This window comes from Lampetra planeri, chromosome 6 (assembly GCF_965212315.1).
Source record: "Lampetra planeri chromosome 6, kcLamPlan1.2.h2, whole genome shotgun sequence".
Lineage (NCBI taxonomy): Eukaryota > Metazoa > Chordata > Hyperoartia > Petromyzontiformes > Petromyzontidae > Lampetra > Lampetra planeri.
The window spans coordinates 15376955-15516830 of record NC_136112.1 but is presented as its reverse complement, the minus strand read 5'-3'; the positions used below and the strand labels follow the sequence as shown (position 1 = coordinate 15516830).

At 51.4% G+C, this 139876-nt stretch overlaps 5 protein-coding genes and 2 long non-coding RNA genes across 10 annotated transcripts in view; 5 read left to right on the top strand and 2 right to left on the bottom strand.

Moving 5' to 3' along the window:
- The first annotated feature begins 21533 nt into the window (after nt 1–21533).
- On the top strand, nt 21534–28144 carry LOC144719679 (uncharacterized). Its single transcript, XM_078595812.1, has 5 exons — nt 21534–21594; nt 22808–22837; nt 25356–25433; nt 26691–26861; nt 27313–28144. The coding sequence occupies exons 1-5, from the start codon at nt 21534–21536 to the stop codon at nt 27516–27518; spliced, it is 546 nt and encodes a 181-aa protein (XP_078451938.1). The 3' UTR covers nt 27519–28144.
- Nucleotides 28145–31512: 3368 nt separating this feature from the next.
- Nucleotides 31513–42593, top strand: C6H1orf53 (chromosome 6 C1orf53 homolog). Of its 2 annotated transcripts, none has more exons than XM_078595681.1 (5): nt 31513–31580; nt 33648–33831; nt 36302–36409; nt 39407–39504; nt 41819–42593. In XM_078595681.1, the coding sequence occupies exons 2-5, from the start codon at nt 33736–33738 to the stop codon at nt 41835–41837; spliced, it is 321 nt and encodes a 106-aa protein (XP_078451807.1). In that variant the 5' UTR covers nt 31513–31580; nt 33648–33735; the 3' UTR covers nt 41838–42593. The 2 variants fall into 2 exon arrangements, with proteins under 2 accessions (XP_078451807.1, XP_078451806.1); XM_078595680.1 differs by having other exon boundaries at nt 39407–39508.
- Nucleotides 42594–46110: 3517 nt separating this feature from the next.
- On the top strand, nt 46111–57093 carry DR1 (down-regulator of transcription 1). Of its 2 annotated transcripts, none has more exons than XM_078595679.1 (5): nt 46111–46197; nt 48557–48691; nt 51848–52094; nt 53205–53368; nt 56573–57093. In XM_078595679.1, exons 3-5 carry the CDS (start codon nt 51857–51859, stop codon nt 56732–56734), a joined length of 564 nt encoding a protein of 187 aa, XP_078451805.1. In that variant the 5' UTR covers nt 46111–46197; nt 48557–48691; nt 51848–51856; the 3' UTR covers nt 56735–57093. The 2 variants fall into 2 exon arrangements, with proteins under 2 accessions (XP_078451805.1, XP_078451804.1); XM_078595678.1 differs by having other exon boundaries at nt 51836–52094.
- A 6072-nt stretch (nt 57094–63165) lies between these two features.
- Nucleotides 63166–74927, top strand: LOC144719601 (uncharacterized). Of its 2 annotated transcripts, none has more exons than XR_013585622.1 (3): nt 63166–63305; nt 70530–70594; nt 73255–74927. It is a non-coding gene; the product is annotated as an uncharacterized LOC144719601 (long non-coding RNA). The 2 variants fall into 2 exon arrangements; XR_013585623.1 differs by lacking the exon at nt 63166–63305 and adding an exon at nt 63315–63841.
- A 2484-nt stretch (nt 74928–77411) lies between these two features.
- On the top strand, nt 77412–110725 carry LOC144719667 (DENN domain-containing protein 1A-like). Its single transcript, XM_078595806.1, has 18 exons — nt 77412–77461; nt 78939–79058; nt 82273–82342; nt 83390–83470; nt 84326–84379; nt 85819–85929; nt 88363–88463; nt 89316–89361; nt 91010–91111; nt 92815–92937; nt 93517–93618; nt 95052–95142; nt 95625–95665; nt 98123–98194; nt 98639–98716; nt 99730–99920; nt 103650–103785; nt 108352–110725. Exons 1-18 carry the CDS (start codon nt 77412–77414, stop codon nt 109159–109161), a joined length of 2379 nt encoding a protein of 792 aa, XP_078451932.1. The 3' UTR covers nt 109162–110725.
- Nucleotides 110726–130492: 19767 nt separating this feature from the next.
- Nucleotides 130493–131782, bottom strand: LOC144719600 (uncharacterized). Its single transcript, XR_013585621.1, has 2 exons — nt 131281–131782; nt 130493–130992 (listed from the first exon to the last, which is right to left on the bottom strand). It is a non-coding gene; the product is annotated as an uncharacterized LOC144719600 (long non-coding RNA).
- A 4810-nt stretch (nt 131783–136592) lies between these two features.
- Nucleotides 136593–139876, bottom strand: part of LOC144719599 (uncharacterized) — a 5137-nt gene continuing 1853 nt past the window's right edge. Inside the window, exon 2 of the mRNA XM_078595676.1 lies at nt 136593–138863. Within this exon, the coding sequence (XP_078451802.1) occupies nt 136894–138863 (1970 nt within the window). The 3' untranslated portion in view covers nt 136593–136893. The remainder of the gene's footprint in view (nt 138864–139876) is intronic.

Genomic DNA, 139876 nt, shown 5'->3' with positions numbered 1-139876 from the left:
CTCTCAACCTCCCACCTCCCCCCCTCAACCCCCCACCGCCCCTCTCACCGCCCCCCTCAACCCCCCCACCGCCCCCCTCAACCCCCCATTCGCCCTCCCTCAACTCCCCCCACCGCAGTCCCCCCCCCCACCACCGCCCGCCCTCACCCCCCACCTCCCTCCCTCAATCCCCCCACCGCCCCCCACCGCTGCCAACGGCAGATGGCGTCACGGAGTTCGCGTTCCGCGTGGATGACGTCACGACGCGCACTGCTGCCCCTGACCACGATGGCGGCTGCCCCCTGTTGGAGCTTGCCGCGTGCGCGGGGCGGCGTGCGCGCCACGTGTCCGGCCCCGCGTGGTTCAACAGCAGCAACAACATCGACGACAACAGCATCCCTAGCAGACAGTCCGGCAAAGTGGTGGTGGTGGTGGCGTTGCTGTGCTGCTGCATGCACGTGGCCTCTAACCCGGCACTGTGGAAGAACAGCTCAAGTGTGGCGTGCACTGCAATGTAAATTGTCCAAACGTGCGAGTTAATGACTCCGCAACCATGTAACGGAGATACATGAAAGTTGCAATTCTTTGCCACATCGGCAATGCCCCTCAAAACTCCAAGTTTGACACAAATCACTTATTAAGCAGGTTTTTATAATGCAGATATCTGAAATTGTGTTTTCACATTTGTTGATGACAATCATTTTTCAACCACTTTTTTAAACACTAAATTGGCAGATGTAGCTATTAATGAGAGATTTCGCCTTTTCACAGCTCTAATGTTCACAAATGTATAAAATTGCACATTATAATGCGCTGGTGTGCCTTGCCCTCGTTTGGTTTTTGCAAGAAGGTAAAATGGAGAAGAAAAAAATATACATTTCCTCATCCAATAACACTGATATGTAAAGTGTAAACAAACCGGTTGCCACGGCAACCGCCGCACACCAACTAATAGACACCACTGATGAAGCAGCAACACAAAATGAGAGCAAACAAAGCAACATCCAATGATGTCGTCACAATGGGGGGGGGGGCAGCACATCCAATGATGTCGTCACAATGGGGGGGGGGGGGCTGTACACCCAATGATGTCACAATGGGGGGCTGCACACCCAATGATGTCGTCACAATGGTGGGGGGAGGGGCTTTACACACGGTCTCCGGAGCAACAAGCCCACACGAGTGCTCTTGGAGGCCATCTTGCGTGCGTGGCACGCCACGAACTGCTGTCGACAGCAATGGGACGACCGTGCAACAGATAACATCGAGCAAACAAGGCAACGACACCAATGTCACTGGGAGGTTACCGAGGAGACACCATTGTAGCAGCGTGTCGGTAGCAACAGGGCAACGCCGACCTGGCTGTAAGTTATGCAAGGGAGGATGTGTGTTGCACTTCTGTTCCCAATGTTCGTAGCCAACCGTTATAATTGTAGGTTGCGGGCTTAACACCCCATTACTGTACTACTATAATAAGCCAAGAATGTGTGTGTCCCGCGCGTGACGTCACGCCACATTACCCCCCCCCCTCATTAATAATCATGAGCAGATGACGTCACTCCACATGAGGCTCCTTCCAAATCAATAATCATGAGCTGGTGACGTCACGCATGTGGACCCCGCCCCCACCCCCTCATTAATAATCATGAGTGGGGCATTATTTTCGATTTAATATTTCAGATTAGGGGCCATCCATTTAGTGCGTACGCATGGAGGGGGGAGGGGGGTGTTAACCCAAATGCGTACGCTTGCGTATGGGGGGGTCTACTGACAATGTAAATACGCATAGGAAACGGGGGGGGGGGTCAAGCCTCGATAATGATAATGCAGACGGCGGTGGACTCTCTGTTTGCTTAAACACGGTAATATTATTCATCACTGATCGTTTCTGCGTGGATTAAATATCGGCCGTTCCATAGGTTTAGGATGGGGGGGGGGGGTCAAGCGAACGTATGCAGGTGGGGGGGGGGGGGTGTAAAAAATCCGTGTGCGTTCAGGGTGGGGGGGTCAAGTTTTGACAGATTTTTGCGTGCGAACTAAATGGATGGCCCCTGAACTGCAATACACCCCCTGTCCTTGTATGGGCTATAAGCTCGTTCATAATAACACAACGTGGTTTGCTGGTCCGCCCTGTACGTTAGTTCCCTGGAGAAATGAGTCCACGCGAATGCCACTGCTGTCGTGCTATGAGGGAGACTACAACTGATATGCTGAACATTTGGACCAACAAAAAATGTTATGGCCAACAAGGCAATGCCTGTTTCCTCGTGTACTGGCTCTGTGAAGGTTGTAGACTTGTAGAGTCTTAAATTACAACCATACATCTTCTTGGTTCTTTCGGTAAAGTCACGTAGAAGGGAAGTAATAAAATAATAAAAATAAAACATATTATTTTATTACTTCCCTTCTACGTGACATTACCGAAAGAACCAAGAAGATGAATCCCTGCAGTCACGAAAGCTTTAAATCAAAATACAACCATACAGATTTGAAGTTTTCTTTCGGTAAAGTGACATAGGTATAAAATAAAATAAATTAAATCACGACGTTTCGGACGCAACACAAGCGTCCGTCATCAGGTGGGACAACCACAGCAAGAAACAATTGCTGATTGTTTCTTGATTGTTTCTTGAAACAATTGCTGATTGTTTCTTGATTGTTTCTTGAAACAATTGCTGATTGTTTCTTGATTGTTTCTTGAAACAATTGCTGATTGTTTCTTGATTGTTTCTTGAAACAATTGCTGATTGTTTCTTGATTGTTTCTTGAAACAATTGCTGATTGTTTCTTGATTGTTTCTTGAAACAATTGCTGATTGTTTCTTGATTGTTTCTTGAAACAATTGCTGATTGTTTCTTGATTGTTTCTTGAAACAATTGCTGATTGTTTCTTGCTGTGGTTGTCCCACCTGATGACGGACGCTTGTGTTGCGCCCGAAACGTCGTCATTTAATTTATTTTATACCTACGTGACTTTACCGAAAGAACCAAAGAGTATACAACCATACAGCTACGAAGAGATACTGCTAAGAACCCCTTATCAGTCACTCTCAATACTGCATCTCCCAACAGAGTTCCCTGGGGTTTCCAAGTGAACAAATTAAAATATATTCACACACACACACGTGCAAAAAAACATGAACATTATTTACAAAATATACTTTGTAAAACAGTAAGGTTGAACAAATTAACAAAGTATGGACATCTCAAATGTAAGTTTTTTAGAGGTTGGTTGATATCACGTATTCTGTCAAATGTGTAGCATTCGTTTTGGAATATTGTACCATGACAGTTTAAGCAATTTTGATTTAAAGCTTTCGTGACTGCAGGGATTCATATTCTTGGTTCTTTCGGTAAAGTCTCGTAGAAGGGAAATAATAAAATAAAATATTTATTACATTTTATAAAATAAATTTTTATTGTATTATTTCCCTTCTACGTGACTAAAATATTTTTTTTAATTTTAGAAAAATATTTAATTGTATTATTTCCCTTCTACGTGACTTTACCGAAAGAACCAAGAATATAGTTTAAACAATGTTTTCGTGATACAAGACCACTTTATTCAGAATATTTATTTCGACTGGAGGAATCCGATGAGCTGGCGGAGGAGGCAGGGCGACTGGTTGTTCTAAAGGGCAAGGCCCAGGGCATGGGTTGGCAAACATGCGGCTCTTTAACAACTGCTGCTTCGTGACGTTGTTTATTAAGGACTCACCGTCTCGTATTCACCACACAGTGCATTTCGGCTCTTGAAATATTGAGTTGTTTTTTATCGAATTATAAAACAAGTGGCTCTTCTTGTTACATTTTGGTTTGCCGGCACCTGTCCTGGGGGAAGGGAGGAGGTTGCATTCAGAATGTACATGACGGCCACCGACACTGTGACTCTCCACAGAATAGCTTTGAATTCACAGCATAACGGGTCTTCCAGACTTGCTTCAACATGTTTCGTTTGTTCATGCCGACATTACCGAGTGATGCGTTGTATACTCTGCTGTGTTTGCACAGAGGCCCCAACTTGTTGAAATGAAAACGGCTAAGTTGGCACAGTGTGGAGCACAGGTGACGATTCATCTGCCAGTGATCTCAATCAGTCAAGGCATGGTACCTGGGTCTGTCCCGTGACCTGTCAGTGAGCCTTCGACACTTCACGTGGCCTCAAAGTGCACCTAGCCTGGCGCAAGCGCTGTGGTGACCTCACTTCCACTTCGTGGCGATGACTGCTGTTTTTCCTGTTTACGTGTTTACACGTGTGTGCGTTGACATGTGTGTTTCCACGTGGGGGGAGCGGTAGTGTAGAGGTTAGCACGCTGCGCTTTGATTCCCGCTCACGGCCAACAGCAGTGATGATTATGTGAACCGGACCTGGGACTCGCCTCGGTCGACGCAGCCTCAAATGAGCACCTGGTGCGGTGTGTAAACATCACCAGTGGGGAGACAAAGGCGGCCGGGCGTGGTGTTTGCCACCCCCCCCCCCCCCTTCATAGACCATCGCTAATGGCACGTGCTCCTACAGTCTGTTGAGGCTACACGGGGGGGTCTTTGTTTGCACGTGTGTGCGTGTTTACGCGTCCTGGTTACACGGAGCGAGGGGCGCGTCCCTTCGCCAAAGCAAATTCCGCTGTCGGTCAGAAAGGCGTCGTCTTCGTTGCGTGTAACGTGACAACATAAATCAGCATGAGGCAATACGCCACCTTGTCTCAACCATCGCTCCCTCCACCTACCGGTTTGAAGTGTGTTTGACACTTCCCGTCAGCCACACGACCTTTTGAGAGCGCGCATACTTTCGGCAGAATTCGCTCAATAAACAAGCAAACATCTGGACCGGTTTCGAGGGTTTGCGTGTACACAATCAGAGCTGCTGCAATTTTGAACTGCCAGGCGGTGGTGCGGTCGTTGCGTTGTGTGATAAATAATTTACGTTTTTATTATTATTACACGCTTTTATTTAACTCACTCCGTCTGTTGTCGTATCCTTAAAAAAAATTGTAACTCAATTTTTACCCACTTTCCAATGTGCTATCGACTGCAAACTTGGTATACTTACGTAATACTGATGACAAAACTATATTCTATCAATAAAAATAAAATATATATACTTTTAACATTATTCTTTGTTATGTTTCGGCTTGGGTCTAATTGTCCACGCTCAACTGACGTTGGCTGTAAATCGCCACGGCCCCTTACGTTAATGCAAGCTTCGGGGCCACTTCCTGGAGTCGTGGAGTTCGCCATTACTAGCACAGTATATTTCATTAAAGCGTGTTTTAAAACAGTTTTTTTTTAATAATACTTTTACAGTGGAGTACGCAGCTGGCCTGTCAAAGACAAAGTTCCCCCATGTAGCCTTAACATGCTTTGGAGGCAAGTGATACAAGCGAGTACCTATGCAGGCCGGCACGGCACACGAGGGGGTGGGTGTGGCAAGCACCACGCCCGGACGCCTTTGTCTCTCCAGTAAGGATGTTTACACACTGCACCAGGAACTCGTTTGAGACTGAGTCGACAGTAACCACAACAACAACCATCAATGACCACCAACAACAACCACCTCAACAGCAACCACCAGCAGCACGCGATCAGCAACCACAACAGCACAAACAACCACCAATAACCACCACCAGCTATAAACCAAAGCCACTTTTCATCACAAACAACTGTAATCATGACCAACAACCACTACCAATGTCAACAACCACCACTAACCACAACAACCATAAATGGTCGCCAACAACAATTACATCTGTAACCATCACCACCAACAGATAGCAACCACTGCTACCTATAACGTCAACCACTACCACGAACAATAACAAAACACCAACAACCGCCAATAAAACAACCACCATCAACACAACAACAATCACCATCAACTACCACCAATAAAACAACCACCACCATCTACCACCAATAAAACAACCAACACAATAACAACCAACAACAACCACTTCCAGCCACCACTTTCAGACACCACCAATAAAACAACCACATCCAACACAATGACAACCACCAGTCAACACCAACAACCACCACAAACCGATAACAGTATCCTTCATCATCAACTGCCACCAACTACAGCAACAACCACCTCCGCCAATACGATCAACATCACGCACCATCATTGCACGCCCGAATGTGGCACCGGTGGGTCTCTAACGAATTCAAACGACGGCCGAACTCGAGGTGCACGCGGCAGCGTCGCTGATTGGATGCCTCGCACGAGCACACGAGCCACGTGACCCGAGAGTGGGCGTGCCCAACTCTGTTACGTCACCGCGCCCTGACGACAACCCACACGCGCGCTCACAACGACGATCTCCAGGCTGTGCCCAGGCTGTGCCCACGCTGGTCCGTTCGTGGTTTACGTGCGAATTGATTGGAGAAGCAGAACTTAATTGGCGGAGGGATACAACAATAATTCCTCGTCACCAGTGTTGGAGAGAAGTCCTGTTTTGGAAAGAAAAAGAGGTAAGTGACCCTACTTGTACTTCTACATTGGGATTGTAGTGACTCCTTGATATTACAGACATAATCATAGCACATAGAATAATCATAATAGACTGATCATAGCACGTAGAGTAATCTACAAGACGTAGAATAATCATAGTGTATAAATAATAATAGCATGTAGAGTAATCATAGTACGTAGAGTAATCATAGTACATACATAATCAACGCATTTAGAATAATAATAGCACGTAATATATTCATAGCACATAGAATAAAAGCACGAAAAATTATCATAGCACTTAGAATCCAGTAATCGTTGCACATAGAATAATCATCGCTGATTGGGCGGCGCTTTTTGTGAACGGGGGCCACGTGACCCGAGACTGGGCGTGCCCAACTCTGTGACGTCACTGCGCCGTGACGTCACCACCCTCGCGCTCAGGACGACGATCTGCAGGCAGGGCTCACTCTGGTCCGTTCGTGGTTGATGTGCGAATCGATTAGAGCAACAAGCGCGTTGTGACATCGATATAATCTGAAGGTGCAATGATTACACTGGTAAACACACTTTTTCTGGCATAAGATATTCCAACGGTTTTAAGGTAATTTTGGGGTGCTGATTCCAAATCTGGCATCAGTTTTTGTCTATCACATCAGGTTTTTGAGATATCAAATATTGCATTTTCAATACAAACTGCAGAAGAAAAATATGAAATAAATGTGGATATCTCCATAAAATGACTCGCAACAACTTGCAATCATAAGTGACAGAGTTAATTTCGGGTAAAGTCAATGAAAATGGGGTATGCCGATAGCATAAAAATGAGATGTGATAGAGCAAATCTGAGATCAGATTTGGAATCAGCACCCTGAAATTAGTCTATATCAGCTGCAAAAGTCCAGGCCAGAAAAAAATGTTTTTTTTTTGTTGACCATTGTTATCAGAGGCGTGGCAGCTTTGTCTTGGGTGAGCTGCCTTTGAACAACTGCCATAGCATCTTATTTGGAGTGTACGTCCAGCAAAGCACAGGCATCATAGAATGTGGGAAATACAAATGCAAAGTTACGGGAAAATTATCGCGATGGTCAATAAAATCGTTCAAATTCTCGCATCGTATCGGTAAAAATGCTATCCTGGTTACCTTATAATTCATAACTAAAGTCAGAATCTTCATTTTTACTGGAGGAATCCGATGAGCTATGAAGCTCTTCCTCACAGATGTCCAGTAGGTGCAAAGGACAGGGAAAGCCAACAATCACCCAAATCATCCAAATTAAACTAAACCATCCTCATCCTCCCAGGCAAAGCCCACGAAGCTATTCACTTATTTTTCAGACGCGACATGGCTAGCACAAGTGATAGCTCAGCAAAGTGGCTCATCATTTGGACATTGATAGCGGTGGTCATGGGCAGAGAGGCTGGGGAATGTGGAATGTGCGCCACGACTCGCGCCTGCACAGAGGAAGAGTTCAGGGCCGTGAGCAGGGAAGCGCTCTGTCTGCCAGAGGTGTGGACTCGAGTCATGTGACTTGGACTCGAGTCAGACTCGAGTCATGAATTTGATGACTTGCGACTCGACTTGGACTTGCATAACAATGACTTTGTCCCACCTCTGCTGTCTGCTGCTGCTGTTACTGCTGCTGCTGCTGCTGATGTTGCTGCTACTGCTGCTTCTGCTGCTGCTTCTGCTGCTGCTCCTGCTGCTGCTGCTGCTCATGCTGCTGCTGCCCCTGCTTCTGCTGCTGCTTCTACTGCTGCTCCTGCTGCTGCTGCTCATGCTGCTGCTTCCCTGCTTCTGCTGCTGCTCCTGCTGTTGCTGCTCCTGCTGCTGCTGCCCCTGCTTCTGCTGCTGCTCCTGCTGCTGTCCATGCTGCTGCCCCTGCTTCTGCTGCTCCTGCTGCTGCTGCTGTTCATGCTGCTGCTGCCCCTGCTTCTGCTTCTACTGCTGCTCCTGCTGCTGCTGCTCATGCTGCTGCTTCCCTGCTTCTGCTGCTGCTCCTGCTGTTGCTGCTGCTGCTGCCCCTGCTTCTGCTGCTGCTCCTGCTGCTGTCCATGCTGCTGCCCCTGCTTCTGTTGCTGCTCCTGCTTCTGCTGCTGCTCCTGCTGCTGCTGCTGTTCATGCTGCTGCCCCTGCTTCTGCTGCTGCTGCTTCTGCTGCTGCTTCTGCTGCTGCTCCTGCGGTTGCTGTTCATGCTGCTGCTGCCCCTGCTTCTGCTGCTGCTCCTGCTTCTGCTGCTGTTCATGCTACTGCCCCTGCTTCTGCTGCTGCCCCTGCTTCTGCTGCTGCTCCTGCTGCTGCTGATGTTCATGCTGTTGCTGCTCCTGCTGCTGCTGCTGCTACTTCTGCTGTTGCTGCTCCTGCTGCTGCTGCACGGGTTTGGCTGCGAGGCCTCTCATTGGGGAGTCGTTCTCCTCACTGAGACATTCCTCGCCTTGCTGCCAGTGACGGGTCTGGTTTGATGGGGGCGTGCGCGCTGCTATCGTTTTGAGTGCCCACCCTCTTTCTAAGATTCATCTCCTTCCCTATACTGGTTGGCTACCACCACCACGGACCCTTGCCCAATGCCAAATGCTCCACTGTTATTTATAACTGGTCGTATCGGTTCTAGTTTTTATCGTGAACTATGTACGAATCGTAGCGCGAAAACGTAAACACGCCACGTAACTGCATTTGGTGATGTTTTGGCTTTGATTACCAAATTTAGCAATCTTGTTTACCGTAACGCAAATGTTTTATATTTTTTATGACCATAAAGTTCTACAGGGCCTCCTCTACTGATGAAAATTCGACTTACGCACATTCAGAGATACGAACAAACCTGTCTGTACGTCCAGTTTGCCTGTTTGGACCGAGAGTCGTAAGTTAAACCGCCGAGCAATAGATGGCATTGGTGGCAGCTACATCTGCAGAACATGAAGAGACAGTGGCATCGATATTTATAAGAGAATATACAACTTCTTCTTGGTTCTTTCGGTAAAGTCACGTAGAAGGGAAGTAATAAAATAATAAAAATAAAACATAATAAAAAATTCTCACGACGTTTCGGCCACAACGCAAGCAGCCGTCCTCAGGTGAAAACCAAAAAATATACAACTTTTAAAGCCATTCTCTGTATTTAGTGTACATGTCGTACAAAATGTTCGGTCCCGACAGGAGTAAGTTGGACTTACGAACAAATCAACTTACGAACTGATCTCTGGATTCTGACTCGTTCGTAAGTAAAGGAGTCCCTGTATTTACAAAATCACCCGCGTTAATGGGGGCCTGCTCACTAGCACAACGAGTAAAGGTCAAGTCGATAAACGTGACCCCTCTCTCGCTCCCCAGGCCATGGCTGCCCAGCGCTCCTCGTGGCTCGTGATCGCCGCAGTTCTGCCAACGCTGCTGCTGCTGCTCGCCGCCCGCACGTGCGAGTCGTGCTTCAAGTGCACGGAAGCCATCGCGGTGCCCCTGAAAGCGCTGCTGAGCAGGATGCAGATCGACAGGCCCTTCGTTCGCACGAAGACGTACAAGGGCGTGCAGAATATTATCTCCAAGCTGCTGGGAGAACAGTCCAAGCGCTTGATCTGTGAGTCCCCCTGTTTACTTTCATTATTTTTTTACTTTTTATATTGACCAACTAAGGACCACTGAGCTATGTAGTTATTTCTCAGAAGCAACCTGGCTATCACAAATTATAGCTCAACAAAGTGGCTTATCACGGGGAAATTTATAGCAGCCAAATATTCAAAACGCGTGATGTTCATTCTAAATGTGGAGGGAAAAACCGGAGGATCCGGAGAAAAATCCACGCGACCACGGGGAGAATGTCACGTTTTCTCCAAATATACAGGAGGCGTCAGGGTCGGGATTGAACCGATAAGCTCCTGCATACCAGGCGAGGGAGTTAACATCTCCTAGCCACCGAGGGCAGCCTGTGTCTCGGCTCGTCACATCAACTGACAGGCCCAGAGGCATGCGGTGCAAAGAGTAAATATATTTAATCCGTTTAAAATGCGCAACTTTAAATAAATGTAGACAACACATTCTACTTAATTAAATAGACTTTTTAATAAATGTTTTCTCCTACAACATCAGAGTGCAGCGCCACATTAAATACGCACTACAATGACAATAGTTTAAAGCGATTTGAAGCATGTTTTATTTTAAAGATGGAAATATGTTTTTTTTTGGGGGGGGGGGGCAGAGCTTTGTGACGTCATATTTGAGGGGGGGGGGTCTGACTTTTTGAGACGCCGTGTGACGACGGGGGGTGGGGGGGGGTCAAAAATCGTCCAAAATCGCGTGACGTCATTTATGGACGGCCCCATTCCTTCTCTCGCTCTCCCCCCTCCGTCGGCCCTACCGCTTCTCTCCTCTCGCACCGCCCTCTCGCCTCCCCCCCCCCCCCTGTTGTATTCCTACACCGGCCCCGTCCTCGTGCTAGCACCCACTAAGCTGCCCCCCCCCCCCCCGTCGTCTGCACAACCACCGCCCCCTCTGGACATTCGCCCCCCCCCCCCAGGGCTTTCCATTCCCCTCCCCTCCACCGACTGTCCACCGGAGATCGTTTCGTTTGGCTCGACCGCTGACGGCCTCGAGTGACCTCGTGCCTGCCCTGCTATTGGTTTAGCCATGTTTGTTTGTTGTAGTACAGAGTTAGACTGATGGCCTTAATCTAAGTTGTCTTATGGTTGTTGTTGTTGTTTGACTTGCATCCCACTGGGATTTTTGCACACAGTGTTGGTGTACGGTGCTTTTTCTGCAATATTTGCTGTCTTTTCTTGGATTTTCTGTTTGCACTTAGTCACATATTCACTTTAAGATGTTTTTTGTTCATGTTTTTGTTTTTTGTTTGTTGCGGTTGCACCCGATTCAAGAGCCGAATGGCTCACAGGGCTATACCTAATAAATGAACTTGAACTTGAAATGAACTATTCCTGCGTGCAGGATCAGGATATTTATTCGTACTGGAGGAATCCGATGAGCTATGAAGCTCTTTCTCACAGATGCACAGTCACCGTGCCCCGTCTCCTGCCCTCTGCTGGCTCCACACCCCAGTCTCTTAGATGTCCCATGCGCCGACTCGCTTGGGTGATTACATTTATATATTGTGATGAGACAATTAGGGGAGATTTCGATTTAAAGCTTTCGTGACTGCAGGGATTCATCTTCTTGGTTCTTTCTTTTAGTATTTTATTATGTTTTATTTTGATTATTTTATTATTTCCCTTCTACGTGACTTTACCGAAAGAACCAAGAAGATGAATTAGGGGAGATGTTAATTTACAAGAGAAGAGAGATGCATTCGTCAAGAGAGCTATAAGATGATTTACATTTGTAGCGAGGTATGAAAGAACGATAGCAATTAGAGGCAGTAATTCGAGAAATATAAGACGTAGGTGAGAGGCATTCAGTATAATAGCACGGAGATATAATTACGATGAATCCATCATTTGTCTCTTTGTATCTGGTTGTCTCATCCTGCGTACATCATGCGTCTCTGTCTCTGTGCCTGTCTCTATGGCCGTACACTTGTCTGCGTGTATCCATGTGTCTCTCTCTCTCTCTCTATGTCTCTGTGTGTCTCTCTATAACTGTTTCTGCTTGGGTCTCTGTGTGTGTCTGTATCTCCATGTCTCTCTGTCTCCATGAGCCCGTCTCTCTATAACTGTCGTTCAGTGAGTCTCTGTGTGTGTCTGTCTCTCTCTCTCTCTGTGTCTCTATGAGACGATCTCTTTGTGTGTCTCTCTGTAACCGTCTCTCTGTGAGTCTCTGTGTTTGTCTGTGTCTCTCTCTGTGTCTCTCTGAGCCCATCTCTTTGTGTGTCTCTCTGTAACCGTCTCTCTGTGAGTCTCTGTGCTTGTCTCTGTCTGTGTCTCTCTCTGTCTCTCTATAACCGTCTCTCTGTGAGTCTCTGCGTTTGTCTCTGTCTGTGTCTCTCTGTGTCTCTCTGAGCCCATCTGTTTGTGTGTCTCTCTGTAACCGTCTCTCTGTGAGCCTCTGTGTCTGTCTCTCTACTTGTTGTCTCCGATTCACTCCACTTCCGGCAGCGGGCGCGTGGTGGAGTAAGTCGTGGGTAATTCCAACCCGTTCGAAGGCATCTGGCCAGCGGGGATGAGTAGGCCAAAATACCCTCTTTAGTGGAGGCCCTTCCGCAGTAGTAACACAAGCAAGACATCGCAGGAACGCACCTTGACGTGACTGATTATTTTTATTTATCTCTCTAAACCAGCTGATGCACCAAAACGAAACAGATAACAGTGGACGATTGTAGTTCCATCTCACGTGTGTCTCTCATCCCCACTAGCCGTGTTCACCAGAGTGCGCACTCCTTGTCAGTGCGTCTGTGTTGTTCGCCGTCTTGTAGATTCGGGAAAAGGCTATCCGTGTTAACTGGAACGCTCTGTGTCCGTGCGTGCGTGTTGTTCACCGTCTTGTAGATTCGTACGAGCAGGTCGAGCAAACCATGGGCTCCAAGTTTGTGGAGATGAACAACAGAATTGGAGACGGTACGTGCATTCGGACTCGAGGGGGCATGTCAGCGGGCTGACTCGTACGCTCTCGGGAGAAGTCGTTTCAGCCCCTGGCCCAAGAGAACGCAAACAAACCGATACTTTGCTCCACAGTTTTCCAGGATTTTTGGAGAGAAAAAAAATCCAACACCTGAATATGTTGTCTAACATATTTATTTAAGCTGCAATTAAGCAGCGTGATGCCACGATGTAATGGTTTGTACACCGTATAACTTGCAGTCTAGTGGTCCCCTGTTAACTCCCTCGCCTGGTATGAAGGAGGTTGTGGGTTCGATCCTGACCCTAACGACTGTATATAATGGTCGCGAAAGCCTACGGGTATATTTGGAGTTCGCATGTCTCTCTCTCTCTCTCCCCGTAGTCGCTTGGATTTTTCTCCGGGTCCTCCGGTTTTTCCCTCCATATTTAGAAACATGCTTTGAGAATATTTGGCTGCTATAAATTTCCACTTGGTGAGCTGCTTCGTTGAGCTATCATTTGTGGCCAGGTCGCTTCTGAAAAACAGCTATTGAGCTCAGTGGGCCTTACCTGGTAAGAAAAAAAGTAAAATAAAAAAAAATCTTTCTCCGTCATGGCAGTTGAAACATCCGTGCAAGTGTCTGAAATATCTACCTTGCAATTTCATATTCATGAGCATCTAAATTCAACCAGCCTGTGTTGTTAGCCAAACGCAGCACCGCAAAATCCACTGATCTCCTTTGCTCCAATGTCCAGCCCCCACCACTGACTCCAACCCACACCGACCGGCATGGTGGAATAACGGCCACGACTAGTACGGCATGGGGAAACCCTCATCCATCAGTGGATTGAGGGAAAAAAGCGATCTACGTGTAGCAATGCAAGGGCATATGAAGACAGTGTACCGAACAGAGGGGTGTGCATGTGTGTGTGCTAGTGGGTGTATTGACCATTGGCACAGTAGGGAGTACAGCTGGTGCATCTGTAGTGCCGTAGATGGGCCACGCTTACCGGCAGTGGTAGACGAGGTCCATCTGCAAGGGTGCCCCGTACCGCCAGGGGGGGGGGGGCTGCGGGGGATCTACGATCTCAAGCAACGCCACCCCTCGATGGGCAAAGGGGCATAAAAGGGGACCTCCCCAGCCGATCGGGACCAGTCGCAGCTCAAGACCCAAGACCAGCCAGCTTAGGACCCTGGACCCCCTCGTCCCGCTTGTCCTTGTAAGGGCCGGGACGCTGTGCGGGCCATTGGTGGGACTCTGGGACTCCCGGCTCTACGTCCTTGTAAGGGCGAGTTCCGAGGAAGCCAGAGTCTAGACCCGCACCTTGGCTGGGTCGGGTCAGGTAGCCTCCCCTAGGGTAATTGTAGCCGGAGGACCTGAGAGCGTAGCCAGAGTCAGGGTACGCTAGGAGTAGGCTGTGTCCCTAGGCTGTAACAGTGTATCACGAATGTTGGAGTGTTGTATTGTAATAAAGAAGTTACATCTACAAGTGTCTCCGGAACCCATTACACATCTACCAGTCGTCTCAGTCAGCCAGCCCATGGCACCTCGATCTGTCCCAAGACCTCCTGTCAGCGAGCCTTCAACACTTCACGTGGCCTCAGTGCACCTGGCCGGGCACAGGCGCCGTGGTGACGTCACCGTCACTTAGTGGCGAATGGCGGGTGTTGCTATCGGTGTTGCCCATTGTGTGGGGAGCGGTAGCGTAACGGATAGCGCACTGCGCTACGAACCCGGCGACCAGAGTTTGATTTTTGCTCACAGCCAACACCAGTGACGATTATCTGAACTGGTCCTGGGTCTCCCCTAGGTCGACTCAGCCTCAGATGGGTCGACCTAGGGTGTGTAAACATCGCCACTGGGGAGACAAAGGTGGTCGGGCGTGGTGCTGGCCACACACCATCTGATGTGCCGTGCCGGCCTTCATAGGTGCTACTCGCTAACAGCACTTGCCCCAACAGTCTGTTAAGGCTATGCGGGGGATCTTTGTCTTTGTTGCCCATTGTCAGATTGATTTTAATATCCAAAAACGGGCCTAGCTATATTTTGGATGATCTTACTTTTTTGCCACTTCAGTTGAAAAATACTTAAGTGGGAATGAAATGTTTGTGCCATTTACGGGCCTGTAAAAGAACCTGCATCGTGTGACGTCACTTTTGTAAGCACGAAGGTATTTCGTAATTACCTCAAATCAATGATCTGAAAGTTAAAAAAGAACGTCAATTTGTTTTACAAATCCTAACATAGAAAACGTTGAACTCTGAAATATACAGGCCTACTGTGTTTGTGCAAGAGAAGAGACGGTCAGCCGTGAGTGTTGCTACTCACGCCAAAGACTGACAATTGCACGCATATCATGGGTGTTGCGATGGTTAACTTGAACGAAAAGTTTAACTACATGAAAGTAATCAGGGCCTAGATTGCTACGAATTAAAACAGCTTTCAAAGTAATGACAGCGAACATTGTGGATAGCAAATCGGTTAATTGAATGCAAATACAGTAATGGCATTAATACATTTCAATACCTCCCCACCCTCCATGACAATGTGGAACGATTCAATGACACAATTGGTGGCGAGATGTTAACTACCTCGCCGGGTATACAGGAGGTCGAGGGTTCGATCCCGACCCTGATGCTTTTATATTTGGAGTTTGCATTCTCTTCCCGCGGTCGTGCGGATTTTCTCCAGGTCCTCCAGTTTTCCCTTCACATTTAGAATCAACGTCACGCGTTTAGAGTATTCGGCTGCTAAAAATGTTCACATGATAAGCCACTTCGTTGGGCTGTCACTTGTCGCCAGGTCGCTTCTGAAAAAGAGCGACATAGCTTGGTGGGCTTTACCTGGTAAAATAAAACATAGTTTACAGTTACATGCTAATCCCTCACATTAACATCATGCTAATCCCTCACATTAACATCATGCTAATTTCTCACATTAACATCATGCTAATTTCTTACATTAACATAGCCACTTCCGTGCCCTCGTTTAGGAGGCCGCTCTACTATCTTACAGTTATATGCTAATTTCTCACGTTAACATCACTAGCCCCAGCAACTTCTTTACGACCCTTGGGCTACACCCATTTCAAACCTTTTCAAACAGTCTGCCTCAGCAGCAGACCATGCTTTCTCAACTGATGATGGACGCTTGTGTTGCGCCCGAAACGTCGTGATTTAATTGATTTTATACCTACGTGACTTTACCAAAAGAACCAAAGAGTATAGTTTTAGTAGTTTAGTTTAGCATTACAGCAAGACCTGAGTTTGATTCCCAACATGTGCACCTTTCTGCGTGCAGTTTGTTCTTCGCCTGTTCTGCATGGGTTTCCGCCCAGATCACTGATGTCCTCCCATAGCAAAAAAAAAACCCATACAGTATTACTGCTATTGGCCAAACATCCGATTGCTGATCAATTATCTGCAAAATAACCAATTAGGATTTCTCAAAGCAACATCACCCTCTTCCATAACCAACGTTTTTGGGTTAGATCGCGTTATTTATAAATGTGTCGTAACCTTCCACCACCCGACACGGCCAATCAGCAAAAAAAGTATCACGTTGACAAAAGACAAATAGTTCACTGCTTTAACCCACCGGTGTGTTGAAGAGTGAAACCACAACATTTACAATTTTTGAGTAGTACGACGTTTCGCTGGTAATTGCATCCAGCATCATCGGGCAATTCGTGTCGGGTGGTGGAGGGTTATGACACATTTATAAATAACGCGATCTAACCCAAAAACGTTGATTATGAATCATATTGGTCGCGAAGGCCTACGTGTTAAAATCACCCTCTTCCGCGAAAATGTGTCAAGACTCTCCGGAAAAGTCTTGACATTGTTGAGGGTTTCCTGTTCCAACAAGAATAATAATTATTAAATATTTATTTGATAATTGCAGTCATGTTCGTGGCAACTCGTCGTTTCAAGAGTCACGTGAGCCTGTGACTCAACGTAAATCAAAAGGGATACACCATGGACTCATACACGAGTGATTCGTGGCACGTATCGTGAGCTGAATACTCAACGGTTAATCATTCCACCCCTGGTATCTAAACACGCGATGTCTGTTAGTCACACCTTCAATGCTGTCTCGATTTGTTTGTCATGTGCGCTTTGTACAACTTCGTATCAGCATAAATACAAACACTGCTGTTTTTATGTGCTTGATCACTCCTGCCTTGTTAACTCTGTATTGATCCTGTCATTCACAGTTTCCAACCAGCTGAGTGAAAAACACTATGCCAGTAAGTGTGGGGAAACTCATTGAGCCTTACTGTGGGAAATTCAGTTTTGATTTGTGTTGAGAGATCTGACTGGTTGCTCTTTGCTATGCTTGGGAATATTTCAAATCTCAGTTGCGCCGTAGACTCTTGTAATATTTTCACGAAAACTATTCAAAAGATAACCCCCAAAAAGAAAACTAACCACCCGGCTGTTGTCAATACCAAAACCCAGAATTATATAATTCTGGGGCAAAACTGGAAACTAAATATATATATATTAAAACGTTATTTTTACTTAATAAAGGTAGAATATTTTGGGTAGACATTCATTTAAATCTCTGTGTGCCTCAAACAGCACAATAGTGCTATAATTGGTTATGAAATTCTCGTAAACCAAGAAATTTGCCTGGCGATGGTGGCCATGCATCGCTGTGTTCCAGCACTGTGGAGGCAGCGAGGGCTGGTGTATCGCACACAGATGTTGCGCAACTCCCTTCCTGTGGGCGTCTAGGTCAGGGGTCTGCAACCTTTAAGACATAAAGAGCCACTTGGACCCGTTTCCGAAGGAAAAAATAAACTGGGAGCCGCAAAACCATTGCAACTATTAAAACAAATATAACACTGTATATATTGTTTCTTACCTTATTGCTATATACAGGATCGTGCAGTCAGCTGTCAATCTGAATAAAAAAAGGACTTTTTCACTTAACAATGTAAAATATATTTTTGCAAATTAATAGCTAAATTACCTGGTTAATGGGATTTTTGCTCCTGAACCTCAGTGCACAGTGTCTGCACATCAGGGCTGTAAGACGTCACCTTCATTTTCACACAGGCTTGCAAGCTGTCATCTGTGAGGCGTGATCGATGTTTGTTTTTAATATAGTTCATGTTGGAGAAGACCCGCTCACATACATATGTGGAGCCGAAGATCGACAGGACTCCAAATGCATACTTTTTCATGTTTATATAAGTGTTGGGGATGGCATTCCATGTTTCGAATACAAGTTTGTCCTGTTTGGGAAGGTTTTCAATATCACTCCATTTATGATTCTGAGCCAGAATGGCCTTCTGACGGGCAACATCCTCAAGAGTAGCGGTCAAGCATTTGAACTTGGACACCCATATATCTTTGTCGGCTATATCGGCCAGTTCCATCTCAAGATCAGGTTGACTTACACCTGCAAATGCAGTCATATTCAATAGGGATGGATCGATCGCCAGGGGAGTGACAGGGAAGGATAATGTCGTTTTTTCCTCTCTGAACTCACAGAATCGTTTCCCAAACGAACTTTGCATTGTGGTGATTGCAGACTTGAAATATTCCAAATTTATCGTATCATGACTTTGTTTGAACTCTCTCAAAGAGGGAAAGTGAGACAGTGTACCTCTCTGTAAATCTTTGACAAACACTGTCAACTTGCGCTCGAATGCCAAAACCTCCTCCAGCATGTGCAGGGCTGTGCCTCCTTTCCCCTGAAGGGTTGTATTTAGCGTGTTTAGATGTGCTGTCATGTCTACCATAAAATGTAATTTTTCCAGCCACTCTGGCTGTTCCAGCTCAGCAAAGGTGAGCTCTTTGCTGCCCAGGAAGGTTTTTACTTCTTCCAAACATGTGACAAAGCAACGGCAACGTTATTGCCTGTCACCGGGCGGGCAGTGTGGAGCGGAACGGCGACCTGTCAGCAGCGGCAACGCCAGAGCAGGTGTCACAGTGCGCCTCCTCCCCTCGCTAGCATCCGCCCCGGAGCCGCGGTCAAGGTTCAAAAGAGCCGCATGCGGCTCCGGAGCCGCAGGTTGCCGACCCCTGGTCTAGGTGCTGCTGTGCCATGGCTTGCCAGGAGAAGGCGCGACAATAACAACATGGACTCCGCCTGTTCCATCTGTATCGGATAGAGCATTTGCCCCTCACGCGCGTGGGTTTATTCCGGGTGTCCTACTTGTAAACACTCGTTGATTGGCTGATAAAACCTTGATATGTAGAGGGCCGTAGAGCTTTGGCATTTTTTTCTCCAGTTCACTGCGTGGCTGCCTTCCCGCTTGTCTGTTGCCCCTCGTTGCCTCCGAGTGGTTTCCGTCTCTTCGAGAGCGAGCAAACGCTGTTCGCGTTATAAGTTTAAATCATCATTTGGTTTAACGCGTAGCAGGATTTTGCAACCAATATTAATCATAATAAAAGTTTTTTGGGGTTACATTGCATGTGTTGATAACCCAACACCATCTGACACAGCCAATTAGTAAGGTTTGTCACGTGAACAAAGCGTGCCAATTAGTTACTAGTTCAGCACACCGGTGTGTTGGAGAGTAAAGGCACAACATTTACAATTTGAGTAGTACGACGTTCGCTGGTAATTACAACCAGCTTCATCGGACGTTTATTATGAATCATCATTATTAATGCAGCAGGATTTGTATAATGAGCTAAATACTGCTGGCAGAAGTACAGGGTGGCCCAATCGTTAATTTCCCGAAATATAAATACGGAATTGATTTCTCACTAAACTAATTTAGACCACCTACTTTCTAGATTTGAAGCTTTCGTGACTGCAAGGATTCATATTCTTAGGTTTTTTCGGTAAAGTCACGTAGGTAAAAATATTAAATTAAAAAAAGTAAAATCAAATAAAAAAAAGTAAAATAAAATAAAAATCACGACGTTTCGGAGGCAACACAAGCTTCCGTCTTCAGGTGGAACCGTCACAGCACGCTTGCTCTTCTTGGTTCTTTCGGTAAAGTCACGTAGAAGGGAAGTAATAAAATAATAAGAATAAAACATAATAAAATAATTCTCACGACGTTTCGGCCACAACGCAAGCAGGCGTCCTCAGGTGAAAACCAGGTCTGTCGCTGTCGCCTCGACAGACCTGGTTTTCACCTGAGGACGGCTGCTTGCGTTGTGGCCGAAACGTCGTGAGAATTATTTTATTATGTTTTATTCTTATTATTTTATTACTTCCCTTCTACGTGACTTTACCGAAAGAACCAAGAAGATGAATCCCTGCAGTCACGAAAGCTTTAAATCGAAATTTAAGCACGCTTGCTGTATCAAGTAAATGAGAATGTTAGACCACCTTGTATAATAATATTCATTATTTACCAGAGAAATCCTGACTGAGTCTCTAAACTCCTCTTCAGTAGGGTCCCGCTGCATTAGGATGTTTTGGCGAAGTTAATTTTTCACGAATGAGAGTTTTGGGATTCATGTGAGAGGACACCAGGGAACTCTACAGGCTGTGATCAGGAGCCTGAAACACACACCTGCCTGGTTCGTAAAGTGTTCTGCAAAATTTCGATTTAAAGCTTTCGTGACTGCAGGGATTCATCTTCTTGGTTCTTTCGGTAAAGTCACGTAGAATGGAAATAATAAAAGAATAAAACATTTCTATCTAATAAAATAATTCTCACGACGTTTCGGCCACAACGCAAGCAGCCGTCCTCAGGTGAAGAACAGGTCTGTCGAGAAGACAGAGTCAGACTCTTGCGTTGTGGCCGAAACGTCGTGAGAATTATTTTATTAGATATAATTTTTATTATTTTATTATTTCCATTCTACGTGACTTTACCGAAAGAACCAAGAAGATGTTCTGCAAAATGTTTAAAAAGGATGATTTAATGATATAACAAAATTAATGATTTACAGGGCCAGATTAAGGTTCTTGTAGGCCTTAGGCACTTGTGTTTCGTAGGCCTTCAGTGATAGTCGTCTAGAGTTGCTACTGCTGCTGCCCCGTGTTACTGCTACCGCCGCTTCACTCCGCTTGTTTCACTTCGTCCAGCAGCTGGACAGATGTCATTACTGATACGTTCATGATTTAGTATGTGCCCTAAATTGATGGGAGCGTGCCGTGTGCCGCAGATAACATTGACGTGACTTTGCCTCTTTGTACACTGTGCCTATCCTTGCTATGCAAATATATTTATTCAAGAAGATATCCTGGTTACATTTTTTTTATCCATACAAACACAAAAACGTGGTAAAAATGTGTTTTCGTCAGCCCTTTAGTTTTCGTAGGCCCTTTAGTTTTTTGTAGGCCCTAGGCACAGTGCCTACTGTACCTACTGTGCCGATTGGATAATACGGCCCTGATGATTATCATCGAAACACTAATAAGCAAATTGAAACAGGTTGCATGTAACTATGAAGACATTGCTGGCATCCTTTTCATGGCGCGCAATATTCATGACCTTTTGGAAACTGTCGTTATGAATTGAAATGTGGGCCACCGTCGCAGAAGTGCGACCAGTTCCCGGAACTGAAAGCTGTCATCTGTCAAAAAGTAAATTGCAAGCACAAAGGACAGATATATAAAGAGGCAATCATGAAGCAATATGTTAAAAGTCTTTGCACCATATATACAAATTGTTCACTCGTTTTTCTCTCTTTCTCTCTCTCTCTCATGGCAGTCTACTGGAGGGAACTCGTCAGGTTCTGGAAGGATTTTCGGGAAGCTTTGAAAAGTAAGTCCTGCCCATTGCACCCTCACATGAGCAGTGTTGAGAATGCCGGTGTCTAACACGTTGCCGTGGTGGGGACGAGACGAACCATAGTCCGGCATTGTTGATGCTTCACGAACCTGCATCAATCTAACACCTGTCCCCTCTCACTTGCTCTTGTGCGAGGCACAGATTTGTAACTTTAACTCTTAATGTATCCATCCATAAGAGGTTTTCGTTTGGTAGAGAATCATTATTTTTAATACAGCGGTATAATTAGCTGTCGCCCGATGAGGCTAGTTGTAATTACCGGCGAAACGTCGTGCTCGAATTGTAGATGTCGTGGGTTTACTCTTTAACACACCGGTTATTGCAGAACTAGTAATTGACACGTTTTGTTTACGTGGCAAACCTTACTAATTAGCTGTGTTGGGTGCTGCTGGTGGTGGGATTTACGACACATTTATACTGGTAGGAACCTCATGGTTCCACCAGCCCACAGGGGATTATTGTGTCCGTCCGTCGTGCAGGGAGGGGCTGGGTGGGGAGGGAGGGGCTGGGTGGGGAGGGGATGGGTGGGGAGGGTGGGGGGTGGGAGGGGTGGCGCTGGGTGGGGAGAGGCTGGTCACCCCGTGGTGCCCTTATAAAACTCAACGTTTAACCTACTCACGCCGGCTTGTGCCCGCCCTCACAGTCGGGCATATTTGCGGAATACACCACGCCGCCGTTGACCCTGGCCATTGACCGAGCAACCCAACGTTCCTACCAGCTCCCTCCGCAGGAATGTGTTGTTAACACGATCTAACCCAAAAAACCTCTTGTGTATATTGGTCGCGAAATCCTACACATTAAACTTAATGTATCCATGTTCGCTTCCTTGTGCCCCTAATGCAAGTTTGTCAAATCTTCCTTCCTCTGTCCACCGAGCAAGAGGCATGGGGACACATCATAATCAGGCGATCAGCACGTCCAATTCGGTGTGGCAAAGTGTGGATATTCCTGTCTCTGGCCAACATGGAAGAGTAGGTCACATACTCTCCAGACGGGATCTCTATACCTCGAGTGGAGGCCCTTTAGCCAGCAGTGGCATGAGCAGGACACCTGCACCCTTACCTGGTTACACTCCCTGCTGTGCGTGGTGGTGATGTATGAGATCTGTGACTGTGTTGTTAGCAAACTAATGCGAATTCTAATTTAACTAACCGTCACGTTTTGTCCTTTCCTTTTTGTTTTTCAGCTTCGAAGGAACTGTCATGCCCTGTCTGTGGTAAGATTGTGTCCACCTGTGTATATATTGGCGATTCTGTAAGACGGTATGAGTGCCGTGACTGCATCTTATCACCTTATCACATGAGACAGCATGCATGCGTGTGCACGTGCGCGTGTGTGTATGTGTCAGGGGAGCGGTAGCTTAGCGGTTAGCGCACTGCGCTGCGAACCTGGCGACCCGAGTTCGATTCCCGTTCACGGCCAACACCAGTGACGATTATCTGAACTGGTCCCGGGCCTCTCCTAGGTCGACTCAGCCTCAAATGAGTACCCGGTGCGGTGTGTAAACATCGCCACTCCCCAGACAAAGGCGGTCGGGCGTGGTGCTGGCCACCCACCCCCTCGTGTACCGTTCTGGCCTTCATAGGTGCTCGCTAACAGCACTTGCCCCTACAGTCTGTTAAGGCTATACGGGGGATATTTGTTTATCTTTTGTGTGCGTGGACAATTTACGAGGCATAAAGGTCCGAGCGTTATTCCGTAAATGGGAGCGAGCGCTACCGACTGTCGGCTTCAGCATCGCGCTCGTTCAAGCACGTCAACGACGACGTCACCATGTGCTTGATAATGGCGCTTGCCCAACGTTCTAACGTTATCATTATCATAACGTGATTTATTTTAGTTTATACCTACGCGACTTTACCGAAATACCAAAGAGTATTATCATGACAAATGTTTGCCCTTGAATGCAAAACTTTCCCCACGGCTTTTAGCTGGAACACCTGCACCAACGTCACATGTACAGGCTAAACCTGCTTACAATTTACCAGAGGTGTGGACTCGAGTCATGTGACTTGGACTCGAGTCAGACTCGAGTCATGAATTTGATGACTTGCGACTCGACTTGGACTTGCATAACAATGACTTTGTCCCACCTATGAGATGTGGACTCGAGTCATGTGACTTGGACTCGAGTCAGACTCGAGTCATGAATTTGATGACTTGCGACTCGACTTGGACTTGCATAACAATGACTTTGTCCCACCTATGCAATTTACCAAATAAAAGTTGATCCTCCATTATCCGGCAGCTTCACCACATTATCCGGCAGTCCCGGGCCGATTTGGCAAAACCCCTCCATAGGCACCGTTTAGCGTGACAAAAAAGGTAGCTAGCTATGTACTCTTTGGGTTTTTAAATAAAATAAATGAAAACCAAATTAAATTTCGTTGTTTTCATTTATTTTAGAGAACTTTTTTTACCTACGTGCCTTTACCGAAAAAACCAAAGCGTATGAATTCTTGCAGTCACGAAAGCTTCAAATCTAGAAGGTAGCTATGCTTGATTTCATTGTGAAATATGATATACGGTACATTATACACTGCATACAACAACTTAAACAATGGAAATGCTTCATGTGAAAACATCACTCCAGTCTTAGAGATTAGAGTGGTAAGTACGGTACAGTAAATAGTCACTTTTTAAATAGGATTTTTATTTTAGAGTAGGATATTTATGCAAATGTTACATAGTAAACAAATTTAAAACACAAAAGCATATGCACAACGCCTAAAAACATAGCGCGCAAAAATAAGCAATATTAAATAGTGATTTGATTATCCAGCGTTTTTGAAAATCCGGCGCCCCCTTGCCCCCCCGAAACCACCAGATAATCGACGATCTACTGCAATATTCAAACTGATTTACATAATGAAGGATTACCTGCAAATAAAACCCCCAATTTAACGAAGTCGTGGAGTGACGGCAACACAGCAATGTATCGAGGAGTCAATTCGCGTTGAGCGCTGAGTGTTCTCAACTCACGTGCACGCCGAGTCTCCAAGTGCGCTTGTTTCCTGCCAAACGGTCTTACGTGGAATTGGCCAAACATCTAAATGTAGGACCCTGCTCAACAACAGTTTTGTTTTTCGTCTTATCCTGAACGTAACAGACTGATTGGAGTCGTCACATGTCGCTGATTTCGACCTTAAACTCGCTCACCGTGTTCTAAATGCAATTACTTGACACACTCTACTGGGCTTGTACGTGTTTATCATTCTTATCGTGTCGGTGTTGCGGTGGTTCGGGCGGTACCACGAACCCCACCGTCTGAGTTTGATCGCTGGTCATGTGTAACATCACTCGTGAGTGATATCCAAACCGATCCTGATGCCACGATCAACCCTAATCCCCCCCCACGGTCACCAACTCACACGGAACGGTGTGATGAGTAAATGTTCAAACCACGTGACCGACATTCCTGCAGGAAATGTACGTGTTTAGTTTGTTGTCCTGCTTCCTGCACCTCCGATTAGCACGGCTGGCTATGTACGTTGCGAAAGCAGTTCAGCATGCAAACAAATTGGTTTTATATTTGTATCTCTAGTTGAGAAAAAAAGCGAATTATTCGTTAATAAAAAAGCTGATAAATGGAACTTCGTAGAGGTTACATTTGCCCCTACTGAAAATGCACGTGACATCTGGTTCCATCACGTGGACTTTCGTGACCCAGTCTTCCCTGCAATCTGCAGACATTAACAGCCTTTTAACTCCGTCCATGTTTTGTTTGTCCGCAGAACCCACGTACATATCTGCGCTGCGCTGCAAATCCTGCGAGAAAGAGAACAAGGAAGTCTGCCTGTCTTATTGTGAACGTACGTCATCCTGGAGCTCTAACGCCAGGAATGCCTCACTGCATGCAATTTACATCACTCCTGAAATATGACTCTCGTAATATCTAGTAGTAGGTTTTTACCCTTTCAACTGGTACAAAAACTGACACCTTTATACAAGGGATCATGTTTGCAATAACCACAACACAAGCAGTCAAAATGCAAACAAAAATAAACAACTCTGATAATGATAATGATATGCACTGTCCTTGTATAAAGGTGTCAGTTTTTGTACCAGTTGAAAGGGTAAAAACCTACTACTATATTTTGCCACTGGTAAAGGAGGTCTCATCTCGTAATATCTGTCGCGTTATCCTTGCAATCCAAGTACGACGAATCGAAGTATTCATTTGACTCAATAACATCGATGCATCGTTCCATGCATGTGCAATGCCTTGAGATGCTCAATTTGCATAACTGGGCAGGGGGTAGAGCCACAACCAGAAACATTAATTCTAGATTTGAAGTTTCATCCTGGCTCCTCCCCTCCCCTTAACTTGTATATATAGTCTCGTGTCTCTTAGAGCTCTCTTCACTTGATACAGTCATTGTGCTGCGACGGTTCCACCTGAAGACGGAAGCTTGTGTTGCCTCCGAAACGTCATGATTTAATTTATTTTAATTTTATTTTTTACCTACGTGACTTTACCGAGAAACATTGTAGGAACAATGAATTTCACTTGCACTGTGATGATGTCAGAGCAGTAAAATTTTTTTTAAAAAGTGTCACCATGTCATTACTAAATCTCCATATCAAGCCTACTAAAGAAGACAATACACTTTACAGGCACTTCCTTGTCTTCTGAATTGTTTTCCTGGTGCACTCTGGGCATTGTTGTCAGGAGGCAGAGAAACCGTTCAAAAATGTCACGGCTGAGCAACCTCACGAGTGTGGGAATGGCCGAAATAGATTTGCTCACAACTTCTGAATGGAGCCCTTCAAGCAGCGCTGTCCAGAGTGCTGCTGCCATCTCGTATCACCCAACGCTTCTGCCTTATAAAACATTGCTGATGTTTGTGTTTAGTTTGTTGTCCCCCCCCCCGCCGCACCTCAGATTAGCACGGTGGCTACGTACGGTGTGAAGGGAGTTCAATGTAAATACGGCCATTGCACACTGCTGCCAGGGATACGTCTAAATTCACTCTGCTATGTTTTCACAAAAAGCAATGATGAGGATTTTTTAAAAGTCTCTAAACGTCACTAACGCACCTGCGTGTGTATGAATGTGTGTGCTACAGGAAGTATTTTGGAAAAGCAACGGCGAGCACCTTTGGAGGTTCTGGATGACGTCGATCCCGACGTCATCCCAGAGCCAGACTACGACCCTGAGTTTGAGCCCACGAAGACCAGCGTGATTGCACTGATCGTGCTCGTGCCAGCCATGCTATCCTTAATCGTCTTCTGCATCGGTGAGTCTTTAGCTTGTGCCTCCAGATAGCAGAGGCGTTCTTAACACCAAGTAGGGTCCTTTGCAGATCGTAGTGGGAGATGTATGAATGTTGAACTTCTTTCACACATTTCCGTAGCCAACAGTAATAATCGGAGGGGGTGGGGTTAAGCACAGCCAACTAAACACAACAACAAGCAGTTTTTAAAGAAATTAGTTTTCAATCTCTACGATCTAGAGAGACACAGAGACATGTTTACCAACACTTTGAGAGACACGAAGGACAAACACAGACAGCTATAGACACGGATAGTGTCCGACACGTACAAAAATACACGCGGAAAGATGCAGGCAGAGAGTGACACAGAGAAAAACCCAAACACGCACAAATCGATAACTACAGATACCTACATGCATGTGAATTTAGTGGCTCACACTAACCTGTTTACTCCCTTGTCCCCTTTTATTTTCAGTAATGTGCTTCACGCGAAATAAAAAATCAACGTCTGCCCCCGACGTGAAAAAGGGATTGGACGCCGCGGAAGAACAAAAACGACAGGATCCCGACGTGAAGAGGCCTGGGCATCCAACGAAGCCTGCCCGGGAAAAACAAACCAAAAAAGCCGGCACGCACAAAGCATCCCGCGTTGGACCAAAGAAAGAAAGGCCACGCAAATGAAAGTGCGGGCAGTCCCCGACTTACGAACGGGTTCCTTTTTGCTGAGGCCCGTTCATGAGTCAAACTGTTCGGGTTAACAAAGAAAGACAGATACACACATGCGCTCGCACACTCACTTACACACACACACACACATATGCTGGAGTTTGCAGGGATTGTGTGGTGCCACGGCCTCGAAGCCACACTGCAAACTCCGCGACCCCCCCCCCCCTGGCCCCCACACTGAATACACACACACAGCGCACACACGTAGTGTCCTGGCGTGGGATTGCGTGGCACAACGGGTTTTAATCCGAAGGGTCCCTATGGGGAAAGTCCCACGGTTTCCCGGTGCCAGGGGATTGGCCGACCCTCGCAGGACAGTTTACATCGCGGTGCCCCTGAGTTGGCTGAGTAGTGTGTGGGCGCAAAAAGGTGACCGGGCCAGCCGCGATGAGTCATTCACGACATCGGGGAAGCTGGGGTGGAAAAAGCGAGAAAGGCAGACGATGGGCTGTGTATTCGGCAGTGATTCGCCGTGAGTACAGCTACGAGGTACATGGTAGGACGCTTGGGTGAGCAGGAGTGCAGACAGTAGTAGGCCGAGGCTTTTCTCGCAAGATACTCCCCCCGGGTAGTGCCGACTGGGCAGCTTTAAGGGATTGTGGTTTGCGCCGAGAATAAAAGTTATCACAGACCATCGATGGTGTGGTGTCAGCAATTTATGTGTGGAGCGACTGCGTGTGCAAGCCGAGTCCTGGGTAGCAGTGGGGGAACATGAGGCGAGAGTGATCGCGGGGTGATTGCTACCATGTTTGCGCGAGTGAGGTAATCGCTCAGGTGTGAGCGCGCTTGCAGCCCCCTTTCGTTAGTGGGGCCGCGGTGTGCACTGGCGTGCGCGTTAAGAGTCAATCGCTCGCAGTGGGAAGCGTGCGGTCGCTGCAGCTGATAGCTAGTTCATCGCTTGCAGGTAATAGCACGGTTCGCGGCCCCTCTAATAGCGACAATGTGGTGTGCACGGGTGTGTATTTTAACCCCGTGTGGCTCCGAGGCCAGCAGTACAAGCATGGGGGGCCCTGTCACTCGGTCAGCGGGGGGCTGGCGGGAGCCGACCGACGCGGTGGAGGAGGGAGAAATTTGAGACAGATGCCATCCAGACATCCACCCTACGTCCATCCTTGTGGAAGAGATACGTGGATGACACGTTCGTCATCTGGCCACATGGCCTGCCAACACTAAACCAATTTCTCAACCACATAAATTCCATACACCCGTCTATCAAATTCACCATGGAAGTGTAAAAGGATGTCAAGCTACCATTCCTGGATGTTTTGATCGAGAAGAGACCTGATGGCTCGTTGGGACATTCGGTTTACAGGAAAGCCACCCACACGGATGCCTATCTAAAGCCTGACTCCCGCTACCATCCAGCCCAGACGAATTCCCTCATCAAAACACTACACCATAGGGCCCGTTGCATCTCCGACCAGCACCACAGCCAGTGAGCTGGAGCACGTACACCAAGCACTCAGGATGTACGGATACTCGGACCGTACAATCCGCAAAGCTGCCTCCCCAGCCATGCGGAGACAACCTTCTGAGGAGCCAACCAAAACCATCACTTTACCATATATAGCAGGGGTTACCAAAAATATTTCCAAAATCTTAAACAAACACAAGATACAGGATTCGTTTCCACACAGTACACAAAATGTGTGATTTAATCACCTCTGTCAAGGATGTGATTCCTGACATGCAATACCCTGGTGTCTACAAACTGAGTTGTGGTTGCGTTCGTGAACACAAGGCAGATCTGAAACACAGTAGAACCAATACCTCTGCCGTTGCTGATCATTGTTTTAACGCTGTGGGCTCACACGAAATAGATTTTTCCAAGACGGAGGTACTCTGCAAACCTACCGGCTACCTTCAGAGATTTGTTCATGAAGCCATCCAGATATATAAACACAGACACAACTTCAACCGAGAGGATGGGTACAAACTGAGCAATCATTGGAAGGACGTTATTAACCAGGTAAAGTCTTAATTGACTGTGATGTTTCCATCCTACCTGCCTATGTCAGCTGTTATTTCCGACTGTCTCTCTCTCTATGCCTCTCTCTTAGATCTCCCATGCTCACATGTCCTTTGGATTGCACCCGTTGGATTGCACTCATGCCTTTGGATTGCACCACTTTTCGATGTCACATTAACATCATGCTAATCTCTCACATTAACATAGCCACTTCCGTGCCCTCGTCGAGGAGGCCGCTCTCCTATCTTACAGCTACATGCTAATTTCTCACGTTAACATCACTAGCCCCGGCCACTTCTTTATGACCCTTGGCCTACACCCATTTCAAACCTTTTAAAACAGTCTGCCTCAGCAGCAGACCATGCTTTCCCACCTAATAACGGACGCTTGTGTTGCGCCTAAAACGTCGTGATTTATTTTATTTTATACCTACGTGACTTTAACGAAAGAACCAAAGAGTTTGTATCTCTTTCCTATACTTTGCACTCCTATCGTGTTTGTTGTAACGTTCAAAACAGTACTTCGGCTCGTTCTGGAAAACTCATGTAGCTCATCCAGAGCTTGGATCCCTAGCTTCACTCCTATTGTTGCTGTTGTTAAAATTACGAAGCTATGTTTTTTTTATTTTACCAGGTATGTCCCACTGAGCTTTGTAGCTATTTTTCGGAAGCGACCTGGCTACAAATGATAGCCCAACGGCGTGGCTTACCACGTTCAGTTTCAGTTTCATTTATTAGGTACAGTAAAACCTTGGATTGCGAGCATAATTCGTTCCGGAAACGTGTTTGTAATCCAAAGCACTCGTATATCAAAGCACTCGTATATGAGTTGTGATCACGTGACGCTCGGCAGACAAAGCGTATACACGTACTACTCGTATTGCAAGACCTCGCTCGTTTATCAAATTAATATTTATTTTAAAAAAATGCTCGTCTTGCAAAACACTCGCAGACCAAGTTACTTGCAATCCAAGGTTTTACTGTGTAGCCCTGTGAGCCATGCAACTCTTGGCTGGGGTGCAACCGCAACAAACAAAAACATGAACCAGGAACATCTTAAAGTGACGACGCGCAACAGAAAAATTCAGGAAAAAACTGCAACATCTTCCAGAAAAAGCACCGTATATCAATGCTGTGTGCAAAAATCCCAGTGGGATGCAAGTCAAACAATAACAACCATAAGTCAATTTAGATTAAAGAGATCAGTCTAACGCTGTACTACAAAAAACAAATATGGCTAAACCAAAACGTATTCGAAATCAGCAAAATAAAGCTATAAAAACAATGTAACAGTGATCATAGCAACTGTGATTCAAAGTTAACAATAAACGATTTACATAACATGTACGACCAAATTTGGAAGGAAAACCCGGAGGACCCGGAGAAAAATCCATGCGACCACGGGGAGAGAGACGTGACAACCTCATGCATAGGGGCCGTCCATAAATGACGTCACGCACCTAGGGGGGGCGGTCAGACATTTGTGACGATGTGTGACGATAGGGGGGGTTGAGAAAGTGTGACGTCACATCAAAATGCGCAACTTTAAATAAATATGGACAACACGTTCTACTTAATTAGATAAACTTTCTAATAAATGTTTTCTTCTACAACAGCAGAGTGCAGCGCCACATTAAATACGCACTACAATGACAATAGTTTAAAGCGATTTGAAGCATCTTTTATTTTTACTGGGGGGGGGGGGGGGCAGAGCTTTGTGACGTCATATTTGAGGGGGGGTCTTGACTTTTTGTGACGCCGTGTGACGATGGGGGGGGGGGTCAAAAATCGTCCATAATCGCGTGACGTCATTTATGGACGGCCCCACCACGGATTTTCCTACGTAAAATAGTCGGGCGATAGGCTAAACGGGATCATCCGTGTAACAATTTAAATAGAAAATTAAACTTTAACGAACGAGATGGGAAAGACTGCACGTACCCCGCTGACGTCACGCATGCTGTGACCTGCCGGAAAATGACGTCATGGTATGCTGCAACGATGACGTCATCACGCAGCTGTTCCCCCGTCAAGTGGAGCCGGCGCGGGGTGAGTGGAACGCGGGCGACTCAACCCTCACCCCTCACTCACCCCTCACTCACCCCTCACTCACCCCTCACTCACCCCTCACTCACCCCTCACCACGAGGGTGACTCCTCACTCACCCCTCACTCACCCTCACCACGAGGGTGACCCTCACCTCACTCACCCCTCACTCACCCCTCACCACGCGGGTGCCTTCTCACTCACCCCTCACTCACCCCTCAGGCCCTCACCCTCACCACGAGGGTGACTCACCCCTCACTCACCCCTCACTCACCCCTCACTCACCTCGTGGGTGACTCACCCCTCACTCACCCCTCACTCACCCCTCACTCACCCCTCACCACGAGGGTGACTCCTCACTCACCCCTCACTCACCCTCACCACGAGGGTGACCCTCACCTCACTCACCCCTCACTCACCCCTCACCACGCGGGTGCCTTCTCACTCACCCCTCACTCACCCCTCAGGCCCTCACCCTCACCACGAGGGTGACTCACCCCTCACTCACCCCTCACTCACCCCTCACTCTCCCCTCACTCACCCCTCACTCACCTCGTGGGTGACTCACCCCTCACTCACCCCTCACTCACTCACCCCTCATTCACCCCTCACTCACCCCTCACTGATCCCTCACTCACCCCTCACCCCTCACGTGACTCCTCACTCACCCCTCACCACGAGGGTGACTCCTCACTCACCCCTCACCCCTCACGTGACTCCTCACTCACCCCTCACCCCTCACTCACCCTCACCACGAGGGTGACTCCTCACTCACCCCTCACTCACCCTTACCCCTCACTCACCCCTCACCTCACCCCTCCCCTCACTCACCCCTCACTCACCTCACCCCTCACCTCACTCACCCCTCACTCACCCCTCACTCACCCCTTACTCACCCCTCACTCACCCCTCACTCACCCCTCATACGTGCGGCTGGCTGAGCACGCCGTGTCACCTGCAGGTGGTGACGGTGATGGACCCACCACCGACTTCTGCCCACGTGGAGTCACGGATTTGTCTAAATCATATTCACGACTGGAACTTTTCGTTTATTCACGCGTCGTGTTGTTGTGTTCCAACACGAGAACTCTGATGAAAAAGAAGAATAGGTGTTAACCATGTTGGCAATAAGATGTTTAAACACCAAATAGATACATCAAGTCAGCAGTAACGACACGGACTGGTGGTGGACATGCAAACACAAATATGATCTGAAAATGTGTGGCATCGTCTTTGAAACTGATTGGACTACACCAGAGACAACCTTCTTGTTTGAAGAGGCAGCCTTTCTTATTCTTGGCTCTTTCGGTAAAGTCACGTAGAAGGGAAGTAATAAAATAATACAAATTAAATTCTCACCACGTTTCGATTGCAACACAAGCAATCATCATCAGGTGTGAAACCCACAGCAAGAAAATTTGAAAAAAGTGGCGGGTTTTTTTCCCTTGGTGCTGACGTTAAGAAAAAAAATCGCCACTTTTTTCAAATGTTCTTGCTGTGATTTTCACACCTGATGATGATTGCTCGTGTTGCAATCGAAATGTCGTGAGAATTTTATTGTTTTATTTTGATTATTTCCCTTCTACGTGACTTTACCGAAAGAACCAAGAATAGAATTCGTATCAGTTTAAAGTTGTGCAAAGTCAAATGGGACCTCAGAATTTGGCCTGACAGCAGTGAGTGCCAAAGGAAATGGGTTGGACTGTACGCATGCTTTGGTGTGTGCAGGTTGTGACTATCAAACGCTGTGCTTGAGAACACGTCTTTTTTGGTCTCCTGTTGGGAACTGTGATTTTAATTCGGGACCTCACCATCGCAAGCTTATCTCTCATACACAGGGCATTGCTTTAGACCCGAAGCCACCTGTCACCCTCCCTTGTGCTGTTTCAAGGAGCTGTATCACCAGTTTCAAGTGTTATTTTCTTTCACCAGGTTTAGAACTCAAACAAGAGACCAGGATTAATCTTAACTTACAAAAGCGACCTATTTGTTTTGGTAATATCTCTCTTCAGTTGAAGTCTACCATTGCCGTGCGTGCGAGTTTAATTTGCTTTATTTTTGTCTTCGCAGACCGTGTCGTTTGCCTTCCTTGGGGGTGGAGGCGACGCAGAGGAACAATATTTACTTCTGCGGCCCCCAGCCCTCAAGTGACTGGCGCATGAGACTCCTGGCTGTGGTGATGTCACGGGTGAGGTGCTGTAGCCGCCCAATAGGAATTGAGCATGCAGCCAAAGCGGTGGAGCCAGCAGAAAAGGTGACATCATTTAAAATATAACATTGGTGTTGTTTCAATGTCTGAAAACACGTTCTTAATCTCTCTTCAACTGGCACCAAGTCACGAGACATTTCCTTTTGGTACTCTGGTGGAAAAACTTGGGGTCCCCTCATCTCCCACATCTCACTGATGAAGGCCGGTCATCATACGGCTGTGTGCGGTATGTCATAGGTAAAATGCAATACAGTAAAACCTTGGATTGCGAGTAACTTGGTCTGCGAGTGTTTTGCAAGACGAGCAAATTTTTTTAAATAAATATTAATTTGATAAACGAGCGAGGTCTTGCAATACGAGTAGTACTTGTTTACGCTTTGTCTGCCGAGCGTCACGTGATCACAACTGATGTACGAGTGCTTTGGATTACAAACACGTTTCCGGAACGAATTATGCTCGCAATCCAAGGTTTTACTGTATTTTAAAATAATTAGAAAAAAAACACCATAAACCTCTCACAAACAGTCAATGCTGTTGCTACCACCACATCTCACAAACCCACTGTCACAGTCAATGCTGTTGCTACCACCACATCTCACAAACCCACTGTCACAGTCAATGCTGTTGCTACCACCACATCTCACAAACCCACTGTCACAGTCAATGCTGTTGATACCACCACATCTCACAAACCCACTGTCACAGTCAATGCTGTTGCTACTGTATCTCACCATTCTTCATTCTGCCAGATCCTGCAGCACAGTCAATACGTGACCCTCCAAGTCTTATTTACAATATTATACCACCAACTGGGCGTGGGTCTCCCCCTTCATCGCTCACCTCTGGGTGACAACTTCAGTGTCTGTTACAGTTTCATGTATTAGGTATAGCCCTGTGAGCCATTCGGCTCTTGAATTGGGTGCAACCGCAACAAACAAAAAACAAAAACATGGACAAGAAAACAATTTTAAAGTGACTATGCGCAAACAGAAAAATCCAGGAACCAACGCTGTGCAAAAATCCCAGTGGGATGCAAGTTAAACAACAACAACAACCAACTTAGATTAAAGCCATCATTCCAACTCCGTACTACAATAAAAAAAACTTTTCGAAATCACCAAAATAAAGCCATAACCAATGTAACACAGTGATCACAGGAACTGTGACCGAAATTTCACAATAAACGACATCAACAGTAACCTGCCATCCTCCTCCATCCAGCTCACGCTGTTCAACGTCACTCGGATTGTTACAGGTGCGCTCTGACCAAAAAGTAAAGAGACTTGTGATCATTTCGTAACAATTTCTGGCCATGCTGCAGAATGTTTTCGACAATTGCTGAATGCTGTCATTCAGCTGCGTTATAGCTGAGTCTGTTTAATAAAAAATGAAAATATTGATTTATAATGGAGAAATCCGATGAGCTATTAAGCTCTTTACAGATGCCCAGTAGGGGCGGGTTAAGAACATTACAGCAACAAACAGTACGAAAACACAATAGCAGTGCAAAGTACAAGAAAGGTAAACGAATCACCCAAACGCACACACAAATCAAACTCAACCATCCCCATCCTACCAGGCAAAGCCCACTGAAGTATTAACTTATTTTTCATATATCTGTGACAGGATTCGTTGACGCGGTTTTTTGATTTGTACGTAAGCACCGTTTATTGTTTGCCCTGTTTGCAGAAAGTTCCGTTGTGGGTTCCGCGTAAAATAAAATACAAATTTTGCCCGTGTTAGTTTGTCGAATGTCCTCTAACTGGCGCCACTGCCGGGGGTCTTCAGCCGCGGTTGTCCTTGGGAGTGAGCTGCTCCGCTCACTCGGCCTTCACAGCTGAAATAACGAGGCCCGAGTCTGATTTCAGCCGGGAAAAAAATTGCACAATGAATGGGGTGCGAGCCTGCCGCTTGTGCAGAAATTTTTTCCCAGATGTTGCGACGAGATGACACGTGTACCGCGATCACAGGTTGGCGGCACCCTTTGTGCAACCGCACATTAGACGAGCAGCAAAACTGCTCGTAGTTTTTGTTCGTGATTTTGGGGGGAGAAAAAACAAGTTGGGTTTGAATTTTTGCGACGTTTACAATTGGGTGGAAACGGCTACATCGAAACAACAATGCATTGCCCTGATATGGGAATGTGGCTGATGAGACATGACATACACGCAGACTGATTGATGTATGACCTCTCGTTAATATGTTTGGCATTCCATGGGGGATATGGTTTTCGGAAATTCATATTTCAAGAATTCACTGAACGAACTATCCACATTACTGCTGATGTGTGCGCTTAATTCTTCCTTGCCGGTCGCCCCACAATGAACCGCTCATCGCGAGCAGCATTCATTGGAGGGGAAGCATACATGTCCTTTACCACTTTTGTCATCATCACAAACATGCTTATGACCTTGTAAAATGTATTGTGAATCTCCGCAGGCTCTCACCCGAATGCTTTCAAATTGCATTCGAACGAAGGTTGCGTGCGTGTGTGCGCGTGTGTGCGCGTGTGCAGGTGACGGAAGTGAAATCTAAAGATAAAAACATTTCGGCTGCAATGGAAGCCAACAATCTGACACTGGAGGAGAAGAAAATTCTGAAAAGACACACAGAGGCCTGTCTGGTGCGTCTCCGTTGTGCTCGCATGCGATTCTGTTTATGTGCAGGAACAGAGTCGAATCCCTGTGTATGTACACAATTGGAACCTCGTTTGCCAGTAGCAAAATATGATAATCGTTTTTTTACCCTTTTATCTGGCAACAAAACTGACATCTTTTTTACAAGGAGTCATGTTTGCATTGACCACAATACCTGCAGTCGTAATGCAAACAAAAAACATAACTCTGATAATGTATGCACTGTCCTTGAAATTGATTGGTCCACACACGAGACAGCTTTCCTTAGAGCCTAGTCTCACATGGTGTTGGACCAGATGACGCCAAAAGGCTGTCTCGTGTGTGGACCAATCAAAGATGTCAGTTTTGTTGCCAGATAAAAGGGTAAAAAAACAATTATCATCCCTGTGTATGTGTCTCATCCTGTGTGCGTGCATCTCCTCCGCATGGGGAATGGTAGTGTAGTAGTTTGCGTGCTGCACTACGAATCCGGCGACCCGAGTTCGATCCGCGCTCACGGCCAACACCAGTGATGATTATCTGAATTGGTCCTGGGCCTCCCCTTGGTCGACTCAGCCTCAAGTGAGGACCTGATGGGCTGTGTGTAAACACCGCCACTGGGGGAGACAAAGGTGGCCAGGCGTGGTGCTGACCACCCACGCCCTCGTGTACCGTGCCGGCCTTCATAGGTGCTCACTAACAGCACTTGCCCCAACAGTCTGTTCAGGCTATACGGGGCATCTTTGTCTTTGGTGTAGATATGTAGGCACTGCTGCACTACAATATCCTAATGCCTTGTTACATATTCTCTCTACACACATTACCACTTCCGATAATTTGGCATCTGGACCTGGCTTGGGCCTCCCCCAGTCTCAGTTGGTTAAGCACAACGCACCGCGTCAACTCGTACGACCAAACCACCGTGGAATTCGCCCAATATTGTGAGGTGCTAAGCTGGGCTGGGCATGGATATTGCTTGGATGGGTGACCACCGTGCATACAATAGGTGCTACAGGCTGCTGAGGACTGCATTTATTTTTTAAAGTAATTTCTTTACCTTTCCTATACTCTCATTTTCACTCTCATCGTGTTTTCGTTTTTTTTTTGTAACGTTCTGACCCACCCCTACTGGACATCTGTGAAAAAGAGCTTGATAGCTCATCGGATTCCTCCAGTACGAATACATCCATTGATTCCGACATTGTTGGCAGAGGGCAGTGGAGCCAAGTTCATTGTACTGCGCTACACCCCGCTGCCTGTGCTCCACCCCGCTGCCTGTGCTCCACCCCGCTGCCTGTGCTCCACCCCGCTGCCTGTGCTCCACCCCGCTGCCTGTGCTCCCCAACGTCACCGACCCGCACTCTCCAGCGTGGTGAAGCAGCACGGTGAAACAACTCCGCTGAACCACACAGGGGTGGACAGGGGTGGACAGGGGTGGACAGGGGTGGACAGGGGTGGACAGGGGTGGACAGGGGCCCTCGTTCAGCAGTGGGTTGACTAAAGGGCTGTACGTGTACAACGTGTCACTGTCGGTAGTGGAGTGGACAAGCAAAGGCGACGGACTTCCTCAACAGTGTTGCTAAGCTGCCCCCCCCCCCCCACCTCGTTGTCACGTGTCTGAGAATCCTTCTCGTGCGCAGGCAGTGGGACGATGCCACAGTCTGTGAGAATGGGCCGCCTGGTTTATTCCCATCCGGCCAGAACGCTGCAGTTGGGTGGCTTTTAACGCTGGCCTGGAGCAGGTGCTTGGCTTTGCAAATTCAGCACGAAACACGGGGGGGGGGGGGGTGGTGACACAGTCGGTGTCGCCCGTTTGTCAGGAGTGGTGCTGCAGTTCCATGGTCATGAGGCCCTAGATCAGTGTCGACTCATTTTCAGAGTCAGGGGATTCCACTTTCACCGACAAGTGTGAGGGCCGCCACACTGCCTGCAAGGGGGGGGGGGGTGTTCTCACATTCGTGTGTTGTCGGGTGGCCGCACGTCATGGGCCGCACTCCAGGGCCGCCAATGGCTTCACAATGAAGAACACTGCACTAGATGTTCGATGATCACTCGCATCTCATCCTAAGCGCCCCCCCCCCCCCCATCCATTACCCGGTGACGTGGTAGCGCGTTCGCCGCTTGTTGCAGATGTTCACGGTCTGATTCTAAGAGGGCGCCCTGGTTATTACTGCCGGCGTTTAACCACCAACAATACGTTTCTTCGGAGTGAGCAGGTAGGAACTTGGTTTGACAGCGCATTCGTGCACGACAGACAGACAAATAATCCCTGGTGGGCAGTGTGGAACCTGTTGTTCCTACCTGTATAAGTGTAGTGTACCGTGTCGTGTATACTGTAGTGTGTAGGTTAAACGTTGAGTTTTATAAGGGCACCACGGGGTGACCAACCCCTCCCCACCCAGCCCCACCCCTCCCACCCCTCCCACCCTCCCCACCCAGCCCCACCCTCCCCTCCCACCCCCCACCCTCCCCTCCCCATATGCACGACAGACAAATAATCCCTGGTGGGCAGTGTGGAACCTGTTGTTCCTACCTGTAATACCTGGCGTCTGCTTCACAGTGGATGTGTAAAGACCCTGTGGCATGATTTGCAAGAGCAGGTGAAGCGTTATGCCGCCATCACGGTCCAAATTTTGCCAAATTCTAAAAATGACGCCACAAATCACTCAATTGGAATTATACTTGGCATGAACCTTCTGAAAAAAAGACTGCGTGAGGCTTACCTGGGTTAACAAGGAAACCTATATGGAACGGAGAGAGAACTTACAAGCTCCACACACTCACACTCTTCAGAACAGGGAGAGAGCGTACAAATCCCACACAAAGGCACCCGAATTGGGAATCGGAATCAGCCCTTTCTTGCTGTGAGGCGTCACCACTGCACCACCGCCACCCTGCCGCCCACCATCGATGAATCGACGAACTGTGACATGCCTACGTAGCGCAGTAACTGACACGCGCGGGACCTTGTGGAATGGAAACTCTGCGTGCGTGCGTGCGTGCAGGCAGGCAAGGACACGTACGTGGACCCCGTGTCCGGCTACTCCGTGTTCACGAGCCGCTCTCACTCGCTGCGCGGGAAGTGCTGCGGCTCGGCCTGCAGGCACGTACGTACGCACGCACACACGCAGCGGCCAGTCGCACGCACGCACACGCGGTCCCACAGCGCGGGTGGGGAACCGTCTGGAATGCTCTTCCAGTATGAGGAAGGCACTGGGGTTATGCACTTTCAAATCTAAAATTCACGTCTTTAAAACTGATCCCTCTATCTAGATTTGAAGTTTTCGTGACTGCAGGGATCCATACTATTTGGTTATTTCAGTAAAGTCACGTAGAGTATAAAATAAAATAAATTAAATCACGACTTTTCGGGCGCAACACAAGCGTCCGTCATCAGGTGGGACAACCACAGCAAGAAACAATTGCTGATTGCAATTGCTGAAACGTCGTGATTTAATTTATTTTATTTTATACCTATGTGACTTTACCGAAAGAACCAGAGTGTATCCCTCTATTTAAGACCGAAACAGGAGGATTTCTCCACATTTCTGGCTGTCGCCTGGTGAGGCTGGTTGTAATTACCGGTGAAACGTCACAGTACTCGAATTGTAGATGTTGTGTCTTTACTCCAACACACAAGCGGTGTGCTGAACTAGCAACTAATTGGCACGTTTTGTTTACGTGGCAAACTTTTACTAATTGTCTGTGTCAGGTGGTGGCGGGTTCAAGGACATCTTTACACGATCTCACCCAAAAAAAAACTCTTGTGGATCTTTAAAACTGCTTGCTGTGTTTAGTTTGTTGTCCTTCCCCCGCAACCTCCGACTAGCACGGTTGGCTACGTACGGTGCGAATGAAGTTCCATGTACGTCTCCTCTCCGGGGCCCAGAGGCGACTTTCACACACCCCCGGTTGGGCACAGAATCAGAATCTTTATTTAGCATGGGAAAAATCCGATGAGCTATGAAGCTCTTTTTCACAATGCCCTGTATTCGCGCACACCATTGATTGATCCAATGACCACGGTGGTGGTAGTAGGAACGCGCGCGAAAAGTAACGCACGTGGCGTCCGAGTTGCTGTGTCCGTCACCGTTCTATTCAAGCAGTGGTTCTTCACCATTACTGCAGTCTTGCACCTCTTTGGTTCTGAATGGTTAAAACTTGTATAATGTTAATAAATGCATAGGGTTTGATGAAACAAAGTAGTTGTGCTTATGTGCCCATGCTTTATTTGTGCTTTCGATGATTTACCTTCTAAAAAAATCTGGCCGTGTCTCGTACCCCCAGAAATGAGGGATTTTTATCGGATTCTTGGGGTTTATTAGTAATAAATCGGCATTTTGCGACCCCCACTGCCACTGTGTAGAATATTATTACGCGCCAGGGACTCTATGAGATGATAGGACAATAGTCTGAGTCCATAATTGGCAATAAGTAACGGCAGAGCGGTTCTAAGTGACTCACAGAATTGTGCGCAGTTGCGTATACAGTCCACGACTTCAGCGAGCGCGATGCCGATCACACAACGCGGTTCGAATTCGACCCTCGATCGATGGCTGCGCCATCGCCGCACACGTGTCGAATAAAAATCAAGGGACAAGTCCTTACTAACAACTCCTCTATCATGTTTCATTGTTGGAGGGGTTGCCCCCCCCCCTACCTGGAAATCCTGGCTCCGCCATTGACTGTATGCAAGGATCGCTAACGCGTTTAATGTCTCTTGCTGGTTTTGTCTTATTTGTGCCGTTAGCCTGAAGGCACATTAGGGGCCGTCCATTAATGACGTCAATCACCTGGGGGGGGGGGGGGGGTCAGACATTTGTGACGATGTGTGACGAGGGGGGTTTGAGAAATGTGACGTCACATCAAAATGCGCAACTTTAAATACATATAGACAACACGTTCTACTTAATTAAATAGACTTTTTAATAAATGTTTTCTCCTCCAACATCAGAGTGCAGCGCCACATTAAGTACGCACTACAATGACAATCGCTTAAAGCGATTTGAAACCCAAGACCCAACAACACATAACTCAAAATAATCACAATAATCTCTAAATCATCTCACAGCCTTCGTAATTCACGTGAGTCCTGTGTGGCCACCCCCCCTCTTGAGTCTCTCCCTTCTCCACACCGCCCGCTGTCAAAACAGACTCCGCTCCTCCGTGCAACAGCAGCAGCAGCAGCAGCGTCACGGCCCTGATGCAGGATCTTTCCCCCTCGTCTTTCCCATTTCTCCACTCCTTTTCCCTCCGTTTCCTCTTATTTTCCGAGCTGAAGTATGCTGGCGTTTGAGTACCAACGTGTACAATGCACGCGGACACAGGGATGGTTACCCTCACATTGACACTGGAAGGCAAAGCGGCACAGGCGCACGTCCGTACACGCTGAAGCGGCGTCTCCCCTGTGGTCCCAGTGCCCCTTTGAGCAGGTGAATGTCAAGGACCAGCAGAAGAAGAAGACCTACAACGGCTACTTCTACACATGACGACGAGAAGATTGCGGATTACAGTCACCTTCACCAGGGCTGCTGGCAGGCGGATCGTCTGGTGCGTGGGGGCGGCTTCTCTGTGGAGCTGCTGCGGTGTCCAGAGGCACACGCTGATTCAAGTGTCCACAAGGTTAACGTTGAAGTTGTCGTGGCCTAATTACGTGCGTGGAGATGTACCATCTAGTATTGCGTAAGTTATCCTAAGGGAGTGACTCTCAGCGGTCCAAGATGGTTTTTGTTTCACCAGGGTGAGAACTTAAGAGGCCAGGAGCGAGTTGCGTTTTGCAAGAGTGAGCTGGGTCACCAAAGTTGCAAATGCAGAACAATAAGGAGCATAGTGCAACAATGAAACCAGTCGATATCATAGCGAACTCAAGCAAACAGAAGTCGGGAAAATCAAGCAAATATGAATTAGAGTAAAAAGAAGCAAATGTGAATAACTACGGCCAAGATAATCGCGTAACGGAAGCGATTGAGAGCGGTGCGTATGAAAGCTTGCGTTGATGATGTCTCTCCTCTGGCTGCTAGTGGGAGGTCCACGCAGCGTTGTGCGATTCCCTAACTCGTGGAAAGAGTGCTATACAGATCCTATATAGAACAGAATGATGACGACGTGTGAGCCTATTATTACAAAATCTAAAAAATGTGTGTATCGAGTACGTGCGTGTACTGCTTTTGGTGATTAAACATTGTAAAACTATTCGTGCGTTTTTGTGATTTAGATAATCAAGAGAAAAAGTCGAAACGTTTTTGATCGAAACCAACGTGGTTTGTGTGCTGCTGTGTGGGCCTTCATCCCAAGTGCCATGTCCAGGTAGGGTTGGGACCTCGCCTGCTGCCCAATAGTGCACTCAACAACGCTGATGAGGAATGCCCTCCCAGCGGGGCTGCGCCTTGCCCCCTACACCGGTGGGTTCTTCGCTAATTTTCAGAGGCGGGGGGGGGGGCACTTTCACCGAAGAGACATCATCAGTGTGAGGGCCGCCACATTTGAAACCACTGGGGGTTTGACAGCAGCGCGTTGATGATGGTGGGGCGTGTTTTCGCCCTTTGTGTATTGTCGGAGGGCCGCACGGCAGGGGCTGGACGAAAGGCCACCAGGGGCCTTGCGATGAAGAACACTGCCCTGCAAGCACAAACCTTCCCATAATGCATTGTGCCGGCAACGTTTTGATAATTTTACTCTTAACATAAATGCGTTTATTCACTTATCCGTTTGTTTATATGAAGGTACTTCCATAATAGAGTGTTTTTTTTGGGTTAGATCGCATAAATATATAAATGTGTCGTTAAACCCGCCACCACCCGACACGGTCAATTAGTAAGGGTTGTCACGTAAACAATGGCAATTCGTCACTAGTACAGCAACACCGGCGTGTTGGAGAGCCAAGCCACAACATTTACAATCTGAGTACGACGTTCTTCTGTCGCCTGATGAAGCTAGTTGTAATTACTGACGAATCATGGTATTCAGATTTTAAATGTGGCTTGGCTCTCCAACACACCGGTGTGCTGTACTAGTGACGAATTGGCCACGTTCTGTTTACGTGGCAACCCTTACTAGTTGGCTGTGTCGGGTGGTGGTGGGTTTAACGACACATGTACGCGATCTAACCCAAAAACTCTACTATGGGTATTGGTCGCGAAAGCCTACGTGTTAAAGTGAAGGTACTTAATAGACACTATTAGATAACTTCACCTATTTAACAAATACAAAACCATAGACAGACATATTAGCAGACAGATATCACAAGATACATACATAGCGAGAGCAACACAGGTGACAGAGAGGGGTGATCGTCTCTGTGGGGTGGCCTTAAATAGACAGAGGGGGGGCGGAGGCAGAGAGAGGGAGGGGGGTTAGAAAAAATTAGCATATCAATGAGTGGTCCAAAAGAAAACGTGGTGCTGCGAGTACGATGGCACAGCAAGCAAGCCTGAAAATCAGGAGAAAGACTAAAATTAAATAACCTAGTAAAATATCGAAATGTAATGTAATACAACACAGAGGGTCGGTCAACACACAATTAACGCATAGCCTGGTTGATTACGTATTTCAAAGATTGCTAAGTTAGAATTTAAGTGTGAACATTCTAAAGAGGACACAGGCAGAGAAAACAAGTCGCCAGAGAGAGAGAGAAAAAAGATAAGCTTAAAACTTCCCCGTAGAAGTGGTTCAATCTTAATTTTAGAACTTTCGTGACTGCAGGAATTATTATTTGGTTCTTTCGGTTAAGTCACGTCTAAAGATAAAATAATAAATTAAATTAAATAATAGAATACGACGTTTCGATTGCAACACAAGCAATCATCATCAGGTATAATGAAATAGCGACATAATATCTAACCAGAAAACTATAGACAGACATATTAGCAGACAGATATCACAAGATACATACATAGCGAGAGCAACACAGGTGACAGAGAGGGGTGATCGTCTCTGTGGGGTGGCCTTAAATAGACAGAGGGGGGGCGGAGGCAGAGAGAGGGAGGGGGGTTAGAAAAAATTAGCATATCAATGAGTGGTCCAAAAGAAAACGTGGTGCTGCGAGTACGATGGCACAGCAAGCAAGCCTGAAAATCAGGAGAAAGACACACTAAAATTAAATAACCTAGTAAAATATCGAAATGTAATGTAATACAACACAGAGGGTCGGTCAACACACAATTAACGCATAGCCTGGTTGATTACGTATTTCAAAGATTGCTAAGTTAGAATTTAAGTGTGAACATTCTAAAGAGGACACAGGCAGAGAAAACAAGTCGCCAGAGAGAGAGAAAAAAGATAAGCTTAAAACTTCCCCGTAGAAGTGGTTCAATCTTAATTTTAGAACTTTCGTGACTGCAGGAATTATTATTTGGTTCTTTCGGTTAAGTCACGTCTAAAGATAAAATAATAAATTAAATTAAATAATAGAATACGACGTTTCGATTGCAACACAATGATGATGATTGCTTGTGTTGCAATCGAAACGTCGTATTCTATTATTTAATTTAATTTATTATTTTATCTTTAGACGTGACTTAACCGAAAGAACCAAATAATAATTCCTGCAGTCACGAAAGTTCTAAAATTAAGATTAAATACAAAACCGTTTACATCAAGCCCCTTGTGTGTGTGCTCTGAAGGGCCATTCCTCGAAATGTCGCCGATTATATTTAATTTGTCGATGGACGAGACGGAGAAGACGACCTTCGTGGAGATGGAGCGATGAGATCGGCCGCTTAGAGGGATTGTTGCCATCACGGGGACTGTGACGCATGGTGACGACTTTGTGGTGGCCCTCAGCTAGCGCTATTGTTCTCCGAGGACAATGGAAACCCTCCGTGTGGGTGCGCGCTTGAACGACGGAGCATTTGCTCCGTCTCGGAGTGAACGAGTCTTGGACAGCCGAATGGAGTTCAGAAGAAGTCGCAAACGGCTCGTTGTGAATGACCCAACGCAGAAGATCCCTGGGGGTTTAAATCTTACACGACGCTGCTCACGGTCCACCCTAAACCGCATCCACTTCACAAACCACGGCAGGAGATGTGGATACCCTGATGCAATATTCAAATATGCTCAAAATGTCCCCCCCAATATATTGCTATAAAATAGATTTCTGTTTATATGATTGTGGTTATGGTTGTACTTTATTAATCCCTAATCTCTGCCATACAATGAAACAAGAAAAGGTCAAAAATAAAAAACAGAGCAATGTAATACAATACACTATTAGACATTATTGTAAACAATGAATAAAATAAGATTTGGTCCCCCCCAATGTTGACTCCATGGCCTTGCCCTGATGCACACATGGCAATGCGGCTGTGGTCATCGTGAACACGCCGTAGCACAACGTGTCACGACGCGATGGCCCGATCCACAAAAACACATCAACGGCGATCCTCCACTCGGCTGCCTCCTGACTGGGTTGTCTGCTGACTTGACCACCACCTGCATGTGACGTTGTTGTTGTTGTTGCCCTGCATCGAACATCAGCAGCTGTACGACCAAGAGAAGAAGAAGTGAAATTCTCCACCACCCCTCACCCCCTCATCCCCCACCCCCCCTCACCTCTCACCCCCCACCCCTCAGCCCCCACCCCTCACCCCCTCATCCCTCACCCCCCCTCACCTCTCACCCCCCACCCCTCAGCCCCCACCCCTCAGCCCCCACCCCTCACCCCCCAACCCCCTCACCCCCTTCCCCCCCACCCCCCGACAACCTCAGACGTCACGTGACGCTACTGTATTTAAAGGGCGAGACGACGACGCCACGTGTGAAGCCACGTGCCGGCGTCCAACAGCTGCACTCGCATACCGTGCGTTACCATAATGCAGTGCGCTCATACACACAACACTCATATAAACACAACACTCCTATACACACAACACTCCTATAGACAACACTCCTACACACAACACTCCTATAGACAACACTCCTATAGACAACACTCCTACACACAACACTCCTACACACAACACTCCTCCTACACACAACACTCCTATAGACACCACTCCTATACACAACACTCCTATACACAACACTCCTACACACAACACTCCTATACACAACACTCCTATAGACAACACTCCTACACACAACACTCCTACACACAACACTCCTATAGACACAACACTCCTACACACAACACTCCTACACACAACACTCCTATAGACAACACTCCTATAGACACACCACTCCTATAGACACAACACTCCTATAGACACAACACTCCTATAGACACAACACGCCTACACACAACACTCCTACTACACACAACACTCATACACACAACACTCCTACACACAACACTCCTACACACAACACTCCTATAGACACAGCACTCATACACACAACACTCCTATAGACAACACTCACACACACAACAATAATACACACAACACTCATACACACAACAATCATACACACAACACTCCTACACACAACACTCCTACACACAACACTCCTACACACAACACTCCTACACACAACACTCCTATAGACACAACACTCCTATAGACACAACACTCCTATAGACACAACACTCCTACACACAACACTCCTATAGACACAACACTCATACACAACACTCCTATAGACAACACTCCTATAGACACAACACTCATACACAACACTCCTATAGACAACACTCCTATAGACACAACACTCCTACACACAACACTCCTATAGACACAACACTCATACACAACACTCCTATAGACAACACTCCTATAGACACAACACTCATATACAACACTCCTATAGACACAACACTCCTATAGACAACACTCCTATAGACACAACACTCCTACACACAACACTCCTATAGACACAACACTCATACACAACACTCCTATAGACAACACTCCTATAGACACAACACTCATACACAACACTCCTATAGACAACACTCCTATAGACACAACACTCCTATAGACAACACTCCTATAGACACAACACTCCTACACACAACACTCCTATAGACACAACACTCATACACAACACTCCTATAGACAACACTCCTATAGACACAACACTCATACACAACACTCCTATAGACACAACACTCCTATAGACAACACTCCTATAGACACAACACTCCTATAGACACAACACTCCTACACACAACACTCCTATAGACACAACACTCATACACAACACTCCTACACACAACACTCCTACACACAACACTCCTCCTACACACAACACTCCTATAGACACAACACTCCTATAGACACAACACTCCTACACACAACACTCATAAACAACACTCCTATAGACAACACTCCTATAGACACAACACTCCTACAGACACAACACTCCTCCACTGCTGCACTCCGCCACGCCTGTGTGACGGTGTTGTGCGTCAACGTTGGGCACTGCACCACCAGCAGCAATGGATGTCTCGAGCATGCCCTGCCCACTCCTGCTTTGTGGTTGCCACTCGTGCCTCCTGAAGTCCCCACTCCCAGGAGGAAGGCCGGTGTGACCGATGGGATCTTGTAGGACATTGATGTTTAATGTGGAGTGGGGGGCAGATGCGTGAGGGATTCGTATTGTGTGTGTTTTTGTGTTGCATGTAATCTACAACGACGCGAGTTCGTATTATGATGCACGCTTTGAATCCGGTACATTGCCAGCTGACTCTGTGCTTGATGATAACGGTGGTTTTCATTGTGGTTTGAAAGTTTAGCGTTCTGATAATGATAATGTTGCAAGGGTTATGCATTGCAATGTCAGAGTCGGATAGGCTGCAGGAATCCGACCAACTGTGACGCTATTTTCCACGGATGTCCATCAATGTGCCTCAACCATTGCGGGCAACTAAGACCGTGAGAATGACATCAGTGCTCTCGGATGTTGAACGAGTGGGGGGTGGGATGGCACTGTTCGAAAGAGACGAGGATTAGAACCCCCTCGACCTTCAGGGCCCAGCAGTCTCCACGCTGCTGCTGCTGCTGCACTCACTGCACACATACGCCACAGTGGAAGTGTATTTTTTGGTGTCTTTGTCAACCTTCTGTGACCCCCTCCCTCCTACACACGGCACGAGTGAACGGTGACAGCCGTGGCATGAACGAGCACGTGGTGGTGGTTGGTTGGTTGGTGGTGGTGATAACGACGATGTTCGACGGCTTTGTGTGCGTGTGTGCGTGTGTGAGCCATCGCGTGAGCAGGCGAAGACCATCGGGCTCGCTTGACCCACAAGCGGCCACCACCATCGCCCGTGGTGCCATCACAGAATTGTCACGACGAGGGAACTCGACAGGGCCTTCCCGTCCGTGACCTCCCGTCCGTGACCTCTGACACCGGTACTGTACGGCAATGAGCCTTGTTCGTGGCAGGAGGGGAATTGTGTCCACTCGTTGTGGAGCCTGCACTGTACTTGTTGCTGTTATTGTTTGTTCATCGATTTGAGCACGTGCTCCAATGCCGACAGTCCCCAAAACACATTCCTCCTGCGGAGGGAGCTGGTAGGAACGTTGGGTTGCTCGGTCAATGGCCAGGGTCAACGGCGGCGTGGTGTATTCCGCAAATATGCCCGACTGTGAGGGCGGGCACAAGCCGGCGTGAGTAGGTTAGACGTTGAGTTTTATAAGGGCACCACGGGGTGACCAGCCCCTCCCCACCCAGTCCCACCCCTCCCCACCCAGCCCCTCACCCACCCTCCCCTCTCCACACAGCCCCACCCCTCCCATTTTTGGATGCACGACGGACGGACGGACAGACACAATAATCCCCTGTGGGCTGGTGTAACCAGGAGGCTCCTACCAGTAAGAGGTTCATTTGAACGAGCCGGCTGAGCCGATCTGCCGTCTCCATCACAATTGAAAGGACATCTTACTAAGGGGCTGCCCGGCAAACATGGAACGTTTGGCCATCGTTGGTCCGACAGTTCAAACCGCATGCCACGCGTTTTCCCAACGTTCCCTGTTTTCTACTGGGTGTACATTTAGGCCACATTTACGGACGAGAAGTGTTGTATAAGGTAGAACCTATCCCCTACTGTGCGGCAGCAGCACTGACATCACATATTCGTGATTTACAAAGCGATCGCAATATCAGGCAAGATGAGATTTTTTTTAAATTTACGTATGCAACAAATATGCAAAAACATTTCCGACGTACACGTCATCCAAATGTTTCACAAATAGATTATTAAAAATATTGATGGGTTTTACCCTTTCTGACAAAAAACAGGTGTTAAGATGATGTTGACAACGAATACATTCCTTTTGCAAGGAATCAAGTCTGTATTAACCACACGTGGTGACACGTGGTGTGTTTGAACATCTTAACACCCAAACTCTTTGGTTCTTTCGGTAAAGTCACGTAGGTAGAAAATAAAATAGATCACGACGTTTCGGGCGCAACACAAGCGTCCGTCATCAGGTGGGAAAGCGTGGCCTGCTGCTGAGGCAGACTGTTTTAAAAGGTGTGAAATGGGTGTAGCCCAAGGCCGGGGCTAGTGATGTTAATGTGAGAAGTTAGCATGTAGCTGTAAGATGGGAGGAGAGCGGCCTCCTGGACGAGGGCACGGAAGTGGCTATGTTAGTGTGAGAGATTAGCATGTTGTTAATGTGAGAGATTAGCATGTTGTTAATGTGAGAGATTAGCATGTTGTTAATGTGAGAGATTAGCATGATGCAGAGGTGTGGACTCGAGTCATGTGACTTGGACTCGAGTCAGACTCGAGTCATGAATTTGATGACTTGCGACTCGACTTGGACTTGCATAACAATGACTTTGTCCCACCTCTGGCATGATGTTAATGTGAGAGATTAGCATGATGTTAATGTGAGAGATTATTTTCTACCTACGTGACTTTACCGAAAGAACCTAAAGAGTATGGATTCCTGCAGTCATGAAAGCTTGAAATCTTAACACCTGTTTTATTTGGTTTGACACGTAGGCTTTCGCGACCAATATTATTCATAATAAAGGTTCATGGGTTAGATCGCGGAAGTATAAATGTGTCGTAACCCACCACCACCCGACACAGCCAACCAGTAAAGTTTCTCACGTAAACAAAACGATTTGCCAAGAATTACCAGCGAGACGTCGTTCTCAAATTGTAAATATTGTGCATTTACTCTCCAACACACCGGTGGGCTGAATTAGTAACTAATTACATGGCCTTTTGAAGAATGCTGACTAATGGCTCGCCATTAGCCTCCTGTCAATGCATCGTCGATCTATGGATTTATATTTTCCATTACGCGTCGAACTCAAGGTTTTCAACAGTAGATTTTGAATCGGTGAAAGTTGTGCGGAGTTCTTACACTCGAGATAATTGAGAAAGCGAGAGAGAAGGAACGCTATAAAGTATATCTTTTTATCTTCTTGGTTTTTTCGGTAAAGTCACGTAGAATGGAAACAATAAAATAATAAAAATTAAACATAATAAAACAATTCTCACGACGTTTCGGCCACAATGCAAGCAGCCGTCCTCTCGACAGACCTGTTCTTCAGACAGACAGAGTCTGTCTTCTCGACAGACCTGTTCTTCACCTGAAGACGGCTGTTTGCATTGTGGCCGAAACGTCGTGAGAATTGTTTTATTATGTTTTATTTTTATTATTTTATTGTTTCCATTCTACGTGACTTTACCGAAAGAACCAAGAAGATGAATCCCTGCAGTCACGAAAGCTTTAAATCGAAATATATCTTTTTAATGATAGGTTTTTACCCTTTCAACTGGTACAAAAACTGACACCTTTATACAAGGCATCATGGTGTGGACCAATCAACTTCAAGGACAGTGCATATCATTATCATCAGAGTTGTTTCTTTTTGTTTGCATTTTGACTGCTTGTGTTGTGGTTATTGCAAACATGATGCCTTGTATAAAGGTGTCAGTTTTTGTACCAGTTGAAAGGGTAAAAATCTATCACTATATTTTGCCACTGGTAAAGGAGGTCTCATAGTATATCTTTTTAACTTTAGGCGCTTTTGTCAATTACTGCTGAATGAAGGCAGTTTGACCATACTTCACCACGCTGGCCAGTGCAGGCTGGCTGAGGCTACAGTGGTGGAATACGTTCAGTCGATGAATTGTATGCATCCTCAGTGGTGTAGCGGTTGGCGCTCGCTACGTTACGAACCCGGCAACCCGAGTTTGATTGCCACTTCCAGCCCAACACCGGTGATGAATGTCTGCACCGGTCCAGGGCCTTAGGTCAGCTCGACCTTAAATGAGTACCTGGTGCGGCTGTTAAACCTCAGCACTGGGGAGGCAAAGACGACCGGGCGTGGTGTTAATCACCCGCCCACCCCCTCGTGCGCCGTGCTGGCCTTCATCGGTACCCGCGCACAGCACTGGGCCCCAACAGTCTACTAAAGAGGCCCTACGGGGTGGAGTGGAGGCAGGGATGAACGTTGTTGTCTGTTGAACTTCTTTCGCACCATACGTAGGCGAGCGTTCTAATCTGTGCGTCGTTGTGGCACTGTGTGAGATCGGTGAGAAGGAGGCGGCGATGGCGTCTCCGCTCGAGGTCGGGGGTCAGGCGCACGACCCCGACGAGGTGACGCTGCCCTACGCGGCCGTGCAGCGCCTCGTGGGCGAGCTGGTGCCGTGCCTGCGCCTGACGGCGAGCGCACGGGACCTGCTGCGCGTGGCGTGCACGCGCTTCGTGCGCCACGTGTCCAGCGAGGCGAACACGGCGTGCGCGCACGCGCAGCGCAAGACCATCTCCCCCGAGCACGTGATCCAGGGTACACACGGATCCAGCACTGGGGCACTGTGTGTGTGTGTGAGTGGAGCACTGTGTGTGTGTGTGACACTGTGTGTGTGTGAGTGGAGCACTGTGTGTGTGTGTGAGTGGAGCGCTGTGTGTGTGTGTGAGTGGAGCGCTGTGTGTGTGTGTGTGTGGAGCACTCTGTGTGTGTGTGGAGCACTCTGTGTGTGTGTGGAGCACTCTGTGTGTGTGTGGAGCACTCTGTGTGTGTGTGTGTGTGAGTGGAGCACTGTGTGTGTGTGTGGAGCACTGTGTGTGTGTGTGGAGCACTGTGTGTGTGTGTGGAGCACTCTGTGTGTGTGTGAGTGGAGCACTGTGTGTGTGTGTGTAACACTGGAGCACTGTGTGTGAGTGTAACACTGTGTGTGTGTGTGTAACACTGTGTGTGTGTGTAACACTGTGTGTGTGTGTAACACTGTGTGTGACACTGGAGCACTGTGTGTGTGTGTGTGTGACACTGGAGCGCCGTGTGTGAGTAACACTGTGTGTGTGTGTGTGTGGGGAGCGGTAGTGTAGCGGTTAGCGCGCTGCGCTATGAACCCGGAGACACGGGTTCGATTCCCGCTCACGGCCAACACCAGTGACGATTATCTGAACCGGTCCTGGGCCTCCCCTAGGTCGACTCAGCCTGAAATGAGTACCTGGTGCGGTGTGTAAACATCGCCACTGGGGAGACAAAGGCGGTCGGGTGTGGTGCTGGCCACCCACCCCCTCGTGTACTGTTCCGGCCTTCATAGGTGCTTGCTAACAGCACTTGCCCCTACAGTCTGTTAAGGCTATACGGGGGATCTTTGCCTTTGTATAACACTGGGAGCGGTGGTGCAGTGGTTAGCGCACTCCGGTACGAATCCCCCGACCGAGATATCTGAACCGGTCCTCATCCTTCCCTAGGTCAACTCAGCCTTAAATCGGCACTGGGGAGAAAAAAACGGCGGAAAAATTTTGTTGGCCACTCGCCCTCTTGGGTGCCATGCCGGTCTCAATAGCCGCTCGCAAACAGCAGTCGCCCCCACCAGTCTGCCGAGGCTGCACGGGGGAGTCTTCGTCTTGACGCGAGAGCGGTGTGTGCGTGCGCGCGTCCGTCTAGCGCTGGAGCGTCTGGGTCTGGCGGGCAGCATGGGCGAGCTGCGCGCGTGCTACGCCGAGTTCCGAGCGCTGGCGCTGTCTCGCCGCCGCGCCACCCGCCGCCTCGAGGCGCTCGGCGTGCCGGAGCCGGAGCTGCTGCGCCAGCAGCAGGCGCTCATCGAGCAGGCGAGAGGCGCGAGCCGTTACCGCCCCCCCCCCTCCCCACGACCCGTTCCCTGCAGGGCGCGTGCGGTCCCATCGTCTACACTCGAGTATTTAGCACGTTCTGCCGAGTGGCACTCCGTCGTTATGCTGCCGTGCGAGGAGGTCCACTAATAAGGCAACGGGAAGCAACCCCTCCGCTTTATGAGCAGCGTCATGGCCCTCGGGGTTGGCGTGAATGCGGTCGTGTTGGCATGGAGCTGCATGTGCAACACGAGTCTGTGGGTGCTCACCCTTTCCCGTTCCGAGATGACTGCAAGTTGCAGGCTGGGCGTGCCGTTCACTGATGAATCTCGGAACGCGTAAGCGGTTGGCTTTGATTTCGTTTGGAGAGGCGGCGTAGCAGCGCCGTTGTTTTTTAAGACATTGTACTCACCGTAGAGAACTGTAGCGACACGACCGCACTCTACGATGGCTGGCGCCAAACTGTGCCACGCGCCCTCCCGCATGGCCTTGTGGGAGCTTCGTTACCGATAAAGTTATTTTATTTTCGTTTTTCTTCTGGTTACGTACATGACGACGTACATGACGACGTACATGACGACGTACATGACGACGTACATGTACGCCATCAGAATGGGGAAACAGCTGACGCCGTTATCACAGCACCAGGAGCACAGAACTCTCCTTTTAGCCGCAAGCGGTCACGTCTCAGAATGTTGTGATCAACACGGCAAACGTTAATGGTGTAAAGGAGTACACAGCAAGGTGGAGCCTAGGGTCGGGCTCTTTATTAAGCCAAGCACACCACGACGCTTCTCGCAAGCAGAATCACAAAGGCAAAATTAGTCCTCAGGCCCTAAGAGTTCTCAACATATCCCCCCCTCTCCTGGCCAATGCCACTTGCATCTCCCCAAGGGGGTTTGTCTTAATAGACCCCAGTTCACCACTTGCATCTCCCCAATGGGTTTGTCTTAACAGACCCCAGTTCACCACTTGAATCTCCCCAAGGGGGTTTGTTTCAACAGACCCCAGTTCACCACTTGAACCTCCCCAAGGGGGTTTGTTTTAACAGACCCCAGTTTACCACTTGCATCTCCCCAAGGGGGTTTGTTTCAACAGACCCCAGTTCACCAATTGCATCTCCCCAAGGGGGTTTGTTTTAACAGACCCCAGTTCACCACTTGCATCTCCCCAAGGGGGTTTGTTTTAACAGACCCCAGTTCACCACTTGAATCTCCCCAAGGGGTTTGTTTTAACAGACCCCAGTTCACCACTTGCATCTCCCCAAGGGGTTTGTTTTAACAGACCCCAGTTCACCAATTGCATCTCCCCAAGGGGGTTTGTTTTAACAGACCCCAGTTCACCACTTGCATCTCCCCAAGGGGGTTTGTTTTAACAGACCCCAGTTCACCACTTGAATCTCCCCTAGGGGTTTGTTTTAACAGACCCCAGTTCACCACTTGCATCTCCCCAAGGGGGTTTGTTTTAACAGACCCCAGTTCACCACTTGAATCTCCCCAAGGGGTTTGTTTTAACAGACCCCAGTTCACCACTTGCATCTCCCCAAGGGGGTTTGTTTTAACAGACCCCAGTTTACCACTTGAATCTCTCCAAGGGGGTTTGTTTTAACAGACCCCAGTTCACCACTTGAACCTCCCCAAGGGGGTTTGTGCTCTTCACCTTCCCTGGCAAATCGAAGGCGAGCGCCTCGCGCTGCGCTAGTCGGGGCGAACGCTCAGCGAGCGGCCGCTCGTTGCAAGCGAGTGTAAACCTGGCGCCTCGCAAGCCCCTGTCCATGACAGCGGGCGATGGGGAAAATTATTCTCCGCATTCAATTTATCAGTCGTTAACCTGTCGTGGGCTGGACTGTTCCCATAATTGATCAATTGGGTAAGGTTTGTGTGACCGCTTACATGCAGCTCACATTTGTCTACTCAAAATTCGCCGTATGCGGTTTGAATTCGCTCGTATGCGGCTATGCGGTCGGACGTGGTACAACATTGTGTGGACTGAATGTGCTACACGGCAGCTTATATGGTTGGACGTGGTACATTGTGTGGACTGAATGTGCTACCCAACTGGCTATGCTGTTGGACGTGGGACAATGTTGTGTGCTGTATGTACTGTGTGTACCATGTGCTACTACTCGGCATGCAGAGGTCTCGTGCGGTTTCGCTTTGTGCGCCGTTTTATTGGAACGCATCTAGCGGACGAAGCGAGGGGAACCTGCACTCGAGTCCTGGGCGATTCTGTCTGGGTGGCGGTGCGTCTTGGCGCCCTATTCACAATTAGAACGGCGTGAGTTTAAATCTGAGCTGAGGGTAAATTCGGCCAATCATCCCTCCTGGGGTTGATACACTCAGTGATTCTTCGTGTTTTGTCGTGAGAATTCAAAGTGGTGGCTATCCAGCAGGCTGGTCCATACCGTCTACCTGGTGAACATGGAACATCGGGCTGACGTTAGGCGATCGTTTTTCCAACAGTCCCAACCACATGCCAATGTTTGCCCAACGTGAATGTTTACTGGGTGAATGACATTTTCCCTGCCAGCTCAGGACTGCCAATGAGTTGGATGAGCTGTGTACAGACGTGTTTTGAAGTTTAAAAAAAAAATCCTTGGAACATTGATTTATAATCCCTGGAACATTGATGCAACAAGTGCATTGACCTTCAAGTTGACCATGCATAATGATAATTGTTTGAGCAAGGTCAGTTAATCCAATGCAGGCCATGGACTCGTGTGTATGTATGTTGAACTTCTTTTGCACCGTACATAGCCAACCGTGCTAATTAGAGGTGCGGGGAACTTGTGTGTGTGTGCCTGCGTGTGTGTGTTCACGTGGCCTCAAGGTGCACTTGGCCTGGCACAAGCGTCGTGGTGACGTCACCGCCACTTAGTGGCGAATGGCGGTTGTTGTTGGTGTGTGCGCAGACCACGGACACGTGCGTGCCTTCGTGTGTGCAAGCTACGGACTCCTGCCTGTCTGCGTGTGTGAGTGTCCTTGTGTGTGCGTCTTCGTGCGTGTGTTTGCGTGTTTGCGTGTCTGAGTGAGTTTGTACGTGTCTCCGTGTGTGAGTGTCTTTGTCTCTGTGTGTGCGTGTTCGTATGTGTGTCTGCGTATGTACGTGTGTCTGCGTGTGTGCGTGTCCGATTGTCTGCGTGTGTGCGAGTGTCTTTGTCGTGTGTCTGTGTGTGTCTGTCTGTGCGTGTGTGTGTGTGCACAGGCCCGGCAAGAGCAGACAGAGGTGGCTCAGCGCGACTGGCTGCAGATCCAGTGCGCCGCCGAGCAGGCCCAGCGCACCTCCACCGCGGACAGCCCCGGCGAGTCCTCGGGGACCGAGTACGTCATCGACGAGGACGACGATGATGACATCACAGACGACTAGACTGTGATGTCATCATTGTGAGCGAGGGAACTGGACTGCGTGATACCGAGTCGGTTTCTTCTTTCGTTCATTTTGTTAGTAAGAGCTTTCGAATGTCTGACCGGGACGTGACGTCCAACACGGTGCTGGTTTTCTCGTGCAGCGCCGCTCGACGCGATCGTTTGCGTATTACCCCGTAGGGAAATTAACCGTCGGATAATTGCAAAGCAGCTCGTCGGTGTGAGGCAAGCGTGACGATCGCTCAATACGCGCGCGGTGTTTCTCGTGAAGCAAGACTCGGCGAACACGAGTGCAGTCGAGAATGTAGAGACAAGGAGACACGGGTGGCTCGATAGAGAGCACTGGTAGGATGGTCTAAACGTGACAAACGGTCAAAGCATAATACTCATTCGTGATGGCCAATGAAATCGCACGTAGGGAGGGTAAATTGTCACATGCTTAATGTTTACTCGGTGATTAGTCACGAACCGTTCGCTGAACAAGCACTAAGAGACTGGCGCACGCATGCCTGTAGACACATGGGGGTGTGTGCGTATGTGTGTATGTTTGTAAAAAATACATGAAAACCCACAAATACACAGAAATCTTTGGGAAAAAAAACACGTGTTTCTTGTGCAGAGTTCTTGCTTGAGTCACCGGATGGAGTGGCGCCACCCCAAATGCGTTGACTTCCCTCTGCATTAAATCTACGTGACGTGCAGTCAACATTTGTGAAATATCCACCAAGGCCAAGTTGAGATTCCAATGGCAGTCCCCCTTTTAGTGACTTTCCCCTCCCTCCGATGCATCAATCGGAGAATCCACGCAGATTATGGCAGCGGTACTGTAAGTCATCTTCTTGGTTCTTTCGGTAAAGTCATGTAGAAGGGAAATAATAAAATAAAAATAAAACATAATAAAATACAATTGTAAAATAAAACATAATAAAATACAATTGTATTTTATTATGTTTTATTTGTATTATTTTTTATTATTTTATTATTTCCCTTCTAGGTGACTTTACCGAAAGAACCAAGAAGATGAATCCTTGCAGTCACGAAAGCTTTAAATCATTACTGGAAGTCTTCAGCGGGAGCGTTCCGATTGCATTCTTGCCCTTTGCTTTCACGTCTTCTGTCTTCACCGTCGCTTGTTCGGGGAGAGCGTGTTGCTCAATGTGTCTTCTGCCTCGGCCGCTTGTGTAAGTCCAGCAGTGCAGAGGCAGCGAGAGTTGGTGGGTCACGCGTGTTGAGAAACTCTCTGATGGTCGTCACGTTCAAGATGAGAACTAAAAACAAGACTTGTTGAGCAGGGTCCTATGTTGGGATGTTTGGCCAATTCCATGCAAGGCCGTTTGGCAGGAAACCAGAGCACTTGGAGACTATGCATGCGAGTTGAGAACACTCAGAGCTCAACCCAAATTGACTCCTCAATACATTGCTGTGGTGTCATCACGATACTGCAGGTGTTCCCGCAAAAGAGACGGAGGAAAGTTTTGCATTCAAAGGCAAACATTTGTCATTAAAATGTTAAGTGTTGGACAAGCGCTGTTATCAAGCACATGCTGACACGGTCATTTACGTCTTTTGAACGAGCGTGATGATGAAGCCGACAGCAGCTAGGGCTTGCTACCATTTCGTATTGAATCGGAACATTGCTAGGACCTTCTTGCTTTATAAATTGCTTTGAATGTCCACACACATGCAACAATAACAACAGCACCTGTGCCAGCCTATATGCACTTTAAGGCTACGTGAAGTGTCAAACGCCCGCTAGCAGGTCATGGACAGACCCAGGTGCCATGGGTTGACTGGCCGATGCACCATCAGTGCCCCCTACAATGCCAACTTTCTGTGTTTTAGCCGCCCGGCGCTCCACTCATTGTTGTGAGCGTCACTCCTCTGTCCTCCTTTGTTGCTGGAGGGCGGTTGCCTCCAACTGCCCCATAGCGTCCTTCACGACTCTCCTCCACAGAGGCCGATCTCGACACCGCTGGTACCAGTTATTGGCAAGGCCATATCCTCTTGCACCACATCATTCCATCTCTTTTCTAGCCCGTGCTGTGTCCGTTTAGCCCCCTTTATCCAACCAATCAAAAGCTGTTTGGGCATGTATGCTCCATGACCCAGCCAACGCAGCCTTGGCTCCTGGAGGAGCTCACCGATGGGACTGTGTCCAGATCTTTCGAGGATTTTTGAGCTCAGAATCCAGCCTGGTTAAACCCCGGATTGATCGTAAGCATGCCAGCCTGAATGTTTCTAACTGGCGAAGATTAGAGGGTCCACATTTCGCAAGCATAGAGAAGGGAGGACATGACTGTGGCCCACAGAACCTGAAGCTTTGCATGGAGCGACAGACCGGGTAGCTTCCATACAGCGTTACATCGCCGATGAAAAGGTAATGCCGCTCGACTGATTCGAAGCGACACCTCTGCTGTCAAACTGGACCTGGTTATATGTGGAGGATGTGGAATACATATTTTATTATAAAAAAATATCGGAATATTTGCTTATACCGAAGGAATCTGATGAGCTATAAAGTTATTTTTCATAGATGACCAGTTAATCATCGCGCGTGTGTGGGGTGGGGGTGTATAGGGGGTTCTATAATACTCGTTGATTCTTTTGTTGCTCCAGCTCACTGGCTAGGTGGCGCTGGTCGGAGATGCAGCGGGCCCAATGGCGTAGTGTTTTGATGAGGGAGTTCTTCTGGGCCGGATGGTGGTGGGAGTCAGGCTTTAGATAGGAATCCGTGTGGGTGGCTTTCCTGTAGACGGAATGTCCCATCGAGCCATCAGGCCTCTTCTCGATCAAAGCATCCAGGAATGGTAGCTTGCCAACATTTTACACTTCCATGGTGAATTTGATGGATGGGTGTATGGAATTCATGCGGTTGAAAAACTGGTTCAGTGCTGGCTGGCCATGTGGCCAGATGACGAAAGTGTCATCTACGTATCTCTTTCACAGGGAATGACGTAGGGTGGATGCCAGGATGGCATCTGTTTCAAATTTCTCCATGAAAAATTCGCTACCACTGGTGATAAGGGAGAACCCATGGGGGTTCCTTCATTTTGTTTGTAGAATGTACCATTCCAGAGTAAGTGTTGGTAAACAATACTGCACGTAAATAATAGTACGCAAATAATACTGTACATACATAATATATAAATAAGTGAATGATGCAAAAGTAATGATTCGTGGCTAATAAAAACTGCGGTGTTACATAATTAATACACAACTGTGTTAATTATAATTAAATTGTGCAATATCTATGACAAAATGTGAACGTTACACTTAATACAACATTACCACTTTACTTAACAGAGTTAACGCGGCAAAATTTTAATTGACTTCTGTTGATTTCCACTGTAGCAACAACCTACCGTGCACTGTTAATATAACGATATGGCTTTCTCATTATTGTATAACTTCACAGCTTCACTCTACATTCATGATAAGTGCTATGTTGGTGTTAGATCTTGTAAATTAAAGGATGTACACCCACCTCCACCCGACACAGGCAATTAGTAAGGTTTGGCACGTGAACAGAACGTGCCAATTATAGTTTAACGTCATACTTCAGCACCACCGGTGTGCTGAAGAGCAAAACCCACGCAGTTTACAATTTCAGTTTTACGACGTTTCGCTGGTTCTAGTCACCGGCGTGCTGAGGTTGTAACACATCGGAGTGTCGCTCAAAACAAGCCGTGGGAAAACGGCTTGATGCTTTGCGAAACATGGAACGTCTGTTGCTGGTTTGAAAACATGTCAGGCTGTCCTGCCAACGATCCGTCCTGGGTTTAACCAGACTTGGATTGTGTGAGGAGCTCACAGATCATCGAACAATCTGGACACAGTGCCGGATTATCCTAATAGCAAAAGTAGCTACATGTGGAGTAGCTGCATGTGTAGTAGCTACATATGTAGTAATAGCTACGGGCCCCGCACTTTTAAGGTCCCCGCGCTAAATACTTTCAAGCTATCAATTCCGGTTTAGTGATTCTGCACTTGCTCTATTACTATAGTACTATACTGCCTTCAACTTTTATGAACGACTGGGTGTTTAAGGTTAGCGATTTGTCGTGTTATCTGGCTATATAGCAAATTAAAAAATACAATTACTCTATGTAATTTGTTTTAATATTTGTTTTTTTTTTTATTTAGGGCCCCTCTATAACATATACTACAGGCTCCGCACTAGCTTAATCCGGCACTGCTACAGCACCTGGATATTTGACACATCACGTGGCTCGGGAGTGCACCTAGCCTGGCACAAGCGCTGTTGCTGTTGTCGGATTCCTCCAGTCGAAATAGTCTCAACTAAACAATGTTTTATTTTACCAGCTAAGGCCCACTGAGCTGTTTCGCTCATTTTCAGAAGCGACATGGCCACAAATATTAGCTAAACGAAGTGGCTTATCACGTGGAAATTTATAGGAGCCAAATACAGATGGTCCCCGAGTTACGATGGTCCGACTTACGACATTTCGATCTTACGATGGCGATATCGATACGACAAAATTGTAAAATATTTAAAATTTCGCGTGGCAGGCAAACGCAGCAGCACGATCCTGTACGTTGGGACGCTGCCGGGATGTTACGCATCTCACGCCTTTCTATTAAATTGCAGTTCATATAGGTAGGCTAAGAATGTACCTTTTTTTACTTTACATTTTACTGTGCAATACAGTATTGTAATTAATAAATACATACAGTATATAGTTTATACAGTACGGTACTGTAAATTGCTCTGTTTTGCTAAATTATCACCATTCTGTAAGACTCCTGGGTAGGCTAGGAACATCTTCGACTTACGATATTTTTGACTTACGACGGGGTCGTCGTAACGCATCTCCATCGTAAGTAGAGGACTGTACTCTAAACGCGTGATGTTGATTCTAAATGTGGAGGGAAAACCGGAGGACCCGGAGAAAAATCGGGGCGACCACGGCGAGAGAGTTAGAACCAAAGCAAACTCCAAATATACAGCAGCAGGCGTCAGGGTCGGGATCGAACCCACGACCTCCTGCATCCCAGGCGAGGTAGTTAACATCCCCTAGCCACCGCGGCGCCCTGATCCTGATTGTTGTTGTTGGTTGTTGTTGTTGGTGGGTTTTTGTTGTTGGTGGTGGTTTTTGTTGTTGGTGGTGGAGAGTGGAAGAACCTGGCGATCCGGGTTCGATTCCCACTCACGGCTAACACCGGTGACGATTATCTGAACCGGTCCTCGGCCTCGCCTAGGTCGACTCAGCTTCAAATGAGTACCTGGTGTGCAAACATCACCATGAGGGAGACAAAGGCGGCCGGGCGTGGTGCTGGTGGTCGATGTCACTGGGTTCACAGCCCCCACCACTCACCACGTCTCACTCAATCAGGGCTGACGTCACGACTGTGCTTTGATGACGCACGTTTTGGCGCGATTGCGTCACGGCGGTGGTGCCGCTTCGAGAGGAGTGACCATCAGAGGGTCGTGTTTCAATTACAAGGGGGGCGGGCTGCTTACGTGATGACGTCACGATACTGATTGGCTCTTCTGCGATGCCGTCATGAAGCGGTTGGCTTTATTGAGATGACGTCACGAAAGTGGAGGACTGATGCGATGACGTCATGACAGTGGTTGGTTTGTTGTGATGTCCCGACAGTGGTTGGCGCTCTGATGATGACGTCACGACAGCGGTTGGCTCTGTTGTGATGACGTCACGACAGTGGTTAAAATCAGTCACGATGACGTCATGACAACGGTTGGCTTTGTTGCGATGACGTCAAGACAATTTTTGACTTGCGATGGCGTCACGACAGCGTTTGGCTTTGTTGCGATGACGTCACGCCAGCAGTTGTCGTCTGTTACGATGACGTAACGACAGTGGCTGACTTAATTGCGATGACGTCACGACAGCGGTTGGCATCTGTCACGACAGCGGTTGGCTCTGTTGTGATGACGTCACGCACCCCCCCCCCCCCCATGCGCGGAGACGACCACGTGACTGCAGGCGGGGACGTCACGCGCGAGGAGTCGCGGCGAGTGACGCGGCCGGCAGAGGAACAAGTTCAGAGGCGGCCGCCTCCACCACCAACCTCCACCACCACCTCGTCCTGCTCCACCTCCACTACCACCTGCTCCATCTCCTGCTCCACCTCGTCCTCACCCTCGTCCTCCACCAACCTCGTCCTCCACCACCATCTCCTCCTGCTCCACCACCAGCGTCTCCACCACCACCACCTCGTCCGACTGCTGCTGTCCGTGTCGCCCGCTCGGGACGGGCGCTGAGCGCCTCCTCTTGGTCGCGGGCTCCGTGAGAGAACTCGCCCCCCCACCCCCCACCTCGTCCCCCCCCACCCACCCCCACCTCGTCCCCCCCCACCCACCCCCACCTCGTCCCCCCCCACCCACCCCCACCTCGTCCCCCCCCACCCACCCCCACCTCGTCCCCCCCCACCCACCCCCACCTCGCCCCCCCCCCCACCTCGTCTCTGGCTGCGGCAGCAGCTGCGGCGGCGATGGAGTCGGGGAGTCGAGGCCGCGCACCGAGGCCGGCGGCGGCGCGGGAGACGTGAGGGGAGACCCCGGCCAGAGACATGGGCTCCAGACTCAGGTACACGGACTCAGGTACTCAGGTAGAGAGACTCAGACTCAGAGACTCAGACTCAGAGACATGGGCTCCAGACTCAGGTACTCAGACTCAGGTACTCAGAGACTCAGAGACATGGGCTCCAGACTAAGGTACACGGACTCAGGTACTCAGAGACTCAGAGACATGGGCTCCAGACTCAGGTACACGGACTCAGGTACTCAGAGACTCAGGTACTGAGAGACTCAGGTACTGAGAGACTCAGACTCAGAGACATGGGCTCCAGACTCAGGTACACGGACTCAGGTACTCAGGTAGAGAGACTCAGACTCAGAGACTCAGACTCAGAGACATGGGCTCCAGACTCAGGTACTCAGACTCAGGTACTCAGAGACTCAGAGACATGGGCTCCAGACTAAGGTACACGGACTCAGGTACTCAGAGACTCAGAGACATGGGCTCCAGACTCAGGTACACGGACTCAGGTACTCAGAGACTCAGGTACTGAGAGACTCAGGTACTGAGAGACTCAGACTCAGAGACATGGGCTCCAGACTCAGGTACACGGACTCAGAGACTCAGGTACTCGGACTCAGAGACTCAGGTACTCGGACTCAGAGACTCAGGTACTCGGACTCAGAGACTCAGGTACTCAGGTACTCGGAGACTCAGAGACTCAGGCTCAGAGACTCAGGTAGAGAGACTCAGACTCAGGTACAGAGACTCAGGTAGAGAGACTCCAGAGACAGAGACATAGACTTAGAGACTCCGAGACTCAGACTCAGAGACTCAGAGGCTCAGACTCAGGCTCAGAGACTCAGAGGCTCAGACTCAGAGACTCCGACTCAGAGACTCACACAGGGACAGAGACTCAGACTCAGAAACTCACTCAGGCACAGAGACTCAGGCTCAGAGACTCAGACTCAGATAGAGAGACTCAAGCTCAGAGACTCACTCAGGTACAGGGACTGCAGACTCAGGTACAAGGACAGGTTGAGAGGGGCGTTGCTACCTGTGAATTGCTCGGCTGTGGTTGTGGGGCACGGTGCTTGTGACTTGCGGTTTTGAGAGAGAATATTTTTTTATTGAAGATCGCGTGCCGTCACTTGCGAGAGTAGCCAGGGCGTCATCGTCAACAGTGAACAAATAAAATGTTTACGCCACAAATTACTAAATTGAAATCTACGTCGCAATCATCCCCCCCCCCCTACTGGGAAAACTTAGCAGCATCCTGGGTAGACAAGTTCTAAAAATAATGAAAATAATATTGTAGAATATTTGTGTGTTTGCGTGTGTGTGTGATATCGGTTATTATTGTTGCTATTGACAGTGGTGATTGTGATCGTGATATGTGGTCGTAGTGGTTGTGTGGATGTTCGTGATGGTCTTGGCACCTGGGTCTGTCAGCAAGCGAACCTTCGACAACTTCACGTGGCCTCAAAGTGCATCTGGCCTGGCACAGGTGGCTATGGGGCCCACATGCTCGTGCCGTCCTCCAATGAGTACTGCGTTTGGCTACGTACGGTGCGAAGGAAGGTCAACGTACGTGCATTAACCTCAACAGGGAACTCGGATCCGGCCCTGCTGAGATCGTGGGTTCACACATCCTGGTTTCACACAGCGGTGTTTTGCCAGGTTGTCACGATCTAGTAATTCGATGGTCTCCATAGCATGAGATTTATTGCTGCGTTTGATTTATTGTATACGTGTGATTTTTTTTCCGGCTGTGTCTTTCACGAACGTATTTAGTATCACCGTCAACTATGGGCGACACGAAATAAAGACAATAGCGGCAATAACGTTGAGGATGTATATTGAATTAATAATTAATTCTAGATTTTAAGTTTTCGTGACTGCAAGGGTCCATACTCTGGTTTTTTCGGTAAAGTCACGTGGGTAAAAAAAATAATTTTTAAAAATTAAATCACGACATTTCAGAGGTTCCACCTGAAGACGGAAACTTGTGTTGCCTCCGAAACGTCGTGATTTATTATTTAATTTATTTATTTTCCTTATTTTACCTACGTGACTTTACCGAACAAACCAATGAGTATGGATTAATAATTGTTAACTATACTGGCGGATATCAAACGTATACTACTCGTCAAACACAGCAACGAATATCGTGTGATATTTAGCTCCAAGGTGGCCCATGGCTGCCAGATCGATCTCATCTATGACACATACTCTCGCTATCCAATCAGAATTGAATTTACACCACAGTTTAGTCAATACCCCCCCCCTTCCTTCCCCGTTTTAAGTTCGGCACATGCAAGCCGTGGTAAATCGACGACATTTACCTCCAGCATATTTATTGTGCACGTTTGATCATTGAACGTGTTTAATACCTCGTGATTTGATTTCATATAACGTCGATTCATTGAGGAAATAGTAAATAGGTTTGTTTGCATTTATTGTCGAAACAAAAACTTATATACTGTATTCTTGGTTCTTTCGGTGAAGTCACGGAGATAGAAAATAAAATAAAAAATAATAATATAAAACAAATTACGAAAATAATAAATAAAAGAAAAAACCCTACGACATTTTCAATTTATTATTTTTAATTAGATTGCATGTTATTATTTATTTATTTATTTTCTAGCTATTTTACTTTGTCGAAAGAACCAAGAATATGAATTCCTGCAGTCACGAACATATGAACAAACATACCGTAGGTTTCATCCTTGTTAACACGATTCGGTACCGCTGCTGCGTTGGCAGTTGTGCACAAGCACAACGATGAACTCGACGCACTCGTCAATAACACCGTGTGTGTATCCTTGAAAGGAAACATAATAGCCCACCGTAGGGCAATGGTCCTTCTTAATAGCACATAAGTCGAGAGGCCAGAGAGCCGGAGTGGATGTGACGAGTCGAGGCGGACACCAAAGCTGCACGTTAATAAAACCCCATCGCATTACATTGATTTATTTTTTTCTCCAAAAATGCTCAGAGGTCAATTAAACATCCTCTGCTGTTGGTTTCAATGCCATACGCCCGTGTGCCACCTCGTGTGGATTAGGGCCCATTGAAAGAACTTGATATCTACGTAGTTCTGCATTGTCAGCTTGCAGAGATTTTGCCCTCACACAAGGTAGTGCTCTGCTCACTGTGAGAGTTTTCCGAATGCAAATGTGACACGACCCTGATTGTACAATTGGCAAAGCAACTGCTTGGGGAAAAGGTGAAGATCAATATATTCTGCTGAGAGTTTTGATTGGGTTATCTGCGTGCTCATGGTTAGAATTGCAGGCATGGGTTATTGATAATGTGTGGGTTATGATTCCACAGTGTGGTAGATTGATTAGGAGGCTGTAACCTCCACAGAGGTTCCAGGAAGTAAGTATGCACGCTCACGTACTCGCGGGATGCCCAACGTGCCATCGGAATGTTCTCTGTGAACGATAGGAAAGTGAAACGTGCAATTGTACACCAATGTCGGTGGCAATTGTGTGTGTGTTTATTCCACAAAGTGTGACCTCATCTTGACATGTATTCTCTACAATTAGGCATTCTACACGACATGTGAGAGTGCTTCGCAACTGTTGTGCTGCCGCGAACTCCCAGGTGTGCTGCGGTAATTTGGGAATTGGGAAAGGAACGAATCTCAAGACCCCCCCCACCTCCCACCGTCCCCTCTCCATTGGTCACGGTGCAGTATGGCAGACAACTGTCAGTCACCACCCCCGACCCTCAACCAGAGGTCGCAAACGGGTTTTGATTCCTTACCCGTACCCGGCCGGGTACGAGTAGGGTACGGGTATCGGGTAACCGATTGCGACCTCTGGGATGAAGCCATGTTGCAGGCGCGGGTGGGTTGATTCTAGGAACTTGAATTGTGAGAAGAGACAAGACGTTGGGAAATGAGTGACAAACAGTTACTCACCAGTGACTCATGGCCTACCCGTACCCGTACCCGGCCGCACCAGGGTCGCAAACGGGTACCCGTACCCGTACCCGGCTGGGTACGGGTAGCCGGGTATCGGGTAGGGTACGGGTATCGGGTACCCGGTTGCGACCTCTGCCCTCAACTCTCTCCGAGTCGCATGCACAGTTGGGCAAACAGTCACGGAGACACACACGGACGCAGAGACACACACACAGACGAAGAGACACACACAGACACGTGGGGAAACAGACACTCAGACACGAATACACTCATGCAGTTTGGCAAATTCTTGTCACGGATGTTGCTGACACTTGATTTAGTTGTTCTCGGTGAGATCAGTATTAGCACAGGATCGTGAATTCTCTCTCAACTACAGCACATTGCCACCCACCCACCTGCGCCTACAGTGAGGTTTTGGCTCGGTGTTTGCCTTTGAAGATCGAGCGAAATCAAAAGTGCTCTTAAACAAAGGTTGAAGAGCACTGCTCTAGATAAATGTCTGCATGATTTGATATTACGTTCCTGAGACCCGTTCGGATGTCCATTTAGTTTGTATCTCAGAACTCGATGCTTTATTTACATTTTGTACATAGTTTACACAAAATGTGTTGTGGTTCAACCTTTGCATGTATTTCTGGGATAAATACTGTATAGTAAATAGAAGATAAAATAGAGTACAGTAAAACCTTGGATTGCGAGTAACTTGGTCTGCGAGTGTTTTGCAAGACGAGAAAATTTTTTTAATAAATATTAATTTGATAAACGAGCGAGGTCTTGCAATACAAGCAGCACGTGTATACGCTTTGTCTGCCGAACGTCACGTGATCACAACTGATGTACAAGTGCTTTGATATACGAGTGCTTTGGATTACAAACACGTTTGCGGAACGAATTATGCTCGCAATCCAAGGTTTTACTGTACATAAAAAACAATCAGTTTTATTTTTACTCACCTTGAGTCCTGATGCTGGCTGCTTGTTCGACGGGGCGAGCTTCACGTGGGATGCTGGGCCTCATTACATCTCACGGAGGATTCTTCCGTCGAAATAAATAGTTTAGCGGTTTGGTTCGTACGTACGACTGAATGTTCGCAAGTTAGGTGGTTAAACATAATAACGTCTTGTGGCGATTCCTTCCTAAGTGCGGATGTTCACAAGTCAGACGTTCGTATCTCGAGGGCTGCCTTGTACTTTTAAATCCCAAGGGTTCACTTAAACGTGTTGTAACACGTGCATTGTAATGAATGGTTATACTGGTAGGAACCTCCTGGTTACACCAGCCCACGGGATTATTGTGTCCGTCCATCGTGCATCCAAAAATGGGAGGGGTGGGGCTGGGTGGAGAGGGGAGGGTGGGGAGGGGCTGGGTGGGGAGGGTGGGGCTGGGTGGGGGGTGGGAGGGGTGGGGCTGGGTGGGGAGGGGCTGGTCACCCCGTGGTGCCCTTATAAAACTCAACGTTTAACCTACTCACGCCGGCTTGTGCGCGCCCTCACAGTCGGCCATATTTGCGGAATACACCACGCCGCCGTTGACCCTGGCCATTGACCGAGCAACCCAACGTTCCTACCAGCTCCCTCCGCAGGAATGTGTTTAATTTCACTTATAATTAAGATGCCCAAGTGTCGCCCTGGTAACAAGGAATTGAGCTCCACTCATCTCCGTTGGTGGCGCTCTTCGGGTGTTGGATATGCTTCAGTCGCTAGGGGACAACCGCTAGTGGCTTCGCACTAATTTGATTGACCTTGAAGGGATGATGATGCATAGCCGGGATCTGAACTGGCAACCCTGCTGATGGTCAGTGGAGTGCTCTGCTCACAGCGCCACCTGGCACACATTGCATTCACTAGGCTAACGGATACATGATAACGTGGTAATTGCGTCCCTGAAGAACACCGCGTTATGGAAAAATCACGTGATAATAAAAAATATATCTAATTGGGTAAAGTACAATCGGTGATAACACGTGAGATGCGTACGCAGGCTGAACAAAGGCTGAGATACGTGGGTAGCATCTAGAAGCATCCAGCAGCATCCCGTCGCCTTGTGTGATGCTACGCCGAGGCAGCCGTACATCCGCTTTTCCCCACGCGCGCGACGTAGTGTTGTTCACTCAATCGCGTTGTATCCAATTCGCATTCGCGTCATGACAAAAAAAGTGTTCCCTAACACATTCATTCATTGGGTTATATCCAATTCGCGTTTTGAAAACCACGCGTTATATGAGAACAGACTGTACAAAGTTGAACTGTGCGAGTGGTTTCCAGTAGCACATTGCAGCAGGACTGCCGTGATCCTGGTCCACCACCACGTTGCGTAGTGTGAGGGTTCGCCTGCGTCTGTGAGACTGTTGACCTCTCTGTTTCTCGTTACTTTGCCTCCATGTTCGGGTCCCCCGGTGTCTCCGTTTCTTTTCATCGGTGGCCGGGGCGTGGTGCTGGCCACACCGTGCGGGCTGTCGTAGGTGCTCGCTTGGCAGTGCTTGCCCCGGCAGCTTCTGCAGGCTGCACGGGGGAGCTTTGTATTTTTGTTGTTTTATCTTCAATCACCGTTAATGTATTATTCATGGCAGCCACTCGTTGTTATTCTCACGCTGATCCTGCTTCTCGATATAAATCTGGCTGGACTTGTCGATCTCGGAGTGTTTTTCCGTCTCGTTCTATCTGTTGCAGTGCTTGTCCGTGTCTGTCTGTGTGCTACCCAATCTTCTCTGTTACTACATTTCAGCGTCTATGCATATCCTTCTGCCTTTCACTGTCTCTGTGTGCACGGACTTATAGTTCCTGCGCATTCGTGTCTGCCCGGCCTGTAGCCACATCTGCCTCATCGCTGTCTTATCTCCCCGTGTCCCTCTCCTCACCTCCTCGTGTCTTGGTTAATCTCTCTTCCTGAGCTTTGTGACTCCTTGCATACGTTTTACAATCCCCTTCCTCAACTCGGTCCATTATCCCTCCAGGGTAAATAAATGAGCATAGTATTCCCTCGTCATTCACAAACTTGCACGTGTGATGTTGGCTGTCCGCGAATCTCATCTGGCACTCTGCACGACTGCATCGAGAGAGAGAGAAAGAAAGCGATGAGAGGAAATGTGACGTGAGGAAGTGATGAAATTAAGCGGTGAGACAAAGCGATAATGTTTAAGTATTTAATAGGTAATTTAAATATTTATTTAAGGTAATTTATCGTAGGCCGATATCATTTTCCGCGATCTGTGCTATTCACGAGTATCCCCGGAACGTATCCCCCGGGTGAAGCGTTTGTTATTGAATCCAAAAATCATAAAGTTAAAGTAGCGAATGCCTTTGTTGACACTTGAAACGATGCTCACGACGTCTGTTGTTGTTGCCGTTGTTTTGCAGGGAGAACCCGGAGCGCATTTTTGAAGTCTTCGTCGAGGTGTCCTGCCCGGTGTCGACAGGAGATGGTAACTGTGCTCTCACTCGGTGCTACACCCCTTTGCAGAAAGCCCACAGTCGCACGCATCACATTGCTCGCTGCTGGAACTCGCTGACCCGCCCATATGGGACATCTGTGAAAAAGAGCTTCATGGCTCATCGGGTTCCTCCTGCAGTCTAAATAATGATTCTAATTCTGAGATGCACCACTGGGGAAGGGGAGCGGTGGTTAGCGCGCTGCGCTGTGAACCCGACGATCCGAGTTCGATTCGCGGACCACGATTCATAACCAGCGACGAGCGATACTCGAGCTGATGTTGCGTGTAAGCCCCATCGTCATTCCGCACTGACCAGCGTGGTGAAGTATGGTCCATCAATGCCCGTGAGGGAGGATCAGAAAGAGCTGTGAATTGAATGTTTATTGTACAGTGTCCGCGTATGATATTTATGCAGCCGTGCGGGAGCCTGCCGGGACAGGTCTCTCGTGCACGCGGGAGTGAGGGCAAACGTAGTCGCACAAATCGCAGATGAGATTTAAAATACATTTTTATTGCGACGTGAATTTGCAAAGGATGCACGCAGCGGGAAAATGTGACGCATTTGTCGGTGCATCTGCGCTTGCGTGCCCCCTTACGTGCCCCCGTGCGTGCCCCCGTGCGTGCCCCCGTGCGTGCCCCTGTGCGTGCACGGTTGGTGCCGGACGCGTGTGCGGGTGGGAAGGCGTTTGACTTGCCCCGTGACCTTTGCTTGGGGGGGGGGGCTCGTCAGGTTTCCGGCAGGTGAGGCGCCAAATTTGCACTTTTTTTGGGCCTTGATTTGATATTTTCAGAAATTACAACAACAACAAAAGTAACAACGCGTTCGTCAAGAACACTGTGGCTTTAACAAAAGAAAGGCAAAATGGCCCTTCCTCACAGCTGATTGGCCAGAGAGGCCTCACTGTTCAGTGCAGAAGGGCCATTGCCCAAAACGTCACCTGTTGTACTATCATTTATTATCGTGTACTTTTTACTGGTAGGAACCTCCTGGTTACACCAGCCCACAGGGGATTATTGTGTCCGTCGTGCAGGGAGGGGTTGGGTGGGGAGGGAGGGGCTGGGTGGGGAGGGGCTGGGTGGGGAGGGAGGGGCTGGGTGGGGAGGGAGGGGCTGGGTGGGGAGGGAGGGGCTGGGTGAGGAGGGGCTGGGTGGGAGGGGTGGGGCTGGGTGGGGGGTGGGAGGGGTGGGGCTGGGTGGGGAGGGGCTGGTCACCCCGTGGTGCCCTTATAAATCTCAATGTTTAACCTACTCACGCCGGCTTGTGCTCGCCCTCACAGTCGGGCATATTTGCGGAATACACCACGCCGCCGTTGACCCTGGCCATTGACCGAGCAACCCAACGTTCCTACCAGCTCCCTCCGCAGGAATGTGTTCGTTATAGTGCCACAATGTTATTGAGACAGAAATAAACTGTTTTCATGTTAGCAGGCAGGGCCCACTGAGCTATACAGCTCATTTTCAGAAGCGACCCGGCCACAAATGATAGCTCAATGGAGCGCCTTATCGCCTGTCGGAATTTATAGTAGCAGCCAAATGCTCTATAAGCGCATTGACGAGTGTGCTGAGGTTTGTTGTTGTCGCTGTTGTCGTGTGTGTTTGAGCACCACTGCCAATGCAGCATAAGCGAATAATTTAGGAATTTTTTTTTATTTTAAGAAATGAGATTTAAGGCATTTGCTTGTGGGTGAGACTGACTATTTTTGCGCGGGTATCTCAGTGAGAAGCGAGTGAGTGCGTGGAGGGAAGAGAGCACTCGGCACGTTTAGGTAGCAATGTGCGTAATAATAACAACGCAGGATGTGAAGAGGAGATCAAGCGGCGTTTTGCTTTAGCAATGCAGTTTTTTGATGGACTGCACGAATCACTTCATAGGAATGGAGAGGCCGTTGTTCGTGTTATAAAGATGGACGTTTGATTGACGGGTCGGAGAGCAAGACTTGAACAACACAAAACTAAAAAAATGGGCATCTGTCCTCTGGATGGAGGCGCGCGTAGTGTAGGATGCTTGAGAGTTTCGTGATGGCATAGGTTCAGCAACGTTATTTTTTGTCAACAAACAGTGTCAGGTCGCGTTGTAGGTGCAATCGGGAAGTGTTGGGGTGCAGGACGGAGGGAGGGTGGGCGGGTTGGGGACACCGGTGTTAGGGAGTGGCTCTCGGGGCTCGGCGTTGAAGCGGCGAACCCCTTGGTGAGAGATCGGGTGTCGACTGTGCAACAGTGATGACCCTGGCAAGAGGCAGCGGTGACAGTGTAATGGCATCAAAGCCATTGACCGTGATGACTCCTCGATTTGATCCTGAGTGAGGTCTGCCAGCTTCAAGAGCACTGATTGATCTTGTGACATTACACAAAAAAGCATGTTCCAGGACACGTCACCCCGGCGTGGCCAGGAATAGCAGCAGCTAATGCCTCGCTGCTGTGACGCGGCCTCATTAAAGCGTGCGGCGCAGAGTGGCGCTGCTCGGCACGCCAAGGTGACCTGGTCACCTGATTGAGCCTCCGTGCCGCTCGCTCCGTGCCGCTCGCTACGTGATGCTCACTCCGTGGAGCTCAATCGCGCTCATTTGGCAGTAGGGGCAGCAGGGGCGGCAGCGGCGGCAGCAGCAGCAGCTCACTAATGCGACGTGCCTTCCTGTCCCTTCCCCACCCAGGTGCCGAAGTGCTGTGGAAGTACCCGGAGGATTATTACAAGCAGGTGAATGCACTCGGGGGGATGGGGCTGAATCTCACATCGTGCCACACAGAGCCAGGGTACCGTGCCACCAGCCGATTATAAAAACCTCTTCCTGCCATTAATAGTACTGTACTCATCACTTGCTTGGGAACTCCTCACCAAGTCTCAAGCTTCGTCAAGGAGCGTAAACCATCACCCAAACTCTAGTCCTCGCAGCGGCTTTTGGCTAACCGTCGAACAAAGACGGCAACCGCATCGCGCGCTTTTAGATGCGCTTCTGCGGCCGTCTGGAATGCTCTTCCGATATTAGGAATCCACTGGAGCTTTGCATTTTTAAATCATCTCGATTGGCAAACTCATTTCTTTGGAACTGCTACTGTTGTTTAGTTTTTGTTGTCCTTCCCCCACACTTCCGATTAATTACGGTTGGCTACGTTCGTTGCGAAAGAAGTTCAATGTACAGCAATCCCTCGCCAAACGTAGGGGGCGAGGTTCCTGGAAAATGCTGCGGTAGACAAATCTGTGGTTGGTAAAGTGCAGGGGCCTGTGGGAAATGGGGGGTTAGGGGAACCACGGCCGCGGTCAGACTCGTCATAGCTTAACTGAGTTGTTCCCCTTTTGTTAACTAGACACTGACAAAAATACAGTACATTACACAATAACATAATAAAACAAATAAACATTAACTTCACATACCTTTCATATTAACGATGATGATGACGGTGAGAATTAGATGATGGCGGAAGGGCTGGTGAGTAGGAGTAGGTGCCGCGCCTGGTCGTCCGGCGCTTGTGAGCTGGGGTTGGTGGATTACGCCGAGATCACCGAGTGCTGTGAGGCTCCCCCGTGCCGACTTTGCTGCTTTTAAGTGGCCAGGTGGTGGCCGCACAGCACATGCTGCCCGTGTGGATTGTGAGGGCAGGAGTGGTGCGAGTGTTCGCTCGGGGCTTTGCAGGAAACGCAACTTAATTCGTAATTTCCTCCCACGTACAAAACATGAACAAACTGGCCAATATAGACCCCCCCCCCCCCTTTCCCCTGTTCAGAGAGGTTTTTGAGATGGTGACATGGCCTCGCCGATTCTTACAGAGGAGCACGGTTCGAATCCAGTGATGCGCCCCGATTGTTACTGCCGCTGCACAGTGGACGTTCAAGGACCCCATGACGTCATTCGCAAGGATGGGCCACCATGTGCCGGAGTTGGGGCTCTAAAATCTTCCACGAATTACTCAACTGGGATAACGCACACGGCAGCAGCACTCATTGACCCCCCCCTGCTGGCAGACTCACGCCCCAGGTCACTCTTGCAAATGAGCCTCATCCTGGCCTTTGAGTTCTCACCCAGTTGAACGAAGGGAACTTGAGTAGTTGAACGACTTCTGTTGTGATATGCACATGCTAGACAATAGAAGGGGGGGGGGGACCGGTGGCGCCCTGGTCATTGCACTGTGCTATGAACCCGGCGACCCAAGTTCGATTCCCGCTCGCAGGCGACCGGTGACGATTATCTAAATCGTTCCTGGGCCGCACTTAGATCAACTCGTCCTTTTAATTCCTCCCCGGCGTTGGCTATCATCAGTGGCGAGTGATGTCTGGACCAGGTCTGGTGCTGCTTTCACGTAACCTGCACTGATAAAGTATGCTGTAACACGCCCCCCCCCCCCCCCCCCGTTTACAATGCGGCGTGGCGAAGCCTCCATCCAGCAGTGGATTGACAGCGGGTTGTAAATTGTATATTTACGTATCCACCATGGAAATGCTCGTGGCGATGCGTGCTAGCGCGCATCGCGTTGCAACAATGCTGACTGGTGGGGCGGACAGTGTTACAGAAAAGCCAGTGTGTGTGTGGATGAGATGAGCGTCCCTGGAGGGGTGTGTTGACAAACCTGCAATCTGCAGCCCCCCTCTGCTGTGATCCAACAGAGAAGCAGAGATGACACCTGTTTGCTAAAACATCGGATAGCGGGAAATAATTCCGGCTGTCAGATAAAGGACGGAATTCTTCCTGAGAAAGATCACGAATTGGATTTGTGTAATTTGTTGCGTGCAGGAGAGTGTGCTTGTGTCGTGTGTGAGTGCGTGTCATGTGTGAGTGCGTGCACGCGCATTGTGTTTGAATCGCTGTATGTGTATGTGTATGTGACATAAGTGTATGTAAGGCATGGGTTGTATGTGTTTGTGTGCGCGCGCACACGTGTGAGTGAGTAGGCACTTGTGTGTATGTGTGTGTGCACGCACGCATGTGTTGTGAGTGAATGTGTGGGGGTGCATGTGAGTGAGTAGACATGGGTAGTACGTGTGTGTTATGAGTGTGTGTATGCGTGCACGATTAATTGAGTAGACATGGGTAGTACGTGTGTGCGTGGGGAGCGGTGGTGCAGCGGTTGACGTGTTGTGCTACGAACCCAGCCACCCGAGTTCGATTCCCGCTCACGGCCAACACCAGTGACGATTATCTGAACTGGTCCTGGGCCTCCCCTAGGTCGACTCAGCCTCAAATGAGTACCTGGTGCAGTATGTAAAATTGTTGCCACTGGGGAGACAAAGGCGGTTGGGCGTGGTGCTGGCCACCCACCCCCTCGTGTACCGTGCTGTTCTTCATAGGTGCTCACTAACAGCACTTGCCCCAATGGTCAGTTGAAGGCCACGTGGGCGGTCTCCACTATATTTGGGGGATCTTTGTTCATATGTTCACGTGTTATTGACACTGACGCTTCATATTTCCCACAGGATGTGCTCGGCACTATCCCCAAGTTTTGCTTTCCTTTCGATGTGACCAGGTGAGTGCTCGTTTTGTTTGGGGAGCTGGTGTCATCTGTTCTGGTTGCACCTTTGTGTAGCTACCGGCCGAATATGTCCACTTTTGTTTGTAGCGATGGGTTTGGTTGACTGTCACTGTGTGTGTTCGCTCGTGTGATGGTGAGACCCGAGACACTGCACGTGTGCGATGAGGTCACAGTCATTGATCGGTGCTTCCTGTTCACACAATTAAATGTATGTTCACCTCGTGTGGTTGCTCCATCTAAATGCTGCCACAACTTAAGCCACTTCACAGACTTTTGCTTAAAATGATAACAGATTGCAGGAAAAACCTATAAAAACTCTATGCCACTTCCATATCAATTCAATCAATGTTAATCCATCGTTTTTTGTTTTCATATTTTTGTTTCCATTTCTATTGCCATCACTGCTGTACCTTTATTGGTTTTGCTTCCGTTCTATCGGTGTCCCAGGTCACTGTTGCAAACGAGACTGCACCTGGTCTCGGGAGTTCTTCCCTGGCTTACACAAACTCAACTTGACACTTAAAGCAACTGTGTAAACCCCTTGAGCTAGGCTGCTACAACATAGAGTCGAACCACCGCGGTGGTAAAAGCCAGGCGTGTCATTGCACAATTTCACGTTTCCCTGGACTTGCCTTGCCCCCCCACCCCCAGTGCCCTTTGTCATAGCCTGAGCACTGGCAGTGGTGGCTATGCTGTGCAGCATTCACCTGTCTTGGGTATCCATTAACTGCGCTGTCAGCCAGCGCACGAGGTGGGGGTGGGAGGTCGCAGCCTGTTTAAGTGAAGGTTTGTGTAAGTTTAACACGTTCCTTCGCAGTGGGCGGGTAGGAAGTTGGTTGGACAGCGCATTCGTGCGATCCGCGGCGCAAGCTGCGTGGGGCGGCGCGTCACGTGGTGCTGAGCCCGCCCGACGCGCTCTATGAAATACAAATCGAGGGCGTGGCTATGCACGACAGACAGACAAATAATCCCTGGTGGGCAGTGTGGAACTGTTGTTCCTACCTGTATCATTGTCTTCATGCCCCCGTGTGTGCGTGCCGTCATGTGAATATTCCTGCAGTTCTTCGCCGTTTAGAACGTCTCATGATTTACCCCCCCCCCCCCCGTGTTGGGAAGTCAGCTGTTGACATCCTACAGAGAGGCTGGCCCCTCGTCTTGGAAGTGGATCCTGGTCGTGGTTAGCATTGGCCCGTTCTTGGGTAGTTTAACGAGTGGTCGTGCTGTGGAGCGATTTGCTCCTCTCGTAGTAATGTGGAATGTCCTTCGGCTCAATATATACCAGCTATCACTGTTAAAATTGCAAAACTTAAACATTGTCCCCGTGAATAATGTACCCTGCCCAATTACGATGGTCTCCCCTGAGAAGGTGCAAATAGAAATCTATGGGCTCTTAGCCAAGTACTTTAAATATGGCACTTGAATAAGATGAAACTGTGTGTGTGCTTGTGTGCGCGTGGGGTGAGTCTGCACATGGGGAGCAGTGGTTAAGGGCACTGCTCTACAAACCTGTTTACCCGAGGTCTATTCCCGCTTTGGGCCAACACCGGTGACAACTATCTGAAACCACCGCTTGGCCTCCCATAGGTTGACTCAACCTTAAATGGTGCGATGTATAAACATCCTCATTGGAGAGACAAACATCTGGGCGTGGTGCTGGCCACCCACCCCTCGTGTGCCGTGCCGGCCTTACAAGGAGCTCGCTAACAGCACTTGCCTGAATGGTCTGTTGAAGGCCACGTGGGCGGTCTCCTCTTCTACGATGTCACGAAGCATTCCTGGAACCCCGAAGTTGTCAATTGGATCGTTGTAAATCTGAACTTATTTTCCCATAGACCAGGGGTTGCCAACCTGCGGCTCCTGCACCGCATGCGGCTCTTTAAGGACACCGCTTCGTGACGACGTCATTTATTAAGGACCCACCGTCTTGTGTTCGCATACATTGCGGCTCTTGAAATATTGAGTTTGTTACTGAATTCGAAAAAAATATCTTGTTATTATGATTGCCTACCCTTGCCGTAGATGGTAGTAACGGTAGAAACATCACCTGGCGATGTGTATTTACACTCATCATCCGTATCTAACCGGGTTTAACTGGTAAACATCCATAAAAACACTCGAATAGTAAAAGCTCCATGCCAAGTCACATCGTAAATCAAGTTTCTGCTTCGTAAACGAATCCTTCCGATTAGCACGGTTGGCTGAGTACGATGCCAAAGAAGTTCAACATCCCGACAAACGTGGATTATGTCAACGTCGTGAATGTGGTTTGTCGCAAATCAGACCACCGTGAACCGGAAAATAAATTAATACCTCGGTGGACTTTGCCTGGTAGGATGGGGATGGTTTAGTTTAATTTGTATGTGTTTGGATGATTCGTTTACCTTTCTTGTACTTTGAACTGCTATTGTGTTTTCGGATTGTTGCTGTAACGTTCTTACCCGCCCCTACTGAACATCTGTGAAACACATTCCTGCGGAGGGAGCTGGTAGGAACGTTGGGTTGCTCAGTCAATGGCCAGGGTCAACGGCGGCGTGGTGTATTCCGCAAATATGCCCGACTGTGACGGCGGGCACAAGCCGGCGTGAGTAGGTTAAACGTTGAGTTTTATAAGGGCACCACGGGGTGACCAGCCCCTCCCCACCCAGCCCCACCCCTCCCACCCCCCCACCCAGCCCCTCCCCACCCTCCCCACCCAGCCCCTCCCCACCCTCCCCTCTCCACCCAGCCCCACCCCTCCCATTTTTGGATGCACGACGGACGAACGGACACAATAATCCCCTGTGGGCTGGTGGAACCAGGTGGTTCCTACCAGTATAAGAGCATCATAGCTCATCGTGTTCCTCCTGCAGTGATTGAAGCTGATTTGTCTTCGCAGGGTGAGCCTGCGGGACGTGGGCCAGAGCTTCACGTTCGTGCTCACGGACGTGAGCGGCACCCAGAGCTTCGGGATATGCCGCATGTGCCCGGCGTCGCACACCTGCCTGGCTCTGCTCAGGTGAGCCACGTGGGGGCGGAGCGGGCTGGGTGGGTCGCAGGGCGCCTCCTCATCAGCCGGGCGCATGTGGACAGAGAAGAGAGCTGAAACCGCCCTCTGTGTGTGTGTGTGTCAATCACTCGAGCGTGCGGAGAGGGTCCTTGCTAATGAATGTTCCTGCAGTGGAGAGAAGTGGCATATCGCGACCTCCCCCAGCAAGATTCATGACCATTCACAACGCCGATGGCAGGTGTCCTAGACCTCACCAAAGGTTAGCTCGGCTTTAAATGAATACCCAGTGCTGTTGTGTAAACAACAACAGCACTAGGGGAGACAAACCGGTCAGGTGTGATTCTGGCAACACAACTTACTTGTGCGCTGTGCTGGCATGAACCATTTCTCTCGAACGGCACTTAATCCCTACAGTCTGTAAGCCGACATTGGAGTGTCACACAACATTATTATTTGGTGCGATCTGTTGTTTACTTCTGCGTCGAACTGGGACCCATGTCTGAGAGAGAGAGAGAGAGTCCTTGCAGTTTACCAACATTTTGGTTTAATGAAGCCTGACTCTGCTGATGAGACACTGACCGTCGAAACTGGGTGCAGAGTTTCCCTGTGTTGAACCAGTGCTTCTGAAATTATGCACTCTTGAGAAGGCCGTGCGGCTGATGCGCTTGTAGTGTGTCTATGTGGCAGAATATCTTGGCAGCATTCTTAACTCTTAACCAGTGTTCACATCGATGGTTCACTTCCCCAAGTCACCCATCATCTTGTGAGGAATTGCCAAGGCCTGCCCACCGCTTCGAAGTAGACATTCAAGAAGAGTCGACAGCTTCGTTCCAGTGCCAATGTCCAAATTCTACTTTTTATATGACTTGGTACATTGCAACAGAATGCTTTATGAACACTAATAATTAACCACAGCGAGCAATGATTGCCTAGGCCTCCGTTGTGAACAGAATTATCTGATAGGAAGAACGCTCCCAAGGAAAGCAGCAGCTGGCCCACGACAATGTTTGCTTGCAAAATCTGCTGCATTGCACGGAAATGACTAGCATCGTGTAACGGTCAGCACCCTGGACTCGCAGTGCAGAGGGTCGCCCGTTCGATTCCGTCTCTCCGCTTGCGGCAGTTGAGACGATGCGACAAGTTTATTCAATCCACAACCACCCTCCTCCCCCCCCCCCCTCTGTTCGCCCAGCAGTGTAACGGGTGCACCGCAACAACAAAACTGACACCTTTTGCACGGAATCATGCTTACATTAACCACAATACTTGCCGTCAAATGCAAACAAAAAACAATACTCTGATAATGTATGCATTGTCTTTGAAACTGATTGGTCCACACCAGAGACAGCTTTCTTTAGAGCCTAGTCTCATATGGTGTTCGACCAGATGACGCCAAAAGGCGCACAGTTCAAAGACAACGCACTACCAGAGTAGTGAGAGCTCGGGGTGAGTAGCTACATCATGGGACTGGCAAAGGAGGCCCCATGATGGGTGCACCACAGTTGTTTTTTTGTTGATAAACCGCATCCCTGGAGAAAGGACGAGCGATGGGGAGAGAGGGGGGAGCACAGATATTCCGCGTACGTCAAGCCCTGAGGCCAGGTGCCCACGAGGCAAGGGGAACGGGAAGGTGGTTGGGCTTGGCTCACTGCCACACTATTCACGTAGCAGGGGCCACGTTCAGGAGCGCGGCATTTTTAGGTGGGAGGGGGGTGGAGAGAATGTACCGAAACAGAACGCCAAAATAAAATAACGTAAACGCACCGAGCGAGCCTCGTTATCGTGAATCCCCCGGGCCAGCGGCAACCTCGTGGCCTAGCTATCTGTGGAGTGGTTTGCCTGGAGTCCATCCCCTCTCTGATGCACCGCAGTGAATCGATTGGGAGATTGCATGCGGTCGTGGTCGAGTGTTGCTGGGGGGGGTTCTTATCTCTTCCAAGATATCTTGCCAGCATGAACGAATGGGCCGATGTTCTCTCTAAAAGGGAGCTCATGTCGCGTTCCATCTCTCGTGTTGGCCCCTAACGCCGGCAGTGACGTGAGAATGGAATAGCAGGGTTCTGCACCTTCTCTCACCTCTTTGTTTACTTCTGAAACCCATGCGTTTAGTCCAAGGCTGTAGCCATGGAGTCAACATTGGGGGGGACCAAATTTTCCAGGGGGTCTGGGGTCCCCCCCCCCCAGAAAATTAATCTAAATTTAAAAACGAATTTCCTTCCTAAAATATAAAAACTTTCACTAACACATGGGATGGACTTTTTATTTATTTTTTACAATAATGTCTAATAGTGTATTGTATTACATTGCTCTGTTTTTTCTTTTGTTTACCTTTTCTTGTTTCATTGTATGTAATGGCAGAGTTTAGGGAGTAATAAAGTACAACCATAACCACAAACAGAAATCTATTTTATAGCAATATATTGGGGGGCACATTTTGAGCATATTTGAATATTGGGGGGGGGATGTGTCCCCCCCCCAATATATATTATAATTACGGCCTTGCTTTAGTCACTTCATGGAACAAGTTCAGCCGGTTCGATAAGTTCCCCAGTGCCGCCAACAACTCCCATTCGTCTTGACATGATCATGTTCGATGTCGTGACAACACGAGAGCGAGTGACATGGCGATGCTTCTTGTCTTGCTTCTGGTCTGGGGTGTCGCGGTGGCTAGGAGATGTTAACTCCTTCGCCTGGTATGCAGGAGATCGTGCGTTCAATCCCGACCCACACGCCTGCTGCTGTATATTTGTAGTTTGCGTGTCTTTCTCTCATCATCATCACGGTGGCTAGGAGATGTTAACCCTGCTCAACACAGTGGGGTGCGGCTGACGTCATCACCCAGACGCGCGCGGTGACGTCACCACCGGGCACTTGGCCGCCCGTGTGCCAGTCAGCCAGCAAAACTATTCTTCTTCTGTTTATTTTAAAAGTAAAATTATTATATGTTCCTGTCACACTGCATTGTGGGAAGATGTATTCTTGCAATAATAAAGGTATAAGCCACCCAGCAATGCATTCCTTCAGAAAAAACAAGTGGCAGTTGTGTTTACCTTTAATTGGCTATCACCGATGAATTACCTGAATTGAGATTCTCTACTAAGTAGACTCGCTTCAATGCCACAAGTGGGACATCAGTGCAATGCGAGGCCGCAGAGGCCGGGTCTCCTAAGTGCATGTTGTAAATATGTGTGTGTCCGCGTGTGTGTGGCGCTTTCTTCTCTAGTTACCTGCCATGGTTCGACGTTTTCCACCGTCTCCTAAACACCCTGGCTGAGCACATCAACAAGGCAGAGGCACGCCCACGCACGCTCGCTCGTACCCACGCACGTGTCCTCGGTCGACCTTCTTGCCTCCACCTACGCAACATTTCCTCTCACTGCTGCTCCAGCGACCACGGCCTTCTCACGAAGCCCCGGGTCAACCTTTGCCCTATGGGAGGTCACTCATTCCCCCTCTGCTGCCCCCGGGAAGTCTTGGGAATGGCAGTTAAAAATCCCGGTCGTGGATCACTCGGCCTATCATCTCTCTAGACTTGTTAAAATGAGTACCGCTTTGTGGGAAGTCCGCATTGGTGCTTCACTGGAAAGACTGGCCACCATTGTCATCATCGTCAGCCACGTTCTGTCAACTGCTTGACGAGGGCGCCACAGTGGCGAGATGTTAACTACCTCGCCTGGTATACGGAAGGTCGTCGGTTTTATCCAGACCCTGATGCCTGTATGTTTGGAGTTTGCGTATTGTCCCTGTGATAGTGCGGATTTGTCTCCGGGTCCTCCGGTTTTTCCCTCCACATTTAGAAATATGCATTTAGAGTATTTCACCGCTATAGGCCACTTTGTTGAGATATCATTTGTGATAGCCAGGTTGCTTATGAAAACGAGCCACATAGATCAGTGGGCCTTACTTGGTAAAATGTTAAATAGTTTTAGTTTAGAGTGCCGCTCCTCTGTAGGGTGACATAACGTCGACTCATCGCGACCCGTTGTCATTCCGCTATCGATTACCGAGCGCGTGTCCCTGTGTAGGGGGTGTGGGGAGCGGTAGTTGTAGTGGTTAGCATGCTACGCTACGAACCCGGTGACGCGAGTTCGATTCCCGCTCACGGCCAACACCAGTGACGATTATCTGAACTGGTCCTGGGCCTCTCCTAGGTCGACTCAGCCTCAAATAAGTACCTGGTGCGGTGTGTAATCATTCACTGCTGGGGAGACAAAGGCGGCCGGGCGTGGTCCTGGCCACCCACCCCCTCGTGCGCCATCCTGGCCTTCATAGGTGCTCGCTAACAGCACTTGCCCCAACGGTCTGTTAGGCTACACGGGTGATCTTTGTCTTGTGTGCAGGAGGGCTGTGTGCAGCAGCTGCTGCTCTCGCTGCACGAGCGCGAGGTCCCGGAGCCCGGCACGCCGCTGCAGCTCACCCAGGTGAGCTGCGTCCACCACCCCTGCTCCCCCCGCCCCCTCGTCCCCCCGCCCCACCTGCCCCCCCCCCCCGCTCCCCCCGCACCCCCGCCCCCCCACACCCCCACACCCCCCGCCCCACCCGCCCGCCCCCCCCGCTCCCCCCGCCCCTCCGCCCCACCCGCAACACCCGCCCCCGCTCCCCCCGCACCCCCCGCCCCACCCGCCCGCCCCCCCCCCCGCGTTCTCCCCACGTCCGCGCTCTCTGCGAGTCGTGCCGGGGCGTGCAGGGTGGTGGCGTGGGGGGAATGCTCGATTCCAACTCGGGCGCCTTCCCGCGGTGCAGTTTTGTGTCGTTCCCCTCCCCTGTTGCTAAGCGTGGGTTTACCCCGGGTTCTCCGATTGCCTCCCACACCTAAAGAAAACACACAATGTCATCGCTATTGGCCAAACGTCGCCATTGCGGAAACATTACCGGCAAATTACTCGAATCGGGTCAATTGGCGTGGTGCTGGGCACCCATCCCCTCGTGTGCCGTGGTGGCCTTCATCGGTGCTGCTCGCTAACAGCACTTGCCCAACAGTCTTAAGGCTTCTAGATTTTAAGCTTTCGTGACTGCAAGGATTCATACTCTTAGTTCTTTCGGTAAAGTCACGTAGGTAAAAAATGAAATTAAAATTAATGAAAATAAAACAATAAAAATCACGACGTTTCGGAGGCAACACAAGCTTCCGTAAAGTCACCTACGTGACTTTACCGAAAGAACTAAGAGTATATAGTCTTAAGGCTGTCTTTGTTGATGAAGCCAAGCGTGCCTGTGTTGGTGGTGGTGGTGGTGGTGACCATGATTAATGTTGCAAACGGTGGCATGTTTTGCAGCTCACTTACTTCATCTCTCCGGATCTCAGAGAGCTGCCAACGATTCCAGAAAATGTGAGAAGTGGGCAAGTATGGAGTGGGATGAACACAGTGTAATGGTTTCATGAGTTTGTTGACGTCACAAAGTTGACTTTCGTGGTACTGGGGATGATGGAGTGGACGGCAGCTCATTCTCTATTAAGCAGCAGGGAGAGAGGAGCGCTGTGTAGGAAAGGGAAGAGGGGGGGTGAGGGAGAAGGAAGAACCAGGCCAAGATGTCGGGGATGGGAGGGTGGTGGTGGTGATGACGATGAGGGGGGAGGGCAGAGAAGAGATTGAGAAGAGAGAAGGGAGGAGAGAGCAGTCGTGGGCTGCACAGAGTAGCAGCGGCGTCTGTTTTCAGAGGGGGTGGCGGGGAGAGGGGAGGGGTTCAGAGTGCTGGTGGCCACGCAGAGAAGCCACCTGGTTTACGGGAGGTTTGAGCTGATTCAGATCGAGAAATAGAACAGACACAACGTTGCCTTTATTGTGCAGCGTTAGCCGACTCGAGGTTTGTTTGTTGTGAAGACGGTGTGCGTAGCGAAGTTGGCAAGTAGTTTTGGTTCAGACTTCTACACGTGGATGTCACTGGGTAATACCGGCTCAAGCGAGGCACGGTGTGCGATGTATCGACATTGCGGACACCCCGTACACGTGGGTGTAGTACCAGCCCTAGAGGGACTCGGTGAGCACTGATTCATGGCGCTGAGTGGCACCACGCGTGGCGTGCAGTGTCGACCCCTCCAGGATGGGGTGTGAGAGTGTCGGCCATGGAATGGGGTTACCCCAGGCCGTGGCACTCTGGTTGACCCTGGAAGGCACGTGACGAGTAAGATCTACACAGGGGCCCCCAAGTGGGGGCTGGGGGTGGTCACGTGATGGGCGAGATCCTACGAGAAGATTCGAGAAGGTGGTCGTGGCCAAGGGCGGGGCCAGCCACGACCCGGGAGGATATTCACCGGGTCCCCAGAGGGACCGGGGTTCAGCGTTGCTGTTGTCATTTGAAGATCGACGTTCTACGTCTGACAAGAGTCACCAACACATGGACCTGGACCCAAGCCGGGGTCCTGTCCGTTGTAGCTACTCCCAGTGTCATTAGTGTCGTTAGCCTGGTGGTTGCGTAGCTAGTTATGGTGTAACTAGTGTAGCTAGCCTGGTGGTCCACCACCACAGGTTGTTATCTGATAAAGGGGCAGTTGTCCTTTGAGTTGGTATCAATAAATGTGTTTCCTCCAAAGAGTGCATCTGCTACTCGGTTGAATCCACTACAAATGTAATCGTGGTGGTCACCTGACACCCTTGGGGCATCCGGCTTGCCGCAATGTGCGTGCAGCTCCGTGCCTGTGCCCCAGGCACAGCTGACGGGCGCTATTAATTGGCGCTCATGCTTATGAATGTGTGCACCTACCCCCCGAGGTGTCGGACTGAGCGGAATGTGTCTTTGTGCGGTGTCCGTGTGCGGCATCGCCCGGCAGCGCAACCTGACGGAGTTCACGGTGGCCGTGGACGTGCCCAACACGCTGCAGTTGTACGCCAGCCTCCTCAACGAGCGGCGGATCATCGTCACCTCCTCCAAGATCAGCACGGTAACGCGCACTGCCGCCCCGCGGCACGCGCGACACTCGTGCGTGTCGACTGGCGCAGTCTTACCGCTGCCCTGGAGCGCCTCCGATTTGCACAGTTGGCTACGTACGTTGCGAAAGGAGTTCAACATACGTACGGTGCGGAACAAGGGCCCTGCCGCAGCGGTGTAGTGGCCAGCGCTTCGGAAGCGAAGTCCAGAGGCCGCCGCTGCGACTCCATCCCACGGCGTGGCAGTTGAAACAACGGTGTCTCACGTCCTCCCCCCGCTCCTCCCGCCACCGCCTCCATTCACCCAGCGCCATAAATGGGGTTCACCCACCGCAGCAGTCGATAGGCGCAGGCTGTGTGTGGTGGGGTGAAGCGTGGGTACGGCCCACTCATTGATCTTCGTGCTTAGTTGGTAGTCCTTTCCTCCGCGCCTCTGATTAGCACGGCTGGCGACGTACGGCGCAAAAGAAGTTCAACGTCTTCCGACGCTTCTGGGCAGTGCGGAAGAGTCGACCACAATACCCTCTCGGAGTTTGCCGTAGGGGAAGCCTGTTGTCCGCCAGCAGTGGCATGAGCGAGTGATGGAGGAATACGGTATGGGCTAGGCCAGGGGTCGGGAACCGAAATCACAAGAAGAGCCATTTGTTTTCGAATTTGTTTAAACAACGCAATCTTTCAAGAGACACGTCTCGAAGCAGCAGTTTGCCGACCCCTGGGCTAGGCGTACGCTACTGGAAATGGCCTGAAACTCTGAAATAGGCCCATCGCCCGAAGCGTTCGCCTGGCTTATTAGCTCGTGATTTTGTCCTCACGTTAATGACGACGGTGTCAGCGTTGCCTGTGGCTCGTGCCTGTGCGCCACTGCTCACGTCGGGGGACGTTTACGTTAACGCTGCTTCGCGAGAAAGCTGAACATTCTAGATTAGAAGTTTTCGTGACTGCAAGGATCCACACTTTTTGGTTTTTTCGGTAAAGTCACGTCGGGGAAATTTTGTAAAAAAATAAATTAAAAAAACTAAATTAAATCACATGCTAATTTCTCCAGCCCCCACCCGTCCCTGCACACCACAAACCCTCCCCCCCCCCCTGAACTCCTGCAGCCACAACTTTACAAAACTACAACCCCCCCCCCCCATTCCCCCCCCCCCCTCCTGTGCCTATATAAAGCCACAACAGCAGATAATTTTTTCTCACCTGATGACGGACGCTTGTGTTGCGACCGAAACGTCGTGATTTAATTTAGTTGTTTTCATTTTAATTTTTTTTATTACATTTTTTACCTACGTGACTTTACCGAAAAAAACGAAAATAAAGGTGTACATATAAAGTACATGATTCGAAACCTCACAGGTAAGTCCACAGCATGGCCACACAGCACATTGCTCTGTAATTAGGGCTCATGTGCTAAGCCGTACTCTTGTTGATACTTTCGGCATTTATATTATTTTGTAGTTTAGGTGTGGCACGGTGATGAGACCTTATGTGGGTGAAACGCTTCCCTGTTGCTCAAACTCTATTGTAATGCCCATGACACAAAGAATGAGCACATTGTCACAAAGCTGCGTGGTAATCCGCGACAAAATGTTGAGATTTAATATTGCTCAGGTGGTCCATAAAAGTTGATCACCACCGCTCTCAGGAGTTGGGCCGTTAGGGAGTCTAACGGCGACCTGGGTTCTTGGCCACGGCCGACATCGGTGGCAAAATGCCTGAAGCAGTTCTGGGCCTCCTGTAGGTCGGCCCGGCCTGGTGCACCGTTTAAGCATCAGGACTGTGGAGACAGACGCGGTGAAGGCCACCACCAACCCCTCGTGGGCAGTGCCCGCCTTGATCAGATTCTCACCACCCCCCCACCCCCTGCCCCCCTTCTCTTTCCTGCCCTTACCCTCCTTTAAAATTGCCACGTATCTGCACCATGGCAGCAGATGCGGATGCCTGACGCACAAATGTAAACTTTAAAACTCTCCAGTAGTGCGCGACTGTGGTCATCCAGATCAGACCGTGCGACTTATATAACGACGCAATTCCCCGATGCACAAATACGAAGGAGACATCGCAGCGATGATGCACTCCGCTGCTCCTGACGCCGTTGTCTGCTGGCTTGACCACCACCTGAACGTGACATTGTAGTTGTTGCCCTGCATCTAACATCGGCAGCCATACGGCAAGAAGCGACAACGTTCCTCAACGTTACCCACCATGTGAGTAGGGAGCCATTGAGCTCAATCTGCCTTTCCCTCCGCCGACCTCGCGTCCACCCGACCTTGGGCTTGTCGTCCGCGGAATAACTGTACCTCCTATCCCCGATCGCTCGTGCTTCATCGTGGCTCTTGATCAATAATAAAACTAAAAAAATATAAGCTCACCAACAGCACTTGCCCCAACAGTCTGTGTAGGCTACACGGAGGGGGGGTGGACCTTTGTGTGTCTGTGTGCGAGGCGTGCAGCTGTCGTCATGCGTCCACGCGCTGGCGTTGCTGCTCTACCCCATGAGCTGGCAGCACGTGTACATCCCCCTACTGCCTCCGCACCTGCTCGAGTACTGCAGGCAAGCACCGCCGCCGTCACCACCACCGTCACCACTCTCCCGATGTTCGTAGCTGCCATCCTTTGCCGCAGGAGGCCAAAAAGCACGGCGCTATCACCGCCGCGCGCTGGCGACGTAGCGAGTCGAGCGACGGGCAAGGGCGACGGAGCCGTCGGAAAGTTACAACTTGAGCCATGGGGGGCAGCCTCTCGTGTCAAACATCTTTTGAGTGTCGCTCCACATGACCCTTGGCAAAAGCGCGCCTCGACTTTGGCGAAAGCTTCATCGCTGGAGCGTCAATGGGGAATGAACTACGGAAAATATGGCACGGGCTCGATGAAGGAGGCTGCAATGATGGACCCGGGATAAATATGGGCTCAACAAAGGTCGCACGGGTTCACTCAACAATCACCGATGTCCATTGGAGGGTTACACCTGGCAAACTGCAGAATGTGCGAACCTAGGGCAGCTGTTAAATGCCGATTGTGTGTATGTTGAACTTCTTTCGCACCGTACGTAGCCAACCGCGCTGATTGGTGGTGCGTGCGGGGGAAGGACAACAAACCTAAACACTCCGTTCTAAAGACATGAGCTTTCAATCCACTCGATTTGAAAGTGCATAGCGTCAGTTTCTTCTTGAAATGGCAGTGGGTTGAGTGGTGCTCACGTGCAGGGGGGGGGCTGGGTGTGCTTGCGTCCCAGCGTCGTGCCCCGGCTCAGGCTCGAGCCTCTCCGTTGCCATCAAAGACGCATTGGTGGCTCAGCCGTGGCTCAGCTCAGAGGCAAGGCCGAGTCGTGGCTAGGAGTGTGTGTCATGTCGCCTCAAGAGTGGGCGAGTCACGCGGAGCGTTGTTGTCGTTTCCCTGTGTGCAGTGCTCCGATGCCCTTTCTCATCGGAGTCCATTCCTCGCTCATGGACGTATGTATACTTTACATCAACGTCTACCCACGGTCTGTGTGTGTGTGCGTCGTGGTGACGTCACCGCCACTTCGTGGCGAATGGCGGTTGTTGTTGTCAGTCAGTCAGTTAGTCAACCCATGGCACCTGAGTCTGTCCCGTACCAACCTGCCAGCGGGCGTTCGACACTTTACCTGGCCTTAAAGTGCACCTAGCCTGGCACAAGCGCCGTGGTGATGTCATCGCCACTTGGTGGCGAATGGCAGTTGTTGTTGTGTTTGTGGATGTGGGGAGCAGTAGTGTAGTAGTTAGCACACTGCTGCGTACCCAGTGACCCACGTTCGATTTACGCTCGCAGCCAACATTAGTGATGAATATCTGAACCGGATTTGGACCTCCCCTTGGTCGACTCGGCCTTAAATGTGTACCTGGTGTGGTGTGTAAACATCAGCACTCGGCAGACAAAGGTCACCGGGCGTCGTACTTCCCATACCACCTCTTCGTGTCTCGTGCCGGTCTTCATAGGTGCTCGCTAACAGCAGTTGCCCCAAACAGTCTGTGAAAGCTATATGGGGGGGGGGGGGGGTCTTTGTTCGTGTACGGCGCGCTTGTATTCTCCTGTGCAATAGCTAAACCTTCATAGAAAGAAGGATTGCTTATTCAATGTGTGCTCCTTGGGCACGTGAAGTATTCATACTTTTTGGTTTTTCGGTAAAGTCACGTCGGTAAAAAATGATAAAATAAAATATTTAAAAATGAAAACAACTAAATTTGTATTTATTTTATTTTATAATTTTTCACCCACGTGACTTTACCGAAAAAAAATAAAAGTATGGATCCTTGCAGTCACGAAAACTTCAAATCTAGAACGTGAAGTATTATTTTCAATATCGATTCGTGATCGTGTGTACAAGCATTCGCTTAACCAGGCTGCTTGTTGTTGAGCGATTAGCACCTCCGATTTGCACGGTTGGTTACATACGTAAGTTCAAAGTGCATGCATGCAATGGAGCAACGGTCGGCGATGCCACCGATCTCACGCCGCACTCGAGACTGTTTGAGAACGAAAGCGCCTCTCTTGTCCAGCTGAGCTTTATTTACAACTTACTGTGGCTTTTAATCGGGGGTAACGAACGACACCGAGCTTGACTTATTTTGCACACGTGGCACACAGCTGATTGCGCTAGAAGCACGGCGATAAACAACCGCTAATGCTCCCCGCGGTGGCAGCGGGAGACAGACGGGGCGAGGAGGTGTAGAAGGAAAGTGAAACTCTGCACCCAGGATTGCTTGTGCTGGGAGTGTCGGCAACAGACGCAGGTGCGCTGCGATTTGTCTGTCCCCAATTCGTCACCTCACTGCGTCATGAACCCGGTGACCCGTGTTTGAGTCACGCTTAAAGCCAATACCAGTGGAGAATATCTGAACTAGTCCTGGGCCTCCTCTAGGTCGACTCAGCCTGAAACTAGTACCCAGTGCGGTGTGTAATATCAGCACTGGGGAGACAAAGGCAGTCGGGCATGTTGCGAGCCAAACCACGCCCACGTGCGCAGTGCAAGCCTTCATCGGTGCTCGCTAACAACGGTTAACCACGCATGCTGAAAGGGTGTGCGGGGGAGATCTTTTCGTTATCGCTATGTTGTCTTTGTTGCGCGCGGATGTTGCGTAGCGTGTGCGGACGATGCCGCTGGACGATGCCATCGTGTTCACCATCGACACGAACACCATTGAGACGCCGCTCAACGACTTGCAGGGCCTGCCCAGCGATGTGGTGGGTCCAACACGCACGCACGCACCACGCACACACCACGCACGCACCACGCACACACGCACCACGCACGCACCACGCACGCACCACGCACCACGCACGCACCACGCACACTCGCACGCACCACGCACGCACCACGCACGCACCACGCACGCACACTCGCACGCACCACGCACACACCACGCACGCACGCACCACGCACTCACCACGCACTCACCACGCACTCACCACGCACGCACCACGCACTCACCACGCACGCACCACGCACGCACCACGCACGCACCATGTGTGCACGCTCACACAGTCACCAAATGCTAAGTAAATCGAGTTGATCGACCGAGTCCAGTTAGCAGAGACTTATACGTAGGTAATGCATGACGTGTGTTGATAAGCTCATCAATGTATGCACGTTGAACGTCTTTCGCACCGTACGTAGCCAACCGTGCTAATCATAGGTGCAGGGGAAGGACAACAAACTAAACACAAAAAGCACTTTTAAAGAAATTAGTTTTCAACCTAGATGATTTAAAAGTGCATAGCTCCAGTGGCTTCCTAACATCGCAAGGGAGAGCGTTCCAGACGGCCGCTCTTACTCCTTCAAACGAGTGAGGTCCCTCGCCAATGAAACGTGCACACAATGCCACGGAGACGCTGACGGATGTGCTCGTCATACTTTCTCAATCATCTTGTCCAGTCTGGAGCTGCTCATTCAGCGGTCAATGAAACGCAAGATTATTGGGGTGGGCGTTTCGCTAGCCCAACCCCTCCTTAACCACACCCAGCTGTCCTCCTTACTGTCACCATAACTACAGCAACACTTTCAATAATCACACTCTTTATTTTAACCACTGTCATCTAATATACAGTTGTATAACTATTGTAAAGTGCCTTCGACTAAGGCGCTATATAAATATATATAAGACAAGATGAGATCTGCATGTCCCATTGTGTGGAGCGCACTTTGTCAACTTAGGTTCCTTTTCACTATTTAAGTCCCATTTAAAAACCGTTTAGTTTACGACGGCCTTTAACCGAGTTGACCTTGGTTTTGGTATGCTGTACGTCTTTTTGTTTTTGCTGTTGCGTTGTACAGCGTTGTGAGATGCAGTTTTGCATATAGATGGCACTATAAAAATGTATTATTCTAATCATACATACGCTCTGGAATCGGAGGAAAACGGCTTCCTAGAACAAACTTGTCTGGTCTTAGAGAGATGCGCACTCAGGCGCCGAATTATCTAAACGCGCTTTGAAACGTTTGTCGCTTGCGACGTCCTTCCCTCCCCCCCGTACCTCTGATTAGCACGGTTGGCTGCTACGTATGGTGCGAAAGAAGTTCAACATACATAAAACTAAAAAACTAAATTATTTTCATTTTACCCACTGAGCTATGAAGTTTTTTTTCAGATGCGACCTGGCTATCACAAATGATAGCTCAACGAAAGTGGCTTATCATGTGGACATTTATCACAGCCAAATACTCTAAACGCGTGTTGTTGATTCTAAATGTGGAGGGAAAAACCATGAGAATCCACGCAACCACTGGGAGCGAGACACCGCAAACTCCAAATATGTAGGCGTCAGGGCCGGGATCGAACCCACGACATCTCGCCAACCGTGGCACCTTATACACATAGCAGCACGGCTCGGCTTATGTAGTGGAAAAACAGCATTTGGTGTTTGTCGCCGCTTGTGTGCGGATGCAGGTGGCCGCGCTGCGCTCCCGCTTGAAGCGCCCGGCGAGCGTGGGAGACGGTGTGGCACGCGCCTTCCTCAAGTCGCAGGCGGCGCTGTACGGGAGCTACCGCGAGGCGCTCCGCTTCCAGCCCGTGCGTGCGCCGCGTCTTCGTGTGCCTCTGCGTGTGTCCGGGTCTCCGCATCTCCAAGTGTCCCTGCGTGTCTCCGCGTGTCTCTGCGTGTCTCCGCTTGTCGGCCTGAAAATAGTTAAATTTCGATTTAAAGCTTTCGTGACTGCAGGGATTCATCTTCTTGGTTCTTTCGGTAAAGTCATGTAGAAGGGAAATAATAAAATAATAAAAATAAAACATTATAAAATAATTCTCGCGACGTTTCGGCCACAACGCAAGCAGCCGTCCTCAGGTGAAGAACAGGTCTGTCGGAAAGACAGCGTCTGAACACACGCACACACATGCAGATCTTCAACAGGTGACCCACACACACATTCAGACGCTGTCTTTCCGACAGACCTGTTCTTCACCTGAGGACGGCTGCTTGCGTTGTGGCCGAAACGTCGTGAGAATGATTTTATTATGTTTTATTTTTATTATTTTATTATTTTCCTTCTACGTGACTTTACTGAAAATAGTTGTTCGCAAAATGGCCCTTGATGCAACGGTCCATGAAGAGTCTACACGGGGAACCTTTGTCTTTGTTGTGTCCACCTGCAGGGGGAGCCGATCACCTTCAGCGAGGACGCGTTCGTGTGCCACCGCTCGGCGAGCATGCGGACGTTCCTCACCAACGCCACGCAAATGCAGATCTTCAAACAGGTGATGCACACACACACTCGATACGCACACGACACGCACACACATGCAGATCTTCAAACAGGTGACGCACACACACACAAACACACACGACATGCACACACATACACATCTTCAAACAGGTGACCCACACACACACACTCGATACGCACACACATACAGATCTTCAAACAGGTGACCCACACACACACACACGACACGCACACACTCGATATGCACACACATGCAGATCTTCAAACAGGTGACGCACGCACACACACACACACTCGATACGCACACACATGCAGATCTTCAACAGGTGACCCACACACACACACTCGATACGCACACACATACAGATCTTCAAACAGGTGACCCACACACACACGACACGCACACACATGCAGATCTTCAAACAGGTGAAGCACACACACACGACACGCACACACATGCAGATCTTCAAACAGGTGAAGCACACTCCCTGTTTCTTGGTAATTCCCTGCCCCGAGTGGAGTACTGTCGTCCCCTTATGGTGACTGGAGCTCGAACCAGTCCACCGGAAACTCGAGGATTCCACGGAGGTCCAGGAGGTATCTGTCGATCTCCTGACAGTCGCTCCTCTGCAGTGAGCGGTTCGAACATTACACCGGGCCAACCTCAGTGGGTTTTCTTTTAATGCTGTTTATGGCTCCTCCAAATGGTGTTTGGCCAGGAGGCGTCAGAGCACCCTGTACCCCCAGGGCCTCCGGCACAAACTGCGTTTGCTGCTTTCTCCGTGGTTATTTCATAATGTAGTTGAAGTGGAGTGTGACCACACACTAACAAGACAATGATCCTCGTAGAGCCATTACAGACAGGTGGGGAAAGTGCTGCAAGCGAACCTATGAAGGCCGGAACGTTACAAGAAGGGGGTGGGTGGCCAGCACCACGCCCGGCCGCCTTTGTATCCCCAGTGGCGATGTTTACTACACACCGCACCAGGTACTCGTTTGAGGCGGAGTCGACCTAGGGGAGGCCCAGGACCGGTTCAGATAAAAGTCACTGGTGTCGACCGTGAGCGGGAATCGAAACCAGGTCGCCGGGTTCATAGCGCAGCACGCTAGCCACTGCATTTCCTACGTATGTTGAACTTCGCAGCCAACCGTGCTCATCGGAGGTGCTTACTGCTCCGCCACACACACGAATACAAGCATGAGTACAAATATATTCATGAAATAACGCAGCAATATACATTCATGCACATACACACACAGATACATGAACTAGCGTACGGACACATACACAGAGATATACACGCAATTTCTCTTTAACACTCGGCACCAATTACATGACATTCAAACAGGTGATGCACGCGCGCAACACACAATGTGCTTGTTGTGTGTGCGGCGGGCTATGTTGCAGTGTGATGCTGTGTAAGGCTGTGTGTGATGCCGTGCGACGCTGTGCGGGGAGCGCAGTTCATAGAGGAGCGTCTGGAGCGGTTGAATGCGGGCTCGGGGTTTAACGACGTGTTTGAGGAGGAGATCAACCGCAGCGAGACCGAAGGAGGTCAGGAACACGCACGCACCCACAACCACCACAACCGCCGTTCACCACAAACACGAAGTCACTTGTCTTGGTTCTTTCGGTAAAGTCACGTAGAAGAGAAATAATAAAATAATACAAATAAAACATAATAAAATAATTCTCACGACGTTTCGGCCGCAACGCAAGCAGCCGTCCTCAGGTGAAGAACAGCCTGGGGTGTGTTATTCAAACTCTGTCTTCTCGATAGACCTGTTCTTCACCTGAGGATGGCTGCTTGCGTTGTGGCCGAAACGTCGTGAGAATTATTTTATTCTTTTTTATTATTTCCCTTCTACGTGACTTTACCGAAAGAACCAAGAAGATGAATCCCTGCAGTCACGAAAGCTTTAAATCGAAATACAAGTCACTAGGGTCGCGTGCACACGTTCCTGCGCGCGTGCGTGCGTGTACACGCGATGTCACACGTGTGTTCACTTGATAGAATTCGATATTCTGTTTTACAGGAGCAACGAAGTCCTACAATCAGTGGCTCACAACGGTGAAGGTGAGCGCTTTGGTTCATCTCACTAGAACGTTCGTGCTGAGTGCATCGTGGCTGCCAGCGGTCGTGTGGGACTGACGCGTGGTTATCGATTGGATTAACGATTAAAGAGAGGCCGTTCCTCACTGCTGCCTGTGAATTGTAAACATCTTGTCCTCTCGTGTTGTATGGGCATCTCAGGCAGTTTATCATCAGTGATACCGTGGTGGCGAGGAGATTTTAACTACCTCGCCTGGTATGCAGGAGGTTGTGGGTTTGACCCCAACTCTTGATGCCTGCTGCTGTATATTTGGAGTTTGCGTTGTCTCTCTGTCCGTGGTCGTGTGGATTTTTCTCCGGGTCCTCCGGTTTTTCCCTCCACATTTAGAAACGACGTAACGTCAGCGGGGTACGTGCAGTCTTTCCTATCTCGTTCGTTATAGTTTAAGTTTTTATTAAAATTGTTAAACGGATGATCCCGTTTAGCCTATCGCCTGAATATTTTACGTAGGAATATCCGTGGTGTGTGGGCGCTGGGGTGGCGAGATGTTAACTTCCTCGCCTGGTATGCAGGAGGTCGTGACGCCTGCTGTATATTTGGCATCTGCGTCTCTCTCCCCGTGGTCGCGTGGATTTCTCTCCGGGTCCTCTTGTTCTTCCCTGCACATTTAGAATCGACATCACGCGTTTTAGAGTTTTTGGTTGCTATAAATGTCCACTTGGTTGCGGTAGGGGCCGTCCATAAATGACGTCACGCACCTGGGTTTTTCTGAGCGTATTTCGGCGAATGATTAAGCGCGGCAGGAGGGGTCCTTACGCAATGAGGGTGTTTTTCCACTGACTGTTTGCCGTGCAGATCGAGAACTAAACAGCGAAACGCTGGCCTCACAAGACGTCTCCATCTGGCTCGGGGCCAAGCAGGGCCAGGGGTGGGGTTAATGACGAATGCATTGCACGTGATGTGCGGATGAGTGTTGAACTTCTTTCGCAAACGTTCGTAGCCAACCGTGCTAATCGGAGGTGCACTGAGTGACTGATTTGGGACTGGTGTCAGTCGGTGCATACTCCCAACACGGCATCACCGTGTCACCTACACGCACCTCAACTCGCCTGTTCTGGGCGACGTGGGCTCAGGAGAACCAGAGCCGTGCTGGGCTGGATTGGCATGGCGCCGGCACGGCTCGGTTGTGCAGTGGAAAAGATGCCTTAGTGCCGGTGATGTGACAGATGTTGGGCTGGGTTCCTCATATCGACGTGCGTCTGAGCTCTTTTGCTCTCGGCCTTTGTACGAATTATTCTTCATGTTGCTTTCTTTTAGTTTCACCTCGATTTTACTTTAGACGTTTGGGTACCTTGCTTCACATCGCACTTTACTGGGGAGCTCTTTGTATGATGACGTTTCCTCGGCAGAAAGAGTGCAACATGTTTAAACAAAAGGTTTTAGTCAACCCAACTTTACGTCATCGGAGGGGAGATTATTACCTTTTGTGCTGCACCCCGATAGAGGACACTCAAGTGCGGCGCTTAAATTGATAAACATTTTCCTCTCAGATTAGTTGGTTCTGCCGGTGCTTTCAACGGGAGCCTGTTCAATAACGTAATAGTTTCCCAGACAGTTCGGCGATGATTGTTGAGATTTTAAGTTTCGAATAATGTTGTTTCAATTGCGAATTATGTGTTGATGAAAAGAAGAATAGGCTTCACCCTTTCTGGCAATACACAACAGGTGTTAAGTTATTCCAACACTAAATAGACACCTATTGCAAGACATCAAGTCTGCATTAAACACGCATGTTTGTGGTAAAACATGCTCTCGTAAATATTTGCATTGTCTTTAAAATTGATTGGCCTACACCAGAGACAGCCTTGATTTGAAGCTTTCGCGACTGCAGGAATCCATACTCTTTGGTTCTTTCGGTAAAGTCACGTAGGTAGAAATAAAATAAATCACGACGTTTCGGGTGCAACACAAGCGTCCGTCATCTAATGAAAGATCCAAAGGAGTAGCCTTCTGTTGTATGGCCTTGTCTCACCAGTATTAGGCCAGAGAACAGAAAAGGCGAACAACAAAGAGGCGGTGCAAATTTCACTGCATTAGTAGCTCGGCTTTAGCAGTTACATCTATGGCACCATTTTTTTCCGGTACCAAAATGTTGAAGAAAAAACGAATAGGCTTTTACCCTCTTCGGAGATAACACACGTGTGTTAAGATGTTCAAACACCAAGTAAGATCACCGACTTGTAAGGCATCAAGGCTGCATTAACAACACGTGCTTGTGCTAAAAAATAAACTAGCAAACGTGCTTTGACAACGTGTGCATTGGTCTAAGATTGGCGAGACAAGGCAGACATGGGCCTGGGTGAGCAGCGGTGGTGCCGTGCCCCATTGCCCAATCGCGGCCCAGCCGTGCCTGGCTCGCAAACTCGACGGACGAGTAAATAAATCACGTGCCTGACCCGCGCCCCGATTGTCTGCTGCAGAAAGGAGGCGGGGCCATCTTCCAGACGGTGAAGTCCAAGGCCAATCCCGCCGTGAAGTCCGTGTACAAGTTTGTGAGCGGACGCACGCAGACGCACGCAGACGCACGCAGACGCACGCAGACGCACGCAGACGCACGCAGACGGACTCAGACGCACTCAGACGCACTCAGACGCAACGCAGACGCACACAGACGCAACGCAGACGCACGCAGACGCACGCAGACGCACGCAGACGCACTCAGACGCACTCAGACGCACTCAGACGCACTCAGACGCAACGCAGACGCACGCAGACAACCATTCGCGAGCACCCCCCCCCCCGTCTCCGCGGCACCGCTTGCCCCGTACACCGTAGTCGCTGCTGATTTCCTGCGAGGACTCGGCAAGCGCACGGCCTGCCTCTGTGTACGTTCGATAGGCCTTGACTCTGTTAAAGATTTCACGGGGCGGTTGAGGATCGTTGCCGACGCGTGTGTACGCATGCGTGCGTGCGTTTATGTGCGCATGCGTGAGCAGGCGAGGGAGCAAGCGAAACTCGCGAAAGACCAGGCACGCATGGGCATCCAGGAGGTGAAGAGCCGCCTCAAGCAGAAGGTGTGACCCTGACACGCACAACAACTACACACGCACAACAAGAATTACACACGCACAACAAGAATTACACACGCACAACAAGAATTACACACGCACAACAAGAATTACACACGCACAACAAGAATTACACACGCACAACTACACACGCACAACTACACACGCAAACTACACACGCACAGCTACACACGCACAACTACACACGCACAACTACACACGCATACCAACAACTACACGCGCACAACGATAACTACATGCACACAACAGCAACAACCACGCACAACAAATACAGGTATTCCCCGAGTTACGATGGTCCGACTTACGATATTTCGATCATACGATGGCGATACGACAAAATTGCCATCGACAACCTAACATGGTTCAAGTATGCAGACGACGGACAGAATCTTGGTGAGTACAGCACAATATGATACGTTACGATACGTTCAATGCATGTATTATACGTAGCTTTAGCGATTTAATTTTAAGGTTACCACGATACGATACGTTCAATGCATGCTAAAAGTTTTTTTAGCAGATAGGATTGTTTCCTGAAAAAACTTTCTATTAAATTGCAGTTCATATAGGTAGGCTAAGAATTTACCTTGTTTTGTTTACTTTACACTTTACTGTGCAATACAGTATTGTAATTAATAAATACATACAGTATATAGTTTATACACTACGCTACTGTAAATTGCTCTGTTTTGCTAAATTATCACCATTCTGTAAGACTCCTGGGTAGGCTATAGGCCATCTACGACTTTCGATATTTTCGACTTACGATGGGGTCGTCGTAACGCATCTCCATCATAAGTAGAGGACTGCCTGTACTCACAAACAACAACACCTAGACAACCACATGCACAACAACTACTCACAAACAACAACACGTAGACAACCACATGCAGCGACACCGCTGGCCTGAAGGCCCATCCGCTACCACGCCCCCCCCCCCCGCACTCCCCCTGGTTGGTCGTTCACCCTGCTGCCTCTGCGGGGTGGGGGGCACGCAGGAGGGATCCTCCGTGGACGACTTCTCCCCGCAAGAGGGCCCCACGACGTTCAGCCGCCTGGGAGAGCCGTGGGCCTCGCCGGACCACGACCCCTCGCCCAGCGGGGCCGCCGCCGCCGCCGGGGCGGCCCCGCTGGGCTCCAACGGGGACGTCGCTGACTGGAAGCGCACGTCGCTGCCCAGCCCGGACATGTACGCACGCTCGCACCTCGGAAGTCCCGCGCAGGGCGTCCGCGACTCCGTGTGCCGCGCCGCGCAACGGTTCCCCCCGAGCTCGGGTGGGGGGGTGCGGTGGGGATGGGGAAAGAAGCCGCGCAGACGAGAGGCAGGAAGGGGGGCGGCCGTGAAGCGGCGCTGCCAAACGATGGAGCCCCAAGCTCTCTGCCGTCCTATGTCGGCATGGGGGATCCCGCCGACGAGCAATTGTTAATTGTTAGGAGGAAACGGAGCGCCCTGGGGCAAAAACGCTCCACGTCGGCGTACAGATGGAGACCAGTCCACTTGCTGTACTGCCGCAGTGGGTTGCACCGCAGAGCCCGCTTGCTGCCCGCCCTGTGTCCACCTCACAGCCTATGGCACCTATAATGCATAGCGGTTGGTAGCCACCACCGAGGAAAGTCCAGGCTCGTCTTGTTTGGCTTTCAAAGAAATCTGACAAGACCACGGAGGGGGCGATGTGATGTCCGTCGTCTTTTCTGCGACGACTTTCCGAAGTGGAGCACCCACGGCTCGTCGTGTTGAATTGATCTCGGCAGCAGCAGCTGCGTGTGGCCCCGTGGCGGTGGCGGCTGTGGTGAACCGTGACCACCTGGGCCCCGCTCGCCAGGGATGTCGGCGCGTCCAGCGCGTTTGAAGCGCCGTCCTGAAAAGCAAACGGGTCGGCACGTGCTGCTTAATAACACAGCGGTGTTGCTAGAGCTGGCATACATCGAATTAAGTGGCGGTGTGATTGCAAGGGGCGACTTGCGTAATGTTGTGGGGTTTTTTTACCGGAGCTCGTTTCTGGAACGCATTACTTGGCTTTCCGTAAAGCGTGCATCCCCAACGCTCCCGTATTCGTAATGAAGAATATGGCGCGTGAGTGAGCGCTTTTACTTTTGTGAGTCAGGTGTGTTCACGTTGAAGGTTATAAACATCGCTTCCGCCACATTCAAATCTGTTGCTATCCTTCCTCTGTCCTGATGTCCTAAAAAAAACTGGAATCCCTTCGCTCAGCACTCGCGCAAATGTAAACGCACGCATTTCCAAACGCCGCCTCTTAAATGTTCCGGTCCTTCTGGGCCCTTTTTCTGCTTCCTATCGTCTGGCTCCTCCCCCCCTTTCTCTCTCTCTCTCTCCCGTCCCTCCTGCTTTGTCTCTCTAGCCCTTATTTTCTGGAGGATTCCGGCTCTGACCCCGAGGATTCCGCTCCTGGTTTTCCGGACACTCGGCTACTTGGCTGTCACCTCCGCTGGTGTGTCTGCATGTACGTGACGTTCGTGCGCGGGGAGAGAGGGAGTGATCGAGAGAGAGAGAGACAGCGTGTCGTGTGTAGGGGCACGATTGACGCAACACAGAAAACATGTGGGCGGTAGTGAAGCATGTGGGCAGGTTGTGAAGAGCGCCACCGTGGGGAGATATTATCTCCCTCGCCTGCTATGCAGGAGGTTGTGGGTTTGATCCCAACCCTGACACCTGCATATTTGGACTTTGCACGTTCTCCCCGTGGTCGTGTGGATTTTTCTCTGGGCCCTCTGGTTTTCCCCTCCAGATTTAGAAACGTGTGTTTTGAGTATTTGGCTGCGATACATTTCCACACGATGATGAGCCACTTCATTGGGCGATCGTTTGTGGCCAGGTCGCTTCTGATAAAGAGCTCCATGTGGGCCTCACCTGGTAAAAGAAAAATGCGTTTGTTTTTTTACGGAATCGAGAGGAGGGTAGAAGAAAGGCCCTTTGTGGATTGTTGTGGGCCGTGTTCATCCATCGCTCGGTTCTAGCGCCGGAGCAAACCCAGGACACGGCAACACGGACCAACCCGTGACGTCTCTTCACCACCCTCTTAACCGCCACTGGGTGGCACACATGCCCTGCTGATGCTATCCAGCTGTTTGCATTCCGATCTAACATTAGTGACCGGACCAAGACCTGCAAGCCCAGTTTAATAACAGCTTGGGCTATGTCGGTCAGCGTGTAGGTCTCTGTGAGGGTATGGCTCTCGGTGTAAGTCTGTGGGCCGATGCAAGTCGTCGGTGGCCGGCGGTTGTGAGAAACGCGCCGGTGCTTGGAAATTCCACGTTTGCACAGCGGTGGGCGGTCCGGTCGTGCTAAGGAGCTACGGTCGCTAGGAGATGTTAACTACCTCGCCTTGTATACAGGAGGTCGTGGGTTCGATCCCAGCCCTGACGCCTGCTGCTGTATATTTGGAGTTTGCGTGTCTCTCTCTCTCTCATCATCATCACGGTGGCTAGGAGATGTTAACTACCTCGCCTGGTATACAGGAGGTCGTCGGTTTGATCCCAACCCTGACGCCTGCTGCTGTATATTTGAGGTTTGCACATCTCTCTCCCCGTGGTCGTGTGGATTTTTCTCCGTCCCCTCCGGTTTTTACCTCCACTTTGAGAGTATTTGGATGCTATAAAGTTCCACATGATCAGGCACTTCGTTGAGCTTTCATTTGCGGCCAAGGCGCGTTTGAAAAAGAGCTATATTGCTTAGTGGGCCTTACCTGGTAAAATACAAGTTTAGTGAGCTAGAGGCCAACGACTTATTTCCACAAAGGTACTCATTTTATTGGCCACCAAGGAATTGTGGGTTGAGTGGACTTGAACTCGCAAGCTTTCTGATTGCGAGTGAAGCTCCCTGCCACTGTGTCGCCTCGCTGGATGTTCGGAATGTTTTGGGTAAAGTTGCGTTTGTGTTTTTGGGTTGCTCCTCTCAGCCAGGGCTGGGTAAAGCTATTCCCTGGCTGAGAGCCAGAATGGCATTTTCAAATACATTGCTCCGCCAAATGCGCGTTTATATGCATGGCCTGGTCAATTCTGTGATTTGAAACGCAGTGAAACTATAAACAATTGTAAAACTAAACAATTTTTATTTTTACCAGGTAAGGCCCACTGAGCTACGTGGCTCTTTTTCAGAAGCGACCTGGCAGCCACAAATTACAGCTCAACGCAGTGGCTTATCACGTGGAAATTTATAGCATCCAAATACACTCAAAGTGGAGGGAAAACCGGAGGGCCTGGAGAAAAATCCACACGACCACGGGGAGAGAGACGTGCAAACCCCAAATATACAGTAGGCATCCTGTTCGGGATCGAACCCACGACCTCCTGCATACCAGGCGAGGTAGTCAACATCTCGGCACCGTGGTGCCCGGGTGGAAAATATTCCCTTTAGTACCCGATTAGTGCTGCTGAAATGCTGCAACGAGGCATGTCTGCGGCCTGTTCCGGATCCCCATGCCGCCCGTGGGCCGTGTGAAATTCGTTTTGGGGCCGTGTCTGACGCTGCTGCTGCAAGCCTGCGAGGGCTCAGAGCCGCTCCGTGCTGGATGCGCTCCGTGCTGGATCTGCTCCGAGAGGCCCTCCCCGAGGGGCTAGGTCACGGCTAAGGCGCATCGGCACGGACACTCGAGTCCACCGCAGCCAATCGGTGACTGGGCGTGCCGAGAGCGTCACGGTAGGGAGAGAGTCGGCCGGCGGTGGTCTTGCCGTGTGCTCACGTAGTCGACTCCGTGACATTGCCGTAGGAGATGGAGGCGTGGGGCAGTGTTCACCTGGGACATTGTCCACCTGGGGCATTGTCCACCTAGGGCAGTGTCCACCTAGGGCAGTGTTCACCTGGGGCAGTGTTCACCTGGGGCCGGTGTTCACGTGGGTTGATGTCAATGCTGTGGAGGATGTTGAGAGTGACCGTGGATTGCTGCGTGGCCGTTCCCAGGTCGCAGCCCTACCGCTCGCTGGACAATCGTCATCACAACCGTGCGGAGCGATCCGATTGGCCGGCGGAGGCCGTGCGGCATCAGCTGGCGGCGAAGTCATTGGACGACCTGCGAGGAGACCGACTCATGAGCAGGGTGACTCGCACACACACACATACAAAGACAAAGATCCCCCGTATAGCCTTAACAGGCTGTTGGTGCAAGTGCTGTTAGTGAGTAGCACCGATGTAGGCCGAGAAGGCACACGAAGGGGTCGGTAGCCAGCACCATGCCCAGCCGCCTTTGTCTCTCCAATGGCAATGTTTACACACTGTATGTGGTACTCATTTGAGGCTGAGTCGACCTAAGGGCATCCCAGTACCGGTTCAGATATTCGTCACTGGTGTCGACTGTGAGCAGGAATCAAACCCGGGTTGCCGGGTTGGTAGCGGCAGCATGCTAACCGCAACGCCACCACTCCTCACACGCACACAACAACAACTGCCATTCGCCACTAAGTGGCGGTGACATCACCACGACGCTTGTGCCAGGTCATGTGCACGTTGAGGCCACGTGAAGTGTCGAACGCCCGCTGGCAGGAGCTCACGTGGCAGACCCAGGTTCCACGGGTCGACTGACTGAGATGACCGAGATGACTGGCCGATGCACCACCTGTGCCCCCTACTGTGCCAACTTGCTGTGCTTTAGCCACCCGGCGCTCCGCTCGTTGTTGTGAGCGTCGCTCCTCCTCCCTCCGTTGTTGTTGGAGGGCGACTGCCTCCAACTGCCCAGTAGCGTCCTTCACGAGCCTCCTCCACAGAGGCCGATCTTGACACCGCTGGTACCAGTCATCGGCAAGTCCACTCAGCTCCACATCCTCCTGTACCACGTCACTCCATCTCTTCTCTAGCCCCCTCAATCCGGCCGATCAAAAGCTATTTAGGCATGCGATGACTGGGCATAAGGGCTACATGATCCAGCCAACGCAGCCTTGCCTGCCGGAGGAGCTAAACCGATGGGATTTTGTCCAGATCTTTCAAGGATTTGTGAGCTCACACAATCCAGCCTGGTTAAACCCAGGATGGATCGTAGGCAGGCCAACCTAAATGTTTCTAACCGGTGAAGATGTTCCATTAGGGAGGTTCATGTTTCGCAAGCATAGAGAAGGGAGGGAATGACTGTGGCCGAGAAGACCTGAAGCTTCGTGCGGAGCGACAGACCAGGTAGCTTCCACACAGCGTTACGCAACCGATGAAAAGATATTGCCGCTCGACCGATTTGGAGTGAGACCTCTACTGTTAAACCGGAGCCGGTCATGAGCACACTGCCCAGGTATGGGAAACTCTCCACTCTCTCCACAACTGCCCTATCACCAATTGGGAGTTGTGTGGGTGGATTGTCCGATGATACAAAATACCCAGGCAGGTGCTTAGTTTTGGTGGGGCTGATGGTAAGGCCCCACCTCTTAGTGGCAAGCTCCAGTTCAGCAGCAGCGCCTCCAACTCCTCCTCTGAGTGAGCGTCAATTACCAGAGCATCGGCATACATAACATGGTTGAGCAATAGGGAGCCATCCCTTGACCGCACCCGGGCATCGATCAGCCTCCCATTATATATGTACCAGATGGAAATTTCCCCGGTACAGCTATTGAAGGCTTCACGAACTACGTAGTCAAAATAGATGTTAAATAATGTGGGAGCCAGAGGACAGGGAATGGCTCTGACTCCCGGCCACGTAGTTTTACCCGGACCCGCTCACCATCATGAAGCTACTTGATGATCATGAGCAGAGTGTCAGGGACTCCAAAAGCACAAAGAACAACCCAGAGCCCAGGCCTACTGATGCTATCATAGGTCTTGACCAGGTCAATAAAGCAGAGATGTAGGTCTTGTTGGAATTCCCTACACCTCTGCTGTAGCAGACGGACAGAAAATATGGAATCTGTGCAGGACCGCCCTTTCCTGAAACCGCATTGGGGCTCCGCAAGCCTCTCCTCAGCATGCCTAGCAAGGCGATGTTGAATAATCCTTGCCAGGACCTTTCCCGGCACACTGAGGAGTGAGATGCCCCTGTAGTTGTTACAGTCTGTGCGATCCCCCTTCTTAAAGAGGGGGACCACCAGGGCATCCTTCCAATCCTGCGGAACCCGTCTAGTGGTCCAGACTGTTGTTATGTCATGTCGGGCAGTCTGTGCACAAACGCCACCCTCCCTCAGTATTTCGATTGGGAGATCATCTCTGCCCGGTGCCTTTCCTGGTCTCATACTCCGGATCGCCTTCAGTACTTCCTTAATAGATGGCACCTCAGCCAGCCACTCGCAGGGGGTGACATCCTCTTCCAATATTTGAGGCACCGCAGCCTCGGCACGGTCATTCCCACTTTGTCCCACGATGTTTTCCATGCTGAGGGATTTCTCCTCCCCCAGGACCTCACAGAAATGCTCAGCAAATCTGCGAACCTGTTCCTGGGGGTCGGAGATTGGATCACCGTCCTTGCCCCTATGATGGTAATAGGTGTGGCGCTGCAGGTTACTTTTTTGATGGAATTAAAGAGCGATTTGTGATTGCGGGCCATTGAGGCAGACTCCATCTCCTCAGCAACCCGCGACCACCACCCATCTTTGCAGCGCCTCACGGCTCTCCAAACCTTCGAGCGAAGGCTGCAGTAAGCCTCCTCATTCTCCGACGTGGGATGCTGTAGCCGATGAGAGTGGGCCTGTTGCTTTTTCTCAGCCAGCCTGGACACCTCTGTCAGCCAGGGTCTCTGAGGAGGTCTGGACCGTGTACCCAAAGCAGCCCATTTCCCCTCGACATCAGGAGGAGTCGGGGACGATGCCAACCCCAGCAGCCATTGATGATGAAATTCTCGCTTGAAACGTTCATCGGCTAGTTGAGACCATGCCACTGGGTTTGAATGCGGTCCTGGGTGTACACCCACCACCGAAGTGGAAGAATGGCAGGCGCATCTTACAGATGACAAGTCGATGGTCAGTAGGCAGATCAGCTCCACGGTAGGTCCTGGTGTCAAGGACATGGGCTCGCATCCGCTGGTCCGTCACTACGTAGTCCAGCAGATGTTCTTCCTTGGACCCGGCATGCATCCATGATGTTGTGTGGATGCGCCGATGCCGGAACAGCGTGTTGGTAATTACAAGCCCATGGGCTGTACAAAAATCTAGCAGCCTCCTACCGTTGTTATTGAGCTAATCTGGCCCATGCCTTCCAATTACTCCAGACCAGGTGCCAGCATCATGACCAACTCGGGCATTGAAGTCACCCAACAAGATGACTCTATCCCGAGTGGCCACTTTAGCCAGCACCTGTGACAGGAGGTCATAGAAGGCATCTGACTCATCGGCTTTGCCTGCATCCCTCCACGGATGTTCGTCTTCGGTGGGGGCAAAAGTAACCACGACCACCACTTCTCGCCTTTGGTTGATGGAAAGACGAGCCCAAAGTAGCCTGGGGCTTACAGCTTCGCACAACTCACCGCCACACTCCCTCGTCCCCTTCATTCTTTTGTCCAGAAGAAGAGCCACACCCTGTTGTTTGGCAGTCTCCTGTCCCGAGTAGAGGACTGTCCACCCTTCATGGTGGCTGGAACCAGAACCGGTCCCCCGGACCTCCTGAATGCCACAGAGATCCAGGCGGTACCGGTCCAGCTCCCAACAGAAGAGTGGTAGCCTCTCCTCCGCAGTGAGCGTTCAAACATTCCATGTGGCCACAGGTAGTGGTTTTTTGTTGTTTCTGGAGGAGCCCCGAGGGTAAGGATTCAGTCTCCTGGCTCTGCCAAATGGGGTTTGGCCAGGAGACGTCATAGACGCCTGTCCCCCCGAGGCCTCCGGCACAAGCTTATTAATTAGATATTTTAAGGTGGAGGGATTCCCAGCCCCTCGCACCCGTCCAGAGCCCCCATTTGGCCACTGTGGTGGTTACAGACGCCATGAGGGGAATGACCAGTTGGCCCTCCCCCCACGGCACTGCCCACCACGAGGAGGTAGGGGGTTGTTTTTACCGGACTCACACACACACACAACAACAACAACAACCGCCATTCGCCACGAAGTGGCGGTGACGTCACCACGACGCTTGTGCCAGGCCATGTGCACCTTGAGGCCACGTGAAGTGTCGAACGCCCGCTGGCAGGAGGTCACGGGGCACATACACACACTTTCACACACACACACACTTTCACACAAACACACACACACACTTTCACACACACACTTTGACACACGTTCATGAAAGGGGTGGACGAGGGTTGCTGGTTTGGCTCGCGTCAGACCTTGACTTCAAATCACACTTCCCTGGGAATCGATCGATACTCAAGCTTCAGCCAGGTTCTCGGTTGCCGTGCGTTGAGAGGGGCCGCGTGCCACACTAGAGTGCATAATGTGTACCCACAATTGGAAGGTTCTGGGTGAAAATCACAATTGGTTATTAATTAACGAGATACCGAGCTGTTGGAAGTTGGTAGTGCTTGTGTTATGGAGGGCCTGGCAGTGGTTCGGGGCTGCTAGTGCAGATCAGCACCTCTCGGTGGATTCGGGCTCCGTCAAGGACGTACGCCACGTGTGACGTGCGTGTGCCTGGGCGTGTGTGCGTGTGTGTGTGCGTGTGTGCGTGTGTGTGTGTGTGCGTGTGTGCGTGTGTGTGTGCGTGTGTGTGTGCGTGTGCGTGCGTGTGCGTGCGTGTGTGTGCGTGTGTGCGTGCGTGTCCTCAGCCGCCTGCTCCAGGCCTCTCGTTGGCCGACGTTGGCGCTTCACTGCCGTCGCTGACTCCGCCCCTGCCCCGCTTCCCGACCAACCAGAGCGCTCCCCGGCTGCTGGCCCCGCCCCCGGCCGCCCACCCCTTGAGAGCGGAGGCGGGGGACTCCAACAACAACCACGGCGCCAAGCCGCGCCGGCGCGGCGCCGAGAGGGCCGCGGCGCGGCGCCACCCCCGGCGGCTTCGACGACCTCGTCAGCCTCGACGAGCCGGGAGACCGGGAAAGCGGCGACGGGGGGAGCGCCGGGGGGAGCGCCGGGGGGAGCGCCGGGGGGGTCGAGGAGCTGGACCTCCTGGATCTGCTCGACCCCCTAAAGCGGCGGACGCGGCTCCCTGGCGGCACCGTCGCCGGGGAGCCGAGTGTCCGCGACCTGCTGGAGGTGTCTCCCCCCGCCCCGTGGCGCTTCCACCCCTCGCCCGCCCTGAGCCTCTTCGACGCTCCACATCCTGCGATGGTGTCGGCGAATCGCTTCGCCCCGTTCCCGCCGGCCAATCGGATCGCTTCCTTGCCAGCAAATCGGTTTGCGGTCGCGCCGCCTCCGCAGCCGCCCGCGCTGGCCAATTGCCTTCAGGCCACGCCCGTTGCGTTCGCGACGGGCGGTCCGGCCGTCCCGCCAGCCAATCGGACGTTCCCCTTCAACTATCAAGTGGCCAATCGGATGCAAGCTCCGGTGCCTCTGCCCCCGCACGCGGCCAACAGGACGCTGCCTGTGCAGCCAGCCAATCGGTTGCCTCCATTCTTAGCCAATCAGTCGTCTCCGTTTAATCAAACCTTCCCACCGGCCAATCTCGTGGCAGCGGCGGCAAACCATCACGTGACCGCGCCGGCCAACCAGATGCCTGCGCGGGCGAGGAGGCCGAACCCTCCCACGTCTCTCCCGCTCCCGGATCCCGGGTCACGTGACGGCGACGTCACGCAGCGCAGGCAGCAGTGGGAAACGTTCGATTGATGATCGCGGAACGGACACGTGTCTGGAGAGAGAGAGAGGGGGGGGGGTGGAGCGTGGGGAGCAAACGCGGCCGCGATCGAACGCTCGAATTATGCCGCCAAGGTTCAACCGCTCGACGAGAGCGACCGAGACTCGCGATCGCAGCGGAGAACTCGCCCGCCAGCGGCTCGGCGCAAACGATTGTGAAAGTGGTGGCGCTCCTCCCAGAAAGCCGCTTCCCCCCCCCCCCCCTCCCCGCGGCTTCTCCCCGCTCTGCCCGGGAGAAAGGAGAAGCGGAGGCGGTGAGCGTGTCGGGGACGATGCTAGTATACGTGAGTGCCTTCCAGTGTTAATTTGTTTTGCCTGAATTATGGACTAATGCCACTGCTATTTTATTATGTTTATTATTGTACTTTTTATTTTTCGAGTTGGGATGGAAAGGGTGGGGGGAGGGGATGAACGCAAAATCCATGGCCTGAAAAGAGAAGTGGAGCTGCAAGATAGGGTCTCTGTTCAGGTGAACATCTCTTGTTATCAAGGAGGGATCACCGGATTACAAATTGATAGCTAACTCCGGTCTTTGTTGACGAGGCGCTTGCAATCGTGTTGCTTGAAACAAATGGTGAATGTGACAGGTTCCTTACGAATTCAACACCAACCGGTTGTGTGGTGGAGGATAAACCCACGACAACATTTACAATTCGAGTACCGTCACATTTCGCCGGTGATAACAACCATCCTCACCAGGCGACAGACATAATTTTGTTTTTTTTTGTTTTGTTTTCGTGGCAAGCCTTACCAATTGGCTGTGTCGGGTGGTGGCGGGTTTAAATGACACATATTTACGCGATCTAACCCAAAAAAAAATCGATTATGGATAATATCGGCCACGAAAGCCTACTATGTGTTAAATGATGATGATGATGACGACATTCATATTTACGCGATCTAACCCAAAAAAAACGATTATTGATAATATCGGCCACGAAAGCCTACTACGTGTTAAATGATGATTATGATGAAGAAAGCTCACTTGCACTTCCAGAAAGCCCCCGTAGAGAAGTTCCGTGGCTTCATCACGGTTACTCGCCGCTTCCCGTGTCGGCCCATCGACCTTCCGGTCACCTCTCCTCGTGAATTACAAGCCGGGAGGAGACGCGGCGTTTGGGGGAAACGCCGAGATGGAAATATCCCGGTTAGGCATTTCACAGGGGAACAGCTCATGAAGTACGAGCCGATTCTCCTTTGCGATTGGTTCGTTTACGCAGCTGAGAGCCCTCTCTCGAGTAACGAGGAGGTGTTGTGGGTATAACGGTGGACAACCGGGGGAAAGCGCTCGCTCTCCGATTAACATTAATGCACAGTGTAAACAAGTCAACAAATAAACCCAATTGCTCTATTCGTTCTACTTCCATCTCCGTTAAGTCCTGCACCACGAGACCTTTACCAAGAACTTCCGTGGACTGACCGGACTGGAAGCCGTGACGTTTAGTTTGCCCGGATTTGAGCGGAAGGCAAAGACGCCATGGTCGACGGAGCAGTGAGCGGCACCCCCATCCCTGAGCCGGTGGTGGAAATTCCCCGTTCTTGGCGAGGGAGCCAGCCAGCCCTTACTTGGAGAGACGGTGGGGGGCCGTGAGAAAATCAATTCGTGTCCGGCGACTCGAGGCGACGTGGACGGCGCCGTTGGCCGTGTCGCTGCATCAAGTCGGGTTTCCGAAACTGAAAGTGTTTTAGTTTAGCAGGTAAGGCCCACTGAGCAATGTAGCTCTTTTGCCTGAAGCGACCCGGCCACCACAAATGATTGCTCAGCTTAGTTGGCTCATCACGTGGAAATGTGTTGCAGCCAAATACTCTAAACGCGTGGCGACGTTGATTCGACACGTGAAGGGACAAACCGGAGGACCCAGAGAAAAATCCACGTGACCACGGGGAGAGCGAGACACACATGCAAATTACAAATATACAGCAGCACGTGTCTGGGTTGGGATCGAACACAGGACCTGCTACATACCAGGCGAGGGAGGTAACATCTCGCCACCGTGGTGCTATTGCTTCACTGACATATGGGACCTCTCCGGCACAAATCTGCCACCCAAAGCGATATCATTTTTTTCCCCGTTTTCAAACCGTCTCTCCAAGCGGAGTCCGAGCGGTGCGCATCCCTGCCTATCGGCCGCCTCCCCAATTCCACATTCCCATAGCAGCGGGGTCGATGTCTCCACGAAAGGATATTTGTCGACTTCCCCACAGAGGGCGCAGGAGTGGGTCGTCCTCGCTGCAAATCGCCCCCCCCCCCCCCCCCCGGAGAGACGAAATGCTGAGTTGACCACCCCCACCTCGCCGGGGTTCGATCATGCGGTGCTTTTTGGGCGCTCGCCAGTGACCGCTGCCGCTGTACCCACGCGGGGCGCGACGGCCCTCGTTTTGTTGTTCGGCCATTCGGCAGTGGGGCTGCTCTTACCCGCGCGGGGACGCCCGCGGCTCGCCGCCGCAGTGCCTCCTGCAAGCGTCGTGCCGTGCCTCCCACGTCGTGCGTGCCTCCTGCAAGCGTCGTGCCGTGCCTCCCACGGGCTCTCTGCTCCCCAGTGGGCCGGAATGCCACGCAGAGGCCACCTTCACGAGACCCAACGTCATCCACCTTGCTCAACCTCACGGGCCCTCCCCTCTTTCTACCGGCCAAGTTTTTTTTATTTGTCATTTCCCTGCTGCTTCTCTCCTGTGGCCATTAGAGAGGGGCAACTACGCGAGATTCGGTTGCGAGCGATTTCGCCGTTTTGTAACTTTGTCTGAGAGGTCGGTCAATTGCAGATGCCATTACTCACCCACTCGCCCAACCCACTCACTCGACCACCCACGCACCCACCCGCTTTCTCACCCATTCACCCACCCACCCACTCACCCGCTCACGCTCCCACTCACCCACTCGCCCAACCCACTCACTCGACCACCCACGCACCCACCCGCTTTCTCACCCATTCACCCACCCACCCACTCACCCGCTCACGCTCCCACTCACCCACTCGCCCAACCCACTCACTCGACCACCCACGCACCCACCCGCTTTCTCACCCATTCACCCACCCACCCACTCACCCGCTCACGCTCCCACTCACCCACTCGCCCAACCCACTCACTCGACCACCCACGCACCCACCTGCTTTCTCACCCATTCACCCACCCACCCACTCACCTGCTCACGCTCCCACTCACCCACTCGCCCAACCCACTCACTCGACCACCCACGCACCCACCCACTTTCTCACCCATTCACCCACCCACCCACTCACCCGCTCACGCTCCCACTCACCCACTCGCCCAACCCACTCACTCGACCACCCACGCACCCACCTGCTTTCTCACCCACCCACTCACCCACTCAGCCGCTCACCCACTCAGCCGCTCACGCTCCCACTCACTCACCCACCCGTCTGCTCACTCCACTCGCCCACTCGACCACGCACTCGCCCACCCGATGAAGGCACCCTGAGTCGTGAACCAACCCAGCAAGTACCTCTACAGGAGTCGAGTTACTTGCTGTGGGGGGTGGTTGAGGCCGAATCTTTATTCAGACTGGAGGAATCTGATGAGCTGTGAAGCTCTGTTTCACAACGGCGCTGTTACGAGACCACGGACTTTTCGAGTATCATCACAAGTAATTCATTGACTTGTGTGCAAGTGGTTATTACTCGCAACGAATAACAACAACAATGACGGCCCAATATCCCAAATCAGAACGTCCACGTCAACTTGAGCGTGGTGAGCACTGCGGCACCGCTCCATCGAGCATGGAGACGCTTCCGCTCGAGAGGAGACATCGTGGCTGGCTTCCCTCTCCCAGCACCCAGCACCTCCCAGCTGCCCCTCCCCCTAGCTGCCCCCCTCGCTCCCCCCTCCAACTCCCCCCCCCCCCTCCCCTCAGCTCCCTCCACCCTGCTCCCCCTCGCTCCCGCGTCTGGCTGCTGTCTGGCTGCTGTCTGCCCGCGTCTGGCTGCTGGTGTCTCGGCGTGTGGACGGGCGCAGGAGGAGGACGAGGGGTGGGGGGCACTGCCATTCCTCCTGCCGAAAGCCTCCAACTTGAGCCCCGACTCGACGCTTCGCTTGCCGTATGCAGAACCGCAACCCGGACGCCAAGCCTTGACTATAACCTCGGCTCGGCGTGTAGTGGGTATCTAAAGTCCAAACCCTAACCCGGTTCTTAACCATGCCATATATGCTTTCACCTTGATGTTAACCATAACACAGCCTTAACCCACTTTAGAATCCCTAATGCTAAGACTCGTGCAAAGCTTATCCTTAACCATGATCCGGGCCTGCACCCTCATCCTACCCTGAGCCTTCCCTCCCCTTCATTCTAACCCCAGCGCTGTCCTTACACCTCGGCTCGTTAGCCCCTAAACCCGAGCTCTCTAAACAACAATGCCCATTTGCCACCGGTGCTGCGTCGCGAGTCACTTAACTTCTTATTCGGTGTTCCCGGCTGTGCACTTCGGGACCACCGCCGCGCGCTGGCGGCGCGCTCGTTGGCGAGTCCAGCGCGTTGCTTGTACGACGCGCTACGCACGTTTGATCGCGTTCGCGCACCGCACGTGGCCAACGCGCTCACCGGAGGTGCTTGGAACGCGCGGAGGCTGGCGGAGAGCGAGCGCCTCGGGGTGTCCGGACGCCTCTCCGCTGTAATCGGCAACGCGCTGCGGGGCACCTTCGCCGGCGTGGGGTTCGTGCCGGGGAAACGCTTGTTACGGTTCCCCATCGGTGGGGGGGGGGGGTCCCCATCGGTGGTGGGGGGGCTCCCCCCCCCCACCGGCTTCCAAAGAGAGAGTTGTCGGGAGAGCGTCGGCGCTTGGGATGCTTTGTGGGGTTTTTACTGCCCTCTCCAGGGGTTTAGAACTTCTGCAGTTTGCAGTCACCTTCGCCCCGTGGTCTCTTTCTCTGTATGTATATACGTGTGTGTGTGTGTACACACATATATGTGTGTACACACACACATATATATGTGTGTAGACACACACAGACAGCTTTACAGTGTGTGGGGAAAGCCTAATAACGCGGGCGTGTGACGGTTAAGCAACGTCACGCTTGGGCTGTGGTGGAGAAAACCGGACACGAGACGGGCAATAAAAGAGACGTTTGTAACGGGACGGAGAGGATCGATGCTTGGACCGTGACCTTGACCCGGGAATATTTCGTGCTTTGCGGGGTGAAGTGAATCGTGGCAGTGGCGCTGTCTGCGTGCGCTAGGCGCTGTCTGCGTGCGCTAGGCGCTGTCTGCGTGCGCTTGAGTTCAAATCCTGGCCCAGGACCCACCTCTCTCTCCCTGGCCCCCTCCGTCCAGGGTCAATACCTCAAGTGCAACTCTCAGTGTTCGTTCTCGTGGATAAATTGGCACCTTCCTCGGTCAGGTGGAATTTCCGTCGTCGACTCGGCACCACCAACTGAGGAAGGGGCCCGGCCCCAATGCTGCTGCTGCTGCCGCCGCTGCTGCTGCTGCTCCTGGGTTGAGTGACAGGGGACACTTTGAGTAAGTTGGCGTTCGAATCATTTTTCAGAAGTTCCAGCTTGCCGTCTCGCGCGCCCGATTTCATTTCTGTACACGAACCTCCTTGCCGTGGCAATGCGCTGCGGAGGCCAGCGGTGTCGGAGGCGCGGCCACCGGCTGCTTGCGATGTCGCTCGCGTGAAGTTCATTCTGAGCAGGGTTTGAGGGGTGCCTCTCAAGAGTGCGGTCTCTGCCCAGTCTCCCCTGTGCTGCGGGAATAAGAAGAAGACGAGCCGGTCCCCCAAAGTCGGACTTCCATCATCCCTCTGCTTAGAGGAGCTGCCGCCGCCGCCACCGTCATCGCCGAGCTAGTCCTGCAAATTCCACATTCCCATGGCGGGAGGCGGTCTTTCCCCAGAGAAGAGGGCGCGTGTTTCCAGCTCGCGCCGTTTGCGCGCTCGTTTGACCGACGCCGTCAGGATGATGTGGAGGCGGGTGGGGGGCGAGTCGACCCCCCGACCAGGATTTGAACTCGGCCTTTCGACTGCACATGGCCGGGAGACCGTTGTGTGTGATGGAACCCCCCCCCCCCACTGCCTCGCGCCGCTGAGGATCGACTCCCGAGGGCTCCTCTCTCGCCCCCGAGGCTCTCGGCCTCAGGGCGGCGTGGCCCTTCCCGTGCTGCTGGGTGCCCCGCGGGGACGTGCGACTGCGTTGGGTTCTCGGGGCCGGTGGGGGAGTGCGGGTTGCTGCTGGCGCTTGCGTCGCCTGTGCTGCTGCTGCTGCTGCTGCCTGTGCCTGTGTTATCCGAGTGTCCGTACGTGCACGTGGTGTTCGCGTCTTTTCGTGGGGCCTCTTCGCAGCCGGGGTCGTGTTCGTCTGACGGTGCATGTAGTCGCGTGCTGTATTTACGCGCCGGTTGAAAAAAAATAGAAATCGATGAAAACCGTGATGAGTTTGTCGCTGTAACAACCGATCCGTGCGAAATATATACAATATATATATATATAACATATATATAACATCGCACCGGTCCTCCGCCCGCATTGCGGCCAACGAGGCCGAGAGCCAGTCGCGGCGGCCGGGGTCGTGACGGTGCCACCAGGCTTGGCCTTCGTGTTCGCTTTCCTTTCCCTCCCTCCTTCCTCCGCCACACAGTCGAGCCGAGCCGCGCCGCGTCGCTGGTGTCGCGCGCCACGAAACGAGTCCAGGTGCACGTAGGTGACGGCGGCACTGACGCGGTGTTTGAGTTGTGTAGTCACTGACATCACATCCAAGACAAAGACCCCCCCCCCCCTCCCCGAGTCGCTTTGACAGACTGTTGGGGCAAGTGCTGTGAACATTCACACAACGCACCGCACCAGGTACTCGTGTTGAGGCTGAGTCGACATAGAGGAGGGCCAAGGATCGGTTCAGATAATCGTCACTGGTGTTGGTGGCCGTGAACTCGGGTCGCCGGGTTTGTAGCGTGACACCACCGCTCCCACGATCACATGCAGTGGCGATGCCACGTGCAATGCCTGCACAATTAGCCTTGGCCCTGGCCATGTTTAGCCCCGAACAAGATTCGGAATCAGAATATGTATTGATTACTGGAGGAATCCGATGTGCTATTAAGCGCTTTTTCACATGTCCAGTAAGGCCAGGTCAGAACGTCTTATCAATGATAAAACTTGTTTTATTTTACCAGGTGAGGCCCACTGAGCTATCCAGCTCTTTCAGAAGCGACCTGGTTACAAATGATGGCTCAACGAAGTGGCTTATCGTGTGGAAATGTACAGCAACCAAATACTCTAAACGTGCGATGTTCATTCTAACTGTGGAGGGGAGGACTCCGAGAAAAATCCACGCGACCACGGGGAGAGAGACGCCACAAACTCCAAATACACAGCAGCAGGCGGTCAGGAACGCGAACGAACTCCTCACGCCGTCCGGCATACAAGGCGAGGGAGTTAACATCTCGTAGCCACCGCGTCTACAACGATGGCCACACAGTGGCACAAATGGGCCCTCCGTCTCCAACGAGCGGGAAGGAAGTTCTCGTCTCTTCGGCCCTCTTGAGCCAGTGGTGGAAGTTCTCCAGTCCTCTGATGGGGCTCAATCCCAAAGAGGCACTATTTGCTTTTTTTAATCTGCCCGTGAAATTGATGAGAGATCGATTTCAACTTGCAACTTTTGCAATTGTTAAATCAAGCGCTTTGCCACAGCAGCACCTGGCCAGAAACAAGGGCTTGTAATTACACAAAGGAATGTACCGTGCACACCGTGTTTGTCCATCGTACTATTACAGCTTTTGAAGTGACCCGGGTGGCTGAGTGCGCCTCGCCGGCATCGCTGAAATCCTGGGTTCGAATCCCGTTCCTGTCCGTGGTGGAGCGGCTGGGGAATCTGTGTGTCGACCAGTTGTCAATTGTAGGGATCTCGGAGGTAGCGCTAAGATATCCACTTCCCTGGGCCGTTCTCGAACTTGGTGGATTCCACTGCACGGGTGAGAGTTCCGAATCTAGCTGATGATGCAATCGCGATAAAAACAAATTGGGGAAAGACTTGATTTAAATAATAATGTCGCTGTTTGCTCAGGGAGTCCTAACCCAGCAGCCGGAAGACGCGAGTTCAAGAGCCCTGCTGTGAAATGTTTTCCTCGGTCCTTGCCGGGAAACCCAGAGAACAAATAAAACCACCTCCACACCGCAGAAGCAACACAGAACACACACGCACGCGATTTAATTTCTAGTTTAATTCGCTATAAGTTACAGTCGTAAGCAAAACCAGACAAGTTCCACTCTGCAAGACGTAAAAACCAGTACCCGGGCGCACGTCTGTGAAGCGTTCGGCGATACCCGGGCAAGGGGATGGACCTGCCGACCTCTGACATGGGAACGAGTTGGAGTGCGAGTGTGCGTAAGTAGCCACGAGGGGCCGTGTCAGAAGCCCAGGAGGCCCAAGTAAACTTTACACTTACACTTCTTATTTATTCTAGCAGGTGTAAGGCCCACTGAGCTATAGAGCTCTATTTTTGCAGAAGCGACCTGGCCACAAGTGGCTTACGTGGAAATCGCAAGTAGCCAAATACTCGAAACGCCGCGCGATTCTAAATGTGGAGAAACAAAACTGAAGGAGCCGGAGAAAGATCCACGCGACCACTTGGGAGAGAGACGCGCAAACTCCAAATATACAACGGGCGTCAGGGTCTGGATCAAACCCATGGCCTCCCAGTACACCAGGCGACGTAGTTAACATCTCGCCACCAGGGGGGGCCTCGAGATGGATGGGTGGCAGCGCCTTGCCCCCAATGTCCAACACACTGGCAGGCAGGTGCCCCCTATCCACCCCAGCCGCAGCCATTGCCGCGACACTGCGCACCGAGTGGCGTGTGCCGTTCGTCGAGATTGTTCCGAAACTCCTCGGCTGATTGGGCTCGACTGCGCGTGAAGGGGGGCGGCTGGCGTGTGGCCGAGTTCGACAGGAGGGGGGGAGGGGCCCTCCTGAGAAGGCCGACGCGGGGCCGCTGGCGCGTCGACGACCATCGCCCCCGGTTGACGCCCTGTCCCGTCAGCGTGGTGGCGGCTGATCGAGCCGCTCTCGTCCAAGGGTCGTGCGGTGGCAGCCACGGTTAACGCTCGGCGTCGATTGAAATCGGTCAACCTCTAATAATAATTGAATAATTTACTAATTTTTTCCAGACGAGCCACGAGTCGGACTTGTTCACAGGAGGGTCCTTGTGGTGCTCGCTACGCTTTGCTGTTCACGGTGGAGATGTTTGCAGCCAGTGAGTGCTGAGCAAACCCGGAGAAACACCCCCAACGCCGTACAGATGGAAACAGACGGCGATTCGCCCACTTGGTGTCCTGCCTTCTCCTCGCGGGCCGATCGATCGAGCGTAAATCAACAATGCAGTTCGTCTACATGTGTTATCTTTCAAATAAGCACGTGTTTAACGCGAACCTGTGCAAATACATTGGGCCTGGCAGTCGTCGCAACGTTTTTGTCAAGGAGCGGTGCATTGCACGTGGACAATCACGGCAGCCAAACACAGTCCGTTCTTCTATAACGCTGTGTGCGTCGTTTTCACAACGCGAATTGGATATAACGCGATGAATGCATTGGGGAAACATTTGTTTTTATATAACGCGGATGCGAATTGGATATAACGCGATCGAGTGAGCGGAACTACATCGAGCGCGAGTAGGAACAAGCGGTCGTGCGTCTGCCTCGGCGTAGCAAGGCGAGATGCTGCTGGATGCTGCTGGATGCTACCCACGCACCTCACTGCTCTACCCTGTTATATGTTACTGATTATAATGTGATATTTCCGGCACGTGGTGTTCTTCAGGAACGCAACTACCGCGTTACAGGAGGACAGGCTGTAGTGCTCTAAACGCATGTTTCTGAATGTGGAGTGAAAACAGAGGAGGACCCGGAGAAGAATCCACACGACCACGGGGAGAGAGTGAGAGACACGCAGACTCCAAATACACAGCAGGTGTCAGGGTTCGGGATCGAACCCACGACCTCCTGCAGAGCAGGCGAGGTTGCTAACATCTCGCCATTTTCTTGGTTCTTTCGGTAAAGTCACGTAGAAGGGAAATAATAAAAAATAAAACAATAAAATAAAATTCTCACGACGTTTCGGCCACAACGCAAGCAGCCGTCCTCAGGTGAAGAACAGGTCTGTCGGAAAGACAGCGTCTGAATGAACAAGACCTGCTCTTCACCTGAGGACGGCTGCTTGCGTTGTGGCCGAAACGTCGTGAGAATTTATTTTATTGTTTTATTTTTATTTTATTATTTCCTTTCTACGTGACTTTACCGAAAGAACCAAGAAGATGAATCCCTGCAGTCACGAAAGCTTTACATCGAAATCTCGCCATCTCTCTCAAAGCCGGGAGCACAGCAGCCGCGCTCCGCGCGTCATCTCGATAATGATCTCGGCTCGGCTTTTGAGCCACGCGGTGGAACGGCAGTGACCGGCGCCCATTGCGACAATCGCGGCCTCAACCTCTCGCCCCGCCACTCGATCCGCACTTTGAATATCACGGATTGCAAGGCAGCCCGAAGTCAATGAAGACGCGGCCTCTGCCGTGATGCGCGCACCGACCGCTTGATCGGCGGTGCTCAACTCCGTTGCTAGCGCCCTGAGCCAGTTGTTGAAATTCCACATTGCTATGGCAAGGTGGGGAGAAATGTACCTCGCGGGCAACTGCTGCGGACTTTCCCCAGTTAGTGGTGCTCGCTTTATCCTTCCCGAAAGGGTGACGAGCCGGCTTGAGCCCCGGACTGAAGTTGATCCACACCGCGTCAATCTTCACACTTTCGGATTCTGCACGACGACTGGCGCGCAGTGGGCCGCCCTCACCCGGGGTGTGCGTCTCTCTCGAACGTTCACGAGCAGAGGAGCGGTGGCCGCCCCGGTGCTTGGCACGGGAGTAGAACGCGCACGGCGGCTGTGAGAATTGAGCCATCAGCTGTGCCAACTCTGCCCTCCATAAGCCCCCCCCACCTCCCCACGCACCAGGCTTTGAGTGCCCACGCTCCTGTTCGTCCGACGGAAGTGGGGTGGGTGGGTGGGTGGGGGGCTGAGTGGCACTGACGCCCCCCGAGACAGCTGCCCCAGCCTGCATCCTGCAGACGGCCATCTGCCGGCGACGTCAAAATCCCTCCTCACATCGCCTCCTTTGTCACAAAAGCCCTCGCGAGCCCCTTTGTGTGCGTGCTGTGCGCGTCGGGAACAGGGCGGGCTCCGGCTACACATCGCCACGCTCTGAGGCCATCAACAAGGGCACTTGGAACGATTTTTTTCCTGAGAAATCCTGGGGGAGGAGAGGGGAATTCCCCCCCCCCATCTCCTACTGCAGCTGTTGTCTGGCACACGGGGAGGTGGGGGGAGAAGAAGAACCGCTCTGCGGGGTTTTCGAATGGATTCCTCGTGACGCGGAGGGCCACACTGACCTATGAGCCGGCGTGCACAGAGGTCAGCACACTGACCTATGACCCGGCCTACACAGAGGTCAGCACACTGACCTATGACCCGGCCTGCACAGAGGTCGGCACACTGACCTATGAGTGGGAGGGGAGGTCAAGGATGCAGTGAATGGGGAACAAGAAACGTGAATGGGAGAAGGGAAAAGAGTGGGAATCGAGAAGACAGTGATGGAGACGCAACAGAGAAACGGGAGCAGGAGGGTCAGGAGAGATGATGGAGGAAGAGGCTGCATCCGGGTCTCGCTGCTGCTGCTGCTGCACGGCGTCTGTTTCACAGCAGGTGGTGGCGGGGAGAGGGGGGGGGGCACTCACAGAAGTAGCCACGTGGTGTACGGGAGGCTTGAGCTGATTTCGGCAGAGAGATGAGTCACAAGCGATGCCTTACGGAGCGCATTCAATCCCGGCTTGTGGCCGGCCAGGGCTCACTGATGAGGCCCCGTAAGGGCAAAAACTGCATCCATGAACGCTGCGGGCTGACCCATAATGCATTTCTGCAGGATGTAAAAGCGCACCCGCTTAATTTCAAATGCACATTCTAGAAACCTCTCCGAATAATTTGTGAAATGTTCTCGAGCAGTAAAATAGCGGTCGAAATGCCAATGTGGAAATGGCGGAGTGACACCAACTATTTGTCCTGTCGCATTCCAACGCGCTCACTGCCGCACGCACGTTGTATGTTGAACTTCTTTCGCACCGTACGTAACCTGCAGGTGTAAGGACAACAAACTAAACTCAAAAGGCAGCTCTAAAGAAATGAGTTCTCGCTCGAGATTTGAAAGTGCCAGAGCTCAAGTGGCTTCCTAATATCGGATGGAAGAGCGTTCCAGACGGCCGCAGAAGCGCTTCCGAAAGCTCGCGATGCGGTGACCACCGTTTTTGTTCGACGGCCAGCCAAACTCCGCTGCTGCGAGGACGACCGATGTTTGCGTGATGATGGTTTATGCTCCTTGACGAGATCAGCGAGGTATTATTATTATTTGGGTGGCGGTTCATTTGTGGCAAAGCACTTTAGTGAGTGATGAGCGCGACCTCACAGCAAGCGACGTGTTCGCTCGGCACATCGGAGGTCAATGCAGCTCGGCGAGTACTGGGACGGACACGGGCGTAACCCGCCGCTCCCTCCGTGTGGAGGAGGAGACCTCGTGGCGTGTGGGACGGGAGCCGAGAACAGAGCCACTGGTGGACTCCGCTCGGCAGCAAGGGGACGGTGAGGCGCGTTTCCACCACTCATCGTCACGGTGGCTAGGAGATGTTAACTACCTCGCCTGGTGTGCAGGAGGTCGTGGGTTCGATCCAGACCCTGACGCCTGCTGCTGTATATTTGGAGTTTGCGTGTCTCTCTCTCTCTTATCATCGCCACGGTGGCTATGAGATGTTAACTGCCTCGCCTGGTATGCAAGGAGGTCGTGGGTTCGATCCAGACTCTGATGCCTGCTGCTGTATATTTGGAGTTTGCGTGTCTCTCTCCATCTCTCCACGGTCGCGTGGATTTTTCTCCGGGTCCTCCGGTTTCCCCCTCCACATTTAGAATCAACATCACGCGTTTAGAGTATTTGGCTGCTGTACATTTCCACACGATGATAAGCCACTTCGTTGAGCTATCATTTGTGGCCAGGTAGCTTCTTAAACACATTCCTGCGGAGGGAGCTAGTAGGAACGTTGGGTTGCTCGGTCAATGGCCAGGGTCAACGGCGGCGTGGTGTATTCCGCAAATATGGCCGACTGTGAGGGCGGGCACATGCCGGCGTGAGTAGGTGAAACGTTGAGTTTTATAAGGGCACCACGGGGTGACCAGCCCCTCCCCACCCAGCCCCACTCCTCCCCACCCAGCCCCTCCCCACCCTCCCCTCTCCACCCAGCCCCACCCCTCCCATTTTTGGATGCACGACGGACGGACGGACACAATAATCCCCTGTGGGCTGGTGGAACCAGGTGGTTCCTACCAGTAAAAGAGCTACATAGCTCAATGGGCTTTCCCTGGTAAAATATAAATAGTTTAGTTCTAGTTTAGAGAAATACAAATTAAACGAACGGCCAATTCACAACGAAAGAGCATGCCGTGGTGCAGTGGTGACGGGCCCAGAGTTCGATTTCGTTGCCTGCGTTGGCTTTCTTCTGCCCCCTGTGCTGCACGGCCTCGCCTACGAGGTCTCCCAGTTTCCTCCCACAGGCAACACGACCAAATGTAGCTCGCGGCAACTCCGAGGGGTTGCCCGAGGTGCGATTGCGCGCGGCGACGTCGTCCCCCTGACTTGCGAAGAACTTGCAAGAGACTTGGTTAACAAACGGTGCCGTTCGTAATGCATCATAATGAATTATACGTGCAATAATAATAAAGTGTGTAGCAAAAAAATTGTTCCTGGGTAGTGTTATTTACTAATTGCTTATGCCTCAAAAGTACAGGAAATGGGTATTAATCCCATTAACTTTGCTTTTGTGACCAGGACAGTGATATTTGGAAATGTACCTATTTTCAATGAGAAAACGTGGTGTGCATTTGTGCCTTTCGTTCACGTAAAGTCCTGGTCACAAAAGCAAAGTTCGTGGGGAATAATCCCCATTTTCTATACTTTCTATACATAAGCAATTTAAAAAAATAGCACTAACTACCCAAGAACAAAAGTCGTGTTACAAAGTGTAACGATTGGAGCTTGCGCAGTCGAGCGTGTGTGAGGTTGCCTGGTTGCCACCCAAGTTGAGTCCACCGGTCGTGTTGCGCATGGAACAAGTTGGGCCACAACGTTGGGCCCACGACGTTGGCGGCACGTTCACCATGGCCACGGTACTTTCACGTGAGGGTCGTCAAGCGGCTCCGCTCGTCCGCCACAGTCGACCTGGTCGCCGGTCGCCACGGGGTGAGCGCAACATTGCGATGCTGGGACCGGCCAAACGCAGCCAAACGCAGCGGCCAACCCGCGACATCCGTGTAGCAGCAGTGGCAGCGGCGGCGTTGCCAGACAATCAATGGCCCCATTGATTATATAATCGTCATCGGTGTTGGCCGTGAGCGGGAATCGGTTGCCGGGTTTGTAGCGTAGCGCGCTAACCGCTCCCCCACCGCTCCCCACTCATGCGGACGCGCAGACACACGAACGCAGACACACGCACAGTGTCTTTGTACGCGTGAGGACACACACACACACAACCGCAGTTCGACACTAAGTGGCGGTGACGTCACCACGGCGCGTATGTGTGTCAATGCGACTTTGTATATTTACGCGAGTCTGAGTGTACGTGTTGGTGTGTGTCTGTGTGTGGGGAGCGGTGGCGCAGTGGTTAGCGCTGCACCGCGCTACGAATTCCCGCTCACGACCAACAACAGTGGCGGGTAATAATCCAACCGGTCTTGGGCATCCCCTAGATCGACTCAGCCTTAAACGAGTACCCGGTGCGGGGTGTAAACATCGACCCTGGGGACACAAAGGCGGCCGGGCGTGGTTCTGGCCACACCGCCGCCTCATGAGCGCGCGCCGTTTCCGACCTCCATAGGCGCGACTTCGTTAACAGCACTTGCCCCGACAGCCGGCGTGGGCTACACACGAGGGGGGAAACTTTGTCTATTGGGGCGTGTAAAAAAGAGGAAGCGGATCTGCCTGTGAAGTGTCTGGCGCGTCACGTGCTGTGTAGCGCCCCCCCACTTACCCCCCCACCCCCTGCCCCCCCCACTTACCCCCCCCCCACCCCCTGCCCCCCCCCCCCACTTACCCCCCCACCCCTCGCCCCAATCCAGCAACAGCTGCAGCGGAACGTGGGGGGGGGGCGATGTTGGGCCACTCGCGACGAGCGGTCGGAATCCGCGGCGACAATCGAGGTAATTCCTGCGGTCTGGGTATTATGGGCCACAGCACGAGATATGACCCCCCCCAACCCCCACCCTCTACCCCGTGCCCCCCCCCCGTCCCCCGTGACGGCACTCGCAAGAATGGGCTGCATTGTGTGGGGTTGGCCGCACATTCACAACCGTGTAAACGAAGACGCGGTGATTCTTAAACGGGGTTGTAGTCGTCTGCGTCTCACCATCAGCAGTGTGCGATGACACTCCAAGTGAGCGCCGGCCAAGTTAGTTTTCCACTTGAATGCCGATGGGCCGCTACGGTGGCTAGGAGATGTTAACTACCTCGCCCGGTATGCAGGAGGTCGTGGGTTCGAACCCAAACCTGACGCCTGATGCTACTGTATATTTTGAGTTTGCGTGTCTCTCTCTCTCATCATCATCACGGTGGCTAGGAGATGTTAACTACCTCGCCTGGTACGCAGGAGGTCGTGGGTTCGAACCCAAACCTGACGACGCCTGCTGCTGCTGTATATTTCGAGTTTGCGTGTCTCTCTCTCTCTCCCCCCGTGGTTGCGTGGATTTTTCTCCGGGTTCTCTGGTTTTTTCCCTCCACATTTAGAAACATTAAATAAAAAGTTTAGTTTTTAGTTTGGAAAACACGGCTGCTTTTCGGCGAATCATCCTGTTGTATCTGTTTATTAGATTATCGACATTGTCCTGTGAACAGACTGCCCCCCGCCATAGGAACGTGGAATTCCCACCACTGGCCCAGTATGTATGTTGACATTATTTTGCCCCGTACGTAGCCGACAGAGCTCATCGGAGGTGCGGGAAAGGACAATCAACTTAACACAAAAAGCAGTTCTGAATAAATTATTTTCAATTTAGAAATTTTAAAAGTGCCACAGCTCCAGTGGCTTCCTTCTATCGGAAGGAAGAGCGTTCCAGACGGCCGCAGAGGCGCGTCAGAAAGCGCGCGATGCGGTGACCGCCTTTGTTCGATGCTGAGAGGATGGCCGGAGTTCGAGTGATGATGGTTTATGATCCTTGACGAACAATCATCACGCGAACTCCGGTGACACAAGTGAAAATCGCCCCCACGCTCGATTCGGCAGGGAGACGCTCTGAATGTTTCCGAATTAAATGCCCGTCATGAAAACACAACATCATCCCACCGAACCCTCGCCCCCCCCCCCCCCCCGCTTCAATATAAACCACATCGGCGTGTCTCACTCGCCAGTCGCACCCAGAGTTGTGTGTGGGGGCTGTGAGCCACACGCCCGTGGGCATCGACATTCTGCTGCACGCCAATGTCACGCCACATGCGAGGAGGGATGGTGGCAGGATGGATCTAGAGGTCAAAATCCGTCCAGAAATCGCCGTTGGCTTTGTCATCGATTCCTCTTTTCATCCGTGGGTCCAGCCTGGCACGCAACTTTCGAGTCCGATTTGGCCGTGAATTTGTCCCGGGGCTTCGGACGCACGCGCGCGTGCGGGCGGGCGAGCGCGTGCACGCGCGCTCATGCGTCTCTCCACCTCGTCATCGTCACGGTCATCGCGTCGCCAGTCGCGGCGCCGAGGGAGTCTCGGCGCCATGAGCGCCCACCGGGCTGGACGTTTGCTGGCGAGGCGGTGCGGCAAACATTTGCGCCGTGCGGTGCGGATGGGGGAGGGAGGGTCGCTGGTCTCGCAAATAGCTCGCGGCAGTCAACGGCGCCGTCGATTTATAATCATCCACGTGTCGGTTTACGGTTCCAACTATTTCACCGACATCTCGTAAAACTGTGACCGCGCGGAGCCGCGGTTAGCGCCTCCCCCCCCCACCCCGCTCGCTACCTCTCGCGTGCGCAAGCCGGCTGCGAATTAAAATCCCAGCCAGGGTTTCGGTTCAGCCCATCAACTCCATCAGTGTCCATAAAATAGGTACCACTTTGCAGCAAGTCAACAGTTTTTGTGCTGCGGAGAAACCCTGTCCCCCCGCCCCCGCCATAGGAATGGGGAATTTCCTCCACTTGGCTGAAAGCTCACCGATGGTTCGAGCAGGGAGACAGACACTTTCACGGAGTTTGTGTGGGAAGTTACTTGAAGGATATTGATGTAAGCATCAGCTGTTCCAAAGAGAGCAGATGGCTTGCTCGCCAATGAACCGCCTTATACAGGTATCCATAACTGTCAACCCATTCGTTCACCCCGTATTCTTGTACAGGGAAAGAGTTTTCAGGTCCATACGGCGTATAGCCGTTTAAATAGGGGCATTTGTTGTTGTCTATTTGTTTGGGTTTCTCCCTTGCGATGGGACTTTGTAGAATGAACGTTGATATTTATAAGGGCACGGGGTGACCCATCAGGTCTGAATTGGTCTGTGATAAGGGGTTGACAGGTATGGGTATCGGTCAGCACACTGACCTATGAGCCGGCCTATACAGAGGTCGGCAGATTGACCTATGAGCTTGCCTACACAGAGGTCAGCACACTGACCTATGAGCCGGCCTATACAGAGGTCAGCAGATTGACCTATGAGCTGGCCTACACAGAGGTCAGCAGATTGACCTATGAGCTGGCCTACACAGAGGTCGGCAGATTGACCTATGAGCTGGCCAACACAGAGGTCAGCAGATTGACCTATGAGCTGGCCAACACAGAGGTCAGCACACTGACCTATAAGGCGGCCTACAGAGGGGCCCTTCCTTAGGCTCCCACTACTTTTTGGAGCTCAGCCACGGGGACTGGTGTTGTAGGATCAATGTCAACAGCCAGTTAAGGTCGTTCCTATGGTGGCATGCGCTTCCGCTGTTTCTCGCCTTCATAAGAATGATGATAAAGAAGGATGACGGTGTTTCTAGGCTACAGATACCAATGCAATGGCAACCTTGGAATTTAACACGATAAATATCACACTTTTGGAATAATTTGGGGCCAAATTACAAACACCCCCTGTCCTACCCCACCATAATATTAGTTACAAACATTTCTCCAAAAATAGTGGTTCCAACAATATTGTTAAATGTACGACTTTAAATAAAAACGTACGGATTTTCCTATGAGACGTCCCCCCCCCCGCCTCACCTAAGATTTCTGCCGACGGGGCACCTCACCCGGGTCATTCGCTAGGCCCTCACGGCTGGCTGGGTGGGTGGGTGGCTTGTCGATGTCAAACGTGTCGAGACAAAAACAATTTTAGACGCGGCGCAATCCGACAGCTGTTACAACAGCAGCGTCCTCGATGCTGCAGCCACGCCACAAATATAACCGCGGAGGGCGATTCCAAACGAGATTCCCGTCGTGTTCGCGGTGGTGTGGTGAGGTGGGGGGCCATTCGGACAAGGTCCAGGCCAGCCAACTCAAGATTCCGCGTTGTTGGTGAATCCATCCGGGGGCACTGCGGCCATTGCACATCCCTGCCGGAACGACGCAAGCGTGGTGCCGTCTCCACCTTGAACGACAACACAAATAGGAGTGCGACACTCGGGGCGACGAGATTCCAACTACGAGCGGTGACCGTGTATTTATCAGCCGCGCTCAGAACGAAGTCGGTGGCGTCAAGCTGACGCCTTATCGTCTGCCTGGACTGACAATGCCCTCGCGGATGCCGTGCCGTGGTGTGGCCGCCTCCTCGATGGGACGCACGAAGACGCCGGGCTCTTAAAACCGTGACCTTTAACCTCAAGTTTAAACTTATATTCGGGGGGTGTGAGTATGCAGCGTTTGGCACAGTAGGGGGGCACAGGTGGTGCATCGGCCACTCGTCTCAGTCAGTCGACCCGTGGGGGCACCTGTGCAGGGCCTGCCCCATGACCTCCTGCCGGCGGGCGTTCGACACTTTACGTGGCCTCAACGTGCACCTAGCCTGGCACAAGCGCCGTGGTGACGTCGCCGCCACTTAGTGGTTGTTGTTGTGTGTGGGGAGTGGTGGGGGAGCGGTTAGCGCTACGAACCTGGCGACCCGGGTTCGATTCCCGCTCGCGGCCATCAACACCATCAGTGACGAATATCTGAAGTGGTACCTGATCCTCCCCTAGGACGACTCGGCCTCAAATGAGCAGCTGGTGCGGTGTGTAGTAAACATCTGCCACTGGGGAGACAAAGGCGGTCGGGCGTGGTGCTGGCCACCCACCCACCTCCACGTGTTCCACATTGCGATTTTGGACGATTTTTGACCCCCCCCCACCTTCGTCACACGGCGTCACAAAAAGTCAGACACCCCTCAAATGACGTCACAAAGCTCTGCCCCCCCCCCCCCAAATAAAACATGCTTTAAATCGCTTTAAACTATTGTCATTGTAGTGCGTATTTAATGTTGCGCTGCACCCTGATGTTGTAGGAGAAAACATTTATTACAAAGTCTATTTAAATAAGTAGAACGTGTTGTCTATATTTAAAGTTGCGCATTTTGATGTGACGTCACATTTCTCACCCCCCCCCTCGTCACACATGTCTGACCCCCCCCCCTAGGTGCGTGACGTCATTTATAGACGGCCCCCAACAGTCTGTTACAGGCTACACGTGGGGGGCAGGGGGGTGGGGGACCTTGTCTTTTGCAGTCGACACCAAGCCCACAGAGAGGGGCGAATGGGGGGCCCAACTGGTGCCCCCCCCACCCGCCCCCCGTGACGTGAAGGTCGCTCGCTCCGCGGATGAATCCGCGCGGCTGCTCGGCTCGGCTGGCGCGCGAGTGACGCGCGCGCGGATTCGTCGTGAACGCGAACGGACAGCAGGAGGGGCCGGGCCGGGGGGGGGGGGTCACCCCTGGGGGGTGGGGGTCACCCCTGGGGGGGGGGGGGGTGGGGGTCACCCCTGGGGGGGGGGGGTGGGGTGGGGGTCACCCCTTCAACGAAGGCCGTGGGGCCACGCAGGAGTGGAGCTGGCATCTGACTTGGCAAGAGAAGCCGGCTTCACCCTCGCACCCACCCGAAGGCTTTGGTGGTGGTGGTGGCGGTACGGCAATTCCCCCATTTACGTCTTCCCCTCCCCTCCTCCCTCCCCCATTTTACGTCGTTTCGCAAACACGTCGCCACTTTGTTATTGACACCGCTACTAGCAGGCGAGACGTCGTGCTCAGATTGTCAACGTTGTGCATTTACTCTCCAACACGGATTGGCCCCGTTCTGTTCACGTGACAAACCTTCACTAATTGGCTGTGTCGGGTGGTGGCTGGTTTAACGACACATGTATATTTATACGCGATCTAACCCAAACAAAAACGTCTTATGGATGATATTGGTCGCGAAAGCCTACCATGTGTTCAACTACTCAATTCACGTCGCCTCACCCCCCCCCCCGCGCCCACTCCACGTCACCGTCGTTGCTCGTGATCCATCGCCTTTCTCCGCCTCCACCACCACCACAACCACCACCACCACAACCACCACCACCAGCACAACCACCGGCCCCGTCAATTGCTTCGATGGACGTCGTTTACGATATTTGCCATCGCACCTTTACAGGAACGTGCCCCCCCCCCCCACCCCGACGTACACCGGGGCAATGGCTGTGGATGTCTCTGTAAAAAGGTCCGAGCCAGCCCTGCCGAGACCACGAGTTTAAATCCGCGATCTCGGCCCAGCGAGATGAAACCGCGTTCTCAAGCGTCCCGCGGCGATCGTCTCGGCCCGCTCGCCACTTTTGAAAGGACACATTTTTTTTTTAATCAATAAAAATAATGAACCACCAACGAGGAATATTTTGGGCGCTTTTGCCGAAAGCAGGAGGACCTGGCCAAGCCGTGAAATAAAACGCAGGGCGATCCATTTACAGATACCCCGCGGGTTCGTGACGTCGTTAGCCATTCAGGACTCCTCGCCGTGCATCGCGGCTCTCGAAGCGTTGAGGGGTTTTTTGTCGTTGCAAATTTGGAGAGAAAAAATGGCAAATGACCCTCAATTATTCTCAAGAGGCGATTGAAAAATTGCGGAAAACGACACGAGGCAAAAGTGTTTCTGGAGCGTGATAATGGGCGTCTTAAGTTTATTGAGCGAGAGAGGCTTGACAACAATGACACGCATTTCCTCTGCGCTGTAATGTCCCGAATTATTTGAGCGGGGCATCTCGAAATGGACCACCTTGCATATCCACTCCACTGGGAGCCCAATGATGGAGAGAAGCTGCCGAATCTTGATTTTCACACCCTGATGCCGCTCTGCAACAATGCAAATGTGAATGTTGTATTAGTACGCGCCGGTTTACCCGCACGTACTAATACAAAATTAAGACTCATTTTCAGGAGGGTTCTGCCAAGACTTTTGTAGTAGGGCAGGGGCGATGTTGCTGCCGCTGCTGTGTAATCCCACATTAGTAATTCACAGGTAATAAATATTATGCATCTATGTTGAACTTCTGTCCCAGCGTACGTAGCCAACCGTGCTAATCGGAGGTGCCACATTCTATGTTTAAATTAGCTGTGGGAGGAAACCCATGCCGAACAAGGGGAGAGAACCTCATTTGCCAGTAAAAATATGATAATTGGTTCTTTACCCTTCTATCTGGCAACAAAAACTGACACCTTTTTACAAGGAGTCATGTTTGCATAGACCGCAATACCTGCAGTCATAATACAAACAAAAGAACATAACTCTGATAATGTGCACATTATCAGAGTTATGTTCTTTTGTTTGTATTATGACTGCAGGTATTGCGGTCTATGCAAACATGACTCCTTGTAAAAAGGTGTCAGTTTTTGTTGCCAGATAGAAGGGTAAAGAACCAATTATCAAGGGGAGAGAACACACAGAAATCCCACGCAGGAAGGCTGCCGAGTCAGGAATCGAACCCAGGGCCCCCTTCTTGCCGAGACGACAGCATTGCTGCTGCTTCACGACGTCTCTTGCGCTGTGATGCCGGGACCTGCCGTCCACGGGGAGTTCAAGAGAGGGGGCTCTTTCCTCCGCGTCTTTCCGCGTCTCTCCGCAGGTCCCAGCTGTCGATCGTGTTTAGTCTAAGGTCAGAGAAACATCTAACGGCCGCGTAGTGGCACGAACAACTGACAAGACGGCGTCCCTTCTTGGCTAATTACAAAACATCCCCACTCACGAGAACATGCATTTAAGAGAACATTGAATGGCGCCCATTGATTACACTGGTCAACAACAACAAAAACATTTTTTTCCGGCCTGGACTTTTGCAGCTGTTTTAGACTAATTTCAGGGTGCCGATTCCAAATCTGATCTCAGATTTGCTCTATCACATCTCATTTTTATGCTATCGGCATACCCCATTTTCATTGATTTTACCCGAAATTAACTCTGTCACTTATGATTGCAAGTTGTTGCGAGTCAGTGACTGTTTTAGTGTTACAATATGGTGCTGTATTTTTAGGATAGTGTGTTTATTATGTCATTTTATGTAGATATCCACATTTATTTAATATTTTTTCTTCTGCAGTTTTTATTGAAAATGCAATATTTGATATCTCAAAAACCTGATGTGATAGACAAAAACTTTAAAACCGTTCGAAAACCTTATGCCAGAAAAAGTGTGTTGACCAGTGTTATCGCAAGTCCTAGGACCCGTGTTGGAAATTCCACGAAATCCCACGGCAAGGGCCAACATCTCAGGAGGACAACAACCGCAGTGGTTGTCACCCAGGCGGCAGTGTCGATGACGATGGTGCCGGAGTGTTTCCAGGCTGTGCTTATAAATCCCTGCCAACGCAGGTTGCTTTTTAGTTTTCATGATAACAATAACGCCGCTCTCGATTCATCCAGGAGCGCCGAACGGAGAGTCTCAAGGCCCTTCTGGAGGAGAGCGCCGCTGCCTTGCGATAGTTGCCCAGTTGCTTTTCGAGGAGCGTTTGGCTTCACGCACGAAGAACATCGGCTGTCTACTCAGGGCAGCACACACACCGAGCCCTGCCCCGTGTGAGTCCCGCTAAGGGCAGCACACCAGCAAGGTGAGATCAATCCCGGCATATGCTCACTTGGCCATGTCAACGGGAAACCCTTGACATGTGAATCGATCACCGTGCCCACACGAGGTAGCTGTGGTATTTGTAACGCACTGCAGAATTGCTTGGAGCCTCCCGGTTACCCGCGATGGTTTGGCACTGCCCTGCCGTTGCCACCGGCGCACCCGCACCACACAGCGGGGCACTTGTTGCGGCCCCCGGCCACTTGACGCGGTAGAGAACCGGGCCAGCCTTGTCGAGTCGTGTTTCTGGGATCGTTTTCACCGCCTCGTCTGTCGAGTTTCCGAATGTTCCGTGAGCCTCGCTGAAATGCTAGGGTGTTCAATTCGCGGCCCGCTCGCGGTCATTGCACGCGCACCATTCGACGTGCGTGCATGTCGCGCATCGCTCAGAGATCGGTTTCCATCGACGAATGGGCATCGTCGTGAAAGCCTGTGGCTGAAGCCACTCCCGAGTGACCGTCTCGATTTTCTTGCCGTCCGACGTGAACTCCCCGGACACCGCGTCGCCCTCCTTTCATGCTCCCCAAGAGCCAACCGCAGGCCCCGAGTCTATCCATCCGAGAAACGCAGGAAGCCTGGAGCGGACCGTTAAGCGGGCACCCCCCCTCCTCGCTGAGCCTGCGTGCACGCGAGCGGAGGAAAACGCCGTGGGCCAACGAGATCGGTCCCGCTCACCGCTCACACCGACGCCGGCAGAAGGGGTCGCTGACGCGGGGACGGTCACATGGCCTAAAGGGCCGACGCGGAGCACAGAGCCAGCACCACACACACCCCCACGGTCCCCAAGTTCAATTCCATGGCATCAGCGTCACCTGTGAAAAAGAGCTCTAGAGCTCATCGGATTCCTCCAGGCAAGTCTGAGCAAAGGGTGCTTCCGGGGTTGAATTCTCTACAGAGGGCGTAAAGTGGAATAGCTGTGATGTTGCAGGCACCGGCTGGCATCCTTCAAGGGTCTATTTTACTGCGAACTCAACCTCAACGAGACTGCACGCTCTTCAGACGAGTGCATCGTTTGCCTCGTGTTCCTTTCACAACTGCAAAAGGACGAATCGATCGTGAAATTAATTATTTACGACGTCGGTGTTATATGTTATTTTTCCTGTGTTATCATCGATGGCTGGGCTGAGACCATCGATCTGACTCTACTGGAGGACCCGATTTCATCCCAGTTGAGAGGCTGGGATCGAGCCTAGGGTCTCAGCCGAGCTGGGCTCAGTGTTGAAGCAAGCTTATCGAATAAATTAATGGTGTTCGAACATCTTAACACCTGTTTTGTTGCCAGAAAAAAGTGGAAAACCCTATTATCAATTAAGCAACTTGTATTCGTACCGCGCTCTCTCTAGCTCGTAACGACACGTCACAAGAACGCAGGTTTCGCTAACGGCGGCTGTCCCTGTGCGGCACAAAGCGACTCTTCACCTGGATGGGTGCTTTGCAGAGGTCGCAATCGGGTACCCGATACCCGTACCCTACCCGATACCCGGCTACCCGTACCCGGCCGGGTACGGGTTCGGGTATCCGTTTGCGACCCTGGTGCGGCCGGGTATGGGTAGGCCGTGAGTCACTGGTGAGTAACCGTTTGTCACTCATTTCCCAAAGTCTTGTCTCTTCTCACAATTCAAGTTCCTAGAATCAACCCACCCGCGCCTGCAACATGGCTTCATCCCAGAGGTCGCAATCGGTTACCCGTACCCTACCCGATACCCGGCCGGGTACGGGTAGCCGGGTATCGGGTAGGGTACGGGTACCCGATTGCGACCCTGGTGTGGCCGGGTACGGGTACGGGTAAGGAATCAAAACCCGTTTGCGACCTCTGGTGCTTTGGCCTCGGGGCACTCCGAGCGGCAGCTGTCGCCGTGCACGAGCCTGCCAGCAGGGGCACAATAATTGCTACGCGAGATTGACATTGCACGTGTGTTTCTTTCACTTTAGCTGTGGGAGGAAACCCGGGAAAAACTCAAGTAGCACAGGGGGTGAACATACAAACTCCACACGCAGAAAGGTGCCCGAGCCGGCAATCAAACCCAGCGGCTTCACGCTCCACGCTCCAAGTATTACCACTGCGCTGTCGCCTACTGCCCTTGGCGTCAGCATCCCTGACGTGAAAAACAAAACCCATGGGGGCAACTGCCCTGGCAGTGGTAACGACCCAGCAACCGAGTACAGACCAGATGACACCGCCGCCGCCGCCCGCCGCCGCTGGCCGTGGAGGCTGCTTTCTGACAGGAGCACTCGGCACGTACACATCGCGCGGCTCAAGGGTCATCAAGGGCCGAAACATTAGCCAGCTACATACACTTCCGTTGTTAAGCAGCGGGAGCCAGGCGGTGGCGAGGTGTGTGTACGCGTACGAGGGGTGTCTGGTAACCACCCCACCGAGGCCGCCCCACCTGATTTTACAGTCTAACCGCATCATATAATCCCCAACAGTGGATCGGTCGAGGTCAAATTGAACCGAGCGACTTCTTTGCCGCTCCGGCTTCAGTAGTTGTGCACGAATTCCCAGCCACGCTCACGGCGGCGCGGCGGGCGAGGGTTCAGGCCGGGCCGCGTCGGTCGAGGCCAAAGTGCGACGATCCGCTCCCTCAGGGGCCCTCCGCTAACCTCGCTGTTGCTACTGCGCTCGCTACTCCACTCGCTGTTGCTACTCCACTCGCGCCCACAACCCCGGTCGCGCTCGCAACTCCGCAAGTAAAAATCCGTCCGCGGTGGCGAGGGTCGACTCGGCCGATCATCCCTCCTGGCTCAATGAGACGCGTACCGTGTTGCAGACTCCCTCAATGGCGGTCGTCCTACGGGGAGACCGGCCCTCGCCATGGGACCGTGGAATTTGCTCCGCCGGCACGAGTTTGCCTTTGGGGAGACGAACGCGCCCCTCCTGTTGGCTTATAGTCACCCTGGAAATCTCGACCAAGTCTCAGAACGAGTTTTGAGGAGGAGGAGGACACTGCCTGGGTCGTTCGGCCATCGCCCGCAGAGACGCCACGGGGGCGACGCCGCCGTCCTGGCCGGGGCCACCGCCGGACTCGTCGCTCGTCGGTGACGGCCGCACCCCCCCCTCCCCCCCGTGCCCGTCCGCTCCCCCCACCGTCAGTGGTGGCTCTCGAGCTCCACGATGGTCCACTCGCCCGCGGGGCCCCCCGGGGCGGGCTGCCCCCCGCGGTGGCCGTCGGGGGAGAAGGCCGCCACGGCGGTGACGCAGGCGTCGGCCTCGCGGCGCAGCGGGGAGAGCAGCACCTCGCTCCAGCGCGAGAGCGCGTCGCCCTGCACGGGGCGCACGCGGCCCCGCGGCAGCACCTCGCTCATCCGCGTCAGCGCCTCCTCCTGCTGCTGCTGCTCCTCCTGCTCCCCGCGCGGAGACGCGCCCCCCTCCCCCGCCGCCGCCCACCCCTCACCCGGAGCGGGCCACGACGGGGCGGCCGCGCCCTCGCGCAGCCCCGACAGGGAGCGCGGCGGAGGCACGGAAACGCGGCGGCCGGGGGAGGCGGCGAGGCGGGACGGGGGAGCGCACGGAGCGGGCGGCGGGGCCGGCCCGGGGTCGGCGAGGTCGCGTCCGCCGGGGTCCCGCGTGACCTCGAAGGCCCCGGCGGCGGCAGGGATGGCGGCGACGGGGTCGTCGGCGTCCAGCTCCAGGATGGGGGAAAGTGGCTTGCCGGACGGGAAGTGCGAGTGGGAAGGGGCGTCGGATGACGGTGCCGCCCCGGCGCGTCTCGCCGTCAGCGCGGACACCTCGAAGTCGTCGCCGTCCGCGTCGCTGCCGTCGCCGCTGCCGCTGTCGCCGTCGTCGTCGCAGTCGTTGTCCTCGAAGTCATCCGGCGTCCACCCGTGCCCAAGCTCCGTGGCCGCCGGCTCGGCCTGCGACTTCCGCTCCGGGGGCCGCCGCTCGGCCGCCACGGGCGGCTCTCGCGGCCGCTCCGGGGCTCGGTCGCCACCGCCGCTGCGATCGGGGTGCGGGTCGCCTCCCCGTGCACGCGGCTCGGCCACGCGCACCGCCCTCGAGTCGGGCTCCGCCGCGTAGTCCCGGAACGCGGGGTTCTCGATGCCGCAGAGGAGCCGCGTGCGATGCTTCTCGACATTATTGACGTAGTAATCGCCATCAAAATCATCGCCCTCTTCGTCATCTTCCTCTTCTTGATCGTCGTCGTCGTCACCTTCAACGACGTTGTTATTATTCCCGGTGTCTCGCTTGAGCCTCTCTGCCAGCGTCCGTTCGGTTTTGTCGCGGGGCTCGTACATGGGCGCACGTCTGGACTCCAACAGCATTTTGAGTTTGAGACCAAATTCTGGACTCGTTCCCAGCGTCGAGCCGGACGCGGGGGGGGCGCCTCCGGCCAGGCTGCCCGTGTCCTTCAGCTCCTCGGGGGTGCTGGTGGGGCTGCTGGTTTTCGAGTCGAGCTTCTCCCACAGGCCCATGGAGCTGGGGGTCGACAGGTCACCCAGCGTGCCCCCGCAGCCCCACGGCTCGTCTCCCGGCTGGTGCGCCTCCGACATCAGCCCCACGCTCACCGTCTCCTGGAATGACCCGTCGTCCGAGAGCGCCCCCCCCCCCACCGTCTGGCAGGCTGGGCGAGGAGGCCTCGTCGGACGCCTCCGACAGGTTGATCTCGCGCAGGCCGAGCTCGGCGAGGAGCACGCCGGGCCCGGCGCCCGCCAGGAATCTCGCGCCATGGACGTGTCTGGAGAGCGCTCCGTTCTCGTCAACGCCGGCTCTCGCGGCGGGTTTCATTTCCGTGTCGGACCCGGTCCCCTCGCGCGCGTCACCGACGTGCTCGTGCGAGTGAACTTGGACCCGCACCACATCGGCACGCGGGGGGGCGGCCGCCCGGACGTCCCCGAGGCTCGCACCGGGCCCGGCGCGGGCACCAGCTTCCGCACGCAAAACGTCGTCTCCCTTGGCGGCCTTGTCCTCTGCCACCGGTGACATCCCCAAGTCGGTCAGCCCGGACGGCACCGCGGCCGGGGTTTTTGAAACGAGCCGACGCGGCCCGAACGTATCGGCGGAGCCGGCGTCCTTTGTGCTCGGCCGTGGCAACGGCGACCCGTCCTCCGCCCCTCTTGCGTCGGGGAACGCTTCTCCGACCCCGTTCAGTTTAGGAATCGCTCCGGGGAAGACGCTCACGTCACAAACTGCTTCTGCGCCGGCGGCGTCCGCGGCCGGGGGGACCCCATCGCTCGCGTCGTCGGTGGCGGCACCCGGGGTCTTCATTTCCTGGCCCGCGTCAAATCCGGCCGTCGTTGGCTCGCTCGCTCGGTGCGTGGCCCCAGCTTGCCCGAGGCCTGCGCACCGAGTCTTCGCTCCGCCGCCGAGGTCGCACGTGGCGGCCTCCGTCCTCCCGCCGCTCGCATCAACGTCGACCGTCTCTTCTTCACGCGAGCCGCACGCAGCCTTCTCGCCGGTCTTGTACGTGGATTTAGTTTCTTCACTCAAATCGAACGCGGCCTTCGGTGCCCCGAGCTCATCAGACAGCGTGATTATTTTCTCGCGCATGTCGCTCTCGGCCTTCATTTCACCGCTATCGGCCTTCGTGCCGCTCTCGTCACGCTCGGCCTTCGTGTCGCCCTCGGCCTTCGTGCCGTTCTCGTCGTGTTCGGTTTTCATGTGACTCTCATTGCACTCGGCCTTCATTTCTCCGCTCTCGTCGCCCTCGGCCTTCGTGTCGCTCTCATCACGCTCGGCCTTCGTGCCACTCTCATCGCGCTCGGCCTTCGTGTCGCCCTCGGCCTTCATGCCGTTCTCGCCGCATTCGGCCTTCATGTTGCTCTCATTGCTCTCGTCATGATCAGCCTTCGTGCCACTCTCATCACGCTCGGCCTTCATGTGGCAATCGTCACGCTTGGTCTTCGTGTGGCTCTCATCACGCTCGGTCTTCGATTCATCAATCTCATCACGCTCGGCCTTCATGTGGCTCTCATCACGCTCGGTCTTCGATTCATCAATCTCATCACGCTCGGCCTTCATGTGGCTCTCATCACGCTCGGCCTTTGATTCATCAATCTCATCACGCTCAGCCTTCACGTGGCTCTCGTCACGCTCGGCCTTCGATTCCTCGCTCTCGTCACGTTCAGCCTTCGTGTCGCTCTCGTCACGCTCGGCCTTCGATTGCCCGCTCCAGTCGTGCTCGGCCTTCTCTTCCGCGCTTGCGTCCCGTGCCGTCTCTTCCTCCTCCACCGCCGCCGCCCTCGTTTCCCCGTCCCCCGTGTCCGCCGCGTCCCCCCCCGCGTCGCCGTTCGCCTGGAGGAGCTTCCCCGCGTGCTCCGCACCCTGGGCCCTGGCCGCAGCGACGGCTTCCGCTTTACAGTTCCTCCTCGGCGCTCTGGGGCCTCCTCCCGTCGCGCATCCTGCGGGAGGGCGGGGCGCGGCCACCACGGTCCTGAGCGGAGCGCCGCCGCTCCACGTCCGCCCTGTGCGACACGGGGACAATCATTGCCACGCACCTCCACCGCCCGGGACGGCGGCGAAGGGGTTCGTGCGACCGTACGTCGCCACGTGGCGGTGTGTAATAGTACGGCGCAACGGCGTGTCTTGTTGCGTTGCCCTCTGCCGTCCTCACCAGAACGGACAAATTGGTCTCGCCGCTCCAACGAGCGGCGCTCGCCCCAATTTGGTGTCCCCTTAGCGGCTGGTGCAAATTCCACATTCCCATGGCGGGAGCTACTTTATCCATAGAACGTACACTTTCTAAGTGGTCGGGTGTTGAACTCACAAACTTTTGATCGTGAATCGAGCCCCGGGCTCTGCCTGGCTGGCCATGCCGATTCCACGTTTCATCGTCAATCCAATGTCCTCGACTCAACCAGATGCCTGCCACGTCACCAAGGGTACGCTCAGGTGTCAAGAGCACCGAGCTGAAAACTCGGTGACTGTCTCGGCCTGGTCACCATTGATCGCACGAAAACAAAAACCCGAATTATGAAAGAACCGCAATGCTAGCAGTGTACAGGCACACAATCGCGAGCGTTACGTGGGGCACGGAGACTCTCAATTTCGCTCTTTGCAAGGCCACGTGGGTTTGGAGGCCCGGTGAGGCCAGGCCGGCGGCAGTGGGACACGTGTGACCCAGTGCCGAGTAGATGGGTATGTGTGAGTGTGACCCAGTGCCGAGTAGGTGGGTACGTGTGAGTGTCACCCAGTGTGGGGTGGGTGGGTAGGTGTGAGTGTGACCCAGTTTGGGGTGGGTGGGTGGGTACGTGTGAGTGTCACCCAGTTTGGGGTGGGTGGGTGGGTGGGTACGTGTGAGTGTCACCCAGTTTGGGGTGGGTGGGTACGTGTGTCACCCAGTTTGGGGAGGGTGGGTGGGTGGGTACGTGTGAGTGTCACCCAGTTTGGGGTGGGTGGGTACGCGTGAGTGTCACCCAGTTTGGGGTGGGTGGGTGGGTGGGTACGTGTGAGTGTCACCCAGTTTGGGGTGGGTGGG

Bases quoted from the DNA above. Each gene is read 5' to 3' on its own strand.
- C6H1orf53 (XM_078595680.1), top strand. From the start codon at position 33,736: ATGAGACTCCTGGCTGTGGTGATGTCACGGGTGAGGTGCTGTAGCCGC. The intron at 33,832-36,301 runs GTGACATCATTT...GCGCGTGTGCAG, and splicing joins CGGTGGAGCCAGCAGAAAAG to GTGACGGAAGTGAAATCTAA. The intron at 36,410-39,406 runs GTGCGTCTCCGT...GCGTGCGTGCAG, and splicing joins GACACACAGAGGCCTGTCTG to GCAGGCAAGGACACGTACGT.
- DR1 (XM_078595679.1), top strand. From the start codon at position 51,857: ATGGCGTCTCCGCTCGAGGTCGGGGGTCAGGCGCACGACCCCGACGAG. The intron at 52,095-53,204 runs GTACACACGGAT...GCGTCCGTCTAG, and splicing joins CCCCGAGCACGTGATCCAGG to CGCTGGAGCGTCTGGGTCTG. The intron at 53,369-56,572 runs GCGAGAGGCGCG...GTGTGTGCACAG, and splicing joins AGCAGGCGCTCATCGAGCAG to GCCCGGCAAGAGCAGACAGA.
- LOC144719679 (XM_078595812.1), top strand. From the start codon at position 21,534: ATGGCAGTCTACTGGAGGGAACTCGTCAGGTTCTGGAAGGATTTTCGG. The intron at 25,434-26,690 runs GTACGTCATCCT...TGTGTGCTACAG, and splicing joins CTGCCTGTCTTATTGTGAAC to GAAGTATTTTGGAAAAGCAA. The intron at 26,862-27,312 runs GTGAGTCTTTAG...TTTTATTTTCAG, and splicing joins CTTAATCGTCTTCTGCATCG to TAATGTGCTTCACGCGAAAT.
- LOC144719667 (XM_078595806.1), top strand. From the start codon at position 77,412: ATGGTCTCCCCTGAGAAGGTGCAAATAGAAATCTATGGGCTCTTAGCC. The intron at 85,930-88,362 runs GTAACGCGCACT...CGAGGCGTGCAG, and splicing joins CCTCCTCCAAGATCAGCACG to CTGTCGTCATGCGTCCACGC. The intron at 98,717-99,729 runs GTGTGACCCTGA...GGGGGCACGCAG, and splicing joins AGAGCCGCCTCAAGCAGAAG to GAGGGATCCTCCGTGGACGA.